The sequence below is a fragment of the Pelodiscus sinensis genome, chromosome 4, assembly GCF_052426305.1.
Source record: "Pelodiscus sinensis isolate ZL-2025 chromosome 4, ASM5242630v1, whole genome shotgun sequence".
In the NCBI taxonomy this organism is placed as follows: domain Eukaryota; kingdom Metazoa; phylum Chordata; order Testudines; family Trionychidae; genus Pelodiscus; species Pelodiscus sinensis.
The window spans coordinates 109810739-109954917 of record NC_143055.1 but is presented as its reverse complement, the minus strand read 5'-3'; the positions used below and the strand labels follow the sequence as shown (position 1 = coordinate 109954917).

Below are 144179 nucleotides of genomic sequence, written 5' to 3'. Positions count from 1 at the left end.
TAGCTGCCATAAATCAGAGTACAATTGACAAGAGCGGAGGATCTGTTATGGAGTTCTCTGGTTTCCTCTGATGGGTTAAGTGCTCACAATGCAAAGCACTCAAAATGCAAACTGAAGTCAAAACTTCCACCCTACCATCAACCTCAGCCTGGATCAACCCACACAAGAGATCCACTTCCTTGACACTACAGTACAATTAAACGATGGACAAATTTCCACCACTCTATACTGGAAGACTACTGACTGCTATCCTTACCTGCATGCCTCTAGCTTCCATCCCAGACACATTTCTCAATCTATTTTATACAGCCAAGCCCTAAGATACAACCGAATTTGCTCCAATCCCACAGACAGAGACAAACACCTACAGGATCTATACAGAGCATTCTTAAAACTGAAATACCCACCCAGAGAAGTGAAAAAACAGATTGACTGAGCCAAAAGAGTACCCAGACAAGAACTACTTCAAGACAAGACAAGAAGAGAAAACAACAGAATTCCACTTGTCATTACCTACAGCCCACAACTTAAACCCCTTCAGCGCATTATCAACATTCTACAATCTATCCTGGAAAATGACCCTTCACTCTCACAGGCCTTGGGGGAAATGCCAGTCCTTGCCTACAGACAACCTCCTAACCTCAAACAAATTCTTTCCAGTAACCAACCAACACACCTCCATCATAATCCTGCAGGAACCCACCCTGCAATCAGCACCGGTGCCAATTCTGCACACACATCTACATACGCGATTTCATCACTGGAGCCAACAACATCAGCCACTACATCAGGGGCTCATTTAACTGAATATCCACTAATGTGATTTATGCCATCAAATGCCAGCAACATCCCACTGCCATGTATATTGGCCAAACTGGACAGTCGCTACGGGAAAGAATTAATGGACACAAATCAGATATCCAAAAAGGCAACACACAGAAACTGGTTGGAGAACACTTTAATCTGCCCAGGCAGTCATTAATGGATCTTCAAGTCACTGTATTGTTTCAAGCAATTCCACAAGTCAAATATACGGGGAAGGGTTGGAACTTAACTTCCTTTCCAAGTCTGATTCTTACCAGAATGGAATGAACAGGGATTTCGGCTGGCTCGCACACTACCTTCCACATCCCAAAGACGTAACCAACCAACCAACAAATGGAGGTACTAATTGTTCTTATCAGCCTCTTGTAGCTACTTGAAGAATCTAGTCACTGTCTTTTTTTCTTCTTTTTATTTTCTCCTTTTTTTCCTCCTTCTGCCCCCACTCTCCCTTCCATTTATTCTTGGATCTGGACTTTTAATACTTCAGTCATCTGAAGAAGTAAGTTGTGCCCATGAAAGCTCATGATACCATCTACACGTTTTGTTAGTCTTTAAGGTGCTACTATTAATTGGTTTTTAAGTTTTTCTAGTTACAGACTAACTCGGCTACCCCTCTGAAGCTTTCGAAGTAAAAAAGCAAATCTTCACTGTCTACAGCCATTGTGCCTAGCTGACTGGTTCAGCACTCCTCTTTCCTCAAGTCTCCTTCCCCAGTTCTCCCCTGAATAGATGAGCTTACTCAGCATGCCCATTGTGTGTTGCGTAGGGTAATGAGAGCACAAGAGGTAAATAATGACAGATCTGCCTCCATTGTCTGTTGCTTACCAGCAGGAAAAGCATCATTTTCATCAGGGGTTCAAATATAGAAGTTAATTGTTAATTCCAATTGAGCACTTCCTTTGGGAGGAGACCAGACTGCATGTGAGAATATTTTCAAAATACATTGGCAGAAAGACAGCCCAAAAATTAAGGGGGAGGATGAAAAGCACAAAAAACAACAACAAATAGTAATAAATCTATCAAAACTGACAGCTCCTGTGTCCAAGAGTTAATTACTGAATTGTCCTTCCAAAATGCCAGTATTGTCCCTGGTGCTTTTTTTGGGCTGCCTAGGGCTGAAGCTAGCCATTGTCTCAGGCTGTAAATCTAAATTAGCATCAAGTCAGTAACAAAATCTTCAGCTACTTGCTGAACAACGACTGATTTAGAACTTAGCCTGAATTATGAATGGTGCATTATCCGAGGCTGTTGCTCTGTGTTTTACACTTCATTCATAGAAATTAGAAGCGACAGAGACTTATCTGATCCTCCGCTCTGGTGTCCTGTCACACAGGACTGGTCAGAATATTTGCAGTGATATTTCATTTTCCCAAAATATGCGGTTTCAAAGAATGTGCCAGTTTATATGAAGTTTACATTGGGACATAGTGAAAGAGGCAAGAGACACTGTCCTGTTCTGCAGCTCTAGGACAGGGTACAGATCTGGGATACAGAAAGCCCAGTTTCAAGTCCCTCCTCTAGAAGATTGAAAATGATCTAGGAAGAACAGTTTGACCCTGAATCAGGGAAAAGAGGGACTTGAAGTGGGGCCATCAATACTGTAGGCTCCAGGCTTTCCCAAATTGCAAAGTTCAGGTTTTGATTAAAAAATAGGAGTGTACACAATTCAGTTTCTTAACTTAAAATTAAAATGGTTGTTTTTATTCCAGCACAGAAACAACAAAAAACCCTCAAAAGTTGATATAAGTAGAATTGTCGTACTCCTATTAATAAAATACTTAATGCTGCTGGAGCACTTTTGGCCTGTGAAAATCAAGGCACTTAAAGCTAGGAAGTGCTGTATTTTCCCCTATTACAAGTAGGGAAATAGAGCACAGAGAGCTAGAGTGAATTGCCCAAGAGTTTACAGGATGTCAATTGAAGAATCAGAAATAGAACCCAGGGGCTCGATTCTCCATTATCAGGGCTCAACAATTACGGCAGTCTACTCGCCTGTGGTGAGCAGATTTTAGCCCAGCATGGCGCCGCAGCTCAATCAGCGCATGCGCAGCGCGGTCTGTGCATGCGAAGCATGCCAAACTGCACGGCTGGGGAGCGGGGCTCGCTGCTGCTTGTCAAGCCCTATCCATTATCCATAACCTTCTGCTGTCATAGTGCAGAGTGAGTGGAAAACACATGAACAGTATCTGCCATTCTGTCTGGATAGTATGTCACACCCACTTTGCACTTTAAATGACTGCACAAGGTGCAAAGCAAAAAAAAATTGGGCCCCTTGTTTTCTGACTCACGTTCCTAAGTCCTGCAGCAGTCTGCTTTTCCATCTGCCATATAGTTCTTGCCTAAAACATACCACTTTTGCTTCCAGACTTAATGTCTATATACCGACAGGATGACAACATTAGTTTGACACAGAGTACAAATACCTTTTGCATAATTTCATAAAGGTTAGCAGGTCTGGAGAAGGCCACTTAACACAAACACCCCATCATACAAGTGTATGGAAGGAACCTCCAGAGGCCATCAAATCCAACCCCTTGCACTGAGGCAGGACCAACTAACCCTATACCATCCTGGACAACTGTTTATCTAGCCTGTTCTTAAAAACATGGCCACTCCTCTCTGCTTTATTACTGAATCCTTCATCCTCTCTCCATAAAAGTGTGCATCTGTATGCAAAAGTGCATGTGGGTTTCATTCCACTATTTCATCCTAGACCATTCACCCCATTCCCTAAAAAATAAGATTTTTGGAGACCTAATTTGCAATTTGTATGATTCCTTAGCACCTTTCTCTTTGAAGAGCAGATTAAAACGATCACTGAAGAGCAACAGGCATTCCATGTCAGGAATTAGTCATTTTGATAGTGTATCCCTTGACATCACCAGTCCTTCCCACAATACTTCTGTTATCACCCTCCTGTAGAATTGTTCAGGTTCTCTTTAAAACATGTACTAAAATATTTTAACAAATATAATCCCCAGTATTAAAAATTCCAGTTAAATGTGAGGAAATATAGAAGGGAGGAGAAAAAAAGGAGGGGTGGGAGGAACGGTATGACTATAGGTTAAACAATGATCTTATTAAATGCTCTCTTTTAGGGGAAAATTAAAGTGTTGCATTCTGAAACACCTGCAAGTTCAGCTAGCCTAAGCATTCCCCCAAAGATGGACCAAACGTGCAGGGCTAATGGGACAACAAGCAGCCAGTGGTGACTGCTTTGCAATATACAAAATGTTCCACATGACTTAAGAAAGAGGCTAGAAGGAGATCTGTGAAACAAGATAGCACATGCTACCATTTGGAGTCTAGAGGCACCAAGACATTGGATTCACACTCTTTTGTAACCGCAGAGAAAATAGGAGGGAATGTGGTTATATATAGACCCTAGAGGATCTAAACAAAAAAAAATGAACACAAGAAGTGAAATATTGTCTGTGATGGAAAAAGCTACATTCTTCAGCAAATTAGATTCATCCGGAGAATTTTGGCAGATCCCCTTGGACACAGACAGCTCCAACATCTGCACTTTCAACACACACCAGTTGGCAGATATTTCTTACACAGTCTGCCTTTCAGAACGTGCTCTGCTCCAAAAGTACTCCATAAAATGAGCCATTGCTAGAAGGCACGGAAGGTGTGAAAGTGTATATTGGGGAGCACTGCCAATGAACATCAAGAATGACTGAGGCAAGCACTGGAAATTGAGAGAGCTATTAAACTGAATAAGGCCAAACAAGCAACTGAAACAACACAAAGGGAATTTTGTCTGGTGAATCAGAGCTTTGGGCAATACTGAACATGCCAGGACCTGATAAAGGAATTCTAAGGCTGCTGGATATATTGAATTGTGTCAGAAAGTTCCTGTGTATCTAACCAGCTTGCACAACTGATCTAAGACATCTCCACACGCTCTCCAGATAGACACAAGCCAAAGCATGGTTCAGTGACCTAAGCTACATGTTGAGATCAGCTCTGGTGCTGCAATATTTGACCCATTGAAAACATCAAATCATTCATAGATGCCTCACAAGGTGAGACAGAAGCAGTGCTATTCCAGCATGGGACTAATGGGTTGACAATAGCACATCCCTCAAAGGCTAAGACAACCATAGGGGAAATGCATGAACAAATTGAAAAAGAGAGACACTAGGTCCGACATATGGATGTGCAAGATCTTGTTCATTTCTCTGTGGTCTTCGCTTCAAAGCAAAAACTCCGCCAACCATCACTAAGGATATAGCAGCTAGTTTTGAAAATACATAAGCATGGCATGGCTGCAGAGTTCCAACCTGGATGCCATTTAGAAATGGTATCAGGCCCACGGATGTGGGGAGAATAAGGGGCAATTGCTCTGAGGCCCAGTGATTCAAAGGGGCCTGAAGCTGCACACTTTAAGCAGTGCTAAAGGCTTGAAGCGGTGGGATGCCACTCTCTGGGCTCTGCTGAGGACCGGCTGCCCCCATCCCCGGCCCTCCTGCTATCAGCCCCACCCATTCCAAGAGCACAGAGCCGGGCCTCTCCTCATGTTGGGACCCACGGAGGCTATCAGCTCCATTGAATGGCAGACACTCAAAAGCATATGCTCCATCTCTCAGTACACAGCCTGGTGATCTGAAATAAACAGTAAATATACATGATCAAAACATCATCATTTGCTTTATCTCCAGGCATATGGAGTGAACCGGAGAAACAGCTCAAGATGAAAAGAAACAACTCAAGATAAAATGCTGCAAACAGTGATTCAAGCTATAAGTAAAAGCAGAGGGGAGGGAGGAAATCAACAGTTCCCACCTACATGTTCCAAGAGTTATGCTTTCAGCAATCTCAGGAGCATTCTTGAATGGAAACAGACCATGGGTCCCATGGTGATGAGAAGGAAAATATTGGAACAAATATACAATGTACATCTGGGAAAGACATCAAAAAGGAAAGCTGGAGATCTGGCCACAGATATCTAGTGATATAGAAATGGTGAGCGAGAATGGAACATTTCAAAAGCCTAGCAATTCCCTGAGGGAAGAAAACTGATACCATACCAACAACTCACAGTTCCAGTGGACAATGTTAAAATCTACATACTCAGCCTGGGAAGATATGGGATCATTTGATTATAATGGACTGCTTTGCCAATTCCATTGTAGTCACACCTGAAACCCCCATGCTACAACAGTTGTCAGGCATATTAAATTTGTGTTTGCACACAATGGAATTCCAAGAAATGTAATAGTGGAGAAGAGACCACAGTTCAAGAAGAGAGAATTCCTGCACTCTACTAAAATATATATCATGAGACATCTAGTCCCAGATAGCCTCAAAGTAAATGGATTACTGGAATGTGAAGAACATTCTAGAAGCCAATCAAAGCAAGAACAGATCTAAACTGATCACTGCTCAATCATATAGCAGCTCCACTGCAATGTAGAAAGTTACCTGCTAAATGCTTCAGATGTATAAATAGTCAATTATCAAATAAGGATCAAACAAAGGCTGATGAAGGAATCCCTGATAGCGAGAAGGAGACTGGGGAACTGTAAGCAGACGAAGTATAACAAAGGGCCACTTCTACAGTTAAAAAAGCAAAGACTGCATGAGAATTAGGCATTATGGACACTGGCTATTATGGACCAGTCACAGCTAGAGTGATCAACAGAGTATTATCTTAATTTCAGTGGGTAATCACAGTTGGAAGGCGAATATCTTACGAAGGAGACATAAACATCTACTCAAGACTAAGGACTTGGCAGAGACAAGTGAAGTGAAAACAGACACACAAATTGAAAATAATTCACAAATTGATTTTTGTATTGACTATGAGACTGAATAGTCTGTTATAGGCAAGAGGCTTGCCTAAAGAGGGTCTGGAATATAGCATTCATTAGGATTGCTGAAATACCCCCAAAAGCAGATCAAGACATCTTACGGTTGTGTTTAAACTACCTGAAAGATTCTGAAGTATTATATTTGTATTAGTTAGAACAGGAAATTTGGAAAGGAATCGAAAAAGATGCTTACAGATAAATGATTTATAACCAAGAACTTTTATTTTGTCAGTCCAAGTTATATATGGACATTGTCCCTGTTGAATCCATAGACCATACTTTATTCTTCAGTGAGACAACAGTGTAGTAGAAGAGAACCCTGCTATTAGCCACCTAAGGATACAGCTACACTGTGGGTTAAAGTCAAAATATGATGCATAACATCAGCTATGTTAATTGTGTAGCTGAAGTTGAAGTAGCTTAACTTGGCTTTAGGCGCTATATACACTGCAGGAAGTCAAAGGGAACACTCTCCCTTTGAGTTCCCTTACTCCTCGTGAAATGAGGGTTACAGAAGTCAGAGTAAGAAGCCTGCTATTTCAAAATTATTTCAAAACAAGGGCTTGCTGTGTGGACGCACACTCTGTTATTTCAAAATAACACTTCTGTGTAGACACGCCCTGAGAGCATAGGCAGCTGCTTTCCCTCTGAGCACCTCTCACACTGATCTTGAAGAGGGAATTCCTTCCTTTTATCTTCAGATAAAATCCTGTCTGCCTGGGGTTAAGAGAAATTGTACAGTCACATTGCCCTTGCATCTGCAGGGACCAGCTTTAATTCAGCAAGGAATTTCAAACAGGGAACTTCAAGCTCTCATCTGCCTGAAATCAGAACTAACCTCCTACCCCACAGCGCTAGTCGGAAGTTTCTCATTTTATTTTGTTTCCCTCTGGCCCCCCTAAACAAATGTAGGCTCAAAAGATGAAGGGACACTCTTTTCCTTTCTTTTCTCTAGGAACTAAAGACAAATCTTGAATCAGTGTTGGTCTCTCTGTTTTCTCCAACTTCCAATCTCATAAACCTTTGTTTTCATTTGAATCTCTTCTCTAAAGACTTAGCTAGAGATCTGTCAGTACCTATAATCTCAGGTGTATTACAGAGTTGCTTTCTTCCCACTGCTAGCCTCAAATTATTTCCTTAAATTCATTTCCTTAATTTTTGTAATCCACTGACTAAGAAAACATTTCCTCAATACAGAAGGTTGTCAATTTTTAAAGCACCTTCCTCTTGTTTTCAGTGGGAAACGCCACTTCATCATCCTGAGGCAGAAAAGTAAGTTAGGCAGTTATTTTTGTACACAAAAAGCCTAATTGTGGCATTTAACCACTGGCCCGAGGAAGAGGTATGGAGCGATATGTGTTGAGGGGAAATTTAGGAACAACTGTGTCTCAGCAATGATTTCCAAATATTTTAGCCTCCCCTTATAACAAATCCTATGTACACTGGAGAGGAGACTTTTTTCAACTGTGGTCTCCTCCTAAGCCTTTCCCTAGCAGTGTGGTTTTATCCTTATATTCTCTCCATCTTAATATACATTTGTTGCTACGAGATGTATTATATTTGCTAGATCTAAAATGTCCTTTTGTTACTCACTGGTTCTGCCACCTGACTCTACTAGCTCCACCTACTTCTGGATCATGTTTCCTGTAATTCACTTTAGCTTCATCTTTCATTTTAAAGAAGTGTGAAAATTATGGCAGATTGATGCCATTATTTGATGGAGACAGTTGCAGACAGGGAAGTTGATCTCTTGCTCCTGGATGCCTCCATGTGACTCATTTCTGCCCCAACATGCTTTGCTAAAACATTCCCAAAAGACAATGCACTGGATAGTAGTGGGTTGCACACTAGGATATCTACTCATGATGCACTAATTCTCCAACAATACAAGCAATCCTGGTGAGCACACCTAGCACCAACACGAGGAACAGAATGTTCACACACAAAAGCCATATACTAATTAAAGTGGCTTTATGCTAATTTAACTTGTGCTGACCAAAGTTTGTATCGTAGACATGGCTGATGAATACTACACAGGAAAAAGTCTTCTGGTAGGAGAGGACTCTTTGGTCTAACAAAGAAAAGCAGAAAAAGATCTAGAGGGTGGAAACTGAAGCCAAACAAATTCAGATCAGAAAGGCACAGGTTTTTTAATTTTCAGTAGGACTCATTAACTAATTAAACAACTTACCTAGGGAGGCAGTAGTTTCTTGACCACTTGGAATCTTTACATTAAGGCTGTGTCCAGACTCGAGGGTTTTTTCAAAAAAAGTAGCCTTTTTTCGAAAAAACTTCACCTGCGTCTAGACTACAGCCACGTTCTTTCGCAATTAAATCGAAAGAATGCGGCTTTTCTTTCGACAGTGGAAAGCTTCATTTCACGAGGAAGAACACCTTTTTTCCCTACACAGCAGGGTTAAAACCGAAATAAGCTACACAACTTAAGCTATGCAATTGAGGTAGCTCAAGTCAAAATAGCTTATTTCAGTTTTGGTACAGTCTACACAGTAGGAAGTCCAAGTCTGAGCATTCTTCCTCTGACTTCCCTTACTCCTCATACAATGAGGTTACAGGAGTCGGAGCAACAAGTCCTCCAGCTCGACATTATTTCAACATTATGTCAATATGCTTGCTGTGTAGACACAGACTACATTATTTCAGAATAACGTTAGTTATTCTGAAAGAACACTACTGTGTAGACATAGCCTGATGCTCCTATAATACTCTTGAACCTCTTTATTCTGGCAACCCTGAGCAAGAGGCTATACCAGATTAAAGATTTTGCCAGGCCAGGAAGGGCACTGCAGGGCCTAGGCATGAGGAGATTGCGGGTGTGGCACTTATTTGACATCCTGCTCCCATGGGCATATCCTGGCTCCATGCCCCCTGCCACTTCTACGCACTGCCCCCACGCCACTATGGGAATGGCAGGGAAGAGCCACAGGAACAGCATGTCACTGCACTGCCATTCCCCCAGCTGGGAAGAGGAGGAGCAGCAACATGCAGAGCCGCTTCTTCCTCTGTGCCACGGATGTTCCTGGATGAGGACACCTGAAGTAGGGAGATTCACGTGCACTTTCTTTCTTTTTAAATTTAGTGTAATTGTTGTTTGCTAGTTCCTGCATCCCTTTGAAGGTTCCTTTGCTTGTTGAGCTCCTTTTAATTTAAAATTGACTGGAATGAATTAAAAACCATCTGAAGGAGGCCAGTGTGATTAAGAAGTTCATAAAAAGGGCAGGACTAATATCAGACTGGGTCAGAAGCGGTTAACCATATTAGCTTTTTTCACATTTATTTACCCATTTTAATCCATTCTCATTAAATTGAAGGGAACAAACACACACCATATTTCTGCTATTTGCTGAAACTGACATTTTCACTTTCAATCCAAGGTGTCTCCTAAAGATGCCATTGGTCCAGCCATAGGAGACAATTGTCTGCCAGCTATCTGAAGAGAGAATCGAGTATTTAAAACAATATACATACATCTTTTTATACTACTCAAGAGTGGGTTCTGTCTTAACAACATTAGTTAAAGAGATTCATAATATTCCTGTTATTTCAGACTACAAGGCTTAAATAAGGCAGCCAACTTTATTATTAAGTTTTGCAAATATTACTTTTAAAATGTAATGTTTTTCTGATGGACAGTACTCTTATTGACTCCCAATTGCATAGGTTCTCCTGCAGCGTTGTCCTACAGTGGAACCCTTATGAAGTTAAGCCATGTGCATTTCAGAGAGCAATTCCATGATCTTATAACTTTTACTTGAAAGGAACTTTGAAATCATTCTAGAAGTGAAAGTTCTCTAGAATCAGAATTTCAATTTCCACAATGCAGTCCATTGAAAATGACATGAAACTTTCATTCAGAAATTCACTAACAGTGGTTTTACTATACCTGAGACCAGTGTATGGGTAGGCAGGACTTACTGTAATTTTTCAAGTAACTGTCACCACTGCCCTAAAGCAAAGCAATTAGCAAAGAGTGTATACTGTAGTTGACTAAGGAAGGATGATTAGGACAAGTAGATGGATTAGGGAGACACCAAGGTCTAAGGATAGAGCGGCTTTAGGATAGCAGACTTGGGACCAATCCCTAACTGCACTATGGATTCACAAATTGACCATAATTACCCTCTGTTTCAGTTTCCCTCCCTATAAACATAATTCATATCAATCATTGTAAAGCACTTGACTCAGATGTGAGCTGCAACTACAAATATGAAATCTTACTACAGTGCACAACCCCAAGCATTCAAAACTCAAAATTCAGCATCAAAACATCAAGAGATGGGAAAACTCATGATTTAAGCCCAAGAATAATAAATGTCGGTATGACACTGACAGTAGGGAGCACTGATATTACAAAAAAGATTAATGCATACAGAAATTCCAAACTATTTCATACAGTCCAAGCACTACTCACAGTCCTCGAATTCTAAGTATCCAGATGAGACATGAGGATCTTGACATAAACTGGCACATGCCAGCTCATGTCAAGATCCCCATGTCTCAATTAGGGTATGTCTACACTACAGCACTAATTCGAACTAACTTAGTTCAAATTAGTTAATTCGAACTAAGCTAATTCGAACTAACGCATCTAGACCTAAAAACTAGTTCGAATTAGCGTTTTGCTAATTCGAACTAGCATGTCCACATTGAGTGGACCCTGAACCGAAGTTAAGGCTGGCCGGAAGCAGTGCCGGCAGGGCATCAGGTAAGGACTTAGAGTGTGGAGCTTCTGTCTCAGGCTAGCCAAGGGCTGTGCTTAAAGGGACCTGACTCCCACCCCAGACAGACAATTCTCAGGGTTCCCCGCTTGCTGGCCTACCTCGCTGAGGTACAGCAAAGCATTTGTGTCTCGGAGTGCTCTGCTTGCCCTCACTCAGGGCACCACGGCACTCTGCAACATGGAACCAGACCTGCCCCCGGGGACTCTGCTGCATCTCGTGGACACGTTGCCAGCAGCCTGGCTGCACTCTCTGCAGGCTGCCATCCGGGAGGACCATCGAGGGGATGTCAGGATTCACTGGGCCCTGTGGGAGAGCTTCCACCCTGAGGAGCGCTAACAGTCTCCCCGGTCTGCCCCACCGGGGGCTCGGGTCCATTCCTCCCTCTCCTCCTTCCACTTCCCTAACCTCCCTTCCTGATGTCAAATAAAAGACTCGTATTTTCAAAAATAACAACTCTGTTTATTGAACACAACTGGGGAGGGGGAATGAAACTGTGGGGAGACGGGGGAAAGGAGGCGGGAGAGGGCAGGAGAGAGGGTGGGAGACAGGAGGGGGAAAACTGGGAGGAGGGAGCTGGAAGGGGGAAGCAAGGGGAAGGAGGGGGAGGGGAAACTCAGGGATCAGGGGTGTGGGTCTCGCCGGGCCAACCGTCTCCCAGCACGGTGAGGGAGGGGGCCTCGGCATCCCCGGGCGGATGGGGTGGAGGTTGAGGCGGGGGGTGTGGACGTTGAGGAGGAGGGTGTGGAGGTTGAGGAGGAAGAGGTGGAAGGGGGGGCAGGAGTGGGAAGAGGGACAGTTGTTGGGGGGGGCAGCAGGTGCAGGATGGGCACGGGGCACCATGCTCTGCAGCAGGACCTGCAGGGTAGCATTCCTGGCTCGCTCGTCAGCCAAGTGCTCCTGGCGGAGCTGCAGGTCTGCCCTCATCTAGGCCTCCACAGTGCGGTTCAGGGCTTGCAGGGACCCCAGGTGCCGGTCCCAGTAATCCTGCTCCGTGGTGGTGGTCCGGAGCAGGCCGCAGGTCCAGGAGCATGTCCTGGGCGGGGTGGTGCGCCCTGCACGAGCAGCTGGTGCAGCTGTAGAGAAAGGAGAGAAGTGGTCAGTTTTCCCTGGGGACACAGTGGATGATGCCCAGCACCCCCCTGCGACGTGAGGGCGACCGTGTCCTGCACCGTCAGAGCCGTTGTGTTTGTACAGAGGCCATGGTCAGGATGCCTGGCTCTCCCTGGGACTGGGAGCTGCCCCAAGACCGCACCCATGTCCCTATGCCATGTACAGTGTGGCTGGGGCGGGGGAGAGGTGTCCCCTGCCTCTGTGTAGGGGGGGGCGTGTGAAGGGAGAGCGTCCTGCTGGGTCCTGCCCCGGGGTCAGGAGTGTGTCAGGTCTCTTCACACACGCATGTGCCTATTGGGCCACGGCCCCTGGGTGTCACGCAGCTGGAGCCACCTGCCCAAGGGTGGCATGGCATGTGCTCGCATGTGCACAGGTGTCTGTATGATCCGTGGGAGGCATGGCCCATGCGCGCAGTCCTTGGTCTTCCTCCCCACCTCCCCCCCGGGCAGGGGACACTTACCCAGTATGGCCTCCCTGGCCGACCCTGCTGACTCCGGTGCCGGAACACTTGGTGGTGGCCCCTCTGGTGTGCCCAGGTGTGACAGCCTGTCACTGGTCGGGGGGCGGGGCGGCCAGAGCCCCGATCCCCCGGAGACTGACGCCGGGGAACCGGCTCTCCGGCGTTCCCCCAGCACGGGCGGGAGGCGGCGGCGGGCGGGGGCACTCCCCCCCGTGCCTGCACCGGTTGCGCCGCTTTAGCTCCTTCCCTGCGTCCCCGGACGGCGGGGGCGAGGGGGAGCGGATCAGCCGGGCAGCGGGGCGCTGCGCGGCGGCGTGCCCGGAAGGGGCGGGGCCCCAGGGAGCGGCTGCCGCGGCGGGCCGGCTCAAAAGGGCCGGCCGCCGGCGGAGAGGGAGGCAGGCTCCTGGCAGGAGCACCGGATCCGATCGAGAGGCAGGACGGAGCCCGGGCGGCATACACCGCAGCTGCCGGCCCGGCGCTGGTCCCGAGGCCTTCGGGACAGCCACTGCCCCTGGCGGTCCCTCAGCCCCACGGCAGATGGGGGGCGCACCCCACCACGTCGCACACAGCGGGAGCGGGACGGCCGGAGGCGGAACGGCACCCCAGAGCGCTCCCCAGAGACTGCTTCCGGAGGTGAGCCACCGCAGGACCCCAAACCAGGGTAGGTGCGAAGTCGGCGGGCACGATCGGCGGGCCCCGCCCGGAGGGAGGAAGGAGTCCGGGGCGGGGCGCTTTTGGCGACCTTGGGTGGACGAGTTGAGGAGGGATTAACCCCCTCATCCACCGCGTCGGGGCGCTAGCGAGTCCTGTCGCTTAGGGCCCCGGACTGGGACCCGGAGAGAGGGTGGGGCCGGGTCCCCCTCCCTCCACGAAGGAAACATCCCCCTACCCACGACCGTAGTGGAAGAACGCCAGCAGGCGGAACTCCAGCGAGTGGAAACTCTAAACCTGGGGCCTGCCGCCCCGTCCCGCAGAGGCGGATAACTATTGCCGGGTTCGCTGACCCCCCCCTTCCTACTGGGAGGAGGTGATCGCACCCATTGTCGGGGGTCCCCCCATTGGGGCCCCAGGGACTGAACAAGCCCTAGGAGGGGGCACGAGGGTTCGCTGACCCCCCCTCTCGGACCAAGAGGGGGTGATCGCACCCCGAAACCCCCACACGAGGTCAGGGCCCTCCGGTCCTGGCTCGCTGCCTCCCGGGCTGGCGCGGACCGCCCCGGCCCCCAGGAGTTGATCAAGGGCGGGGAAGTAGGGGCAGGTGTCAGCCCCTGCTGTGTCACCAGCCCTGGTGGGCCTGGCGTACGCCTGCCGCAGCTGTTTCACTTTCAGGCGCACCTGTTCTTGCGTGCGCCTGTGTCCCTTGCGGGCCATGGCAGCCGCTATGCGGCCATAGAAGGCTGCATTCCTCCTCCTAGTGCAGAGATCATGGAGATTGGGGGCCTGCCCCCAAACCTCAATCAGGTCCATGACCTCCGCACCAGTCCAGGTGGCCGCGCGCTGTCTATGGCCCCTGGCTGGCTCCTGGGTGCTGGGGGACTGGGCGGGGGACGGCTCGCTGGCACTGGCTGCCTGGCTCATCATGCGGCCACTGGGTCAGGGGCAGAGACTTCTGGCAGGGCTGTGTCTGGAAAGTGCTGTCTGGCCAGTCTACCCCTTTAAGGGCCCCAGGGCTGGGGGAGAGGAGAGTTTTCCTGGTTTGGCTCAGAGTGGCCACCAGGGGGAACCTGGGAAGGGCTAGCCTCCCACTAGTTTGAATTAAGGGGCTACACACCCCTTAATTCGAACTACTTAATTCGAACTAGGCGTTAGTCCTCATAGAATGAGGTTTACCTAGTTCGAATTAAGCGCTCCGCTAGTTCGAATTAAGTTCGAACTAGCTGTTTGCCTATGTAGCGCCTATTAAAGTTAATTCGAACTAACGGCTGTTAGTTCAAATTAACTTTGTAGTGTAGACATACCCTTAGATACTTACAGAAACATAACTGGAATCTGTCAGGTTACTTGTTGGTTAATATTGATTTTAAAAGGTATTAGAATTCTAAGAATGTAAGTGGTGTTTGGACCATATCAAATATTAATGCATGCAGAAATTCAGAAATCTTATTTGTAATATCTGTGCTCCATACTGTAATGGAACATGGGTTATTGCTGATTATGTACTATATTTTGTATTACTTCTAAACTAACTTTTGTATGTTGGATAATTTAAGCAATATACCCAGACACTCATTCCTTAACCTGTGTATTATATAATGTTAACATTAGCTTTAATTAAAAAAATTAATAAATAACGTACTGTGAACCTCTCACCATCTGAATCATCAGAAAGGAGAGGGACATTATTAGCATGAAGAGCTGCTATAGAAATAGTTACACTCCTGAAAGAGGAGACCCATCAATACTAGACATGCTAAGACAGACTCTTGCCATCGAAAACGCCCCACATCTGGATTGTGAAACCATCAACAAGGACTATAGACACATGTTGTTGCTCTGCTCTATTCCCTGTGAAGAGGATTCCTCACATCATCTGTTTTGCAGCTCAGAGAACATGGCAGAAGGTAGATAATCTTCCCCTCCCCTCCACCCAAACATAGTGATCTCTGTGCCATCTTGAGACCGGCTATGGGGCAAAATATTTCTAGACACAACAAAAGATCCAAATGCTTAGGCTGGGTTAGCCCTAAAGGACAAATAGAACTTGCCGATTAGAGAAGCCAATAGTACCTTTTACAATGTAACACTGTAACTCACCTGTATTTCTATAGTCACTTGCTTTAACCTTGTAAATAACTAATTTCCTTTTAATTAACCTTTATATAGTTTATTACATGAATAATTACAAGCATTTTCCTTGGTGAGAGATCTCAAGTGCAACTGACCTGGGATAAGTGACTGGTCCTTTGGGAATAGGAGTAACCTAAATATTACTGTAATTCTTGGTGCAAAAAGCTAATACAGACACGTGCTCATCTGGGTAGACATCTGCAAGACAGACTAGAGTCATTTAGGGGACTGTCCATGTCTCCATGTTAGAGCTGTTAAGAGTTCCTGAGGAGTCTGCATGTGGTGCTGTCGGTAGGTTCTAAATTTCAAACTCGCAACCAATGTGGACTTTGTGCCCTCATTTTTTAACAGTCTGCCTTGAGGTTGATAGTCATGCTTTGGCATCACCATAGGGAGCATCACAATTGGGTTATTCCTGTTTGTCTTCTGATACTTTAAAATCAGATCTTCTCTCTATAATCATGAGCACTTTTTTTGTAAGTGACTCTAGGAGCTGCGGTTTTAAGACAAAAAAACACCAAACATCATGCAACGTGTGATCAAATCTGAGGACAACAATGTTGTTCTTACTATTATTATTGTCAGCAACTGTTAAGTGCATGTAGGAATATCTGATATACTTAGGCACATACTGGCCAAAACTTTCCAAGGTGGGTGGTGATTTTTGGGTTCTGTAACTTAAAAGTCTGACTATCTGTATGTTCTGAGTAACTGCCTATGTAAATCAATTCCTTTTTTAAAAAAGTGTCTCACGCTGGGTACACAAAAATTAAGGCATAGAGCATTTTTAGTCACTAGGAAATTTACACCACTCATTAATAGATGAGGCGGAAAGGACATCACCCACAGCTTTTTCCCTAGAGAGAACTAAAATATAGTTGACTGCCGAGAGCCATTGAACCACGCTGTAAATCCTGTACATGAAGGAAACCACTTGGATGCAGCAGCACCCCTAGCGCTAGCACCTGTGTCTTCTGGTCTCAAGCATCCACAGCCACTCTTCCTTTCTCTCACAGTCACCCCAATTCTCAAAATTAGTTCTTCCCCCCACACAGACATTGTTTTGGATGAAATTAGCTACACATGGATCTTCACAGCAACTACAAACATTTCATTCCTGTCAGCTTCACTTTTTTTTTTTTTTTTTTTTTGCCTTGGTCTTTCACTACTCTATTATGTGGAGGAGACAGAACAGGTTGTTCACTCCTCAATATCATCACTGCTATTTTTCAGTCTGACAGCCAGAAGCAAAGTGCTCTTGGAGCACTACCTATATGGAAGTGGCCCAGGACACAGGTTCAGGCTTTCCACCACTCTTTTTTCACTGTCAAGATATCAACCATCCTTTGACACATCTGCTGAGTTAATAACAAGAAAGTGATTCATATCAGATGTTGAATTTGAGGGCTTTTGTCCCCTGCCAATGGAGAAGAAACAAACAGTGCATTCCTATGGTATGCTGGCTAGCACTGCAGCATTTGCATCCTCCTACTGTTATGTTGTCCTATTCTTTTGCCAGGCAGTTCTGCTCCTCAGCAACAGGAGAAAAGGGGACACAAGCATGGCAGAGGCAGTAGTTTCACACAGAAGTGTGCAGGACATATTGTACATTTCAGCTACTAACTTTACCAGTGTTGCCACTAGACGTAGAAGACAAACTTTCTTCCCCACTCTTAAATAGTTTAAAAAGAAGCTTCTTGAGACAGAATTTTATCTTTAAAAATTACCTGTGACCTGCCAGTGACTTCTGACTGTGCCCAATAGCCAGGCGAAGAGGCCTACTGAGTTCCAGACTGTGAAGCTATGTAACACATCTGTGAAGTTATGTAACACTTCTGACTGATCACTAGAAACTCACACTTCTATTGCCAAAATTGCAGTTGTGTTAAAAGGATGTATTAGAGACTCAATGCAATACCCTTTGAAATCAGGTGAGAACACCACATGAGCCCTATATGGTTGAAAATGCAAAGTCTACAAAGTGCTGGAGACCTCTTCATGGAATAGGGGTGGGAATGATCAGTGTTCACATCTCACACCCAGTCAGAACCCAGCCCAGGCCGGAGAAGCTAATAACCCAATCAGCAGACCACTGGAGGGTGAACACCATACTGAATTGACAAAGATTAAAGAAAGGGGGAGTTCAGGAAGCACACCTCCCTTTCCTCCACCAATATTGTCCTGGGCTTGAGAAGTCCTCCGCCCCCCTGCTTCCTGCCTATTCACTGTCAGGAGCATTTTACCTGGGAGTGGCAGATGGACCCATTGGTGTCTGCCTGAAGAGTTAAAAGGTTCTTACAGCCCTTCCCACCAGTAGGTGGAGCATCACTGGCACTTTATAGGAGAAGAATTGTCTAAGCTTGGAGTCTTCCTGATCTCTCTACAAGAAGGTCCGTCCTGGGCTAGTTCCCCCATCCTGCCAGTGAGACAGAGAAGGAAAAGCTCCAGCTCTCTCCAGATTCCAGCTATTCATATACCATCCCTGTAGGACAGAAGTGGAAGGGCCATTTTGTTTCTCCCCTCTTGGCATTGCTTTGTGGGTAGGGTGGCTGGCAGTACAAAGACGTTCCCATACTCCGCTTTCCATGATTTACACCAGTGGGGTACGCTCTGAGCCTGCCTGGGACATGAATTCCCTGGTGAGATATTTATTTCCATTCTCTTTCTTGTGCCAAATCCCACCACAGCAGGTGAACCAATGTCACCTCTCCACATCACACTAGCACCTGTGCACCAAGAGAGTTAATGAGGCTCAGCACTTGGCAATAGCGGACCCTTAGTAAGTCCCACATCTGAACACGACATGCCAGTGTCACATGATTAATCACCCTAATGGCTGGTCCAGCTCTGATTATCTTTAGGGAACATGACAGACATGGCAGGGGATTTAATATCTTTTAACAATATTGGCAGAAGAGACAAACTTTCAAGTGCCACAGAGCTCCTCTTCAGGTTTTGGGGGAGGGGAATAAGGGAATGGCATTTACCCCTGGTATGAAAAGGCACACTTCATTGCTCAGCATTACTCATCTGCTCCCTATCACTATTTTCAGCCATGTGCTATTGTGGGAGCATGTCCAAGGCAAATAAAGTGGAACAGACTGACATGGCTTTGCCTACTACCCTACAGATAATCAATTATTAGAACAATAGTATTATTTCTAATGTCTCACCCTGTAGAAGTCAAAGCATAGCTCAGGTCCTGACGCTGTCAGCTAGTGCCATTTGTGATGTGAATACCTCTATAATTGAGGCTAGTTGCAGACCACCAGTCCCTTTCACATAGGCCATCAAACAGCTTTCACATAATTTCCAATCTCTGCTCACCTGGAGACCTGGAAGTGAAAAGGCTAGAGAGCCTATTGTCGGTTTCCTGAACCATCGTTTTTCTATTTGTGTTATGCTGCCATGGAATTTGCTTGCTGTAAGGTCCAGAGCTGAGATGAAAGAGTGAAAAGACTGGGGCTGTTAAAGAAGGAGACAAATAAGAGGGGGATACGAGGACATAGCATAATGAATGTTTAATGCTGACAGATCCAGGTAATTTGTGGGCAGAATCAAATCTGGGACCTGTGGAGCTTAGTGAAGGGGCCTTTACCACGTGAGCTAAAAGCCAGCTAGCTCTCAGCTCTGGCTGTAGAGTACACTCATTCTTTTTCTCTCTGTAAATGAGTGCCACTAGAGCCTCAGTGCCACTAGATGGGACAGTGAACCACACCCAGAAGGTGTGTGGTTAAAAGCTCTAGAGAAGATTGGGATCTTCTGCTCTGCCTCCTCGTAATGCACAAGGGAGTAGTCAAACTGAATGTTGAGAATTGAAAGCATAAATGAAAATTATTTTTCATGCAATATGCAACTGAGCCATGGAACTCATAATCACATGAAGTCGTTAAGGTGGAGAATTTAAACCGGATTTTCAAAGGGAATATGCAGAATTATAGATTATATGATATCCAGAATTATAATGAATGGCAAAAAAATTGAAAGGGATATTAAACCTCATGCTTCGGTTCCAAACCAATCCCTAACTACCAGATATTGAGATGAGATCTCGAGTGAGCAGAGGGAGACTATTCCGTACCACCCTACTACACAAACCTTATGCCCGCCTCTGAAACACATGGTTTCAGCCACTGTTGTAGACAAATAATTCCTACAGTGGCACTGAATTCAGAAGATGCTCTCGACCTGAAGTTATGAATTCCTTTCTGAAGAAAAAAGTGGGAGGGTTTCAGGTAACAATATGCTCTATACCAGCGGTTCTCAAACTTTTTGGGCTCCAGCGCCCTTTACATGCATAAAAATGTAGGCGAAGCCCCAGCAGTCCACTGATTGTATGTGTTGTACCTATTGATGTTTCCACTTTGTCAACCTTGCGGAGCCCCTGGAGATATCTCATGGAGCCCTGGGGCTCCCCGCAGCACAGTTTGAGAAACACTGCTTTATACCCCTCAAGTCCTGGCCATTGAGAACATTCTATACATATTGCTGGTTACTAAAGTTTGATCATTTGCTTTCACAGATTTCTTTTTCCACCATAATCCATAAATCTCAGTCAGTTTTGTCTTATTATTCCTATGGCACTGTTAAATTGTTTCCGTATTACGAAAGGAAGCATGACATTTCTGTGCAACTGTAGTGTGATAAGCTGCCTAACTGACTCTGGTAAGGTTGTTATGACAGTATCTGTGAGAATAGCATCTGCTTTGCTGGCTGTTACCTATTTTCTCTATAGTGATTTTCCTTTTTCCATTAAATAAAAGACCTGAATCACGCAATCAAAACAAGATAATTTTTCTTTTATGCATTCTGGAATCAGATGTGTTAAAAACTCAAGGATAACATCTCAGATCCACCCTCCTCCCACTCAAACTCTGGAGAAGTTTCAACTCAGATCCCCTTCCAGACTTCATAGCTACCTGAGCTAAGTCCAACTCTCAGATCCAGACATCCTGATCTTTGAAAAACTTCAGATCCAAATCCAGATATGAACATTTTGGTCAATTCCCATTTTTTATGTAAAGAAAGTAAAGATCTTGAAAGGAGGAAAAGTCATTTAAACACACTGTATGGTTTAGATTTCAATGATGTTCTCCATATTAAAAGCTAAAATGGCTTTTCACTCTGATGTTTTTGAGGCAAAAAATAGCTAATTACTGGTTTTCTTATATTTCCTTTTCTGCTTTCTAACTGCCCTGGAGGAATATGACAACACCCAAAAATCACCTGTTTGCCGGTTATTCAAGCCATCTCTCCTAAATGAGCTGAACACTCATAACATTCACTCTTGGTAATGGAGTCATCTCTTACTTTATTCCTCCTTACCTCTCCCACTTCCATCCTTTTACTATATTAGGGTATGTCTACACCGCCACCCTAGTTCAAACTAGGGTGGCAGTGTAGACATACCCCTAAAGTTTAACCCTCTCACCTCTCCATCATTTTCTCAGTTCAATGAGCTTCCTATTAGTTCAATGTTTTCATGCTTTGTCTTGAAAAAAAATCTTGAATTCACCAGTCTCCTTACATGCCCTCCTGGGTTTTCTATAGAAAAGCTTGAGCTGTTCCTAGGCAGCTTTTGATGTGCCTGCTGGAAATGGACACTTTCTTTAGGCAGGGCTGTTTCTTGCATAACACTATTAGAACACATTATTAAACAAAAGCTCTCACTGAAACTGAAGGAAAGCTTCCAATGACTTCAATGGAAGTAAAATAGGGTCCCAAGTTTGTTCAGTCCTGCCAGAAAAATCATAAACTAAAACAAAAATAGCCCTCCGCCCCTCCCCACACACACACACACACCAGAAATCATTCTTATCCACAGTAGCAAGGTATTGGAGGGGTTATAACAAACTAACAACCTTTAAAAAAAAAAGCAAACATGCGTATTCGCACAACTTATGCTAAATTTAATTTTCACTTTGATTTGTAAGAATGAGTGAGACTGATATCAATTTAGAAAACTTGCTGGAGTAAGTGAGCAGTTCCCTTGACTAAGTATGTTTTCATTCTCTAAGCGAGTGGTATCAAAAGCACACAGCTTAGGGCCGTGGTGTCCAACCAGTTCTATACTGTGGCTACTGCTATAGCAAACTAGCCACACTCAATCGGCTAAATAGCTACATGTGGCTAGCGGCTAGCATCTTGGACACCATAGATCTAGGGTTACTTGCACATGGACCCATAACACCTAATCGGATGCAGTGTTCCCTGTAAGCAGAGCACTTGGGCAGCCACCCAGGAGAGATTCAAATGCTGCCCAGCTGATTCACAGAAGTGTGTGTTTCTACTGGTGGTGCACATCCACGCATGCCTCAGTGCACATAACAAAATGTATTCTACACAGATGGAAAAATTAGACAGAATATTGATCTGGTGTATGCAAAAAAGAAAGTTTGAAATAGACATGCTGGCTACGTCTACACTGGCCCCTTTTCCGGAAGGGGCATGTTAATTTCAGCTATCGTAATAGGGAAATGCGCGGGGGATTTAAATATCCCCCGCGGCATTTAAATAAAAATGTCCGCCGCTTTTTTCCGGCTTTTAGAAAAGCCGGAAAAGAGCGTCTACACTGGCCCCGATTCTCCGGAAAAAAAGCCCTTTTCCGGAGGATCTTATTCCTACTTTGAAGGAATAAGATCCTCCGGAAAAGGGCTTTTTTTCCGGAGGATCGGGGCCAGTGTAGACGCTCTTTTCCGGCTTTTTTAAAAGCCGGAAAAAAGCGGCGGACATTTTTATTTAAATGCCGCGGGGGATATTTAAGTCCCCCGCGCATTTCCCTATTACGATAGCTGAAATTAACATGCCCCTTCCGGAAAAGGGGCCAGTGTAGACGTAGCCGCTCAGTTATAGAATGGAATATTGATACAGTGTCATAATGAGGTACTGTTCTTGCAAGAAGCTAAATTAATGTAAGCAGCATACAGACAGGTTTGTGTCTATATCAGGATTTTGAATCTAATGAAATTAGTGATTGTAGTTATGGCAGTGCAAGATTTCTAATGTAGACCAAGCCAAAGAGAACAAGAGGGATATGGGGAGAGCTGCTACTAACTCCTCTTTTCAGGTTTTCAATCCCTTGGAGAAAGGAAAAACCACCACCAAAATCCCCAGTAATTTGTTAAGGAAATTACATTTGGGTTTGAATCTTGAGGTGAAAGGTAAAGCCTGTTACCAATCCCTAGAGCTAGTCAGAGCTCCCTTCCACCCCCAGAGGTCCTATGTCTTTATGCTCAACTCTCAAGACACCCTAGAAAACAAGCAATAAATCCCCTAGCAGGAGGTCTTACAAAATCTCCACAGATTTATAGCAGGGACTTCCTCAAATACTAGTATTTATCTGAAGACACACACTGGAGAGGAACCCCATCACGGGTCTCTGTCTCATTCATCTCTCCTTGCTCATCCTATTCAGCTTTTCCTTTGGCTAGCTATTTTCTAACTCTGCTTCAGGAACTAGCCTTCAAAACTGCCAGGAAGTCATAGGGTGGTGTTGTAATCAGTGGCACACTCAATATGCTCTTAGTATTTCCCTGTAAATGACAAGCCTTTTTATTGCCTGCCATAGTACATGTGTGGCAAATTGTTTACTATGTCAAAAAATTCAATCCTGGGTCTTAATCTATATTTAGGCAACTAAATTAAAAAGTGGCCCAATATTCAAATTGATAGGCATGTGCAACTCTTCATTTGGATTAGTAGGAGTTTAGTACCTCTGAAAACAAAGCTAATTTTAGCTGGGTATGTAATTATAGATTTAGGAGCCTAACATCAGGCACCTAAGTTTGCATATATGAGATCAATGCTAAATACTACCTTTGTTTTCTATTCATGTTTTTAATATTAGGATAAATTAATTTTCAAAGAAAAACACCTAGAACAAGTTAAGAAAAACAAACTCTCTCAATATAGGGAGGTAGGAACACTATAAAAAAAAGTCAGTTTTAGAACTATGAACCTTAATAGCATCCCTTTCATGTAACCTGAATATCAGTTTTCAGCCAGATGTAAGAGAACAGAATGACATTTTTAAGTTCCATCACTACCCACAATTTGCTTTAAATTGGTGAGTAGGCCTAGTGGTCAAGGCCACAACCCCAGACTTTCAAGGAGATTCTGGGGAGGGGAGTCCAAGCCCTCACATTCCCACAGGTTCTGACCCAGAGTCCTTTGGGCTACCAATAATCTTGACAACAAAGGCTGCTTAATGCCATCCTCTTCCTCTCATACCTCCCCCCAGGATTAGCTCAGTCCAAGACCTTCACCTAGTGAGGAAATCCAAACCAAAAGAAGTAAGAGGGTGTTACCAAAAGTGGAAGGCCCCTTTGGGAAGCTGTATCACAGCCTTTTCATTTCCCCCTTATTCTGCTAGAACTGTGGACCACAAGTCTGCTCACCTCCAGCTCTACCATCCCTATCAACTAATTCCCTGCCTTTTAATTCCTCCAGCAGATGGCGTATTTGCTGCAGGTGTGGCAAAGCAGGGTTCTCTGCTCCCAAAATGAACCCTTAATCTTTTGTGGCTCGGTGTGGGGTTTGTACAGCCCATCACAATGGGCTAACAGTCATGAATGTCCTACCGAAGTTCATATTCAAAACCCAAATACCACAGATCTCCCGCTTCAATGCTCCCTGCTTTGCGTGTATAGCCACATCTGTTTTTTTGTTTGTTCTCTGTGGCCGTATAAACATGTAATGTATTATTTATTTTGCAAAGGCAGCAGAGTGGAGTACAAAAAGTAAAGATAGCATCCTGAATCAAACACTCAAGCCTCCTCAAGACTTCATCTGTATATCTAATAAAGGAAGAAACCACACCCACATGACCATCATTTAAAAAAAAGCAGACAATGGCTGCTAATAACGAGATCCCTGAAAAACAGTGCTGAGTTTAAAGAAAGTAGAAGCACCCATCCTTAAAAATACAGCAACCTCCTCTCCTGGCAAACACACACGTGCTACATTCAGGTAAGACCAGTATGTCAGTCTGGCTTCACAGTGCATATGAGTCTGCTAGTTGATAATGTAAAATTGGAAAAATGATGCATTTAAGCCATGATGCATTTGCCCACAAAAGATTATGCTCCAAAAAACCTGTTAGTCTATAAAGTGCCACAGGACTCCTCGTCACTTTTGCAGGAAGGGAAGAGACATGGTAAAAGTGGCACTAAAGGAAGATGATCTTGGATGTAGTGTTTTGACCTATAGGCGACACTCTTAAGAGTGTGAATAAAGTTGGTTACCTGCTCATTTTCCCCAAGCGCCTGCTTCTGCACCCACACATCCATCAGTAAAAAATCTCCAGATGTGAAAAATCATGGGCAACTTTGAAAAAAATCTAAAAATAATGCAATTCATGATGAACACAATGAACTGATCCAAGCCGTAGTCACATAGTAAGTTTCTCTCAAAGAACCCTACAGACAAAAGGCTACTTATACCCAATATACATCAAGGAGCTGGACTTATGTCAGATCTGGCCTATCCACGTGACAATTGCACTAGTTACATTGTGGGACACTAATTGCATACATCCTGTAGAAAGTTCCTTTAGAAGATCTGGAATTGTCAGTGATTGTGAAGTTACCACTAACTTTTTATCCTCTAAGAGCTCCACCTTTCTTTCATTAACTGCTTGCTCCCTGTTCTGACAGCAAACATCCTGGCAAGATTCCAGAAGGTTTTAGTTCCATAAAATGTAGATTCCAGAAAATGAAGATTCCAGAAAATGTAGTTCTCAGAAAGTATGGAAGGTTCCACGAGATTCTACAAAGGTCCAGAACATTCTAGAAGGTTAATGAAAAATGATTCCACATACCAAACATTTGAAACATTTTCCTTTAAACGTTCTATTTTACCTTTTGTCACTAACAACAAATGCAGGGCTCAGAGGAGCGGGGCTGAAGCCAGAGCTGAAGTGCTCTGCTTCCTGACAGAGCAGTAAAGAGAAGAGCAGCAGACTAGGAGATGAGCAGCAGGTGGAGAGGAGCAGAATAGGCTGCCATGTTATTTCATCTCCCACTGCCTAGGGGAGTGCAGGGAGGATGGCCCCTGCTGCCACCCTGCACCAGGCTCTCCCCAAGTAATCCCCCAGGCTTCCCTGGGCTCTGTGGCTAATATCCATAGGACAGTAGCAGTGGTCAATGCAGGGTATCCTAAAGCACAGGGTCTGGGGCAGCCACCCCAAACTATCCTATGTAAGGGAAGGCTTTTTGCCTGGGTTACTCACCCCTAAATTAGGCCTTGAGCATGGGTATATCACCTTCAGCTGCAGTGCAGAAAAAAGACAGAGATGAAGGGAGTGTGCAAATATGAAGTCCTGCTGATTTATATTTGCAAATTTTCTAGATACTTGTGAATAAAATGAGTAGGTGACACATTTCAAGGCTGGAAGTGATTTCCATCATATACAGGATTTAAAGTTTGGTTCAACAGCTCTCAGCACCTCTACTATACAAATTATTCCAGCGCTCCTGTTACGTAAGATAGTCCTTAGTATGTTCTGGTTAATTTACTTCTTCCCCACTTCTCAAATGCTTTATTATTCTAAGTAACACATTAATAGACTCATGACCACAACTATGGTCACAGTCTGTTTTAAGGATGCTAAGGAGTGGGATTTGGCTAATTGTGTGGTCGGTACAATTTGTATCGCCTGCACAATTAATTGGTAAGCAGAGGTGCTCTGCAGAGCCTCCCAGAGCAAGCGCGAGCCAGGACTTAGCCCACGGGGGTCTTACTAAATTTAAAAGGAAAAGCAGTAGCGTGGGTGGCTCCTGGAGCAATCTGGGACTGAGCAGTCCCGGCTCACGCTGGGTCCCAGACCACTGCTCCTCTGCCTTCCCTCCCTCTCCACGTCCCCCGCACCGAAGAGATGGTGCTAGGGAGGATCCAGCTTTTAGGCCAGCTCCCCCCAGCACCAGCTCCTGCTTGCCCTTACCCTTGCTGCCACTCATACAGAGGCTGATCAGGTAGTCAACTACTCGAGTAGTCACTTACATCCCTAGTCTGAGTAAAGGCGTAAATACAATGAACAAAATTCTGCTTTGACATAAATCCTGTGTAACTCCACCAGAGTCAAAGGGATTTGCACTGAAGTTTAAGAGGGGCAGAATTTGGTCTTCCATACTTCATACAGTTAAAATAAGCCATATTTTACATTAACATAGCGAACAGGGAGGCAAAGAATTCACTTCATATAACTCTTATCTCTTTCCACGTAATTGACAAACAGATCCACTAGGACCCATTGTATTTGTCATCAGGCAGCCCCACCTGAAGTATCTTCCTGAAGCAGTCCACTGCTACCTCAGTTTCCCCTTTGTGATAACCCCCACATTTTACACTGACTCTCTTGCTTGAATAATATCCCTCCTGGGAGCCACTTTATTACCAAGCTAAACATACACAAATCAGCCCATGACAAGAGTCCTAAAACATAGTCCCTGTTACCTCCAAGGCATGTAATCATTAAACCCCCACTCTTCCCAACAGGAAACACCCCAAACCTTTCTTCTCAGAGTGCATTCCCACCATCTTCCCTCCAGTGTCTTTTCTGAGCCCCTAGTCTCCTTGTCCATCCCCTTCCATCCTTTTGCCAGGAGAGCTACCCCAGGCTTTCCATCTTTACCAAGGGAGCATCCCTCACTCCCAGCAGGCCTGGCACAGTTCCTCAGGATTGAGCTCTCCACATGTAGAGATGTCTGTAGGTAAAACCCTGATTTACTCTGAGGCTTTCAGTTCTCTCCAAACCTTGAATCGAGTTTTCAAGCTCAGAGCCCCTGGTCTCTGGCAGATCATACCTGCCCCTGACTGAACCAATCCACTAGGACTCTGTTTGCCTAGATCTCTCCAAGATCCTATATAGCGTCACCCTCTTAACTGGACAAAAGGGAGCATCTATCCTGGGCACTGGATCTAACTCATTTACTGGATCTAACTCAACCTCCCTGTGGCTGCATTCCTTCAACGAAAGCCTGGTTTGCTCACTTGAAGCTTTGGAAGTGCTTGGGGAATTTTGGACTATGACTGTCAGTTTGGATCTCTGTCAAACTGTTTGGACATCCTTCACAAGCATTGCCATTCATAAAATGATAGAAGTGAGGAAGACACTGAGGGCTGGATCAGAGATTTAGAAATAATACTGCCTAGCACTTATTAAAAACCTTTCACCAGTAAATCTCAAAGCAGGGCAGTAACATTACCCCCATTTCACTGATAGGAAAAAGGAGTCACAAAAAAGGAGAGGCGGTGCTGAGAAAGGAAGACAAGTGTCTCACAACCCTGTTTAGTGTGCTTTTCATTAGAGCACACTTATTCATCTAATTTGTCCTATGATTATTTCAGTTGTATAGGCAAATGTCATAATTAGACATGCAAAAGGCCAATGAATACTTCTAACTGATCTTTTGTGCATGCAGTTTCCAGCTATAACGACGGTAATAGCATTTGTAAACTGCGCATACACACTCATAGTTGAGCATACAGTTTTGAAATGCTATCCTAATATTACTTGCCCAAGACCCCAGAATTATTCCACCCAGTGCCATAATAGGCCAAAGAACTTTGTAGCTCCTATTCTCATGCTCAGGCCATCAGACCACATTTTTGTGTTAAACCTCTTATTATCTAATTTATTGCAGCCCCAAATAAGCAAAAGACGTCCCTTACCACTACAACAGTGTATACAGAGACACCACTTTTTCTGCAAGGTTCTCAAGAAGCCACATGTTTAATCATTTGCATTTCTCACAACTGGCAAGGATCACTGTATTAGAATAAACAGATGGATCAAAAGACAGGCCTGAAGAAAGATAGAACAAACAACTTTTGAGCTAAGTAAATTTCAAGACCTACTAAAGTTGTGTGTCCTTTTTTAACAAATATATACCCTGTCTGAAAAATATTCATGACAATTTTTATAACCTCAGCCTAGAACTTCGTGCCCAAACTGTAAAAGTTTAATGAGGAGGGTGTGTTTTCTTTAAAAATAACTTTATCGAGACCTCCAGCATTCCTGCTGAGTTTAACATGCTCTTTAACTCTGCAGGCACTGCAGCCATTAGACAAAAGAAACAAGCAGTCTGGCATCCTTCACAACAACTACTGATGTACTGTACAAAGGTCACTTATCTCATAAATATGTGGCATGGGTTTTAGTCTCTTGTTTTTCAGAAATCAGCATTTGGAAGCTAGGAATGAATGCAAATACATTGTACCATGATTTTGATTTTGATTTTCAAAGTCTACCTGGATACCAATTGTGACTTTGTTTCCTTTTTCCTTCCTATCTATTTAGGTTTTCATAAAGCCAGCCATCACCATGACAGCTGAGCATTTTAATTGAAGCACTTTCCCCTTTTTATAAATGAAGATAGGTCCAGACACATGGGTCAGATTATCTGATTGTGTAAATCCATTGAAGTCCATGGAACTTCTCCAGGAGAGAATTTTGGCTCTATGTCCCTTCTATTAGGCTGCTAATAGAAGTCAGGAGATTTGCATTGTAAAGGAAGCTGCATTTGACAGCTGCATGTGTAATGGACAGCAGTATATTTGAAAGCCAAATGATAGCTGCTGCCTATCAAAAACGGGCACAGGGTCAGCCAGGAGGCCTCCAGATTAAGGTAGTTTAGAGCAACAGATTTGAGTAGAGGATACTGTTGTGAAGTGCTGATCCTGGCTTTATCAAGCTTGTGAGGAACTGGACTGTAGCAGATTTATTATCTTTTACACACACACACACAAAATAAAATTTTAAAAAAGCAATTAATCACACCTTCGGGAGAAAGCATTTGAAGAATGCGCCCATTTACTGCAACTAACTTTAGCAATAGGTCATGTGTACCTTAACTTTTGCTTCTCTTTTGCCCTATCTTGCATTGACAGAAAAATGAGTCCAAATTTGTAATACAGAACTTGCTGTTTTCTTTGTAAACTTCAAGTTATCCATATTTGCAATTACTTGCTAGTGTGGAGGAAAAAGGGGGGGCGGTGTTCTTTTTTAAAATCAACAAATGTCATAGTGGAAGCACGGGAGGGGAGAATTGGAAAGAAAGGCACCAGACTTGTTTCTAAACTGGGTGCAAGCCAGGGAAGATTTCAGGCCGACAAGAACCACCTGTTGCAATAGAGAAGGACACAGAGGGAGGTGGAGGAGAGATTTCCAAGATGAAATAAAAAAAAGAGGTGACCTTAAGGATCACTTTACCAAACACAGTGTGAATACCAAAGAACAATGCAGATAGACCTGCCTAAAGAAGAGCTCTGTGTAAGCTCAAATGCTTGTCTCTCTTAATGGACAGAAGACGGCACAACCAACGATATTACCTCACCCACCTTACTTCTCTAATTTAAACATGTAAATCTTAGACAAACTGCAGAGATACGAAAGATCTAGGCCTACAACCTCAGCTAGCATAAAATCATCTTAGCTCCATTGAATTCAATGAAGTGACACCAGTGTTCACCAGCTAGCCTGTAGTCGGATAGATAGTTCTCTTCTTTATCTCATTAGCCTCATAAAGATAACAGGAAGGAAAAGACCTCTAGTGTTTTATTAAATATGTAGAATTTAAACAGCTTGAAATACTGGTGAAAGCATGGTAGATGCTAGGCCTCCAGCAATAGGACAAAAACTGATGGCAAACAAAATGAAACACTTATCTTCAGATAAACTAGTTTGCACAGAGCCTCATTTTAATATCACTAACATCAGTTTAAACTGTGTGAAACTTGACTGAAGTTAATTATCTCATGCCACTATAAAACCAGTGTGAGGGGAGAATTTGAAAACAAAAAGATCTCACTGCTCAGAAAAATTTATTTTCATACTGCACAGAACTAAGAATTTTACCATATTTTTGGCTGGTTCTGTTTTTTTTTTAACCTTACAAAATAGAAATGACTTATTGTGCTAGCATTGTTTAAAAATACATTTCAATAGGATTATTATCTTCTTAGTGCTTAGAAGCCCATCATGCACCATGATTCCATTGTGCTAGGCGCTATAAAAATACAATACAAAAATGGTGACACATGAGACCAGGTTCCTCCTCATTATTAAGAAGAAATCTTTCTTCATTATTCTTTTCTTTTTTTTTTTTAAGAGAAACATTTCACTAAATAGATTTTCACATTGCAGAAATGTTTTTTTTTTTAAATCCATCAAAGTACCAAGCAATGAGCTTATTTCTAGGGCTGGCTTTCAATAGATTGCAGTCAGGTAGCTGCTCTGCTACCTATGAAACCCTGACCACGAATCAGGTTGTCTATGAATGATTTAGCACCAGGTTCCCTAGGAACATCCCCAGATACCCACAGAGAAAAATTAAGCTTCCACCCTCCATCTCCCTTCTTCCTGTGTCTCTCGCACCCGGGTGGTCCTGCTAACCAGCTTCTCTCCTGTCCTCCCAGCACTTCCGGAGCACCACAAATACCTACCCCTTTATGGTATATGAACACTCAGGTCATGACTACAAGCACAAATACAGGTTGAACCTCTCTAAGCCAGCACCCTTGGACCCGGAACGGAGCCAAACCAGAGAATTTCCCAAACCACAGGAAGTCAATATTGTCTGGCAGCATTACCAACACTTCCACTGCTTACTGGGCTCTGAGAAGACATTAAGGGTACATCTACACTGCCTTCTCTTGCACAAGAAAATATGCAAATGAGGCAAAACAGTGACTATAGCCGTGCCTCATTTGCATACTTAAAGAGCTGCCATTTTTGCGCAAGAGCCGTTCTTCCTGAAAAAAAGTGGCAGAACAGCTCTTGCACAAGACGGGGCTTTTGCGCAAAATTGCAGCTCATTAAGCATGAAAATGAGGCACAGCGATATTCACTGCTTTGCCTCATTTGCATATTTTCTTGTGCAAGAGACAGCAACGTAGATGTAGCCCAAGAGTTAAATTTGAACTAAATAACAGCACAGAACACTGGGAGTCAGAACTGGTGGCTGTAAACAAAATTTAGGGGATTGTGGAGAAACTTGCCCACACCCATGATAAGTGGACATCCAGCTAACTAAAATCATGCCAGACGATGCATGTTGCTGGGACCACAGACGGCTGGACTAGAGATGTTCAACCTGCATAAGTAACTATACTCACATGAAGTCCAAGTTCTGTTTTGTGGCATGAGCTCACTGGAATTACTCATCTGATAAGTAAGGATTGCATGCCTATGTGTTTGTGGGATTGAGTCCTGAAGTAATCAGTGACTTACTCCTTTATAAAAATCCTCAAGGGCCAAATTCCATTTTTAATTACTCCTATAGAAGCCCATTGATGTAAGTGGGATTGCACAAGTGCAAACAAAAGCAGAATTTGGCTCCAAGACTCAAGCAATCAACACATATGGAATCATTTCCTCTAGCAGAGAAAAATAAAGTTATCATTTCAGAATGCTACAGTCACTCTGGTTCACAAAGAAAGCAACCAAAGCCACTTGAGTTACAGATTTTAGAGATGCGTGAAAGTGACTGTTTATCTAGCCAATGTTGCCGGATGTCTCATTTTCTGTTTCTTAATCATCTCCAGATCCATTGCTTCAGCACAAGGGCTGAAATGCTGAGAACACAGGATATTTAGTTGAAGAGGCAAGGTGCCATATTAGCCATTATTATTTATTATTATTATTATGGTCACATCATGTGTAAGGAGAAAGTCAGAGGAAGAAGTTAAAGTTCTGTTTTGTGGAAGGTGACTGTCATGCTCTTTCTGCAACTCACATGGCCAGAGTAAACAGGAGGTGGGCATGGGTTAGTGGGGGAGGACGGGTGGAAATGATGACTCAATGACTTTTAAAGGTTATTAAAACCAAGCACACTGCCCACGTTTGTGACCAATTGGTTCTTGAAGAGAACTGAAGGCAGAAATTTTGGGGAGGGATGTCTTGCTGAGATGAAGATGGCAGCTACAATTCCAATAAAAGAACATTCTTCTGTGGCATGCAACATGCCTTTTCTGAGTGCCAGAAGGGAGCTGATACAAGACTTTCTCTGTGGTTGTTGCCACAGTATAGCTGAAGTGTAGCAGAGAAAGCAAAACATTAAATAACACCATCACTGAAAAAATGATGAGGTGAATTATCCAGGCCCTTCTCTTTTTGGACTCCATAACCTTAGAGCAGCCCTTGTAACTGTTTATCCACTTTTCAACCCCCAAAATATTGCCAGGCTTTGTGTGAGCCGCTTCAGTGGGAATGTACAGTGCCAGAGCAAGCCAGGAGGTGTAGCACGGTAGCAGCACCCTTGGCACAGACAAGCCAGTTCACGTATAAGTTGAGTCCACACTGGGAGCTGGAGAGTAGCAGCACTGCTGCTTCACTACCTATAGAAGACCCCTCTCCCAGCCTAAAGGAAGGAGCGACTGAACCTGGGGCAGGAGTGAGGTTATAGGGCCATAAGCAGAGAACCAGAGTGAAACATCAGAGAACTCCAGACAGCACCAGTGCTCTGGCACCCTGGGTCTAGCCTGGCTATCCAAGTCCAGCTCCATAGGTCAGCTCTGAATACTTTTGGCCACGACTGCACTGGATCTCCACCAGGATTTTGAGTCTCTCCTGGAGGAGCACCAGCACACTTTGGCTATGTCTACACTGCACCCCTTTTCCGGAAAGGGATGCAGATTAGACACATGCAGATTAGACACATCGGAATAGCAAAATCCGTGTGGGATTTAAATATCCCCCGCGGCATTTGCCTTAACATGGCTGCCGCTTTTTTCCGGCTTGGGGATAAGCCGAAGAAAAGCGCCAGTCTAGACGTGATTCTCCGGAAAATAAGCCCTTTTCCGGAGGATCTCTTATTCCTACTTTGAAGTCTAGACCACAGTTTTACTTTCGAAATAGCACTTTTTCAAAAGAGCGCCATAACGTGATTTTATGCAAATGAAGTGCGGGAAATTCTAATCCTGGCTTAATTTGCAATTTTGATAATTTACATCCCTCTGTCGAAACAGGGATATAATCTAGACACAGCCAGGGTGTCTACACACAAAGCGCACATCAAAATAGTGCTTAACTATTTCTCAATAGCGCGTCCACACTGATTGGATGCTAACTCGCACATAAGGCCATCTGGAACCAGTTCAGGCAGGGCATCAGGTCAGCAGTTACTTCCTGGAACTGCTGCCTGAGGTTATCTGAGACGAGAGCTTAAAGGGACCCTCCTGTACAGCTGTTTCTTGGGTTCTTTTCCTGCTTGCTTGCCTACCTTTCTGAGATAAAGCAAAGCATTTTCACTGCATGTTTTAGTTGCCCTGTTTTTGGACATCACAGCATTCCCAGCTAAGGAGCCAGAGCCCCCTCTGGGTATGCAGTGGCCCCTGACTGTCATGATGCAGTTTCTGCAGTAGTTTCCACAGGCTGCCCTCTAGGCCCTGCAGGAACACGGCCCTCAGCTATTTGAGGAGCCCCTCAACCTCTGTCTGGGAATGCAGCTCTTCCAGCTTCACCCCCGCTTCTGGCAGCTGGACACCAGTTCCAACTGGTGGGACCGACTCGTTATGGAGCAGTGGGACAACCAGCAGAGGCTCCAGAATTTCTGCATGAGGAAAGAGACCTTTCTAGAACTGTGTGCCTGGCTCATCCCTGCCCTCATGCAACAGGGCACCCAGATGTGACCTGTCAACCCCCTGGAGAAGCGGGTTGCCATCACTATTTGGAAGCTCGCCATGCTGAGCAGTTACCATCCATCAGGAACCAGTTTGGCATGGGGAACTCGACCATTGAGGCCCTCGTCATGCAGGTATGGCATTCTTGGGCTCCAGTCCTGTGGGATGGTGAAGTTCTCGTGAAATGAGGTGTACCGGTAGTTCGGAATAGGCACCCTAGTCCGAACTACCTAGTTCGAGCCCCGTGTAGCCGCGCTGCACGGGGTTCGAAGCAGCGGGGATTTAAAAATGGCGGCTCCCCGCTTATGCAAATGAAGCCCGGGAAATTCAAATCCCGGGCTTCATTTGCAAGTGCGGTATGCCTACATTACCCCGCTAGTTCGAACTAGCGGGGTAGTGTAGACATACCCCCAGTGACACTCTCCCCTGACCCTCCCCAGTAGAGGCCTGTGCCTTGCCCCTCTCTGCCCACCCTCCACCCCCACACCGAGACGATTTTAAAAAGCTGTTTGTTTTTTAAAAAAGAACTCTTTGGTTATTTATTTGCAGTAGAAGTAACTGGGGAGGGTCTGAGGAAAGAACCTGGAAGAGGTTAGAGGAGGGGAGAAGAGGAGGAGGGGGGATGAGAACCTTGGAGTGGGGAGGAGAGGCTCAGGGCTGGGGCTCAGAGTGGCACCTGGCTCTGGTGGTTCCTCCGCCTCGTGTGCTGGGACCTCGGTGACCATAGGAGGTGTGGGGCGGGGAGGCTAGGAAGAGAAGCAAGAGGCGGGACTAGAGTAGGGTCAGGCATGGGAGGAGGGGCAGAACCACGACCTGGGACGGGGACACGAGCAGCAGCAGGAACGGGAGCTCACTCGGGGTGGGCGAGAAGAGCCGGCATGGTCACACACAAGTTGCGTCCCTGCTGCAGCAACTCTGTCCAGGTCTCTCTGCGCCACTACGTGTTCTCCCAGACCTTCTGGATCGGTGTCTCATGCACGGCCCGGGGTATGGAGGTGTGGTCTCACATCAGTTCCTCCTGCATTCTCTGGCGCCTGCGGCTCCCCCCGGCCCCGATGGGCATCTGCCTCGGGTGGTGTTGCCTGCCCCCCTCTCACAGCTGGTCCAACTGAGGGGAATAAAAAGAGATGGTCAGCCATCCCTGGTGACACTGTCCCTGAAGCCTTGCCCTCATCTGTGAGCCGAGACCGACAGTTCTCAAGTCAGATGAAGGTGACAGGGGTTCCAAATAAGGCGTGTAGAGAGAGGTACAATCAGTAGCACGGGGCAGAGGCGTCAGTTCCTCTGGCTACATGGGTTGGAAAGGGACTATGTCAATGATCGGGAGAATCCACAACAAAAACCACCCATACACACAGGCACAAGGCTAATCATCCAGGCCCTTCTCTTTTTGGACTCCACTCCATAGCTTTAGGGCAGCCCTGTCCTCTAACTGCTCATCCATTGTACAGCCCCCAAAATATTGCCAGGCTTTGTGTGGGAAGCCTCAGTAGGGATTTATAGCACCCGAGCAAGCCAGGAGGTGTAGTGCTGCAGCAGCACCCACGGTGCGGTCGAGCCAGTTCACATGCGAGTCACGCCTGCTGCCAGGAGCCGGAGAACAGCGACACTGGGGCTTCACCAAGTGATGAGTACAGACGTCAAAGGGGCCTTATGAATATTGATGTGGAGGCTCAGGTTGCTTTCGTAAAGGAGCAGAAGGAAGCAAGATGGCTGCCCTTTAGGATTTGTTAGCAAGGGGAGCAGGCTGCATTTGCTGGATTGCTGCAAGGCTGAGGGACATAAAGAGGTCAGAGCGGTTATCTTAATGCCATGAAAACTCTCCCTTTCCTACAGTGGGGCTTTACTAGTGTGCTGCTGGGGGCTGGGGCGCCGGGATCCATAGCCTGATCTACAAGTAGAAAGAGGGGAATGAAATTTTTTCTGAAGCTTCTCCAACATGGCTGACAAATATAGTTTTTAAAAAATGTTTAAAAACTACAGGGCTGGTAGCTTTCCTCTGCTGAGTTACGCTGCTGTTCTGTTCCCAAACTTTGATTTTCGGCTCCTCTGAGAACCTCGGGCTGGCCGGGTTTTTTGTTTTAATGCAGGGAAGTGTTCATAATTTTAAAAAAGACTTCATGATTATCCTTATTATCAGTTGTTGCTGTTGGTGTTATTGTCCCACTTCTCTCCCCCCCCCCCTTTCAGTGGGTTTCCTTCTTTTCCTGCACCTTGTCTGTCACTGAATTTTATTGTGTTCTTTAAAGAGCCCCAGGAGGTGTTTCAAAGCTATAGTGGATTCCTGTTTTCTTTTTCCACTTCAGGAGGATTTTTCTGATTGAGTGTGAGAGTGGATGGGATTTTCTGCCTCTAACTTCCATTTATTGTTGTTTTATTTAATGTAAAAGGAGTGGCTGGTGTTATGCGGGAAAATGGGGGTGGGGGGGAGAGAAGAGAGAGGAATAGTTTCTTCGGACAAAAAGAAAACTCTTTCTGATAAAGACAGATCCAATGCCTTCAGTCTGGGCATTCTGGCTAGTTTGGGAGAATATCTGTAAGAGAATGTGTATGTGGAAAGTCTGTTTTCTGGCTTTGTGCTTCTCATGAATCAGCTTTCATTTGGTTTGAGGGTGAGTGACAGGCAGACACAAAGGCAGGCGCAGTCAAAGGGGGAGAAGGTGTGGGGGGAGAAGAGAATTGTGGAGTATGAGGACTACAAGGTCAGGGGCACTGAAAGAAATAAAACCCAATCCAAAGGGAAAAACAGAGAAATGGAGAAGAGATTTGTAGCAAGGCCTTTTTTCTTTGCCATCTGCAACACACTTTGTCAGCCTTGTTAAATCCCATGATCTGGGCCATTTACACAATGTGACTAAGAAAAATGCTTTATAATGCACATTAGTTAAAAAAATGCCTTTAAGCAAGGTACCTATGGTCTGATAGGGAAAAAAATCCAGAACATGATTTTTCAGACCTGACATCACTGTATCTTGATGTTGTGTTTTCATTAGCATCAAACCATTCCTCCAGCAACCAGCAGTCGTTTTCATACTCTTGGTGAAAAGGAGGCTTTTTGCTTGCTCTTTGATTCTTGGAAATTCAGCTAGCCCTTGTTCTGCTTAGCAGTTTTCCTTTTTTCAAAGGGTGAAGTGGGGGAGAAAAGTGATGAGTGTAATAGGCTTCCACTGACATGTTTCAGCCAAAGGTCTCATCATGAGATTTTTTTTTCCATGATGGAGAGTATGCAGATGAACACTGTGATAGCACTACATGATAAGCAACTGAGAAAAGGAACAGTGAATAGCAGTGTGGTTGTGTAATTTATTTTAAAACCAGAAATTTAGGAATTTCAGGGATGAAGAGTCATTTTCCTAAATAAAAGCAGGTGAGTGGGTGTTGTTTACTAGCTAATGAGGTCATTATATTTGCATTTTAATGGCAGGTTGACATACTGCAGTGGAAGGGAGAACATGTATATTCATTTGTGTATTTGCATGTATATTCTATGATGACACTTGCATTGGAGGCTGTGAATTGCAAAATAGGGCATGTTTGTAAAAGAAATTCAACAGCGGGGTGTTAATGGTCAAGAGTCATGAATACGTTTCAATTAGAAAGTGATGTGGATGATCAAAAGGTGAAGAAACCCACAGGACAAAGTATACATAGCCCCTTTAAATTACAGCCCCAAAACTGTTTGTTGAACATTTCACTTGTAAATCATTCTTCTGCTTATCTTTGAGGAGTTAGGCAAATTTGTTTTAAACAGTGAGTGTCCATCACGTGAGCTGCTTTTGCAGATTAAAAGGACACTATACTCTAGTCTCCAGAAGATAAGCACAGTCATTGACATAAAACAAGGAGGAGTCCTATGGCTCCTTAAAGACTAACAAACTAATTAGGGCACAAGTTTTCATGGGCACGAAAGTTTATCACCTAATACATGTGTTAGTCTTTAAGGTGCCACATGACTCCTCATTTCTGCCGAAACACACTAACACGGCTACTTCCTTGAAACTTGTCACAGTCATTGGCCAATCCTTATGGCTACTTGCAATTATAGTTTGATTTTTAAATGAGTATGGCCTCATCTTTCACAGCACTTAAACAACACATTCCGCCCAAGGAATGAACAAAAGAGACAATCCATTTGGTTGTGTGTACACTGCTATTTGTAAATCATGTTGCATGTACAAACATCAAATATCAAAAAGAAATACTTCCTTTCAGCTCTTCATTTCTCAGACCTGTTATATTTTAATGTGCTTGTTACTCTCTTTGAAAACTTTCTATCATTGTGGATTGTTTCTCTTCACTTCTATGTTACTAAAGTATCTAATTTTGAAAAGGATTACAAAAAGTAAACATTAATATCCATAGAGTCTTGATAAATCTGAATTGAGGCAGTTGGATTTATTCCTACTCCCTCAAGTGAATAAAGCTTTTTCCATTATATTATGTGGCCCATTATATTCTGATTACATGCGTACATTACCTATAGGTACTGTTTATGTATCTCATCATTTTTGCTACTGTTAGCTCTGTTATTTCCCTGTAGAAGAAGTAAAAGATAACAATTAGGAGCCAAATAGTTCTCCAATGGGTAATACATGGATTCTCTTCCTTCTGTGCATAGGAAATACTACGTAAAGCCAAAAAAAAAAGAAAAAAACCCTGTCAGAAAAGCCCACACAAATAAATTAAATCCAGCAACTAAGCCGGGGGAAATGTAGTGGTCCATTTGTTGAATTAGTTCTCTATTTTTCATTCTTCATTGCATGTGAAAATCTTTCAGTGGAAAACAATTTTGTTTGGAGAAGAGTTCCTCATAATTATCTCAGTGATTCCAAGGACCTCGGATATTAGTTGTGTGTACTGCCCATATCAGAACCTTTCACACACTGAACTAATTATTAATAAATATAGGGGTGGGAGGGAAGGGAGGCATTTTAGTTACTTAGATTCATAAATCTACCACATTGTTGTTAATAGTAAGACTTTTGCACTAGGACTCTGGCAAGGTATTGGTTGCTGGCCAACAGCCAGCGGAGCTGGTATTGTTTTGATATAGTGCGCATGGTCCTAGACTTTGGCATGTCAACATAGTTTAAAGAACAAGGAACGTGAGTCTGACGAGGCATTGTTATGACGGACAGATTTCCAAGGTTTCTCGTTGTCATTGGTACTATGTTAGGCAACAGAAATCGGTGGCCATAAGTATCTGGTTTCACTGTGACAACTTAAGACACTTTCAGAATTATTCTCTTACCCCCAGAACAGGAATTTTCAGCTGCCACAATTAGAAGAGGCCATTTTCACTTAATCTGTGCAGTTGTCACATGGTGTTCTGCAGCTTCTTCTTGAACTTCTTGGACTTACTTCCCTTGATGATCATATATAAATATTACTAACATCTAAAGGGCCCTTTCTGGGAGCTATGGGGAATGTTTCAGGTTTGATTTATTCTAAATTACTTTTGTTTATTAGATGATCACTCTACAGCCATTTAGAGTACCTACGTAGTCACTTTAAATACATTGTTCAGCTAAATGTGAAGTGATTTTTTATTAAAGCATCTATTTTTCAAGCTGAAACTTTGAATGAGCTCAAATTCTGGCTTATCAAACTAACCCTCTTCCGCAATCATTTGACTGCCACACAGTAGCTCCAAGTGTGGTAGTAGCAGCAGCAAAGCCAGCAGCAGCGAAACTTCCTGCAAGCCAGCTTTACAATTGGAACCGTAAAGTGATTGATTAAAATTGCCAAGTTTACTTGCAAGTTGGTGGTTATCTTGGAAACTGTTTTGGAGAACACAACCACAAGTGATTTTTGCCAAATAATATATAGTATTTACATAGTCCAACTCTCCGATTTGTTGTTAAGGCGCTTTGCCAGCAGTGAGTGTTGTGACATCATTTAGAATGGCTATGTGCTTTATCCACCGATTCTGAAATGGAGTGAGATGTACTATGATTCAAAAGGGGTGGTGAAATAAAAGACTATGGTCTGAAAAAGAGATAAAGCATAAGACTGCATCATGGCAGGAAGCCAAATAGAAATGATGTGCACCAATCATTTTCAGCATTATTCTGATCCTGTATGGTATATTACAGCAAACACCACCTATCCATTTAACTTGCTCCTGGAAGAAATGTCTTTTTATATAGTGAATGAGTTTGGTGAGAACTAAACAAACTATCAGGACTTGATTTAGAATGTTTTTCAGATGAGTAAGTGCATATTTAATTTTCCTAGTATACTGCAGACACAAAGAAGCGGAACTAGAAAGTACAATAAATAAATGGGATGGGGGAAGAGTTTGGACATGAGAAAGATGACTGAGTTAAGTCAATTACCATAGTCTCAGGGAAATGTTCAACGCATATGGACATCTGAGGTCAGGTAACAGAGCTGTGGACTTGAAATATCAACTGGGCTAATCCCAAAGGTAATCAATGATCCACAGACTTGAAATAAAAGGTTGTTCAGTTTCAAAAGACTGGACATATGTTTTGTGGTGTGAGGGTAAGCAAATGAAGGTGAGAAGAGGAAATAAAAGTTTCTTACAGTTTTGATTTGTTTCAAGGCCTTCCAAATGAACTGAACTCAGTTTTTCAAGGTGGATGAGGTGCTTAATTTGGCCAACATTTTTTAAAAACTGCATTGACTTAGAAGAAGAAGAAGAAAGCTTAATCAATCACTTATAAATAAGACTTTTTGACTTTAAACCCTTAAAATATACTTACTTCTGGTGCTTTAAAGCAGGAGTGGTGAACCTCTTTTGGGTCGGGGGGCCACTTGACCGTCAAAAAATTCAGTCAGGGGCCTCACACAAGTGAGAAGCAAGGGGCCTGGAGCACCAGCATAGGCTCCCCAATGCTGGAGGGGGGACCCTGGAATCATGCTAGGGCCTTAGTTTCCCCACCCTTTCTTTAAAACTGGGTGTTCTTAAGCAACATCTAGGTTTGTGACTTTCAAAGTCTGGCACATACTTCTTTCCATGCATCTTCCAAACACTTATCAATCCAAGCAGACTTCAGGGCCTTTTTGAAAAGTTTTCTGGGGGAGATGAGGTGGATTCTAAGCTAAAGATTCAGATGCTATGTTGTGGCAGTGGTTGGAATGGCCACCAAGGCAAGGCCCAATCCTCCCTGCCTTCCCTAATGTGATAGTCTTTACACATGGAAGAAGTCTCAGTAAAGTCCAGATACAAGTAATGATTTGTAGGACTGGGCCTACAGGTTGATCTGATATATAAACAAAATCATTTCAGTGCCATTGTCCTTTGCAATGAAACAGGCCTGTCATATGCTCAGGTTTAGCAGAAAATTAAGCACTTTAAACAGTATTTCAAAGCTTTCAGAAGTGTATTAGTTTGTGCTTTAGGAAGGTATCACCATATACTGCTACCACAGCAGTGTAATGTATAGGTGTATTTGCTTCATAAACCTTGCTGAAGAGCAAAGAGTTGAGTAAAACTTCTATGATGAGACAAGTTAATGCTTTCCCAGTGCTCCACTGCAATGTCTTACACTTCCACTTACTGAAAAATCTTTCTGGATTTTTACTCTCCAAAGCATACTTTGCACATTAGGACCATGAGAACAGCACTTGGGTGTTGGGTGAGAGCGCCTCAGAGATGCCTAGTTAAAAGTGAGAGCTAGGGAGGCAAAGTTTACAAAAAGCCTACTGTGTATGGGAAGAGTAAAAAAGGAGTGGTGCAGTGAGTGCATTAGATAACAGCAAGTGGATTTTAAGAAGCTCAATAAGACATTTTTCAACACATGCAGGTCAGCCATCTTACAGCTTTTTGAATAACAAGGTTGATGTAATCTAATTGTAAGGAGAAGTGTTTTTCTTGTACAATACCACTGCCAATCTTGCATCAGTTTCTAAAGCCAGCATGAGCCCTTGAAAACTTGTGCTTCACCAGAGAAACATCCTAGAGGAATCTTCAAGTTTAAACATGAATTTTTCATGGGCATGTAAGAGTGGATAATTACCTCAACATGGTCTATGTATTCTTTACTGTGCACATGAAACATTTCTTGAGATTAAAATAATTTGTCTGTTTATAATGCTGCATCACTCAAAGTTCCATCAGTCTTACACATTTTTGGCATGCGATACGATAAGTAGAATAATATCGGACACTGTTTTTGCTTCATTGTCATAACACTGATGCCCCAGCTTATCAGGTGAGTACACAAAGGTCAGGTTGATGACTCTCCATGCGGTTGTGTGCACATGCTTCTAGTGTTTACAAACACTATCCCAGAATGCCTAGAAACTGCCCAGGCACGGTCAGTGACTGCTGACCAGGAGCGTCCTTGTGCCTCACAGGGAAATAGTAAATAGTCTGGTAGCACTTGAAAGACTAACAAAACATGTAGATGGTATCATGAGATTTCGTGGGCACAGCCCACTTCTTCAGATGATTGTGAATTCTGGAATCTGCGGGGGGCGAAGGGTGCAATAAGTTTTTGTTTTTGTTACAGTGGAGACTGCCAAATAATGCTTCCCTCTTCCCCTTGTCCTGATTGCATTCTGGCTATGCAAGCACACTTGCTTGAGTTTTACTGATATTTAGATTCAGTGGGAGTTAAAGAAATGTTGTAAAGGTGTTAGATTTGAAGCTACTTTTTTTTCCCTTTCTTCCTCTTCCCCCACAGTATATAGTTTGTTATAGTTTGTTATAGTTTCTTCCTTAATTTGGAATGACTCATTGCTTCTGAATAGTGTAACTATCCCATCTTCACAGAACAGAAATTAAATCCTCAGTGATACAAACTTTAAATAAAATCAAATTTTTGGAAGGAGTTATTACTTAATGAGACATGTTGACATACACAGAAGCGTTTCTGTTGCGAAAGCGAATACCACTGTAAGCAAGTTTCAGTTCTCAGTAAAGCATAAGAGGTTCTGTAGACATCTCCCTGTTTGCTCAATCAACAGAACAATGCTTTCAATCTATTTAACAGGAGGTGGTAATTATTTTGTTGGTTTGCCAGGACGGTTACCAGCAGAGCAGATGAAAATAAATCTCTTGGAAGTACCCAAATTGACAATATAGTTTGTACGCTTATATACCAATATAGACAAACACCTGTCAGGAATGGTCTAGAAAATGTTTAGTCCTGCCAGGAGTACAGGGGACTTAATTAGATGGCCTCCCAACATCCCTTACAGTCCTTCAATTCTATACTTCACTATAAGTTGCCAAACAGGTTATGGAAGAGTAGAGAGAGGCTTTTGAGCTACACAATGCATATTGTTAACCATTTTTGGCTGAGGTTCCTAAAGTATTATTCATCATGAAAACATTAGTTTTGCTTCAAGCAAAATTTTAGTCTTTAGTGTCTGATAAAATTCTAAAGCCTAACAACCACTTTCCACAGGCAAGTACTCAGGGAGTGGGGAGTGGCAATGCATATCATGCTTTGGGAAATGAATCCAGGATACATGGTTCTTTTCTTGCAGACAGGAAAGCAATTGATGCTTGAACCTACAAGCAGCAGGATCCTTCTGCACACTTTGATTTCATCCAGATGGGTCTGAGTAATGCCGTCATAAAACAGACTATGTATCATAATCCATGTGCAGTGTTATGTGCATTTCTGCTATTTAGTGGCATGTCATCATTTGTTTCAGGTTGCTTCCATCTTGCATTAATTTAATTACAGTGGTTGTGTTTTACCATTACATACTGATTGGTTCTTTTTGATCTATCACTTCATTTCCTTGGCTCAGTTGTCTGTAAAGCATCCAACTTCTGGTTCTAGTTCATCCAGACTCTTCACAATGAGCAAAGAGGGGCCTGACTTGTTTTCTTTTTGGAGTCTTTCTTTAGCCAAGATTAGCTCTACAGCAGCTGAGTAGAAAAGTAAAGAAGGCAGAAGTAAAGATTATGGAGGAGGGCAGATGTTAGAAATCGGCTCTTCTGTTATTGCCTTTGTATTCCTTGTCTTGGGCCACCAGTGCAGAGGGAAGCAAGAGAGTACTCAGTAGTAATATTGGGCCTAATCTTGGTATTAAATGGCATTGCCCTGGACTTTAAGGCCTAATCCAGTTCCATTATTACTGGTGTTCTTTCTCTAGTTAGCTCTAGAGGTAACAATGGTTCCTGGATCATACCCCACTTTCTTGCTTCTGCTAATTTTTTTTTAATCTTTTGTTTAATCTGTGTGTTCTTTCAGTACCCTTTCATTTTTGTTTGAAGTCTCATACTTTGAAGTTATACAATTTTTATACTTGCCAAAGCACACAAAGCACTTTCAGCTGTTATGTAAGCAAAAAGAAAAGAATGGCTGCATATTTCTTCTTGTGCAAAAACTGCCTTACTTCCCTTTGCGTGGCAATACTACTGTGAAGAAAATGTTCTCTTGCTGCACTAAAACCAGAAGTTACTCCCCACACCCTGAAAAAAGGTTGAAGGATTGTGACAGCCTGTAAATTTAAAATACATGCAGAATTTAAAGCCTACACTTCCACTCTTAAAAGGGAACCTGCAAAAGATAAAAATAAATTGTACTTTGCCTTTTTCTTGGTCCTTTTTAGTACAGGTTGATCCTCTCTAGTCTGGCACCCTTGGGACCTGGATTGGTGTCAAGCAAGAGAATTAGTCTACCAGCACTACCACCACTTCCACTGGTTACTGGGCTCTTAAAAGACATTTAGAGGTAAATTAGAGCTAAACAGCAGCCCAGAACACAGAGCCAGGACTAGTGGCTGTAACTTTATGGAACCATTGGAAACTTGACCACACGCTGATAAGTGGACATCCAGCTAACTAAAATCTTACTGGAGCACCAAGGGCTGGCCTAGAAAGGTTCAACCTGTATATTCCTTCAATTAGCCAAGTTTGTGTTTTGTTTTCCTTGCTTTTTTAAAAGAGTCAGCAGAAATTCAGATCTTGTCTGTCCAGAAATGACACATCAACAAAACTCAAGAGAATGAAAATTGAGCAATTGAGAGGGAAAGGATTTATAAAGTAGACCGTTTTTAACACCTATTTAACTTGTATGACTTAGACATTTTGGGGAAAGGAAGTCTTTGTTAAATGTTCAGCACTCTGCTCTGCCATAAGTTAATGTGTGCAAGCACACACTGCATTTGCTCTGAGATACCCAGGAGGTTATCCACCAAAATCAGGAAAAATCTGACTTGCATTTTCTCCTCTTTAGGAATATCAATGAGAGTGAACAAAATAAAACCCTTTGTAGACCACCATAAACCCCCCAAAAAAGTTAAAAGTTGTGCCCTTTTTATTTGCATATCATCTTTGTTATACTAACGGGGCTTTTGGAGAGGGGGAGGAGACGAAAGAAGAGGAACAAATCAGCAGCAGCACCTAACAATGTCCATATATTGGAAAGGGACCTTTCAGCTTAATTACACTTCTTTCTGAATCTTGTGTGCTGACAGTTGCTTATGAATCACACCTGAGAACTGTAACCGAAAGAGATTAGGGGGGAAAGTGCATTTTTGCATTTGACAGCACGCTATGGCAGTTCTGCTGTCTCCTCTGTATAGTCAGGAGCTGATCCTGCAAATTACTCTGTGCTAGCAAACCATGTGGCTTGCACAGAAAGAACCCCATTGACTTCAGAGGGGCTCCATGGGGACAAAAGGGCCTGTGCACACAGAGCAGCTTAGAGAACTGAGGCATTATTTAGTCTTGAGCAGTGAGGGCAGGGTGGGAGAAAAAATGTTACTTTGTTTTTTGGCTAAAAAGGGGGGAAATATATCTATTGAACCATTAAAAATGGGCAGAAGGACTCAGGGGCAAGAGTAGCAACTGAAATTATTTGTAATACTTTTTTTAAATTGACTCAATTTAAAGTTAATGGTTTCTCTTTAAAAATAAACCCTGCAGCCAATGGGGATTGGAAAGAAACCTTCCCTGTGGAAAGGTTGGTCTATGACTACCTACAGCAATTGTTTTTGGTACAGAATACTAAACAGTCAGACACAAAATAGTGGACTAGATAGATCGCTGATCTAATCTGGTAGAGGCAGTCCACTTGCTGTTAAATATTAGTAGACTGGATAGTGAATGACTATTTATCATTTGTATAGCACCTTGGGCTCCAAGCAAGGATTAAGTATCAGAGGGGTAGCCGTGTTAGTCTGAATCTGCAAAAGCGGCGAGGAGTCCTGTGGCACCTTATAGACTAACTGAAGTGTAGGAGCATAAGCTTTCGTGGGCAAAGACCCACTTTGTCTTTGCCCACGAAAGCTTATGCTCCTACACTTCAGTTAGTCTATAAGAAGCAAGGATTAGAATCTCCTTGTGACCAGAGCCTTGCAATCATAAAATAAGGCTGTCCCTGTTAATACAACAAGGTAGATTGTCTAAAAGTAAGAGGTGGCAGTGAAAAACTGTAAGAGTTGCAGTGGTTTGCTCTCAGAACCCAACAGAAGCATTGCAACAGAAGAAAACTCAGACAATCTCTTCCTGGAAATGTTTCAAAACATGAAGTAAAATTACTTGAGGTTTGTAATACAGGAGGCCTAGAAATCCCAACCAAACATAACAAAAGAAACCTTCTGCCTTAAAATGCTGGTATTGTGAATAGACAAGACAGACAAAAGATGAGCGGAAGGGCTACAATTTATACGCAGCAGTTGGGAACCAAGGTACAGATATGTTAAGGAGCTGATTTAAAGCCCATGGAAGCCAATGGGTGTCTTTCCATTCACGTCAGTAGTCTTTGGATCAAATATTAAATGGCTTACCCAGGTACACACAGGAAGCTGGTAGCAGAGGTAGAACTGAATTGAGTCCCAGTGCCTTAATCTTTCCTGCCCAGGCAGACTGTAACAGATAACTGTCTGTTCTTGTAGAGATAACAGATGTAGCAATTTTAGGAAATGGAAACTAGAAGCAGAAACAAATGGCTTTTCACTTATTTCCAAGGCAAATTTTTATTAGCTCTTTCTGTCCATGAATGAGCTTTGGTGAACGTGTTTTGTGGTTTTACACTGGCACCACTCTGAAACAAAATGACGCAGCAGGTTGTACATACTGTTTTTCATTTAGAGAAGGAGCTGCCAGTGACTATTACTTGGATGGCAAAAGAACTACAATAACCCCTTTGGGTGATATGGGGATAATAGACTGGGGGTGGGATAGGAAAGGAAACTATTGTAATTTCACTGCCAGTGCCAGTGCTTCTGCACACCTCTAACAAAAAGAAAGCTCTCACAATGAGCTATTTTGAGTTAAAAATAGCATGTTGTGTCAGCTAATTGCAGTGTAGGGAGAGAGATGTATAGTGTCAGCTCAATGAGCAAGGTACTCCGATAGTTCTCATTAACCTTTAATGCCCTAAATCCTCCCATCAAGATGACAACATCTTCCACAGTCTGCAAACTGTTCCCATGAATTTGCTCAAAGGTATCATGTGAATGCCATTATGACTTGGCTTATCAATTTTAAGTCCAAGTGGAGCTCATGAGCCCTCTCACAAATGTGATACTTAGCAGTTAAGCTCATCAAAAAAGCAAGCTCCATTTGTTGTCAAAAATGTTCCCTGTTGCAAGAGGTAGCATACACAGATCTGGTTAGGAGTGAGAGGAGGGGTCTGTAATGTAATCCTAAAAGCTCTAATGGCCTTTAAATGTCATCTGTTATTTCTGAAATCTGAATCACCCAGGGTAAATTTCTCTCTTCTTCATTCCACTTGTCTTTCACATTGATACTTGGCTCTTTCTTTAGTTTTTATTTGGAAATATCCCTGCTCTCTGTAATCTTGGCTAATCTAATCTGTAAACATGATTTTGCAGTACATTTTCCAAGAGACCATACGCGGAATTATGGTGTATTATAATTAATCTTGAAATGTGTTCCAAAGCCAAGTAAAAATGTATTCGTTTAAACAATTTTCATATAGAGAATAAGTTTCATACAGCTATTGCTACAAATGCTGCCCATGGCAATGATCATGAGCATATAAAGGGTTTCCTTGCCGTATTTAAGGATCCAGCTCTGCTGTCAATACTTTTAGAAAGAGAGAATGAGAGAAATATACTTAGACTTTTCTCTCCCTTGTTTCCACTCCATTTCTTCTCAGGAAGAGTTTTCAGATCCAGCGAGACTCAAGCCACCACGTGGGTTGTGCGCACATGGCTTCACTGTTTACAAGCATGGTCCCAGAATTCCCAGGGGCTGTCAGGAGGGTGCAATATTTCAAGCGTCAGCTGTGTTAGCGGAGATTCCCAAAATCCATATTTCCAGTCCAGGTTTCCAATTACTGATAGCCACCATTGCCAATTACAGGGCTGACTGGACATGGTATTTCATCAACAAATTCCGGTTTAATCTCTCTTTTGTTACGATTAAGCGATATTCAGCACTAGGGCTTAGAATGAGGTCATCTATGGTGAACCAAAAATAGAAGCTTTACGGCTTGATAAAGAACTGGGACTGGATGATGCTAGTTGGACTTACCTACGATAGCGAGTAAAATTTCTTTGATGTTTGCCAAAAAGGCTACTTGGAATTCCAGTAACATTTACATTTGGCAAGATTTCAAAGCCATTCTCAAGCCAATGGATAGTTTTTCTCACTTCCATTTAGTTAGCAAACTGGGGAGCATTTGCTATTCAGGTTCGAGTGATGAGCCTCAGCAAAATGCAAACAGTTTGGAGCCGCTAATATTTGATGCTAACATTTGACGCCACGGTCTCTTTATTGCTCCGGAGAAGTGCCATCCTCTCAGTTTATTTTAGCAGGCCATTGGAATATAGCACACAAGAGGTTTAAATAGCTGTGTGTCACTGGATTAAATTGCCTCCTGTAGCCTAGGCAGAAAAACAAAGCACTCTTATTCCCAGTCACTCGGCTAAAAATTGTATTGACTTTTTGCAGTCCTCCTTAGGAGTTCATAGTTCAAGGACTCATTTATCTACTGTACCTTGCATTAAGATAACAAGATACAACAACTCAGGAAAACAAACAAAAAAAATGCTTTTTGGTACTTCCCCCCCTTATTTTGGTTTGGGGCATGATTTATTTATCTTTCTTCCTTCCCCTCCCCTCCACAGAAGCTTAAATGGCTTGAGAAGTGCAAACTCAGCAGGGATTGGTAACAGTTTAACTCTTTGTCCTATTCTCAGTTCTCATAGCAAAGGTCAACAGCAAATGAGATTCACAGCTGCACTTGAAACAGAGTCACTATAGATGGGGAGGGACACTGCTTATTTCTCTCCCTACCCGCCCCCCCCCCCTTTTCCTGCTGTATTCGCTGGAACGGCTAGAGCACATGGTAAGGGCCCAAGTAAATTTATTCGGGTGGCTGTAATTGCTTATCTCGTATTAAGAGGAAATGAAAGACTTGTGACTTTTATTTGTACTGGCCATATCTATAGCTTCTTGCAACTTCTGCTGATAAACAGAAATAATTTAGAGGCTACTTCCTCAAACGCCTAAATTGTGGTCATAATTTCAACAGCAGGGAGCCAGCAATATGCTACAGTCTTGGTATCTGTTATCTGTGTCCGAAGTGGAGTTGGAAACTGACTGTGTGTCCTTTCAAAACCTTGAATGTTGAAGGATTTGGAGTAATGTACAAGGGAGAGGGGCGGTGTTTTTTTTGTTTTGTTTTTCCCCCAAAGGATTGTATTCCAGGGACCCACATATTCAAAGTTTTGTTGTCTTTCTGGTAGCTGATATAAGCATTTCTTAGGTTTTAAAGGTATAATGTAATACCCAGCACTGCTCATTTGTTTACATCTGAGGAGGGGCCTGCCATGATATAATCAAATGTAATATACATTCACATATGCTATATGCATGCAAAACATTCCTTTTTCCCCTTCAACTAACCTCCTGCTTTGTATCACACAGCTGCAACGGGGGTACACTGAAGAGAGAATTAAAGAGAGTTAGTTGGCTTAGTTACACTAGTACTGGCGCCAGGGTTTACCTCTCAAGTAGGAGTTCCAGGTCATTCTGATGACTCGCCACGTGGCCGCGCGCACATGTTACAGTGTTTACAAACATGATCCCAGAATTCGTAAGGTCTGTTATGAAACAGCCAGCCAGTGCCGTATCTCGCAAGCTACGGTGACCTGCATTGTGAGTGTTGTAGAGAATATTGAGACTCTTGTAGAAAACACAAACTGGAGAACACGTTGGGCATTCAAGCAGATAATTTTACTTCTGTGTCGTTTGGAAATGTCCCTGTCATGAGAAGAGAATTTTCCACAGTCAATTTAAAATAGCAGTACCTAGTACCGAGTGACTAAGTGTTTTAGCAATGCAGGGATAAAAATGATTGTGTTCTTAAGCCTTGTAATTTTGTTTCTTAACTGAACTAAGAAATTATTTTTAAAGAGACACAAAGCAATATAAAGCTTCTGCCACAGTCTCCCAGTTTCTTTTTATTCCTTATTAAAACATTTCCTTAGGTATTTTGTGCATGTTCTGTAGAAAACATCCCGCTTTAATATTCAATTGTAGAAAGGTGAAAAGTCTCCTTTTTCTGAATAACATACCAAGATCTGCAGAATAGGACACTGCTTAAAGACTCAATTGTAAGTTCACCAAGAAATCTTTGGAAAAGGAGACTGTACAGTCACGTTGCCCCAGGAACTAAACTTGACTCATATTTAATTTACCACATGCTCCATATTCCAAGAAAGTTCACTGATATTTGGGTACATTAAATATGTCAAAGTTAACTTTTAAAAAAACCTTTAATTTCCATTAAGACAATAGTCTTTCTAGAAATTAGCAGTTCACTAGAAAACATCAGTAAATTAACTTTTGACAGATTTTCACTGATAGAGTGGAGGAGCTAGCAAAAAAAACATGTAACATTTGGGAGAGGTTATTTTGTATCTTGAAAAGAGAAACATAAATGTGACTGGTTGCCAGAGACAAACAGGCCTTTCCTGAAAATGCTGCTAAATTAATTGAAAACTATCCTTGCTCTTTAATAAACCACTTCCTGTTTTCAGTTTTGGAATCAAATAATTTTATAACAACCAATTATTTGATGAAGAACTTTCTTTCCCCAAAGAAGTAGTTTGCCACTTTCCTCTTCTATTTAGTCATAAAAATATATCAAATGTAGAATCGGATTCAACTGTCTCACACCTTTTTGTGCAGTTATTACATTACATGCTCAGGCTAATGTCATTATGGTATTTAATCAGAATTCTCCTTCTCCATTTGAATTTACATAGTCCAAAGTGGTTTGGTATTACTATCATCTAGAATAATATAAACTGCATGAATATCATAAGAGTTTGATTAACCATAAATCATTCTAAAAGTATAAATTGAGGATCTAGAAAAAAGTTATAACTAAATCCATTTACTTTAAGTCCTAAACTGTGTGGGCTCGTCTACACTGGCCCCTTTTCCGGAAGGGGCATGTAAATTTCACCAGTCGTCGTAGGGAAATCCGCGGGGGATTTAAATATCCCCCGCGGCATTTAAATAAAAATGTCCGCCGCTTTTTTCCGGCTTTTAAAAAAGCCGGAAAAGAGCGTCTACACTGGCCCCGATCCTCCGGAAAAAGTGCCCTTTTCCGGAGGGTCTTATTCCTACTTTGAAGGAATAAGACCCTCCGGAAAAGGGCACTTTTTCCGGAGGATCGGGGCCAGTGTAGACGCTCTTTTCCGGCTTTTTTAAAAGCCGGAAAAAAGCGGCGGACATTTTTATTTAAATGCCGCGGGGGATATTTAAATCCCCCGCGGATTTCCCTACGACGACTGGTGAAATTTACATGCCCCTTCCGGAAAAGGGGCCAGTGTAGACGTAGCCTGTGTGTGTGTATATATATATATATATTAACTCATTATTATCTTTAAAAGGGCATTAAGTACTTACAAAACATTCCTGACTGAAAGCCCTAGTGAATGAATTCCTCAAGATTGATTCAGTACAATCTCTCTCATACCACCCTGCCAATGTACTTCCAAATCACTTCTGGTGGAACGATTTGTAAGTATGAGGGCAGTTCATTTTCCATATCATTTTCCCATTCATTTTCAAACCCTCATTTCCATGCCTGTTCAATGTTGGCACCTCTGCTGAGTCTCCCAACATCTGTATCAGTGATGATAATGTTTTATGTGATGTGTGCCAGTTCTGAACTCAACCACTAATTCATTTCATATGGGCTACCAAATAGCTATCAGAGCATTAGAGTGGGAGGAGAAATGCTCTGGGTCCTAGGCCCTGACTTAACACTGGATGCACTCAGCCTCTTCATTTGTCTCATTTTAAATTGTATTCAACATGTGAGAGCAAAGGCATTTGCATTGGTTATTGATAGGGCCGTACCAAATTCAAATTCAATTCTCTTTGGTCAGTTTTAAAAATCATAAATGTCATGGCTTCAGATACTTAAACCTGAAATTTCATGTTGCTGTAACTGTGGTAGTCCCAACCCAAAGGGGAGACCTTGGGGGTGAGGGAGGGATAGAGAGGGGAAAGAGAAGTTGTAAGGCTAATGTATTGCCTCCCTTTGTTATGCACTGGTGATGGTAGTGGCACTGCCTTCAGAGCTGGGCCCCCACTAACATCTGCGGAGCTATGTGCAATCAGGTAGTCTGATCAAGCCCCAGAGACCTCTGCAGAGGCAGAGCAAGTCCCTTCTCTACCCAGCCCAGCTGGGATTAACATATGGAGACAGGCGTATGGTAAGAGCCCTCAGCTCTGCCCCCTCCCCTACACTAGCCAGATTTAACAGGTAAACCAGGTTTCACAGGGGAAGATCAGATTTCACAGTCTGAAGCATTTTTTCACAGCTGTGAATTTGGTAGGGCCCTAATTATTGATATCTTGTTACTGATGGGTGTGTAAGTGTTCTTTACACTACATTTACTAGATCTAGACCTTAATAGCTCTTTTAAAACACAGCACTCTTGAAAATGAATAACTCCTGTCTGCCCATTTAAAGAATTCCTCCTGGTCAAGCTGCATGTATCATGAATGTAGAACTAATCGCATAGCACTCAGACTTTATTGCGAATCTCTGCAGTTATAGGCAAATATGATGAAAGGCCTCTCCTCAACGTAACAGCAAGTTTTTACTGGGCACATCCTGCACTAGAATTCTCATCAAGAGTAATATGGAAACGTTTTTCCAGAAAAGCTGAAAGCATTTTGAAAATGTTCAGAAACCAAAAGACTCAAGGCTTGTTTATATGAAACAAAAAAGTTGCCTTTTCCTCATTATTAGTGTTAATGACACTCATAGTGTTTTGTATGGGGTGGAAGTTCATGCTTAATTCAGAAGAACTTCATAGGTGGAGGTGAGGTAAACATGCCAACTATAATTAACATATCTGTAGTGAATATTTAACTTAGTATTTTTTAAAAATAGATTCTAATTACTCTAAAAACTTACATAGTGACATTTTTCTAATAGTAATTATCACTGTAAAAGAATATTTTAAGTTGCTCCACACAGCAAGTTTAATCAAATAGCTGTTAGTTTATGAAAATTAACTTCTTTGCACAGAAGGGTGAGAGAGGGAGAGTAGTGTGAGATTAGTTTTGTGTGGTAAATAGTACGTTCTGATACTGTGTCAGTTTAGATGAATATCTCAAAATGCAGACTCTGTCATGGGTTTGTCATCTAGATATAAAGGTAAAGGAAATCCTGTCTAACAAGTTTAATGAAAGCCACACCTAAAGTCCAATTATGTCCTCAGATACATGGGCACAGTTCTTACTGAAGTGAGTGAGTTGCACCCACGTATCTGACAGAAGACTTAGAACCTTGCTCTAATTTCTGTTACATGGAGAAAACCTGCTGGTTGATAAGTCACATAGGTTGGAGAAATATTTCTTGACATAGTATTACACCTAAGAACAGTTGATTATTGGAGCATGCCAGTAGAAGGGGCACCCTAGATCAAACTAAACCAACCAGAAACACAGAGTTGTGAAGTGAGAGAGAAAGAGACATTTATCTTATGAACTTTACACTGAATTCTGTCGTTGAGGGATAGCAGTTATGGCCTTGTGGATGACGTATGAGGTACGTCCACTAAAACCAGTGGAGCTTAATGATTAACAAGGAAAGAAGTGCCTTCTTAGATCTGGTGGAGAGCATCTATTTCTCCATGTTGTTCTTTGGTCTCCTTTATTCATTGTTTCCTCAACTGCCTACCACATGTAAAATCTATTTTCAGTGGACAGAACAGAAAAAAAAATATGTAATGAGCCTAACAGAGAACCAATTTAAGTGTATAGGAAAAGATTCATATAGATTTCAGGCAGCTGTAGATCAGGCCTAGTGTTCTGGGCAACATTAAATTTTGATGGGTTTTTCTTGTAGTAGTTTGACCATTATTGAAGGAAAGGATGCCCCAATCCTACAAATCCCATAAAAACTGTCAGAAAAAGCATTCAAACCAACTCAAATTGAACATTGCCTATGTGTTTGCATGAAGACTTGACCATGAGAAAACAGGTCTGTGGCCTAGGAAACCACAAATTTAATTAGAACCAAACTTGGACAAGTCCCTAAAGAAAAGTGCAAAGAGTAAGAATTCCTCGATGTATCAGTGCTAATAACAATAATAAGGAAGATGGTGTGATTACTGAGTGAAGTGGCAAGATCTGCTGATGATACACAATATTTAGGTTAGGAGCACAAGAAACTCTGAAAGCACTTAAGAGAACATCAGACTGCACGAGAACAGACTAAGTCAATGTTTAGAAGCACAAGGAAGTGTATATTGGATGAAACTTTAAAATATATGAAACACTGTGTTCTGAATTTGTTGTAATCTGTTTTTGTGAGAATAAAACTACACTGTGAACTCCTTAGGGGAAAGAACCATGTACTTACAAACTGTGTGAAGCTGAGCACACTGTTGGCACTCAATATATAATAAAAATAACCTATCAAGGGAAAACATCTAGATATTGTTTCAAACAACTAAATGAGGCATCTTGCTCAATTTTTATCAATGATCAAAAAATTAAAAGAAACAAAAGCCCCAAAGACATGACACTGAATTAAGCAACAGTTAGCGTACAATACTGCAATTATCGCCATCCTAATGCACTGACCTTCCTAGATGTATCATTGACCTCTACTGGATGGAATTAGAACTGCTTGACTGTGCAGATAGACATACGCTATGAAAAGAATTCTTTAGCTCAAGCAGTAGAGACCTGTGCTGCAGGAGCAGGAGGATCTGAATTTTATTCCCCTTGATGCCATGGAGTTTTGAGCAACTACAGGAAAGTCCTAGATGGCCACATACCTCATCATTTTTCATACAATATACAAGTTTGGGTCACATCATTTCACAAAGGAGAGAGCAGAAAAGAAAAGATCAGGTAAAGGACCATGAATGCAACTGGGGGAGGGAAGGAACGATGTGGAAGAACAAGAGTAAATATAGTAGGATAGAGGTTTATATGGCCAGTCAAGCATTTGCATTTACTCATTCGTATTGTGTGGTATGAAAAAAGAGACGGCTCTTGGTGAAATTAAAAGGCAATCCATTTCAACTGGATATAAGGAAATGAATACAAGCTAGTGCAATCACATGAGAAACTTGCAGACATGGGATATTACTAAAACAAGTAATTTAGTAAGTAGGTGTCTTTTTAAAGTAGTGAAAGTAGTGGACATTCACACAAAATAAGAACCATCCCGGCTGTTACACTAACTACAATAACAATTATAGGGGTTTTCAGTTTCCATGCTTCAGGACATTAGATGATCTCTAGATGCAATCAGAAAGAAAACAATATTGCTCACTTGACAGGTATATTACCATGGGACTGTATACCTTTTACTTAAGCATGTGCACTGTAGCAGATCAGAACTAAATTGATAATTGTCAGCTTCTGTATGGCACTCCACAATGTACATGAGAAGTGTCCAGTCCCTAAAACATTCTCCACTTCAATATTCAGAACATGGTAGATAAAACTGATTATTATAAAGAAATATGTGCAAATGGGCCACCCATTAAACTGTATTCTTCATTCATTGAGCGAGTATCTAAAAACTATGCTTAAGTTTTGGAGATAGGACCTAGAATGGTCATCTAAATCATTCTTTCTAAGCTATTGGAACAAAGATGAAAATTATTTAACTTTTAAAGGCAACAAACAGCTTTTTAAAGACCAGATTCAAAGAACAGGAAAGCTCTCTCTGCTAGCTCTTTGTTTCTAGTTTTAATATTTAATGAACATGTGATATTGTTTTAAAGCTAGTCCTGATGGTCTTGTGAAGTGAATATTTAAAGCAGATGGCGGCAGTGCTTTAATAAGATGGTTACTATAGAAACACAGCACTATGAAAGCAATACTTTCTGCAGTGCATGGTCTCCTCACTAAACAATTTAAATGCCCTTGATCTATGTGAAGGAGTGCATTCAGGACTAACATAGAAGGGAAAAGAAAGGTAGCAAGCCTTTGCAGACTATTTATTTAACCTGGGACACACTTACACTGAACTGGATAGTTAACATTTTTGTGGCTTACAGAGGAGCTGCTTGAAAGTACACCCACTGTAAGAGGAGATAAGCAAAGACAGTTTTAAAAAAATCTCCAAGAACCTTAGTTCTGTTAGGGAGTTTTCCAGAAAACTCTATAGGAAACCTGGACAACTTTAAATAACCTTCTATTAGAGATAGGTTTGAACCTAAATAAATCAATGATCCAGACAGCATGAGCTCATAGAGTGTTCAGATCCAATGTTTAGATGTGTAGCTATGAAACTATGGTTCCTGTGTCCTTTTATCACACCTTTGCATATCTAAGAACTTTGCCTGTCATTGCAGAGTGCAACTACCTTGTACTCTGTGTTGTTGCAGCCTGCTACATAGAGGGATACACACTTCACTCTCATGGAAACTTTGGATTAATTGTATTTGTTTGTCTTCATATAACAGCAAATTCAGACTGAATGCACCTGCCTTTCTCTTTGTGGTTAGAAATACCAGCTCACTTGGTGCATTATTCAATTTTTTATATTAATGTGCTGTGCTTACTGATTTGACTTCCATTTAGGGAATTAAAGGAAAATGGGAGCTGACCTTTTACACTTTCATTGAGTGTCCCAGTAAATAAAAAAAGAAAGAGAATAATCAATTTATTAGAATAGAAACATTAGGTCTTTTTTGATGGATGGGGAATTCTTTTATGAAAAACCAACACATAAAAATTACACCTGGATGTGAGCAAACTTTTCTGGCTGTCTCATGAATTGAAAAGTTTGGTGTCAGTCAAACTACAGTTGTTGCATGGGAGAGTCCTCTTTCGTTTAAAAAAAAATAATAATGAGAAAGGCAGAAAGAAGACAGAAGTCCATTGTAAGTATTTAAAAAATAAACAAAGAGGTACTTTAATTTTTAAGATCCCAAAAGAAAGATATGAATCTGACTTGCACAGTTCCAGCAACAACAATTATAAGAAATAGTCACCCTTTCATAAAATCTAGGCCTCTTGCTTAAACTCATGAGCTGGGCTCTAATCAGCAATAAGTCCTGACCTACTTGGAGTAAAAGTTCCTAGGAGTTCACGTTGCAATATTTTTGCTCCACTTCTTGTAAGTTTTAACCAATTAGTCCCCTCCACTCTTACCTCACCCATCTCCCCTGTTACTGTTTATTTTCCCTTTTCCTCATTAAAAGCACATTCTCTTGCTTTACTTACAGACTTCGGGGCATGGGTTGTCTGTCGTCTCTCTTGTACAAGATGGGCATTGACACTAAGTATGTCTACATGGCATGCTGATTTTGCAATAAGCTATTTCTGAAGAAATATTCCAAAATAGCTTATTTCGAAATAGTATCTTTACACTACAGGGAAGCCTCAAAATTAGTGTGAGGCAGGCTTCCCTAATGTGGATGACCTACCTCAATTTAGAGCCTCAGGAGGCACTGGGGAGTAATTAGTTTAAATGGCCCTGGGGACGAGCTATTTCAAAATAGCAGCAGTACAGCATGCTCACTACAGCTCTTTCAAAATAGCTATTTTGGAATAGGCGTTATTCCTCATGGAATGAGGTTTACAGAAGTTGCAATAAGTTCTCGGTTATTTCAAAATTATTTCAGAATATTGGAATTGCTGTGTAGACGCTTACATTGTTATTTCGGAATAATGACCGTTATTCTGAAATAACGCTGCTGTGTAGACGCACCCTGAGATACCTGATTAAAAGGACTATTTCCCCACCTTGAAATTCACTCATTTAATTTGTTTCTGTATAACAATATCTGATTCCTTTATCTATCTTATGCTAGAATACAAGAGACGTTAGAATGAAGAAAACTATGTATGACACCAAATGCCTCTTCTTTTTGAGCCTGATCTGAATCTCACTTCCTGTTTTATCATCTGCATCTTCTGTCTCCGGAGACAGACCAAGGTGTTTCTTGGCCACATTTATAGTCTTGGTTAAATCATTTTGCTTGGTAACACACTATTACAAAATCCTGACTCCATTGCCCATTTATATTGCCTTTTAGATAAATATTTACGTGTACCTCTTCAGTTAAGTAAGATTATTTCTGTGGTACAGTGGGCAATGCTGCACACAGTTTTCCAGGTGAAGTTTAGCAAGTGCCATACAAAGAACTGGCATCACCTTTCTTGTTTATGATAGAAAATTAAGGTTAGAAGAGACCCAAGAAGGTCATCTGGTCAAGCTCCCTGGCCCCCCGCTCAAAACTGGACTAACTTCAACTAGTTTATACTCTATCCCTCAGCTAAAACAACCAAATAATACATAAGAAACAAATCAGAGAGTATGTACTGCAGAAAAGCATCTGATACTGAAAAAAATTGAAACTAACTCTAAATCTGTTATTCAGCAGAGCGTGCACATTTCTGGACTAGTTAACCTGCCATGAGACTGACACAGTATTCCCCCCTCCCCCCACTTCCAATATGCCAACTTTGATTTTTGTAACAGGAATATTTTTATCCATGACTGATAGTATGCAGGAACTTTTCCCAGCTGTGTTCAGGGTAGACATATTATAAGCTATTTTCGGTAATTACAGGGCAGCTCTCAAGAAAGAAGGCTTCATAGAGGGCAACGCTCAACAGAAGAAATCAGTCTGTAGTATCCTATTACAAGGAGTCCTGGGAGACCATGTATCAGAGGGGTAGCCGTGTTAGTCTGGATCTGCAAAAGCGACAAGGAGTCCTGTGGCACCTTACAAACTAACAGATGTATTGGAGCATAAGTTTTCGTGGGAGACCATGTGGTCCGGTGGATAGCTCACTGGGTTCTATTTCAGCCTGTGCCAGTGAACCTCTGTGATCTTGAGCAAGTGGTTACATCTCTGTGCCTGGGGCTCCGCACCTGACCTCTGTCTGCTTGTCAATTTAGTACTGTAGTCTCTCCTCAGAAGAACTTCTCTCTTCATATATATTTGTGCAATTCCTAGCACAATAAGGCCCTCTTTCAGCTGATGCTCAGTTACGCTAGGCGGTGTGTAAACATCTAGTAAAAATTAGTTACTGCCCCCGAAGAGTTTAAAGAGATGTTAAGGATGAATCAAACAGATGGCAGGAGCTAATGAAAAAAAAACAACCCAAAATTGGCATGGTGTGCAGCAGTCACATTTCCTGTTGTAATATAAATTGTCATTCACAATAATATAAGCCGAAATAACAACAAGTAGTCCTGTGGCACCTTAGAAACTAACAAATATATATAGGATCATGAGTAAAACTCACTTCATCAGATGAGTTGTGTGAAGTGTTCAGTGATAACTGATGGCAAATACTGACTTTGATTATCTCGCATAGGTAGCTGAGATACTAGTGTTTCTTTTACAGGGCTGTATTATGAATGCCTACCCACATATGCTCACACTGCACTCAGTGGAACCATTTAGGAGATTGACTGATCACCGATGTGAACAAGGAACTCACAACCAGGCCCATAGTTATTATAGGGAATACCTGGGATTGCCAGTACTTGCTCATGATAAGAGAAAAAAGCTGTGGCACAGGTGATAAAGGTTGAGAAATACTGATATTTAAATAGCCACCACAATATCTGAAGAACATGGGGACATGAGTGCTCTCTGATGCTAACATTTTCTGGCAACTAACAATTCTGATACATTGATTACTCTGAACAAATTTCTCCACTTTCGGCGAGTACATTCATGGCTTTAATTAGGCTAGTTAGCAATATGCTGTCTATTTAACCTTCCACTTAATCTATTATGATGTGTTCCATATGCACATCTCATTGAAAAATAGTGAAAGCATAATGCATAGCTTCATTCGTTTTCTAAAATGCCACTGAACAACAAGCATGTGGGTTGTTGTTGTGTTTGTTTGTTTGTTTTTTCATTCTGTGTGTGGAATTTGCAGAGTAAATTTTTAACGGACACAATTCTAGTGTCCACAATTCTTATCAATGGATGCGCTGGGATGATAGAAGCAGTAAGTGTTATAGGGTTGCACATCTAACCAGCATTAATTCAACACAAGTAAAATAAACACTGCAAAGTTAACAAAAAATAGCTCTCAATCACCCCAGTCTATGAAAGCCTTATATGAGTAAGGACAACATGTTTGGTTCCAAAGGGGCCATAGTATTGTTACTGGCATTCTGTATGCCCCCTTTACAATAAGCAATATAAATACAATATAGTTTTCCAAGTAGGCTGATGCTGACTGAGTGATGTTCAGTCCAGTGCAGAGGACTGTCCACAAGGCCTACCCACTACTTCAGTCCCATTAAGCTGTGACAGTGATACTTAAGTGTACAGGCCTGCTGACAGAAGGAAGCAAAGGGGGAAATTTCCCTGAGGCCTGATGGTTCTAAAGCATCTGGGGCTCACAGCCACTAATACTGTGCAGTGGTGGTGGCTGGAGCCGTGGGCCCTTCAGAACGGCGTGCTGCATGGCATACTCCAGAACCCCGTGCCATGAGCTCCAGCCAGCTCTGAGGGAGGCACCCAGGCATGGCTGCCCCAGCTCTGCCTCTTCTGGTCAAGGCTGCACCCCTTCGAGAAGCGCAAACTCAGGCCCCACACATTGTCCAGGGGCTTAGTGAGCCTACCAGCTCCCCTGTAAAAGCATAATCTTGTGCTAACTGTCTGCACTGGGATATATTTAATTTTTTGTGCACATTTCGGGTGTAAAATTAGATTTATTTTTTTTTAAATCTAATAGTGAGATCTGTGAGTAGCCTAACTGAAATCACATAGTAAAGCAGGCAAGATTTAGTATTGTACTTATTGCTTCAGAAAAGTGTGAGTATCAAGTCCTTAAATATGAACTGAGTTTGAACACACAATCCTAGATATGTCCACTAGAGCTGGTAGCCATTAGAGGCCAAGACACAAATCACCTTGCAAATTTAAAAGAATGTCTTTTGTGAGGGTTCACAAAGATACATATTCCAGAAAATGATTCCTCTTAGTGTTGGAAACAAAGACCTGAAGTGACAGCTGGGAATTTAAGACATCATGGCTGTGTCTACATTGGCATCCCTTTCCGGAAAAGGGATGCTAATGAGACACTTTGGAATTGCAAATCCGCGGGGGATTTAAATATCCCCCGCAGCATTTGCATTTACATGGCTGCCGCTTTTTTCCAGCTCGGGGTTTTTGCCGGAGAAAAGCGCCAATGTAGACGCAATTTTCCGGAAAATAAGCCCTTTTCCGGGAGATCCCTTATTCCTACTTTATTCCTTGAAAGTAGGAATAAGGGATCTCCTGGAAAAGGGCTTATTTTCCAGAAAATTGCATCTACATTGGCGCTTTTCTCCGGCAAAAACCCCAAGCCGGAAAAAAGCGGCAGCCATGTAAATGCAAATGCCGCGGGGGATATTTAAATCCCCCATGGATTTGCAATTCCAAAGTGTCTCATTAGCATCCCTTTTCCGGAAAGGGATGCCAATGTAGACACAGCCCATGAGAACTGTAACCCATCACATTTCTTGATGTCTTTGGAGAGTGAGAGTATGTCCTGTGAGCAATGTTCTAAATTACAAGTGTTGTATTTCAATAGTATGTGTTAACATGTGTGTGTATACACACACACACACACACACACACACACACACACACACACACATCTCACAAAGGATGAAACTGCATGAAAGAACTCTCCGGTATTGGTTGTGAATATTAAAAAAGCAATCCTCTTAAAACACTAAGAACAAATGTGATGCTTTCATGGGCCCAACCCAAAGCCCATTGAAATTAAAGGGGAAAATCATTGACTTCTGCAGGCTTCAGAGTAAACCCAGATTCTGATTCAGCAAGCATGCGAATAGCCCTATCGATTTTTTAGTAGGATGCTCATATGCTCATAATTAAGCATGTGTTTTAGGCATCTTGCTGACTTGAAGCCTTAATGAGTGAAGTGTACACAGCGCACAAAGCATATTGCTCTGTGAATCAAGGCTTCTGGTAATGCTTACTTAAGGAGATAAAAATCCCTCAATACCCAAATCAGTTTGTGTTCTCCCAACTCCCTCCAATTTTGCATCTGCTCTTATTCTGGCAATGTGAGCTGCCATGCAGTGTGTCATGTGGTAATATTACCATTTATCCAATAGACCCAAACTGTATGACTCTTGCAAGCCAAAGTTTAAAAGTGTTTTCTCTTCCCCGACTCCCCCCATCAACGTCCCTTCAGGGAACAAGTGATATAAACAAGAATACTCAACAGTCTTCCAAGAATACAGTTTTTGAAAGTTGGCTTATCACATGGCTAATTACATGTTCCAAGAATAATGTTCACCGATGTTTAACTTTTGAAAGGAATAGAAAAATTAAACTGCCATTTGCAGTGTACTATTTCCCCAAGTGGCAACTTTCAGGATAATATTTTTTATGCAAAATTAGGATGAGTGAAGAGTAGTTTAAAGTGGGAGAGGGATAGGAAGTCTTACTACTGAAGATAAAATGGACTTGCTGCCATTATTTGCAGCATGTGGGGAGAGGGCTTTGTTCAGTAGTAGCACTTATTTTTCCTATACTGCTTGGAATGGACCAAATCCAGCCCGGACGTCAGTGAGCAACTTGGCTGCATACACTAGGCCTAAACTCAGCCCACTTGTGACTGTGTTACCAACTCACTGAATTTTTTAGTCTTCGGAATATGTGCTATTTTTTTATCTATTTCAGTAAACTTGAATCATATGTTTGTGCTATTGCCTTTGACATTGAAGCAATCATCTTGTGTCATTTGATGTCAGATACTGTATTGATAACCAAGGCAACTGGCTGAAATAGCACTTGATTTAAAGTCAATCAATCAGATGGGGTTTTTTTTTAGCATCTTGTCCATTCAGCATTTTCCTAATAGTGAAATCTTTAGGATTATACTGGTTTTTGGCTGTGGTGCTCTAGAATCATAACTCTTCCACTCATCCTAATGAGATATGGTTAGCATGGCCAGTAAATTATTAGCATAAACCTTTGAAAGAGAACAGCGGGGAAAGAAGAAGTAGAAACAGGGTGAGGAACTGAAAGATACGGGACTTTTATTATTCTCAGTATGCAGAAAGTAAAACTTGTCTCCCACAGACATTTTTAATTAAGCACCCAAATAACAGCAGACTTTAATATGAATTTGGGTACACCTAGCATTAGGCACTGAGGTTTTGCCTTAATTTAGAGAAACTGTGGAATTACACCAGTATAAATCTGAGAACAGAAACTTCCTTGGAGTTACTCCTAACCAACACGAGTTGGTGACTTAACACAGTACAATACAGCTTTTTCAAACACGGTGAAACCAAAAACACCAGCTACACTGTTCCCAAAATGTATACCTCAGAGTATACTATAGGCTGAAAGAGAAGACCTTCCTGAGGGTTGGTTTTTTTGTTTTGTTTTGTTTTTTGCACACTAGGTAATAATACTGTTTGTTCAAGATCTTTTTATTTATATATGTAAAATAAAAGTAAATAGTCAATCTTATGAAAGTAAATACTAGAAGTCCTTTACCTACCTACAATTCAGGCAGCTGCCATGTAAATTTGCTTATGCTTTTGCTAGTCTTGACCTGGAGATATCTGTCTCTCTAGACTTGAGAGGTGGGTAGTTCTCATACCAGCTCAGTCATGATAATTGTCTGTTCAGAGACAGATGATGGAATACAACCACAAAATTACACGTGGTGATTGTTTGGTGATGAGAACTGAGCTAGGATTACCAAATACATGTTATTTAGGACTTCAAATTACTTTTGATTTCTGGTCCTCAGGTGAAAGGAGAATGCTTCATCCCCTAATCTAGCCAGATGTATCTTGGAGAATATTGGAATTATGATAAGCCCTTCCTGATTGTGTATGGGGGAAGGTATTAAAATAAAGGTATTTCCTTCTTCAGGAAAAGGGTGCTTGTAACTGACAGTTATTTTTAGTCTCTGTACACTATGAGTTGATATATGCAGCCTCTGACCTGCCTACTGATAACGCATTACCTCATTTGCAGCGCCAGCGTTGATGTGCATGCCTCTGTCCTTGTTTGAACCTGACAGGCAGGGCAGAGCACTGTACACTTGTCATGGTATTGTTTAGAGGATTGAACTACGGCCAAGGTCATTTTTATTTATGGTAACCACTAACAAAATCTGAGCACCAAGCATCAGCATTAACAACCGTGGGACAGATTCTGGTCTCAGTGACACCACTGAATTTGTCACATAACATTTTTGAAAATCCACGAGTTACTCTAGATTTCAGGCAGGTGTAAAAGAGATTCCAGTGAAATCGTACAGGAACATTGGGCCAGGTGTGAGCTGAGGTCAGTCTATTAACTGATGGAGCTATCCTGCTATACACCAGTTTACTATCTTCATTTCTCACAAAACTACCAAGAGCTCCTGGCCAAGGCAAACAGGATATTCACTGTGAGCAATCTTAAGACATCCTAGGAAGCTAGATAAGAAAGCCACCTGACTATTGACTAGTCTTATTTTTCTCTTTGAAACAGAAATTTAACCACAGCCATGACTGCTGTGCATCCATCAGTATGGACAATTAATCATCCACAGAGATGGCACAACTGCTGCTCTATGAATTAGCTAATTATACAGGCAGTGTATAAAACTGATTGGCTCTTTTGATGGCAAAGATCCAGCCAATGCGTCATTTCTGTGACATGCTCCACATCCACTGGCTGAAAGCCCTAGTTTCTCTTCAACTATGTTTGTCAGCCAACGGGCAGTGCAGTGTCCTTACGTTGACACAGATTCAGTTCCAATGGCGGTGGAAGAGAACTGAATTTACTTGTTGATCATTTTGAATAGTAAAAGTCACATGGTCGCTACACAACTAACCTATGTTATAAATTCTCCTAAACTATTTTGATTTGATTTGGAAACTAATGACAAGCATTTGTATCAGTTATTACAAGCAGTTGTTTCATGACCGCAAAGTATCTGGTCACTCGGTTTACAACGAGGCAAGGAGGACCGCCAAGTACCAGGAGTGAAAAACTCACAACTCCCTTTGTGCCACAACTTGAAAAGGATAGAGACAAGGAGTTTTTTAATATCTTTATAGTCTTTTTTTTAACTGTAAACTTTGTTTCACCTTTTCCTTGCTCTGCTTGCTTCCTACAGAGTGAAAAGGATCACTGCTTTATTTCGAAACCTGACTTCGTAGGCTTTTGTCTCTACTGTATCTGTAACCTCTTTTCTTTTAAATCTAACCTTCCTTGTTTCACATTCTCAGTCATCTATTTGACTCCCTTTCAGGTCCCTTTTTTTTAATCTTTCTTTCCTTTTTCCATGCCCAAAGAAGGCCTCTGATTTCTCTAATCTAATTAAGACCTGCATTTATATTTGGAAATGTACAACTTCACCCTACTTAATTCATTGTAGTCTGTTTTCTGCGATAGCACTAGGTTTTATTGTGGATTTTTTTTTTATCCTCTAGTCTTCCTCTCTGCATTGTGTGCTCCAGTATCTATGCTGTTTCCTATCACCGCTTTCAATGGTTTTAATCTTCAATTCTTATCATTAAAGTATGCAACCAACTCTTTTTCCTCCAAGGTAGTCAAATTAGAATAAGTCACTTTGTAGATTGGTAACATACTCCCAACTTCCTCTCCCTTTTTTGGTTTTGAGAACTTCAGGTCTTTTGCTGTACTGCTTTTTAAACGTTTCTCTCCAATAACCCATGATCACGATAATACAATTCATACAAAACCAAATGTGTATGAATGAAACCACATGAGCCCAGGAGACATTTTTAAAATGCACTACTCCATACCTGCACTGCTCCTGCGGGCAATGCTAACATTGTCAAACCAAATAATTCTGTCCTGTGGTTTCCACAAAACACTACAGTTGCTAAGTTTCTCCCCTTACAACAGGAAAACAATCAACACAAATGACCACCTCTGTCACAAAACAACCTTATATCTGTCAATCACAAAAGATAACACGTCCCTAGCTCAGAAAGGCTTGTTTGTTTGTGTTGCATGTGTTTTCTTCCCATTCCCCATCTCACTGTACCCAAAAATGAGGGTCCTCAACTGCATTGTTCCCATTGTGACATTTGAAACTACACTGCCTTTAACAAACCTGCTTACAACCTTAATCCCTCTCTGTTTCACAAAGTTAGGGCATCTCTGGAAGTATTAGCTACCTTTGTACTTCATTATTACTTTCTTTGTGCTACTCGCCCCTTCCTCCAAATCCTCCCTTCAAATATTGTCCCCGAATTTCATCTTGTTTGGTCTTTTCTCCTTCCCTAGAGCTTGAAGAAAAAAAAACCACAGTTGTGGCATTGCCCCTCTTGTATAGTTTTCTACTTTTTGTATGTCTCTTAATTGCTGTAAAACTAGTGTTCTTTGTTTGACTTTATCATTCATACTACTACCAAGGGACATTGCTATCATTTTTCTGTGACTCACCCTTGTTTTAACTAAACCAATTTTCAAAGAATGTTAAGTGCTGATTATTGAAGTTATCAATTGCATTCTGAAAAAATAAAGCAATGAAAGCAATCATTAATGAAATTATTAGAGTTATTATAAGTAGCTCCTTTGCATACTTATAATAACCACATAGTATGATTTTTAACATTTTTAACATTCAGATCACTTGCCCACATTCAGTACCCATATGAATTTAGTGAGTTGCATTGGCTTTGTGACAGGTGGTAATTGGGCTAGTGATACAAGAACGAAAAACTTCTCTAAGTGATCTTTGATGCAGCAATCTTGTGGTGGCTCTGAAGGAAACCATCAAAGTCTACTGGTTATTGACCCACTAAGTGGAAAGTGATAAAAATACAATACACAATAATGGCTTCATTCTTTGGAAGAGCTGTTTTTTACAATAACATCTCCCCTGATGGCAGAATTACCTGATTCAGAGTATAGAGCTGCAAACTTTAAAAAAAAAATCTTAATTAGGTATTTATGCAGTAGAAACTGCAAAGGAATTGGGCAATTGAAAACACCTCAGCACATGCAGTTTTCATAATATTGTACCCCCCATAACAAGCAATAGCATTTCATTCTAAATCATGATAGCATGATTTCAGACTACTATAGCAAGAAACAAAATCCATCATGGTTGAAAAATCCAGGGCAGTATTCTGACCTTAACTTACTAATGAAACTTTGTTAACTCTATATGATTTATTCTGATGCATGTCAGGATGTTTTACACATTTTGTATAAATATAGAAAACTCACACACAATCTGGAGATTCCTTTCTCCCAGGTCAGAAATGCAGTCATGTCTGAGTAGGAACATAACTGTGGTTTTGTGCAGTGTGGAAATGAACAGTAATTCATTATGCAGACCTCAATTTACAGTAGTTTTGGCCCAGTACCGGCACTAAGGGAAGATAAACCACACATTGAACAAAATACTAGACCTACTGCCTGCAGTTTCTGGCTTTTTTCCTCCTGAATTAGTCTGACTCTGCTGGGCCTATGCAAAGTAATCAAAGTGGTATGGCTGCTGCCTTTTTCTCTTTAGCAGTTTGATCTAAGCTTAGAGCTGGTTCAAATTTGTCATCCTAACTATTTTTTCACAGGAAAATGCAGACTTGGGTTGACTGAATCACTTGGTGAGTGTCTATTTAGGCTAAGATTTGGTCAAAGACAAAAAATGGATATTGTTGAAATAATTTCATGGCAGATGACCTAAGTGAGTGTTTGAAGGAAGTAGGAGAATCTCTACCTGTGGTCCTGGGGCAAATCATGGGAGTGCAGCTCAGTCGTATTACAGTAACTAGTCCAGCTCGTACACCAGAATAAAAGCTGCTGCCTTTCCATACCCCACAAGCAGAGGGTCCTGACTACAGGGTTGGCATAAAAGTGAGTCCAATGGGCCCTTTCGCAGCATATTCCTCTTTGGTGGCTCGTTCATACTACCCCTCTAGCATGTGGAAGAGCAGAGTCCTTCCTCTGAAAAGTGCATCTGCCAGCTCTCTGACCCTGCTGATTGAGGCTCTTATAAGCAGCCAGTTCTCTTCTCTGCACGGAATGCTAGTTAGAGTGTACCTGCTAAATTATTTCAATTTAACAGGATACAGAGCAGGCACAGGACCTGATCTCATTTAACAGTTTTACATCTCATACAACTTTGAAGTTACTCCTGATTTACATCGGAGTGACATCATAATCAATTCTGTAGCTTTTTATTGTACAGGAGAAATATTTCCACTACTGCATACCTGTAAATAAATCTAAAGAGCTTCTCTATTGCCCCATGATCTCAGATTAATTGGTGACCATTTCAGGGGACTCAGAATATGCAGTATATTTTCCACTCCCCTTCAGCAATGCATTCTAATTTCTAACCAGCAGTCTGATGTCACAAACCCTTATGGTGAATAAGAGAGTTCTAATCTGTTAGAATCTGTTCTTACTCCACCTAGACTTTTCTTGATAACTGTCCTGTGACTTACAGAAAAGAGTCGTTTTCTTCTAACATTAAAAAAGGAAGTTTTTATGTTCTAATTAACAGTTATTAACCTGGATTTGCTTTCTTTCTCATCTTCTGGGGAAAGCTTCTGTTTAGTACCCACCCAAATTCTCTTGTTGCTGGGCTTCCTGTCCCAGTTTTAAAGGACTGGGACAAATCTTCCAGCAATGCTGGCTAAAAAGACATTTGGGAAGTGACGTTTAGTTTCTTTTCTTCAGAGGAAAAGACTGCTCCTTAAGGGATCCTCTCTTCTCCCTGGTTCTTTCCTTGAGTTCACAAAGTAAAGAAAGGAAAAATCTCTATGTTCCCAGAGTTATCTTTCCTGAAGAGAGAAAGAGGGTTGCTTTTTACCCTGCTGAATTTTGTTTGGTCATTTTGTGAACATTTGTGCAAGGACACGGTCTCTGCTGCCAAGCAGCATTCTCAATTAATGTTTCCCTGTGGGCAGACCTAGGTCAGCCAGGATCTCTGGCTTGCAGAGGGCTCCCTCCCCGCTTTTAGGGAAGGGAGGGGTTGTACACTGTGGGCGTATCTAAGCGAGGCCAGGCACCAGCTGTTCAATAAACTCTGGCTCGGCCTCTCTAGGACTGGAATGGGATTTCACCAGAGCTGTACGGAGCAGCCTGGGAACATTGTGGCTGAAAGGAGCTTCCTGCTCAGAGCTCATACGTTGCTGAAGCAGGAGGAGTTACAGATACATAGGAAGGGAAGGAAGGAAGGATTCAAGCCAAAACAGTGTTAAATATATCCCAGCCCAATGAACTGAAATAGGTGGGTAGTTTTTGTCAGTGACTGATGCTTTTTTTGCAAAAGCAAATGCATCCTCCAAGCCTCAGAGGGCCTGCCTCTCTCTTTCCCTCTCTTATTTTAGAGGGTTTTTGGGAGTTTGGGGGGAGGGATGATGTTACTACTTCTCACAACAGAGCTGATGCTTCCAGGTCTCAGGACACAGGTTCCTTTACTGTTAACAGCTGAAGCAAAACATCATTTCATTGTAACTCCCATAAGACCCCGTGGCATTTTTTCCCTGCCTGTTAATTGTGAACTAATGCCAAAGATGTGATGATAATTTAGTCAAAGGCTTTGGAAAATCTGCCTGGTGACCAGATTTCCAAAAAAAAATGAGACATTTAGGGATGATTATGTTGAAAGGCTTTAACATTGACAGAGCAAAGGAAGCACCTATATGTACAGTTTTTGTTGTTCTTTGAAACACATGCCCTTCTCAAGTATGGATCAGATTTGCATCAGCAGCACTCCCTGCCTCAACTCCGTCACTTAAAAAAAAATCCCCCAAATCATCTGCATGATAGTGAGGCATAATAATCATTTGCATTTCTAGAAATGATTTCAAAGTAGACTCTCAAAATAACTAACAAACATCAAGGCTACATCTACACTGCAGCGTGACTTTGGGATACCTCCCAAAATAACTATTCCACATATTTTGAGCGCACCCATTATTTCAAAATATAACAAGTTCGCTATTCTGACATCCCTGTAAACCTCATTCCATGAGGAGTAAGGGATGTTTTGGAATAGTGATTTATTTTGAAATAAGTGCTGTGTAGACAGAGCCAAATTACAAAATAAGGTATTTCAAAATTGACTTGAAATAAGCTATGCAATTTGCATAGCTCAAATTGCGTGGCTTATTTCAAGTTATGGGTGCAGTGTAGATACACCCAAAGAGTCCTGTGGCAACTTAGAGACTACGGGCATGTCTACAAAGTAGGGCTAAACTCAAAATAAGCTACGCAACTTGAGCTATGCTAATTGCATACCTTCAGTCAAAACAGCTTATTTCGACTTCTGGCACTGTCTACACAGCATTTATTTCAAGACAGAGCACTCTTCTCCTGACTTCCCTTACTCCTCATACAATGAGGGTTACAGGAGTGAGCAGTGCTTAGTTTAGCTCAAGATTATTTTGACATTATGTCAAAATAACTGCTTGTGTGTAGATGCAGACTGTGTTATTTTGGAATAATGTCAGTTGTTCCAATATATAAGATGACCAGAATTTGAAAATGTGCAAGGAGGACACCGAGTTGACAAAAAAAACATACTTGTATATTAGGGTTGCCAGATGGTCAAGAAAAAAAAACGCGGGGGAACGCAGGATTTTTTTTGGCAAAGTAGGACAAGAAGGACAATTTTTCAAAGGAGGACAAAAGGAGGACATAATTATTGGGGGGGACAAGCCCCTCAACGGAGGACGTCTGGTTACCTTACAAAATAACGGTGCTGTGTAGACATAGCCTAACAGATTTACAAGTTTATGCATAAACTCTAATAAATCTGTTGGTCTCTAAGGTGCCACAGGACTCATCGTTGTTTTGGCAGATTCAAATGGGTAGCCATGTTAGTTTGTGACTTTCAACAAAGATGATTGATGCTTCCCTCCACCCTCATGAGCTACTTTGTCTTTGTGTAACAATTTTACAGATGGTAAAACTGAGCCACAGAAATTAATTTGTAGTCTAATCTGCGAGGTGCTACATAAGGTTTAACTCAAGTTTTGCAAATATGAACAGACAAATTTCATTCAGCACTATTTCCAACTTCCCCCATTCCTTCAGTTGTTGTCAACAATGAGTAATTTTTTTAGGCCGTGTCTACACTAAATTGGATGATCAAATCAAGATGTGCAACTCCAGCTACATTAATTACATAACAGGAGTCAAGGTACCTTGATTGAAGTTTCAGCTGTTCCCACAGCAGGAGGCCCATGGGAGAAAATGCTTCCCTTACTCCTCACTTCTCCTTTACTAGACCCGCTAAATCAAACTCCAGAAGACTGATCATAGCAGTGAAGACATGGCCTTAGTATGTGCAGGTTGATGATATGGCCTACACAAGTCTCTTAATTTAATGGAAAAAACAAAATAGAATCCAGGAGGGTCTTGCTGGACTTTCAGACCCTTGTTCTAGCCAAAAGACTCCTAGTTTTCACTTCAGGAACCAGCAGAGCTCCTATGATTTCAAAAGTCCAAGTTCTCTACAAACTCTATCTGCCCAGGATAGGCTGCATGACTCCATTTGGTGCTACAGATAGTCTAAAGGTGGTGGGTCTGGAGCAGGGGGGACCAGATGGTCTTCAAACATTTGAGCTTTTGGAGCTAATCCACTGAGAGTCATGCAGGGGTGGAATCGGAAGCAGACTTTCGCCTTCTTCCGTGGAACAATCTGGAAAAATTCTCCAAGGGGAATACGGGATTATCAAAGGGCCCCTCTCCTCTCACTTAGCACAGGGGGAAAATGTTTCCATATGCAGCTTTTCACATTGCAACTAGGCCACCACCCTGATCACCTGTTCCCCACTGCCTTCTTTATTAGTCCCTTCAATTTAGCAGATCCTGAGGCAAGAGATAGGCTTGGCACAATTCCATATGTAAGAGGGAGTTTGAGAGATTGGTGAAGAATTGTGAAATCGCAAGTCAAGGCTGAGCAGCCTGAGGAAACGCACTGTATTCATGAAAAAAAGAACAGTAACTTGGGGACTGCTTCATGCCAAAGACTGAAACTGCCATTACTGTGAAGATCACAAAGCAAATACAGGCAGTCCCCGGGTTACGTACAAGAAAGGGACTATAGGTTTGTTCTTAAGTTGAATCTGTATGTAAGTCGGAACTGGCATCCAGATTCAGCCGCTGCTGAAACTGACCAGCGGCTGACTACAGGAAGCCCGAGGCAGAGTTGCTCTGCCCCAGGCTTCCTGGAATCAGCCGCTGATCAGTTTCAACAGGCTGAATCTGGACGCCAGTTCTTACATACAGATTCAACTTAAGAACCCCAGGCGTCCCCAAGTCAGCTGCTGCTGAAACTGATCAGCGGCTGATTCCAGGAAGCCCGGGGCAGAGCAACTCTGCCTCGGGCTTCCTGTAGTCAGCGCTGGTTAGTTTCAGCAGCGGTTGACTTGGGGACGCCTGGGGCAGAGCAGCTTGGGTGCTGCTGGGTTGTTCCAGTAGCACCGCTCCTCAGCGCTACTAGACCAACCCAGCAGCACCCAAGCTGCTCTGCTCCAGGCGTCCTGATTCAGCCACTGCTGAAACTGACCAGCAGTGACTGAATCAGGACGCCTGGGGCAGAGCAGCTGGGGTGCTGCCGGGTTGGTCCAGTAGCGCCCAGAGCGGCGCTACGGGATCAACCGGTAGTGCCCCAGCTGCTGTACCACAGGCGTCCGGAGCAAAGCCGCGGAGCACGGGGGCAGTGGGACAGCCCAGACGCGCCGCGGCTGTCCTGGTGCCCACGCCGGCAGCGGGACAGCCGCGGCGCGTCTGGGCTGTCCGCTGCCCGCGTGCTCCGCGGCTCTGCTCTGCTTTGCTCCCCGTCTCCCTGGTCTGTTGGTCTCCAGCAGACCAGGGAAACGGGGAGCAAAGCTGCAGAACACGCTGGCAGTGGGACAGCCGCAGCACGTCTGGGCTGTCCGCTGCCCGCGTGCTCCGCGGCTTTGCTCCCCGTCTCCCTGGTCTGCTGGAGACCAGCAGACCAGGGAGACGGGGAGCAAAGCCTCTGAGGGCGCCGGCAGCGGGACAGCCGCGGCGCGTCTGGGCTGTCCGCTGCCCACGTGCTCCCCGGCTTTGCTCCCCGTTTCCCTGGTCTGGGGAGACGTGGAGCAAAGCCACGGAGCACGTGGGCAGCGGACAGCCCAGACGCGCCACGGCTGTTCCACTGCCGGCATCCTCAGAGGCTTTGCTTCCCATCTCCCTGGTCTGCTTGTCTTCAGCAGACCAGGGGGACGGGCAGCAAACCCCATTCGTAACTGCGGATCCGACGTAAGTCGGACCCGCGTAACTCGGGGACTGCCTGTATAAATAAAACTTGCACTGTCCTGTTAATATTGATGCAACTTCCTGATATTAATGAGTTATATACTATTACATGTACACAAGCTGGGAAAGATTAATTTATTTTTGGTAAATGTCAATTTCACTGTTTATACACCAACTGACAAAAGAATATTTCCATCGATAATCAATATTTACAGATAGTCAAATGCTGCTTGAGAACTTATTAGGGTTTGACTTAAGGATATTTATTCTGTATATTTTGACATCTGATGTTGACAATCAGTATTTTAGCAGCTATAAAATGTTAGCTTTTTTAATCTGTCATTAAATAATTAGTGTCACATTCCAATCCATTATTTATTGCAAATATGAAATTGAATGGATAAAACTAAAAAAATCATATCATAAGTAAAAATTAAATTCGGCCAACCCTATGCATAATGTACAGGTAATGGGTCAAATTAATACCTAATGTAACTATTGATCTCAAAGCAGTAAGTCAAGAGTTCAATTTGTGCCCTTCTTTCTATGGGGCCCTGAAGAGCAGAGGACCTAAACAATCCTCTTAAGAAGAAGAACCTTTAATTGGAAGAATTAGGTGCATTCTTGACTAAATTAATTACTTAAAGCCATAACTGACCTAAGCAGGAAGAAAAGTATGAGACTGATGGTGAAGATGATAAAGTTTAAAACATGTTAAGCAAAAAAAATACTTGTATCATGTTATTATCCTGATACACCAATAGGGTTACACAGAGCACACAAGGTAGAATTTGTATGGTCATTACATTCTTTGATTTCAAAGCTAATCTGACACCAGGAATTTGCTGTACTCGTATTTGGCAAAAAAAAAAAATCATCTCAGAAGGGCAGCCATGTTATATTGTAACTTTAAAAACAATGAGAGGTCCTGTGACACCTTACAGACTAACCAAAATATAAAGAATCATGAGCTATTGTGGGCAAACCCACTTCATCAGATCAGTTGGGTTTTGCCCACAAAAGCAAAAGCACAAAAGCAATGATTCTATACATTTTGGTTAGTCTCCAAAGTGTCTTTGGACCACTCATTGTTTTCAGATTTGGCAAGGTATTCCTTGCCATTTTTGCTTCATTTCTTGTTAATAATTTGGAGCTAAAATGCAGATTCAACACAAATGAGCTGTTTCTATAGTAAACGGGAAATACACAGCAATGACAAGGCCGCATCAAAAATGGAAATAACATATGCTTAAAGGCTGTTCTCTTAAACAGAGCACAAAAATTATCCATTTGGTGAAAGCCTGAATGAAAATATTATTATCAGCACTCTTGGGAAATGAAAAAGCCCTCAGGGTAACAGCGGGGTTGAGTGTGGTGCTGCCATTATAAAAGAAGCAAGATGACCTCAATTCAGAAATCCCCTGGATTTTATTTTACATATGAATAGGGGAGAAAACAAAAGCCAGTGAAACAGAAAACATGTTAAATGGTTGATATCCCTACAGCAGTGCAGCCCTAACCTATGTCTTAGGGATGCAGTGCAATGAATTGGTCTTCTAGATGAGAGGTCTGAGCGTGCAGACAGCTGCTCTATCTCTGAACATCTCTCCTAAACTCATCTTGTTCAATGAATTCCTGCCCTTTTAGCCTCAGATAAATTCTCATCATCTCTAGCTGTGGAGAAATTCTACCATTTCACAGTCACATTGTAGGATCTGTCATGCATCGGTGTAAATAAACTATTTATTTCATTTATTTAAAATATTTTTACCCTGTCTCTCTATTTAAAATATTCAAGGCGGCTTTCAAATTTTTTTAAAAAAAATCTTTTAGCAGGGAATTTTATGCCATGCCTGCCTTTAACAGGCAGATGCTTAATAGGAATTACTAAGGTTTTTTAGTCAACAAATAGGCAACTTTTCCTTCCATTTTACCTTCCCCTGCCTATAACAAAAACAAAAAAACAAACCACACATTGCATCAGATGATTTCTCTGTGAAAGCTCATGTGGATTTTCTAGCTGCCTTCAAATCTTTGGTTTCCAATTGATTTTGCATGGATAAAATTATCTTCTCACAAATTTGGATTTTTTTTTAATTTAGTTTGATTTTTGTTTTAATTTTCATCTGCTTTTCCTAGAATCCTACCAGTATTTTTGATAATTTGCTAGGGAAAGAGGAAATCATCCAGTATCTTCCGGAACCAGTTTGTTCTTTCCCTTCTCCTTTACTTATTCAGAAGACATTCCCCCTAACACAGAGCTTTTTATCTTGCCCCTGCATAGCATGAGCAAGCAGATTCTGCACTACTTGGGAAAACACCCAAAAAAACTCCAGAAACAGGATTCAGCTCTACAACATGAATAATTTTATAAAATATTTCCCTAACCTATTACTGATAAAAGCTTTTAATTGTACCTGACACACCCAGTCCAGGGAGTTTCTTAACAATGTTTAAAGTGTAAATGAGAAGGCCCCCTTCCATAGACTCCCCTACTACAGCTAACATTGCCTCTTAAAATATAAGTATACATCTTCCTTTTCAAGCTGCTCAACCCCCCCCCCCCGAAACTCACTTTACTATGATCTTCAGCCCCCAGCTCCCCACATGACAGTCCGTATGCAAAGAATACTACAAGCAGTCCCCAGGTTACATGGATCAGACTTACATCGGATCCCTACTTACAAACGGGCTGAGGCAACCCTGCACTAGCTGCTTCCCCCCAGCAGACCAGGGAGACGCGAAGCTAGCGGACCCCCCCAGCAGACCAGGGAGACGCGGAGCGGCTTTTCTCAGCAGACACCTCAGCTTGAGAATAAAGGACTGAGGGAAGTGAGGTGTGGGAGAATAAAACTGAGCTCTGGAGAAATGTTTGGCTAGAGTTTCCCCTACAATATGTACCAGTTCCAACTTACATACAAATTCAACTTAAGAACAAACCTACAGTCCCTATCTTGTACGTAACCCGGGGACTGCCTGTACTACCTGCTGTCTCAAACCACCCAGAGAGCTCTCACCAATCTCTCTAATTGTTCCTCTTTCATTTCAAGGGATGTTAAAAGCTGCCTGCCTTATTTTTAAAGTCTTACCTTACTCTAGCTTTCCTTCTCATTATCTCTATGTGGTCTCCTGTCCTTCCTCATAATCTAGCAGTGTGTGGGGGGGAGAAGGAGTGGAGGTACCATTTTCCTTTTCTTCCTGTATCTCTTTGCCTCATCAAAGGCTCTATCATGCAAGAGTCAGACCTACCAGCAAAGCACTTAAACATATGCTAAACTTTAAGCAGGTAAGTGGTCTCATTTAAATCAATAAGACCACTCATGTTAGTAAACATGCATAGAATGTTTTGATGGGGTAGTACCAGGTTTGCAGTACATTGCAGGTTACAGTCCCAACTCATCCTCTTATGTAAAATTCCAACTGAAAGTATATCTTTTTGCCCTTCCCTTTTTCCTTGTATTATTAACACTAACTATGCTTAACAATAAAGTGTTTTGGGATCCTGTTTGGAACAAAATAAAGATGGTATCTGAAATAAAGTTGTATGCACACTAGAAATGTCTTGCTCAGGGGTATTGCTCTCAAGTGGCATTACTACTGTTTGCTTTCTTATCTTTTCTTTGTTAGGATGTGGGGCCTTTCTTTGATTTCATTGGGCTTTGGATTAGGCCCTTGATCTTAAATTGAAGTGATGCAATAAGACGGTAATGAAGACTAACGGGATGTTGAGATTTACGATCCAAACTACCAGGTCAGGGAGTCATTAAGGTTCTTCAAATAGAGGAAAATTACGAAGTCTAATATTGGGATTTATTTTTTTCTAAATTGTATCAAAACTGAAAGTTAATCATGAATGAGACAGAATGCTCGCAAATGTACTGACTTTTTAAATATGTGATCTATTTGATAGCTTAAATCTATCAAACTTATGTACTAAATATCATAAAACGGTGCTCAGAGGAAGCAGATTCATCTTCATTCTTAATAAACTTCTGTCCTTTTTCAATTTGCCAGTCATTTTGTTTTGTTTATGCCTGGTGGATCCAATCTACATTTTACTTTCTATTCATTGTAGATATTGTATACCCTAAAATGAAGAAATCCTCACATATATGTATTCTCTATAGGAGCGCAAGTATTTGTGCAAAGAATGCAAATTGAAGTGGCCAAAAATTGAAGACTCACTAGATACAGCTACACTGAGGCACTACTTTAGGATACTAGCAGTATCCCGAAATAGCTATTCTGCGTCTTTTAAGCAAGCCCATTATTTCAAAATGTAATGGGCTCACTATTCCAACATCCTTGTAAACCTCATTCCACAAGGATTAAGGGATGTTTCGGAATAGCGGTTTATTTCAAAATTTGGCCCTGTGTAAACAGCTCCAAATTACAAAATAAGCTATTTTGAAATTAACTTGAAATAAATTACATGAATTGCATAGCTCAAATTGCATAGCTTTTTTTGAGCTAAGGATGCAGTGTAGACATACCTACTGTTGCAAAATTATAACTGCATGATCATTAGAGACATCACAAATATAAAACGATTATAGTTTTGCCTGATTTTTGTATTGTTACAACTTCCTCATGTGCCATGCAAACTTTTGTGAAAAGAATTGGCTAACTGTGGCATTATGCTTTTCTGATGATCAACAATATTCATTGTATATATAAATTCTAATCCTGAAGGGACAAGAGGTAGTAATGTACACTTCCAAAATTCATATTACCTGAGCTTTGTACTATATTAGCCTGTAAATGAATAATAATGTCAATTTGTATTAACTTTTGTAGCCTATAAGAAAAATAATTTTCCAAAGTTTACTATTTAATGTCCCCTTTTAGTTGGAAGGTGGCATGTGCCCAGGGCATGCTATTAATTCAAAGAACCATTCAGTATCCCCAATTCACTGCAGGATTGAGCAGGGTTTTCCAGATACAGTTAGACCTAGTGTTCTGGCCTTGTACATCCTGCAGTTAGTGATTCAGGAAAGGAGTAATTCAAGTGAGGCTACCTTCAGAAGTAAAGAAGATAAGATGGAAGAAAAGTATTCTGGTGCAAATATGAAGGATAAGGTTTTATCAGTGCTGAGAAGTGTCGCGCTACTCTGATATAGGCCTTGTCTGCATTGGCAGTCATGTGTAAAGTATGTGTAACTACACACTAAGGGGAAAAGCAGGCTGTGTCCACACTGTGATATGTAGCTACATGTTGCAGTGAAAAGCTCTGGTGGGGGGGAGGTAGTGAGGAAAGGTTCCAACGAGGCCCCTACCTTGGGAGACTTTCCCCCCTCCAAGGTGCTGCAGGAGCCATGTCCTGGCTACAAAAAGAGATTGGGACCTTACACTGCTAAAAAAAAAAGCAGTGTTGATGGGAGGCACTGCTTGGATGTTCAGAGCGCTACAGAGGGTACATACCCTAAGGTTCAGGCATGTACCTGCATGAGTGTAGGCACATAGCCATGGAAGGTATAGCTGGTAACTCTTTATATTAAAGTTTATATAAAGACAACAAACATTTTTAATTCATCGCTGAGATGTCTATTGTAATTACAAAGCAACACCTGCATTTTAAAGAAATGCAAGGCTAGAGGATGAGTGTGGCAAGCTGTTGAAATACAGGGGCACAAAGGCACCGTCAAATGTACAAGCCTATTTCTTCTCAAATTTCCTCTATCATTTATGTGGCACCTCCATGCGTCGCGAAGATTCTGGGTCAAATTGACTTCAGCATCTCTGCCTCATGACACCATTTCGTGTGGACACAACTGGGGCAACCTACATGGGTGACACAGGTTGCAGTGGCACAATAACAGCGGCAGTCTCAGTTACTGTGCTAATTATGGAGCCTTATTATGGAGGCAGGAGATGACCCCCTGTACTACTTGTCTTTTAGGGTCTGTCTCTGGCTTTTGCCCCCCCCCCCCCTCCCTTATATCTCAGTTCTGTTTAAATTAAAACACTGGTGTTCACACAACTCCCTACATGTTTTCCCTATAGTTTAAACTTTAAGCATTGGTTATGAGAGTTGGCTCAGCACCTAGCCAGAAAGGGGGCGCGAGCAAGACAGTGGGCAAGTCTATTGATCCAGCTGAGTCTCTGGCTGCAAAACTCCCACAGAGCCCTACTGGGTGTCTGCCATGTTCACACAGGCGCGCTGGCAGAGCATACAGCATGGAACCTAGTGGCTCTCCCATGAGATGCTTTACTGGCACAATGAGGTGCCAGTTTGCAGAGTATTTAAGGTTTTTCTCTTCTTTAAAAGATGTCTGGGTACAGGACATTATATTCCCCCAATAGATAAGGTCCCTTCGTAGCAAGCTAGTCATCTGAAGCTGGCTGGAGTAGAGAAGGAATAATGTTCATTTTTTTAGTGCAATGCTTTATTCCTGACAATGGCATACAGTATAGTATTTCCTCAGGAAGTGCAAATGTTTCCTGTGCATGCAGTACTGCCCTCCTCTCCCGCCTTCTGTATTTCCCAGCGTTACGTAAGCAGCCATTCTGGCAGACTCTGAATGATTAGAAGCAATGCTTGCCACGCTAAGGCAGGAGCATTGTTGAATCAGTAGAGAAGAACACGGAGATGGAGCTCCTGGGTTCTCATCTCAGCACTCTGTTTGTAACCTGAAGGACACGACAATCTTTTCCCCATCTCAGTTTGCCACATTTTTAAAATGATGCTCATCACGGAAGAGGGTTGAAGTTATGTGCATGTTTGTAAAAGGCTATGAGGTCTTTGGCTAAGACCATGGTGTCCAACCAGTTCTGAAGCAGTAGCCACTATAGCAGTGGCTACTGGTATAGCGAACTAGCCACGCTCAACCAGCCAAACAGCCATAGTGTCCAAGTCAACTAGCCATACTCAACCAAATAGACACGTGGCTAGTGGGTAGCGTGTTGGACAGCATGGGGCCAAGAGGTGCTGTATACATGTAAAGTATTCTTTTCATAAACTGCTAAAAACACTCAAAATACAAACTAAGCCATTACGGCAACTTCAGACTTCATGAACTGTCTGTTTACAGCAACCGTAAAACCCTTTGAGTTCTCCATTTCATTATGGGAATGTCAAAAATAACTAGCAACATGCAAGCATTAACTGTGCCAAAGGGGGGAGATTAGAACACTGAAAGGAGGAAAATGGAGGACAGATGCAGCCCCTGTGTAGCATAGCCACAGCTTCAATCCCTCGGCAACTGTCTCTGTATCCAATAACTGGTCAATGGCCCCTCATTACCACCCTCTAGCATAAAATTCTTATCTGCCCATCCTCCCAAAAGCAATATATAGACATATAAATCATAATGGTGGGGAGAGAAATGGGGGCATGTCCTGGAAAGCAGGAAGTGGGTACACACAGCCCCCCTGGATTCGAGCAGGGGAGAATGGGGATATTGGTAAGAAAGGAGAGGAGCGGGCACACATAGCCCTGGCCACTAGAGGAGGGATGGGGGAACCCTGGAATAGTGTACCTCATGTGGGGGGAAAACTGGGATGTTGGGGGAGGGATACACAGAGTCGCTGCCATGGTGGAGAGGTGGGAATGGGGAGGCACAGAGTCCCTAGTGTGGAGAGAAAGAGATTCACTCAAAGCTGCAGGCCTTGAGGGTGGGAGAGAGAATGTGGACCCTGGCATGACAGGAGGGAAGTAAGACACACACAGAACCTCTGGAAGGGCAATACTGAGGGGGAGTTGCAAGGAGGCCACGAAACGGAGGGGGATGTGAGGTGGCACACAGGGAGCATGTGGGGTGGATTTGAGAGACGCAGGGAGCCCCTGGGGGGATTCAATGAGCTCAGCTGACAGAATCTACAGTATGTGCGACCTCATCATGCTTAGCTACCCACAGTTCGTTAAACACTAGGGCTATGTCTACACTCGCGGCTTCTTGCACGAGTAATATGCAAATGAGGCTAAGCGTGGAATATCGCTGAGCCTCATTTGCATACCTAATGAGCCACCATTTTTTTCAGAAGAGGCTCTTGTGCAAGAAGGAGTGTCTACACTGCCCCTTCTTGCGCAAGAAAAACCCCCTTCCACAATGCTGTTACACCTATTACTTGAGAGGAAGAACAGCATTGTGCAAGAGGGTTTTTCTTGCGCAAGAAGGGGCAGTGTAGACACTCCTTCTTGCGCAAGAGCCTCTTCTGAAAAAAATGGTGGCTCATTAGGTATGCAAATGAGGCTCAGCGATATTCCACGCTTAGCCTCATTTGTATATTACTCGCACAAGAAGCCGTGAGTGTAGACATAGCCCAACTGTTGCTCAAACACACCTTTTTTAAAATAAAATAAAATAAAGCCGAGAAATCAGAGGCCTAGGATAAGGTTCCCTTTTGCCTGGTTAAACTGGTGCACTACAAGACAGAAAAGGAGATCATTCTGAAAAGTGGATGTTGCTCAGTTTGCTTTGGCCGGTAAGTATGTGTTCATTACAAAATAAAAGGCTAGAAACAAAATGTATCCTATTGGATCGAACAGAAACCAAGGCCCTAAACCTGTATTCTGATCCACAGGGCAGACCCTTCCACCTGTGCCAGTTCCCATGGATATTAGTCAGCTTTTGTATGAGCACATGGGCCTAGTCTATTGTTTTCCACAGTTGTAAGAAGCATTTCCAATGGAAGGCCTGGAAGGACACACTTATTGGTGGTTTTACTCCTCTTTCTCCATTGCTTCCTTGGTTTGGCTTATTATGATGTCACCTGGAGGCCTCCACTAAGAGCAAAGCCTCACTGTGCTAAGCACTGTGTATACACGTTGAAAGCTGTCCATACAAACAACTGAGGATGATCTCAGAGCTCTAGCTCCAGTTTAAGCCCAAATGTCTGCACTCCAATTTCATAGCCCTGCATCCCGAGCCTGAGTCAGATGACACGAGCCAGCCACAAGTGTTTAATTGCAGCATAGACAGACCCTGTGTGACTTTCTTGGGTTCACACAGGAAGTCTGTGGCAAAGCTAGAAATTGAACTAATATATCCCAGTCCAGTGCTTTCAACCACTAGGCCAATCAGAAATGAGAGGAAAGGGCCATTCTTTCTCCCTCCCTATTCCAGGTGTGTGTCTAACTTGGCTACCATCGAACCAAGAGATGGCTGTAGACAAAATTAAATTTTCAAGAATGTTTTAGATAGACCCATTCAAGGCAAATCAGTCCCCATCAAGTTTACAAAAAGAATATCAATTGGACTTACGTTGCTCCCTTTGTGTGTGGCTTTTCAAAAGTAAGGACATTGAACAAAAAAACAAACCCTGTTTGAATCAGAAGCTTATTCCACACAGTAAACGTTTAAGTTTTCCAACCCACGAAGTCATGGAACATTTCAGTGTTTATGGGGGTGTGGGTTTCAAGCAGTTAGCTATTCCTGTTGCTCTGTTTTTGCAATGTGGTATTCTGCCATGACAAACAGCAAATAGGGAACAAGGAACTACTGCACCAATTAAAAGAGAAAATATCTTCTTCCTCAGAAGGAACCATTGTCTGCAAATGAGGTTTCATGGGTCAGAGTAAGATAAGTAGTTTTGGGGAAAGGGCTGTGGCAAGAGCTAAAGATAAGAGCATTTAAAAATGAAGACCCTGATTAGAAAAACATGTAAGCATGTTTAACTTGAAGCAAATGGGATTTAAGAACATGTTTCATTGCTTTCCTGAAAGGGGGCCCAATTTTGGGAATCCTTAACGACCATTTCACCCATGTGAAGTCAGTTGGTGTTCTACATGAGTAATGCAGGATTTGGCCTTAAACGTGAATCCTGCAAGCACACGACACAGGAACCAGTCTAGGGAAGTTTGGTATTTTAATAAGTTACCCTATGTTCAGCAGAGAAATGGGTATTCAGTACACATGCAATATGCAGCCCACATAGTACTTGCCAGCAGGGGCAGATGACCGTTTTGCGGGGCCCCGGGCAGCATAATTTCGCGGGGCCCCCCCTTTGCCATGGTGCATGCGCGGGGCTTTTTGAAGCGAGGGGCCCGGGGTGGCCACCCTGTTCGCCCTGCCCTATATCCGCCCCTGCTTGCCAGTGAATTTCATATATTTTGATTATTGTGTTCTTGATAAGGGTGAGGAGAAAAATTAGACCATTACTGTAAAGAACCTGAATCATCTCTGTACTTTTTTATGTTACTTGGTATAGAAAACAAGTGCTAAAGGATACAAGACTGATACCTCTACCTGTTTTATAGTCAACTTCTTTGGACTCTAACGAATAGCCATGAAAGAAAGTTGGACTACCATATTTGTTTAAAATCAGTGCAAGATTTTTTTCCCTACTCTCCTCAAGCGTGCACAATGAGGATATCTTATTTTTTAAAAATACAAATGGACTTCCCTATATGAAATCACTCTTATGAGAAGTTTGTAACAAATTCAATTAACCATACCAATAAAGGCAGGGCCATTGTGATCCATACACTACAGACCAAACCAGGAACATGCTCTATTTGCAGCGCAGATTTACGCTTGTTTGGGCAGGGTGTGGGACTATCATTGATCTGTCTGGAGAGTGCCATGCACACTAGTAGGGATGTATTAAATGTACATTCCTTATAAATATACTACTCTGCTCAACATTCATGTTTCCAAATCCAAGCAGTGTAACTTACAGCTGTACTGCTTCAGTGTTTCTTACAGTTTCGTGTGTTTTTGTATGGGTCCAGGGTCAGGAAAACCTGAATACTACTTATCTTTTAATGCATATCAATGCTTCTGTTGTACAGCTGGTCTACAGAACTGTGCTGCATGCACCGCTTGTCACAGAAATAGAGTTCTCTCTGACTTTGATCCTAGTAGATAACTATTGGGCTACTACTATGTAAGGTAAGGGTGGTGTGTTCATTAAGACCCCAAATTATTTGAGCACATCCTTAAAAGTTAAAAAAGAATCTCTGGATAATGACCCCAGAAGTTCTGAAGAGAAAAAATTGGCAATGGCACAAAAGCCTTTGCTTTTCATTGAAACGTGTCCCTCCATTTTCATTATTTTCCTGAATGACATTATCCTTTAGATAAGTCCATGGCGGATATATCCATCCATCAATATTATCCAAAATGGTCAGAGATGAAATGCCCTAGAGTGGGTGTCCCTAAAGCTCTGGTTGTCAGATTCTGGGATTGGATAAGATGGATGGATCAATCACTCAATAAGGGCTCATCTAGACTATGCTAAAGTGTCGAAAGAGGATCTGCAAAGTCCATGGGAATTTGCATATCTTTTTCTGATCTCACTTTTGAAAACACGTAGGTTTTTTTTCAGCAAAGCCCCCCCTTTTTCGAAAAGCCGTGAAAACCTCATTTTTTGAGCATAGTCTAGATGAACCCTTAATTGTCCTGTTCTGTTCATCTCCTCTAAAGCACCTGGCTGTGGCCACTGTCGGAAGACAGGATACTGGGCTAGATGAATCAGTACAACCACTCATGTTTTTTAAGCATCCTCCATTTAAGGTCAGAAATTAGAGATCTCAGATCTAATCTTAAAACTCTAAATTCAGGGGTATAGTCTGCAGGTTGCTACGCCCATTGGGAAGCAGCTCAGCAGGATCACCACCCTCGGACTTAGTGGGAAGTCGAGGAGATTCAGCATTCTATAGGGCCTTTCTCTAACGCTTGTATAGTGCCTGGCTCAACAGGTCCCGGGCTGCTCTGCGCCTCCTCGCAAACAAATAATAACTTCTGCAAAACATTTAGCACTTTGCAGAGTTGTGCCTTTTAAAGTGCACAGTGAAACAGATTATTTTCCCCATTAAAATGTTGATGCTGATCTGATTTGCTTTGGTTCCCCATGTACTACTTTACTGCAAGTTAATTGCATGTTTCTAAGGCAAATCTCTCTCATTTTTAGTCTTCCATGTTTAGGCAAAGCAAGCTTTCCAGAACATTTTCTTAGTCATCAGTACCTATCATGAATGTTTTAAGATACTGGTTGAAAAATGTTTCTGATTTACTACATGTCAATTATAAACCTTTGTTTTGAGCTAGATGGGGGTTTTATGATGGGTTGTCTGCTGGGTGGTATAATGAGCAGATTAGCTCTTGTTGTCAATTTCCCCTTCCCCCACAGTGAAATTATTAGCTCATTTTGTCATAATCAACCTGGCTGGCCATCATATTTTTAGGAAACCCAAAATATAATGTTCCTTTATGCATTTGACAGCAGAATACATTTCAGTTTAAATGGCTTCCCTGCACATTTTGTATCCTGATATGTCTCTCCCCTCCCCCTTTGTTCCATTATTTTTTTCTTAAAGAAAAAGCAGCTGTTCCTTTTCCCAAAGGCTCTATAAAGGTTATATCACCAACTGCAGGAGGTTGTGAGGGTTGGGGGGGTTTTTTGTTTGTTTTTTTAAGTAAATCCAGTTGTACGTGTTGGAGTTTAAAGCCTGACTACCCTCCTCCCTGTCCCCACCTGCCTTTAAAAACACAAAAACCTGAAGATTGCTGCTGGCAGGGTAAGGAGCAGCTGTGATATGAAACTTCAATTACAGTTCTTTCAGGACTGAAACACAACAGCTTTAAGCCCGCGCACGCATGCACACACACTTCTCCTTGGAATTTGACTAATACACGTGAGCCATTCCTTTAACATCTTACTGTAGCTGGAGACCATATTTCTCAGACTTCAAGCAGAAAGCCCAGTCCTGCAAACACTTATCACAGTGCTTACAACCACGAGAAGGTCCTTGCAGGGAGGGATTTGTATATTTAAATAAGAAAAAACACAGTTCATCTACTGCTCTTTCATGAAAAAGCACACAGGGATGCATATATCAAGTAGTTCTAATTATTGTTTTGTTGCTTCCCCCCACTGTTCCAACTAAAAAATTACTTGATAAATTCAAGGTATTTCTCCAAATTCAGACTTTTCAGCAAGAAGAATTATAATCAAACTCAGCACAACACCCAAGTCTCTGCCAAATAAATATATATAAATTGACCTCTGTGTCCTAAAGCAGTGGTTCTCAACCAGGGTTACATGTTCCCCAGAGGTACCCAGTGATCTTGCAGGAGGTACATTAACTCATATAGATCATTGCCCATGCTACATGAAAAGCTCCAGCAAAGTCAGTACAAACTAAAATTTCATACAATGACCTGTTAATACTGCTCTTTGCACTATACACTGAAATGTGAGCACAATATTTATATTCTAATTTATTTATTTTAACATTACGTGGTAAAAATGCGACAGTATGCAATTTTCCTGTAATAATGCACTGTGATGCTTTTGTATATCTATATTTGATTGTGTAAGCAAGTAATTTTTAAGTGAGGTAAAACTTGGGGTGCTCAAAACAAATCAGACTTCTGAAAGATGTACACTAGTCTGGAAAGACAACCACTGTACTAAAACAAATAGCATTACTGCCTAAAAATTATGAGCTTTGTATTTACACTGCTTATTTGTGCACCGAAAGACTCTCCATATCGAGACAGAAAATAATCGATTAGGGCATATCTACACAATAGGGCTAAAGCCGATATAAGCAACGCAACTTCAGCTACATCAATTGCGTAACTTACGTCAAAATAGCCCATATCGGTTTTTGGCATTGTCTGCGTAGCAGGAAGTCTGGGGAAGAGTTCTCTTCCTCTGACTTCCCTTGCTCCTCGTAAAACAAGTGTTCCAGGAGTCAGAGTAAGAAGTCCTCCAGCTCGACTTTATTTCGACATTATGCTTGTTGTGTAGACACAAAGACTATATTATTTTGGAATAATATTAGGTATTCCAAAATAACACTCCTGTTTAGACGTACCTTAATGAATTAGCATGTTGTGATTCCTTAGCAGAAAATGAAGCAAACTGACAAAAGTTTGTGGTATTGTGTTTTGTTTTAATTTGTCATTTGGCGTATGCTTTCTCTAATATCCTCAAATATCTTATTGTCTTTCACTTGTACCTCAGCAGTTTAAAACTCTCTTAAATCCATGTGGGCTATTGAAAGTCCTGGAAGGTTATGAGCTGAATTGAGTTGCCAATGAGTGGTAGCCTGCCAGAATGAAGAAAGGCTGACTGTTTCCAAAGCTTTAAAAAATTTTTAAAGGAGTGCCAAAGAGGAGTATAGAAGTTCCCTATAGCACTGTATAAATATCACCATTATGAAGATCTGCTATTGGAGCCTCAAAGCCTTAACTAGAGTTAAAACACAGTCTGCCATTTTTCTTCTCTTTTAGTTAGTTCTTCATCTCCTCATGCTGCATCTTGCCATAAAGGAAACATTTTAACATGGGGAAAAGATGTTCTTTGACACAGGAAATTGAAGGAAAGCTAAAATGTCAGCTCATTCTGGGATTCTAACCGATAACCTTTGTCAACACAGTAATGCTGAATTTCTGTGCTGCTCTGTAATTCGGTGGCTTGAGCAAAGCTTAACTTTAAGATTTTTAAATAGACTTCCTGTCCATAAAGACTACTGTTTTCCTGGTTCACCACCAAGGCAGAGTTTCTATAAAAAGGCCAGCCACCTGTCTCCTTCCAACTTTTTTCCTAAAAACATTTTAGCAAAATGTTTCATGCCATGAAATATATCAATTTGCCTTCTCACTGACAGTTTCCTACTAACTATTGCAGAGTTTTAAAGGGCAATAAAACAAGTTGTGTGTACTGGAATAAGCTGTATGTAAGAGAGAACTCAAATTTTTCAGCGAGCCATAGGAGCATTGCGGTGTCTATGACTTTAACTCTAGATTAGGATCAGTACAATGTCTTAGTTTATGATCTTCCAGAAAAATAAAAATAAAACAGAGCTTCAGCACAGGGAAAAATAAAATACTATTACCAAACGTTAACCTCAGAAACAAGGTTTCCATGTTGCTTCAGCCCTGAGGGACTTACACTGTGGCTTCTTGTTAAATATTGATGTAACTTGAAAATTGCTTCTTTTGACTTATAATTAGTGTACAATTTGGGATGTATGCTGTTTAGAATAGGGATGTCTCAGATCATCTTAAACTAGTGTGTTGGGTAGATCAAGATTTAGGACCAAAATCTCCTTTCCAATCTATATTATAATCTCCGGAAAATGAAAACATCATGTATTCAAACGATAACATCCATACCAAATATTTGCTCATAAAGTGTTTTTTTGTACTAAAAAAAAAAAAGAGAGAGAGTCATTCCTCAAGTTTCACATATTCTCTGCATTTCTGAGGGTACAGCTCCAAGAGACTGTGTTTTGCTAAACTGTTCCACTTTTCTTTAAACTATGAAATAGGGTCTAGACACAATTTAGCATTTTCTTGGGAAGGAATGAATTATTTCTTAGTGCTTCCTCAGAATGTATAGTTCCTAACAAGTTGTCTGCTACATAAGTGGTACAAATACAAAATCCAGAACAAGGCAATAAGATCAATTTTAATAGTCCATAAGGGATTTGGGGCCTAGAAATCCATTGACTGAATACTCTGAATCGCGAGTTTGTGTATGTATATTCATTCTGTTGCATCTATGAGAGACATAAATGTTGGTATTTTTAATTATTTTGGCTTCCAAAGCCCATTGGAGTCAATGAAAATCTCAGGGGTTCTGCAGATTTTTTTTCCTACTGCACAGTTAACATGTGGAACTCCTTGCCAGAGGATGTGGTGAAGACTAGGACTTTAAAAGAGTTCAGAAAAGAGATAATTTCATGGAGAATAGATCCATCAATTGCTATTAGACAAGATGGGCAGAGATGGTATCCCTAGTCTCTGTTTGCTAGAAGCTGGAGATAGGCAACTGGGGATGGATTGCTTAATGATTACCTGTTCTGTTTATTCCCTCTGGGGCGCCTGGCATTGGCCACTATCAGAGGACAGGATATTGAGCTAGATGGACCTTTGGTCTGACCCATTACGGCCATTCTTATGTTCTAGTTTGTTTGTTGTGCACGTGAGACTGCTGAGGAGATAGCCAGATGATTTTTCACTGCAATATCATCAATATATGGATGGCATGAGGCTTATAGATGATGTGATGTATCTGTTTTTCCATGTGCTGGACTGAGACAGGAACTTGGTTGAAAATGTTCAATCCAGAGAAGTCAAGGATTATGGTCGTAGGTTGGGGTATGTTGATGTCATCTTGAGGGTGAGGAGGGACTGGTGCCTGCCTACATTTCATTCAGGGAAATTTTCAAAGAGTTTTATTGCTTGATAAGTTTGGATCAGATTGCTTCTGGATTTTCAGCAAGTGCTTTTGGTCTAAAGCACCTCCTTTTCATCTGTTGTATATCTGGTAAGGCAACAGTGGTCAATTCCTCAGATATAGAATTTAGCATAATTCATGCCCTTGCTTATAGATTACAATCATCCATTGTGATGTACAAGAACTATTCTTGAGGATCACACAGAAGTTCAAACTGTGGCTGCTTGACTGCTTGGCAGCATTACCTTCAGGGATAAGCTTATCAGACCTCTGAAAATGGCATTAGCTTTTGCCCCAGTGCAGTTCAGCAAACAACTCCCATTGGCTTCAAGAGGTTTTTGCCCAAGTAAAGACTTCAGGATTTAGCCCACAGTTTGTAATGGTTTATGATGTTTACAGAGAAGGGCTATTTTGAGCTTATTTATTTCTTAGTTGAAATTCATAAATTGTTACTTCTGTAGCTTCTTTCAACCAAAAGACTCTCAAAGTGCTTTATAAACAAGAGGCATGAGGTTACCTACCATGGAAGTTCAGCCATTTCTAGGGTGGGACAGACCACTGTTTAATTGTGCAGAGTAATATTAAACAAGTTAAATCAGGAAGTGAGCCTACTGTTGTATTCAGTAGGGGAATTTAAGTAGGCAAAATTTAATTACTCAACTGGAATTTGGCCAAGGAACCTAGATAAATACTCCTCTCTTGAAGAAACTGCCATGGGAATTTGCAATCATTAGGACCTCCGTTTCATCCAAAAGTTTCTAGCACTACAGTGACCCTAAGCATCATGCTGAAGCATGCTGAGGCATTTAGTAATGACGTAGAGGGGACTGTCACATCATTGTTGTCATCTGTAGTTCCTTGACTTTTTATTTGGTGTTCTCCTATCTGACGAAGTCCAACCTCATTTAAATTTGAGATCAAAGCCCAAAGAGGTATAGCTGCAAAAATACACTATGAATGTCTAGGCTAGTCACCTTGGGAGAAGATACAGTATGTTCTCTGCTGTGTTTCTGGTTGATACGGAGGCACTAAAGAACCACCCGTCTTCAGACAGCAAGTATTCATGGACATCCTAACTGAGGATAGCCACAATTCTTCCTAATGGAATTCTGGCCAGCCCTTGCAAAAGCACCCAAAGTGAGTGGAACTCACTCCAGTTTCTTCCTCCTCCTCCTGTGCTAGATGCATGTACAGGGGCTGATTAAACTTTGATCCTGGATGTTTACTCAGCCAAACACCTTTGCATTCACAAAACCCCTAGCTAGCACACCAGCACAATACAAATAGTTAATAAAATATGAACCTCGGGAATTGGCTCAAAATAGAGAAGTTATTGAAAGGGAGCAAACTGACACAACTAAAATTACTTTTGACCCCCCCCCCCCCCAAAATGTTTCTTTGTTAGCAAATTGTACATGAGTGATTCTTGTGTTTTCTGTGCTTGTGAAAATTGCAGGTGCATTCTAAAGACGCACTTATGCATCTTTTAAAAACCAAAAACTAAATAATAGGCTTCTCATTCCTTGTGCCCTGTATGTGGCAAGAAATATGTGTACATCCCTGAGTACTTCAAGAAGGGTAATAGTGGTGGGCAGAATTACAGCTTGGTGGAATGTGAGATGCTGATCCATTTCCACAGTAATGTGCTATTTTTAAGTCATGCATCATGGCATCTTCAAAGAGACCAGTCATAATTATGATAGATTAGACTGCAGAGTCAGTCCTAGATGCAGTAATTGTTTCACAGATGCTGCTGATGTGACTTGAATTTCTAATAAGTTAAGGCCGGGGAGGGGGAGAATATAGAGAGAGCTGCTAAGTGTATTGGCTAACAGTTACAACTGGAGGAGGAAAAAAATAAACTACTATCCTTTAATAAAAGGTGAGCTTTCTTCCTCCACCACAAATGTAAAAAAGACCAGACTCCAGACTTTGCAGTCCTGAACAATTTGAGTCAATGGTAGCATTTAAAGCACATGCATGATGTACTACTAGCTGGAATAAATACGGGTATGTCTACACGACAAAGTTAGTTTGAACTAACGGACGTTAGTTCGAACTAACTTTAATAGGCGCTACACTAGCGCTCCGCTAGTTCGAATTTAAATCGAACTAGCGGAGCGCTTAGTTCGAACTAGGAAAACCTCATTTTACGAGGATTAAGCCTTGTTCGAACTAGCTAGTTCGAATTAAGGGGTGTGTAGCCCCTTAATTCGAACTAGTGGGAGGCTAGCCCTCCCCAGCTTTCCCTGGTGGCCACTCTGGCCAACACCAGGGAAACTCGTCTGCCCCTCTCCCGGCCCCGGACCCCTTAAAGGGGCACGGGCTGGCTACGGTGCCCCTGCCAGGTGCAAGCCTACCAGCACCCAGCCAGCAGACCCTGCACCTGGCACGGATTGAGCCACCCACCCGATGCCCCCCAGCCCTCCCCCTCTTCCCAGAACCAGGCTGGCGGCTCCCGGGAGCTTGCCCGGGACCGCAAGAGGCGGGCACCCGCCTGGGCTAGTGCGGACATCGTGGACCTCGTCCACGACCTCCGCACTAGGCACAGGAAAGTGGCCGGCTAGGGCAGGAGAGCTGCCAGCCTGGCCACCCAGGAGCAGGTGTGCATGAAAATCAAGGTGGTCCACTGAGACCCCCCAACCCTGAGCCCTGAGCTTACAATGGCCGTCCTGGGTCAGACCAAAGGTCCATCTAGCCCAGTAGCCTGTCTGCCGACAGCGGCCAACCCTAGGGACCCTGGAGGGGATGGACTGAAGACAGTGACCAAGCCATTTGTCTCGTGCCATCCCTCTCCAGCCTTCCACAAACCTTGGGCAGGGACACCACTCCTACCCCCTGGCTAATACCACTCCATGGACCCAACCTCCATGACTTGATCTCACTTCCCTTTAAACTCTGTTCCAGTTGTAGCCTTCACAGCCCCCTGCAGCAAGGAGTTCCACAGGTTGACTCTTTGCTTTGTGAAGAAGAACTTTCTGTTACTAGTTTGAAGCCTGCTACCCATTCCTTTCCTTTGGTGTCCTCTAGTCCCTCTATTATGGGAACTAATGAAGAACTTTTCTTTATGCACCCTCTCCACCCCACTCCTGCTTTTAGAGACCTCTATCCTGTCCCCCCTCTGTCTCCTCTTTTCTAAGCTGAAAAGTCCCAGTCTCTTTAGCCTCTCTTCATATGGGACCTGTTCCCAACCCCTGATCATTTTAGTTGCCCTCCCCTCTCCCACCCTCTCTCTTCCCCTCTCCCACCTCCTTTTCCCAGTCTCCCCCAGTTTTGTTCAATAAAGACAGATTCCATTTTTGAACACAATTGTCCTTTATTTTGTACATCAAGAAGAGGGGCTAGGGAAGGGTAAGTGGAAGGAGGTGAGGGAGGAATGGGGTACGAGCCCCCGATGGGAAGGACTGGGCTGGCTCTGCGGGCTTCTGGGGGTGGAAGCTCTCCTGCAGCCCCCCAATTGCCCCCTCTCCCAGATGGCAGCCTGCGGCAAGTGCAGCCAGGCTGATGGCCGAGTACTCTGATGTGCCCAGTGTGGGTACTCCGGGCAATCCAAGCCAGGACTGCATTGCAAGCGGGGCACCCCTGAGAACTGTCTGTCCGGGGTGGGGGTCGGGACCCTTTAAGCACAGCCCTCGGCTAGCCTGAGACAGCATCTCCACGCTCTAAGTCCTCCTCTGATGCCCTGCCGGCACTGCTTCCGGCCATCCTTAAGCCTGGTTCAAGGTCCACTTAATGTGGACATGCTAGTTCGAATTGGAAAACGCTAATTTGAACTAGTTTTTTAGTCTGGATCCGTTAGTTCGAATTAGCTTAGTTCGAATTAACTAATTCGAACTAAGTTAGTTCGAATTAACGTTGTAGTGTAGACGTACCCTACTAGAGCTATTATCATTGCTTGATTATCACATGCATCTGACGAAGTGGGTCTTTGCCCACGAAAGCTTATGCTCCTACACTTCAGTTAGTCTATAAGGTGCCACAGGGCTCCTCGTCGCTTTTGCAGATTCAGACTAACACGGCTACCCCTCTGATACTTGATATCATTGCTTGGTTTTTCCTAACTTTAAATTGCATTACAAAAAATGACTGGGATTTGTCTGAGTACCTTTTATGGTTTGTAATAAGATGAGACTCTGGAGGATTTTGAGTTTAGACACGGGGCATCAAGAATAATGCAAAATAACCCCAATCTACAGTTATTCTGAAGAAAGGAGGTGAGGCTTTTTAAACCAATCAGTTCATACTAGGCTTTCAAGAGTCAAATGTTTTAATCTTGCTTTGGAATGCCTTCTACCACCTCCTTTTATGCTGGAGCCAATCAGAATCCAAGGGATTAGTTGGTTTGTAGCGTGAGGCTTTTGCGAAGCCTGTGAAGAGTGCGTATATTTTTGACATATAGTAAGGAAGGAAACACGTGGCTTTCAAGGATCATGAGTTTCCCTCCTGAGGAGTAGGCACACTTTGAACAGAGGTTTGCATGCTGAGCTTATATACAGGACACACACTCCTAAAGTAGTAAGGCTCTTTTATCCAACAATAAAACCCAAAGCAAAAAGAGCTGTTGAAAACTTTTAGGAAGAGTTAAATTTTACCCTCTTTGATAAAGCAGAATCCAACCACCCGCGTAAAAATACTGATTTGTTTTGAGGACCATGGAGAGGATTCCCACAGCTCAGTCACATAGACTAATGCCTTGCTTTGATAAAAATAAAAAATAATCTGATTGTGCAGTGTTAATTACTGATTTTTTGTCTTTTGCTCAGAATACTATGTGTTTTAGCAGCTTACACACTCGCCTTTCACCGAGTTGTTGTTCTGCTGCAAGCTAATGTATCAGAAGAGACCAGATAGGGAAATGGAAGTAATTTCAATTTTAGTTAGGGTGAAAATCTGTTTCTCAAAACCCACTGAGAGGGATTGTATTTCTGCAGCATTCTTGACTTTGCATTTCTACTTTAAAGAACTATATGGAACGAGAGGAACTTATAAATTTCCCCTGATTTGCCCGTGTAATAACTACAGGCGGTCCCTGAGTTATGCGGATCCGACTTATGTCGGATCCGCAGTTACAAACGGGGCCCGTCTCCCTGGTCTCCAGCAGACCAGGGAGACGGGGAGCAAAGCAGAGCAAAGCCGCGGAGCCCGAGGGCAGCAGGACAGCCACGGCACATTTGGCCTGTCCTGCTGCCCCTGTGCTTCGCGGCTTTGCTCCAGATGCCTGTGGTACAGCAGCTGGGGCGCTGCCGGTTGGTCCCGTAGCGCCGCTCTGGGCACTACTGGACCAACCCGGCAGCACCCCAGCTGCTCTGCCCCAGGCGTCCCCAAGTCAGCCACTGCTGAAACTGACCAGTGGCTGACTACAGAAAGCCCCTGCCCCGGGCTTCCTGGAATCAGCCGCTGATCAGTTTCAGCAGCAGCTGACTTGGGGATGCCAGGGGTTCTTAAGTTGAATCTGCATGTAAGTCAGAACTGGCGTCCAGATTTAGCCGCTGTTAAGAACAAACCTACAGTCCCTATCTTGTACGTAACCCGGGGACTGCCTGTATTTCTATTATGCTATGGAATAGGCTCCAATGCCTTATCACCTGGTCAGCTTAAAGGATAAGATTCTGGAATATAGATTGTACACCAAACAATCCTGCTTTGTTACAAGGACAGACTAGATGCCATAACTAATCTTCTCCATCTCTAGTTTGTTTTTCAAATTGCTTTATAAAAAGTCACTTCGCTAGAGGCAGGGTTTGGGAAGCAATGTGACCATAGCATATTTTTGTGGTGTAAAGAATAATCCAAGAACATGGAAAAAAAGTGTTTTAAAGATTAAAAGCACATTTAAGAATACATGAGGGGGTGTGGGTAGTATATATCTAGCTGTCTAGTTCTGACTGCACCTCTGATGCTTCGATTGTCCCTGTTTTGAAGTCAACACCCTGAACAGAAAGAGATTCCCAGTAATCTTATATAGTGCTATCAATTCTTCTTATAGTAATTTTACATGGCCCCAAGAGCAATTCTTACTTAAAGAGCGTTTCTGAATTCTATTACTCACTTGAGATTAGTAAGGCAATAATACCCTGGAATTCAGTGCACATCGTATAAATTAGGGTGTAATTTGATATTGTAAAAAAAATTAAAGAAGGATAAATAATCCTGTCTTGTGCTCTTGGAGGCAAATCTACTGTGATACGAGAAATTTTCAAATGTAATAGTTCTCTCTGTGGAGCGGTAATATCAGCCACTTGTGATGCTCAGGCTTGCGTAGCAGTCCAAGTAACTATGAATTAATAATAAAGAGCCTCTCTTATTCCCTTTCTATGCAAACTAGAGGTAAGTCTTCATTGCAAAGATTTACCCGAGTCAAAATTTTTATCTCAGTCTCATTTGTACCTTTAGCACATTATGTTTCAGTTGACTTATTTTCCTAACTTTTCCGATAAGAAATCCTTCTAACATCTGACTGGTGCTCTGTCCATTTGTCTTCTGTCATTTAGGATGGTGGTGTTGGTGAAGGATAAAACCACAAAGAACAAATTATGGAGGGTGCGACAATAGCTTTCTCTACATTTTACTGGCTTATGAACCTTCAGTTGATCTGCCTACACAGAGTTAGACAATTGTTAGGTGGAATTTGTTCACAACACTCTGGCAGCAAATTTATCCAATGAATAAATATAATCTTTACCGTTTTTATTTAAGAGAAGAATTTCCAATGGCCCAACTTAAATCCAAGACAAACAGATTTTAGGCTTTTGCTGCTCAAACAACAAAGAAAAACAATTCTAAAGGCATGTTCATAGGTGGCATTCAGAATGTCAAGAAAATACAGCCAGCTCCATATGAGTATGTAACGTGATTTTAATTTTTTCCCCTTAAATAAATGCATCATAGGGATGTTAGTACTGTAGTAATAATGAATGAGTGTAGGAATGCCAGTCGAGAGTAGTCAGCTTTCGTTTTGTTTTCTCATACATGTCTTTTGTGAAGGGTAAGATCTTTGGCAAACCAAAATTAAACGACCTTATCCAACAGCTGACGAGTAAAGGGGCAGGGAAGCCTCTCTAACTGGCAAGCTTGGTGGCAATAATCCTTCAAGTCAGACAAGAGAGGCTTGGCATACTATAATCAAATAACAGGATTAGCTCTAAGTCTGGGAACTACAGTTTCTGCATGATTTTCCACCTTCCTTGGAAGAAAAATCATTACAGAAAAGCACAGGCAAAAAGTATGCAAGCAGTAAATACTTATATTTTCATTAAAAATGATCATTAATCATGCAAGAGATTTAGTGTTAAGATAAATATCTTTCTGTTTGAACAGCATTTTCTCATCCCTAGTTTAATTTTGCATGCCCTTTTATATACCAATCTGAGTTTCTCCCCTGCACATCCGTTGTTAGGAACTTAACTCTGTACCGAAAATGTTCTTATCAAGTTTGAAAACACACTTTAACTGATCATGTGCTGAAGTTTAGAATGCACGTCAAATTAAAACATGAACAAAGTGGTCTCAGGTTAACAAAATCAAGCATTGTTGAACCATTTTAAAAGGAAGTCCTTTTACAAAAACATTGCCTGGTTCAGTTTCACTCTGCTTGCTACCACCATCAGCTTCACATGTTCCAGCCCAAACTGATATCGTTCCAATTGAAGTTTCACCCTTAATTTTTAACAATACATCATATTTTATAATACCAAATTCCAATGCTTTTGGAAACAACCTCAGAAAACACTGATTTTTAGTAAACAGGCAGAAACAACTGTAAACTGGCAGATTGTGCCTAGATAAGTCAGTAGGACAGATGCTCAAATATTGTACCTGGTCAGTGATTGATGTGTAGCAAATAAAAACAAACTTAGACTTTTTTTCCCTCCCTTTTTCTCTTTCAGATACGTTAAAAGGGCAGCCTTGTGGATGGCCCCGGAGCAGGCCAGATGGAACAGGATAGAACCACCCATGTTGATGGCAATAGATTGAGTCCATTTTTAATACCACATCCTTCTCATGTTTGCCATGTGGAGCCCTTGACGGTGAAGCTGCAGAATGGAAGTCCATTGACAGAGAGAACCCATGCTGAAGTAAATGGTGACCATAAGTGGCTACTTTTAAAGAACAACTATGGAATACCTCATGTGAAGGGAAACCCAAATAACCGTACCAGCCCTGATCTCCTACAGGAAAAGAGAGTGTATTCCAAGTATATGCAAAATGGTGGGATAAAACGCACTTTTAGTGAGCCTTCTCTATACGGTCTTCATCAGAACAAGAAAATTAAACAAGATGAAGAGGTCAATGGTGAACAAGATGAACCAGAAGAAAAAAATGGAAAAACAACCGTCTCCAATTCATGCAGTGAGAAGAAATCTGTGAGTTTTACTGGACAAGAAAATGCAGCTTCTGATGTTACACAGTCTTCAAGAGGAAACTGTGATGGTTCAGAAAATCCTGAAGATCTCCAGATTCAGAATGAGCAAGAGAGAGAAAATATGACTTGCCACAACAAGGACATTGTCTTACTACTTAAGAACAAGGCGGTGCCAATGCCTAATGGTGCTACAGTTTCTGCCTCTTCCATGGAAAACATGAGTGGTGAACTCCTGGAAAAAACACTGTCTCAATATTATCCAGACCATGTTTCCATTGCAATGCAGAAAAACACATCTCACATAAATGCCATTAACAGTCAGGCTACTAATGAGTTGTCCTATATGACAACACATTCATCCCATACCTCAGGGCAGATCATTTCCCCACAGACCTCAAACTCTGAGCTGCCTCAAGTGCCAGCTGTAGTGGCTACTGAGGTCTACAATATGGGAGACTCCAGTAAACCACCTGTATTACCAGGTAGCTATTCACTTCAAAAATCGGAACTACAGCAGCAAAACACTGGCTATGATACACACCAGTTAGCCATCGGAAATAGGAGCGTTCAGAGACACATGGGACAGCTACCCAACCAAGATCTCGCTCTAAGTTCCAGCAGTAATCTGCAAGCTCAAAACAATAGCCTGGAAACAGAGCAAGCAGAAAAAAATGGTGCTTTTTTTAAACACAACTCAATGTTCAGTAAGGATTCCTTCACCCCTCCCCCTGCTTCTGCTCCTCCTCCTCCAGATCCAGAAATGAACAGCACTCTGTCCATTGGGGTTACAGAAGGGCATCACCCCTGTGACCACAGAAATGTTGAAAATCTCCCCAGAGAAGTGAAGAATGAAAGGCAGCAGGAGGGACGGGTGACCAAGAGTCCTGGCCTTGCCCAGCAACAACCTAAGCCTCAACCGAAGCTTCCACAGAAGCCTGAGGTGTCACAACAGGATGGCGGTGAAAGTGATCTGCCAACTGCCACAATGACCTCCATTCAGCAATGCACAGAAGAAACAAAGCCAACGTCAGAGCCTCACATCCAAGATCTGCAGGTAGCTGGGAGACATGGAGAGTTGCTGCGAAACTCTCAGCTGCTCCTGGGACAAAAAAACCAGGCGACTCTTCCTGACAAAGGAAAAGACCAAGTGAAGCAGCCGACCCAACATTATCCAACGCCAGGTTGGATAGAATTAATTTCCACTCATTTTCGCCACAGAGACCCCCCTCAGAAGCCCAATGAGGCTTTACTGAGGTCAATTCTTCAGTTCCAAGCAAATCCAATGGAACAGGTGCATTCAGACCAGTATCCTGGGAATCCTGATGCATTAAAAGGGCCTTCAGGACAGCCCCATAGTGAGAAAACAATACAACAGGAACCAATGCCTCAGCTGTACAAAAGTGAGGCACCCCAACGGCCGCTCCATCCTATAGCTGAGCAGCAGCTGCAAATCCAGAAGCACTCTCCCCAGCCACAGCTCACAGAGATGAAGTCTCTAGTGAAGGCCCATGTGCAGCAACACCATGTGCAGCAGCTTCATTTCCAAGCCAGACAAGAACAGCAAACTGAGCAGTCTTTGGGGACCCTGTTAAAACAGCAGCACTTGAATCTCCAGGCAACAGAGAAGGAACAATTCGTACATTCAAACATTTTACAACAAATGTTGCAGAAACCGGCACAGCAGACACAAGTGTCACGCAGTCCACAGCAGTTAACCCCAAACCACCATCCCCAGCCAGCCCTGCAAATGAAAAGCAAAGAACTGTCTCAGCCCTTTTCCCAACTCCAAAGCAACAATGAACAGCGACTAGATGGGGTATCCTACGCTCAGTTTAAACCAGAAGAACGTTTTCAAACAGAGACTACATGTATAAAAACAACTGAGTTCCCTCCTACCCCTCAGCTCGGACTAGAGCAGGAACAAAGTATCAACAATAAAACTTCCCTTTACAATCAGATCCTGAAAACAAATACTCATCTACAGCGTCCTGGCCATGTGCACTTGGTTTCTGAGAAGAAGGAAAACACCATAAGTGCTGAACTCTTGGGACTAAAGAAAAGGCAAGACTTACAATATATGCAATATTACCCAAATAGCATGGCCCCTAAGCAAGATGTGCAGCATCGCTTTCAAGAACAAGAGCACCAAACTCAGCAGGCTTCCGCTATGCAGCTACCCCTCCAACAACCTGAACGATGTGGTGGGAATTTGAAACAAGATCTTCCTGGTCAGCAAGCTACACCAATTCAGCAAAGGTACTTACCCCACAGCCAACATGCTCTCCCACAAGACCAGAGAGGATGTCACCCTCTGTCTCAGACCCACAAAGATTTTCAAAACCATGCTGCTCTCAGGTGGCATCTCTTACAAAAGCAAGAGCAGCATATGCACCAACAACCCAAACCTGAAATTTGTGCCAGTGTAATGCGCAAGCCTATAAAAGTTGAGGCTGGCTCAAAGTCTAATGTCTGCATGCATCTATCAACTGGACAGCTGGAAAACAAAACGTGGAAAAAAATAATTAAACAAGAGAATCAGCACTTCGGTTGTGAGAACCTGCAACAAAAGAGTATCATTGAGACAATGGAACAGCAACTGAAACAAATTCAGGTCAAATCACTGTTTGATCACAAAGCTCTTACTATCAAATCACCTAAGCATGTGAAGGTTGAAACAGCAGGCCCCATCACAATCCTATCAAGAAATTCGACTGCTGCAGAATTTGAGAGCCACGCTTCAGCCTTAGATCACCATGCAATTCCTTCAGCTGAGAAAACCCCAACGAAAAGAACAGCTGGATCTGTTCTCAATAATTTTTTAGAGTCACCTTCCAAGTTATTGGATACTCCTGTAAAAAATTTATTGGACACACCTGTCAAAACCCAGTATGATTTCCCATCATGCAGTTGTGTTGGTAAGTGACAAGAAATATACTAAAAACACATTGTTAATTCACAATTAGGAAGACAGCTTTCAAAGTTTTTGGGGGGTTGGTTGGCTGGTTTTATTTTGGGTTGATTTGTGAGAATGCCAGCCATTAGCAAGGGAGCATTTCAGTTTCTTTCCAGCAGCACTAGTTTTTTACACTAAAAATAGACCACTGCCCTAGGTTTGTTACAAAGCAGTTATCTGTCTGGTTTTGTGTGCTAGCACGTCAACGTATAGCATACAAATCTAATAAAAAGTAGATTCTTCAGTCTGTTTATCTCTTTGTATCCAGTTTTATTGAGAAGCAGGCCTGTATTATTCAAACACATTGGATAAAAAGATCAGATGCATAATTTAATTTGATGCAGTATGATTTAAGTCAAGGGGGGGAGATACTGCTTGTAGGAAAGCTGTCTCAAAACCTGAGATACTCGCTTGATTTTAACTCGGACACACAGTCTATTACTGAGAGTTTCACTAAGTAAGGCTTGCCTAAAAACAGAGGGTTGGATTTTGCATTGACCCTTCCATAGGTGCCTTCTTCCTTTCACTCCCTGGGTAATAAACAGTGTCAGGACCAAGCAGAATTTCAACTGCGGTGCCTACGGAAGCACAGGGACTGCTCCATCTCTGCTCTCCTCATTGCAAAGAGGCAAGACCACGGTTGCCCAGAGCAGGACTGGCGCTGCAGGGAGAACAGAAGTGTAGTAGCTGGCATGCTGCTCCTTTCCACTTTGCCATGCACTATTTTGTTGGGAGAAATGAGTCTCCATGCTGCCTCTTACTAGGGGTACATTCTGAAGTCTTTTTTTCTGGATTCTCTGCTGTGTTGGATTGAGACAAAATGTACAGTTCTTCGTTGTGACGGTAAATAGTTTTATTGTGTCCTCCCTGATTTATACATATACATTTTCTCTCTCTCTCTCACTCCCTCCACCACCCCCACCCGCCCCAGGGTATAAAGTTCAAAATAATATTCTCTACAAATACAAAGATAACCTTTCTCCCTTTCTCAAATGTTTTGAGTTGAATCTCAAGGAAACTGACATGAGGTTGTGGAGGAGGGGAAAGTACTACATCACCATATTGCAAGGAGGAATACAAAACTGGTTTCTTGTTTCTCCCTGCCACACTTCGCAAAATCACTTTGTAGAAGTGAAATAAGGAAATCAAAGGACTCGGCTTACATAGTCTTAATATACATATGTAAATGCATGTTTTACAGAAACATTTTGACATAATTTGTGGGCCTACCGTAGGCATATATGTGTGAAATTTGGCCCCCAAAATTGATAACAGGGTCCTGCCTGGCTAGCAGTGGGTAAGCTTTGCAATGCAATTTCTTCCATTGAATAATGACGCTTTAAGGCAATAACCTCTCTTTTATTTTAAACAGAACAAATTATTGAAAAAGACGAAGGTCCTTTCTATACCCATCTAGGAGCCGGTCCTAATGTGGCAGCTATTAGAGAAATCATGGAAGAAAGGTAATTGGCACAAAGGCACAGAACAGATTAACATTTATCCTTTTGTGCATGTCAGAATTTTTTCAGCCTTTGCACGTAGAGAAGTAAACAATTGCAAATGGAGTAATTATTTGTAGGCTTAGCTACTCCAGTGTTGCCAGCTTTACGTATTGTGCTATTCACCAGAGAGTCACAATATTTGACAGGGCTAATAGACTGCTGGCTGGCACAGGCTACCCTCTTTGAGACAGATGCCAGCAAACCCAAGCGGGGACAAGTATTCATGAGCCTGCCAGGCAAGAGTGTTGGCTATGGCTGCAAAAGCAGGCATAGACCTGGTGTTCCCAGTGAGAGTACACATGCCAAGATAGGGAAAAGATGGAGGGACAAGAGCACAGAAAATCAAACTTCAAGCAATATGTTATATATACAAAGACTTCTCAAGAAGCTAAATCCTGCTCACTTTACTCCTGCAAGGTGTTTAGTCATAATAACGGAAGCAAAGTAAGATTTGGTCCTGATACTCAGTGTGCATCTATACTGCACTCTTCCCTCAAAATAAGCTACTTAATTTGGGCTACGCAGGTTGCATAGCTTATTTCAAGGTAATTTCGAAATGCCCCTTAGCCCTCGTGGAATGAGATTTACAGAGACGTCAAAATAACACACCAGTTATATTTCAAAATAATGGACACACTCAAAAGACATGGAATTGCTAGTTCGGGATACTTCTGGTATCCCAAAATAGCTCCGCAGTGTAGACATAGCCTTAATAAGCAATTCTTTAGTAAAACATCCCTCTCCCATTGTATGAAGAGAGAATTATTTTGATTGATAGAATAAATTATATATCACAGGATGAGATGCTACTCTTATTTTCCACATTACCAGAAAAACAGATGCTTTGGATATGCATGTAATACTTATACAGAGATATGGGCCATTTATATATTACATAAATGTAAAATGCTGCTAACATTACTAAGGTATTGAAGTGGTGAACTCCAGAGTACAAGAGCAAACTTATCCTGCCTCTTGAACTCTGCCATACTACACAGCACATACATTAAATGGGATACGTAGGCACTACATGCCAAATCTGAGGTCCACATTCTACTGTCTCTCTGGTTTTACTTATTCCGTACCCAGGCTATTGGGAGTTTGCCTGGGTAAGGGCTGAAGGAGTTGGACCTGGTCTCTCAGGGCCAGATCGAAGCTGGCAGGTACACAGAAAAGTGGGATAGTATAAGGAGCTTCTTTCCCTTGCGGCTCCTGTGCCGGTCTGGCCCAGTTGTAGACCTTGCACTCACCCATGTACTTCTAGCTAGCATGATAAACAGCATTAGCAACTCTAACCAGGGTGTGAGATACTGGCTGCCCATGTGCCAGCTCAGGACATGGTCCAATGCCTCACTCAAATACTGATAAATACATAGTTGAAGTCAGTCTGGTTCACCAGTGTGTTAGTATTGTTACAATCAGCATTAGCATTGTAAAAATGTTCTTGCTGTTTAGGCTGAATGAATGCTTGTAAGTTGCTGCCTGCATTAATCTCACTTAACAACATCTGAGTCCCATGTGGTAAGGTGATATTTGAGCCTCATATTATAAGCCTCTGTGTCCGTGTACCTCATCAGACAGGAGACAGACGTTAACTAGTATTAAAGAGCTGATCTCCAACAAAAGGTATTACATCCTGGCCAACATGGGAGACCTCTCAACAGACAAACTATTGTGGAATATGATAGAGGACTGCTCACCCCTCTTGCTCCCCACCCCATCGAAGATGAGCTATCCAAGGGAATTCCTCCCATCGGCTGAGTTTGCAGCTCAAAGAGCAAGAGGGAAAGGGAATAAAAACTCCACACGAGAAGCATATCTTTATGCTGCTTGGATGCAGGGAGGGGGGAAGAATGACTGGGCATAAGAAAAAAAATCCCAGTGTTTAGTCTGGCTTAGAAAATCCAGGGTTAGCTCTAAAGGACACCTAGAGCTTGCTTATTATAGAAGCTTCTGTTACTTTTTCTAAATCTAAGTTTAGAGTCAATAGGGCTGGGGGTAACCTGAAGGTTACTGTGGTCTTTGATGTACAGGTTAATCTATCACAAAGGTAGGTTAACATGGGTGATAAGACAGACTGGAGTACCCAAGCGGTCTGTCTGTGATTCCATGTTAAGGCTGTAATAGTGCTTGAGGAGTTTACTCTTAATAATTGGTGCAATCTACATTTAGACCTCAATTTGGCGTTTGTGCCCTGCTTCCTAAGAGTTGGCCCTGTGGTTAGTACCCATGCTCTTGAGCCATTGCAGGGCAGTCTGGTAGGGTAGGAGGACCATATCCCACATTCCTCATTGTGTAGGGGAGCACACACCTTTAGAAGGTGGGATGCAGTATGTTTGTAATTCCCCAGCACTTTCAGCTCAGGGCTTTAGTTCCACAAATTAGGCCTTTACATTTCACTAGTAAAACAGAAAATCCTACATATGAGGCTTTGGCAGCATTAAAGAAGGAACCTTCATTTTTTGAACTTTTAAAAAATTTGAGTGCTTGATTTCACAGTTTTGTACATTTACTTTTTTACATTTAATTTCCACTGTTTTGGTTGACAACCTTCATACCCTCGGCTGGCTTCACCAGAAAAGCTCAAAAATGACTTGAACAGCAGCAAGCTGGGAGTCTTTTATATTGTAGAAGCAGTATAGTTCAAAATGGCTGAGGAACTACAAAGGTATTTGGCTCTTAGAGTTAATCCTACATCCCTAAATCCACATTCCTTTAAAAAACACACTGAAACAACTATACGCATATTCTAACACACAGGTATGCCTTTGTTGGGTTTAAATATGTATACCTTTGACATTACTGGCTTTCAACACATTTGCCTTTATTTTTAAATCCTTAGATCTACAAAACAAGCTAAATCTGGAATTTCTAGTTATGCGAGAATAAATGTCTCACATGAATCCATGGGAATGTGTATTTATCTTTTCCCTCATTCACCCTCTACACACAGTTCACATAATTCAAAACTATTAGCTCCTATTTTGTAACTCTAAGAAAAAGGTCAGAAAAGATAAAAAGTATATCTTATCTTCACAACCTACTGTTGTGAGAATATTATTACAGAAAAAAATTGCAATGCAATCTGATTAGCAAAGCACAGGAAACATTTTTTATAAAGAATTAAATTTGTTTTGCATATGGTAGATTAAAAAAAACCAGCTGTAAATTAACATCTCAGCCTTTAAATAGGAAAAAAAAGTGATATACTAATTGCCTTTAGCGCTTATACTCCTACATGATTGGGATTTTAGGTAAATAATTACCTGGGCTAGTACAGAATTACAACTCCAAGCACAACATCTAGGAATTACTTTCTCCCTCCCCCTCCCCCCCACACACACTTCCTTTACTGATGAAGAAAATTAAATACAAATGTGTGTTTAATTTAAACACATAAATAAGAACGGCAAAATTTAAAATGTTCAAATAACAGCGTTCGCTTGGCCACACAGCCACTGCCAGCAGACCTTTGACCAGGGTGACCAGGGCTGTACCCCAGGGCAATGTGCTGCTGGGGGCACATTGGAATAGACCCACATGACTTTACATGCAGCCAGCCAGCTGGGCTTATGGAAGGGAAGCACTGAAGTCCGCCCAGCTAGGGTCAGGGAGGGAGGGGAGAGAACAAAAACATACAGCCCAGCTGTAGTTTGAGGCACTCACTCTCTCAGGTAACTCCTCTGGTGGGAGCAGCAGCAGGGGTGGCTGGGTGCATGGGGGCTCCCCACTTTCCCAGGATAAAGGGCCCTGTAGAAGCCATGTGGGGGGCTCAGGTTGTGCTGGAAGAGGCTTGGGATGGGAGGATCAGGTTGATGAGGAAGGGGGGTTGAAGGAGGAGTGTGTGTGTGTGTGTGCAGCTTGTCTCTATGGGTTTCCTGGGGGCTTGGAGCCTCCCTGCTCCCTGGGCGTGTGTTGGTGTAACAGGTCCAGGTCTACCTCCCTTCACTTCCCCTTCCCTCCTAAGAGCCCCACTTGTCCAGGAGAGGGCTTGCTCTTTGGAACACACCTTTAGCACTGCACAGTGAGCACTGCCAACTGGGACGCTGCTTGCAGAATGCCTGCCAATATGGCTTCCATCCCATCCTGTCCCTTCCCTGCAGAGAGGCCACACATGGGGGCCATGCATTAGGTCACACCACCAACAACTTTTTCTGCCAGGGCTTGTCTGCCAAGCTCTCTCCTCCACTTCCTCCCCTGTTTGCTGGAGGCAGCCTAGGACCAAGATAGGAGAGGTAAACAAACAGCACCTGAACTAATAAGCTTCATTGGCTCCTGAGCCTCCATATGAATAGAAGGAGGAATGGGAGGTGTCTGCCTGCCTGCTGTGACCTTCTGGAAACACTTTTACCTTTCATTCAGTCCCTGATTTCTAATCCACAGCCTCAGTCTCTCTCTCTCTCTCTCTCTCTCTCTCATATTTTTTTTAACTGTTTCTGTTTCCACTACAAGTTGTGCTTAACAGGATTCTGAAATTCCTTGGGACAGAAGGCCTTGTCTAAGTTGTTCAGCACAGTGTTGCATGTATTTCTATACCGCATCAAGATTTAAGAATAAGGAAACTCCTTTCTTTACTCCCATACCTTGCAAACGTCATTCATCCTCTGGAAGTCATTGGGACTCCTGCTTTTAGTGTGAGGAACTGAGAGTGTGGGCAGGGGTGGTTGGTGAAACTAAGGCTAGAGGAGGCAAGCCCACAGCCGTACCCCCAGCTCCACCCCTTCTGCTGAGTCCCCACCCTTAAGGGAGCCCAGCTGCCTCCCCACCCCCATCACCACTATGGGGAGAGGGGACAGCACACCACACGCCCCAGCCTTCCTGATCTCTGGAGCACAGAGAGGGCGGAGGGCACACGTCCCCATCCCCGGAGCACAGGGAGGGAGGAGGGTGCATGGTCTCAGTCAGGAGCGCCACTGGCAGCAACACTCTGCCCCCAGAACACCTACAGTAGATGTTCTGGAGGGGGAGTGTGGGTGGAGCGAAGGCAGTGCCTCCCCTTGCCTATTATACCGGATGTCCACATCTGTGGGATTGTTGTGACTTACAGTGTTAATGAGGACCTTAAAACTGAGAAGAAAACTCCAGTGGGGATGCAGACTCTCTATTCCCCTTCCCTCTCCCCCTCCCCCCATACTGCAACCCTGCTGCTCTTCCTTATAAATAGGCTTGGTAGAATTAACTTTTTATTTTTCATAACCTTAAAATGTACTATAAATTGTTTGGTTTAAAGCTTTTTTGTATTTTTTATTATTTTTAATATTCACTGTTATGGGATATTGAAGGTCAGGTAGTTTTTTAATGTACAAGCTGAAACTCAAAGAGTTCTTGCTTTCAGACTGCCAAAATAAAAACAGAGAGACAAGGCATGTGTGTGAAGTAATATCTTTTTGGGTTTTAGATCAACTGGCTGGTGAAAGAGGTAAGCCCTTTTGAGCTTCAGAGGTATGGAGAAGAGCTTTGTGGGGTTCCAAGCTTGTCTCTTTCACCAACCATATTTGGTCCAATGAAAGCTCTTGCCTCACCCACCTTGTGGCTCCCATCCTGATATCAACATGACTACAACAAAAGAGAAAAACCCACTGTCAATATCATGTCAAGTTATAAATATCCTAAAACCAGACATGGTTTATTTAACTCTTCATTTGCTAGTCCATTTGTAACCAAGCCCAATTCAGAAGTTTATACCACTGAATTTGGATTATAACAAGTTCTTAGGCAGGATTTTTCTTGCTTTCCTTATCTGTAAATGTCAAGTATTATTGATGGAAATACGTTTGAGTTTGTTTGTGTGTATGTTGAAATCAACAATTAATTTCTAAGTTATCTGCAAAATACCACAACCCTAGAGTGTACAGGTCCCCTGGAATCAGAGTAAAAAGTTGCTTTCCTCTCCACCCACTCCCCCCCCCCCACACACACACACTTCCCCCCATTTGAATTGGCACCTCTGGCAAGCTAAGTAGCCAGAAGGCTGTGGGAGCACCATCGTTTCTGGCAAGATGCAGCTCCCATGTGGCAGCACAAAGCCTGCCTGAAACCACATACCAAGCCCTACAAGCCGCAGCAGCAGCACAGAAGTAAAAGTGGCAAATACGCCGTCTATCATGCTATCCTGTCTGTTTCAGCGTTGGTACACTATTGTGTCATGCAGAAGGGCTCTACAATAGCAGCCGTGGCCTTCGGCAAAGCCTCTGGGGGACACTGAAGGGGGAGTGTGTGTTTAAAAATGACAAGGAAGAGCTCACTGTTCTTTTATAGATACAGTGATTGTTCTGCACAACACAGCCTCTAACTGCCAGCTGGTGCCTTGGAAGGAGGGGAGGAGTTTGCAGGGCCATGGTTCTTACACATTCACAGCTTTGAGCCAGATTTTATTCCAAAAGGTTGTTATTACTGATTTACACCAAAATAAGCAAGAACCAAACCGGATCTCCAAATCTGCAAAGGTTTACAGACACATTAACAAAGGCATTATCTTTGTGCTTTCTGTAGATCTCTTTGAGTCTAGAAGGCAGGCATAATCCCTATTCGTGTTTAATAACTGAATGCAACAGGTGACTAGGACTGGATGATAATCGACTATGAGTATGTCTTTAAATAAATGATTAATGCCTTTTTGCTGACTTAAGCTTTGTCTAAAGCAGAAATCAGTATAGAAAGTGAGCTGAATGTAACTACTGCATCCCAACTTTTCCCTGACAATGATACACTTTAAAAAGGAATAGCTACAGTTTTTAAAAAGGATTTAAAATACTTATGAAATATATGTTTCTAAATCAACAAATACAGCAAATTCACTATAGAAAGGAGCTTTCAGGTTTGATAAATTTAGCACAGATGGACAATTTCTACCCCTTTATGGCCCATTAAATACATTTTACAAAATGGCCTCTTTCACCATAGCAACACATTATTGTACTGATCTGAATAAGACTGAACCATTATGATTCATCCCTTCTTGCTTAGAGCTAAGAGTTTCTTTCTCAAGATAAAACTCACCAATATGCTCAATCTAATTACATGTCCTTGTGGACCACATTCAAATGCAGCTGCTTATTGTGTTTTTGTTTGTTTGCTTATTTCCTTGTTTGTTTAAGATTTGGACAGAAGGGTAAAGCTATAAGGATTGAGAGGGTCATCTATACTGGAAAAGAAGGCAAAAGTTCTCAAGGCTGTCCTATTGCTAAATGGGTAAGAATGATAGCTACATATCTGTAAGCATAATTTAGTTTTGTTTGAACATTCATATAAGCAAAGGGAAAACACACACGTATTTATTTTAGTTGAAGTTCAATTAAAACAGTTAAGTGCCAACAATTGCCCACTCTGAGGGTAGAAACTGACTCAGACCTGTGCAGTTCCTTCAGCTGCATGCATGTAACACAAAATTTGGCCTAACGTAATGAAAAAGAAGATCTGTTTCTTTTAGATTTAAGATCCAGAATGTTTGACACTCTTCTTACCGTTGCATTTAGCCTAGAAATAATTAGGAGGTGCAACAGCGCTACCTTGATGTTTAGAAAATGCCCTCTGTGATCCACAGAGGCCATAGCGCACTCTTTTAGTCAACGTCATCTCCTCTGGCATGATCATTACTGAGTACTTAGGGTTGGTTGGTAGGAGACAAGATGAAGACAAATTGATGCTTTTTTAAATGATAGTCTTTTTGTATGCCAGACTGTGCCCTCCTGTAGAACTATCCACAGTAATATGGGCACTGGGAGGCAGGAACTATCTTTCTACTTTGAATTTCACCTACCGCAGTGTGCCTGCATCCATAATGTTTATATGTGATAATTAGTAACAGGGGCACATAAGGTCACAAAATGCAGAGGCTGACCTTAAGTTTGCAATTCATCATCTGGGCACAGCAGGAATCATAGGCAAGAAATGAGGACAGACTCCTCTGTGAAGCTTTTCTAGTCTCTTCCCCCCAATCTGGGTGGGCTCTCACAGAAGAGAGGCCTAAATTGTTCACAGTTGCTTTAGGGAGGATTTATCTGGGTACAGATATCGACTGTCATCTTGACAGAGGGAAATACCATGGGAAGAATCTAGCTTCTCTTGCCCCCTAGTTCAGTAGTTGCACTTCTAGGCACCATCTCTTCTATGCTCTTTGGCCAGGATCTCTCTCATCTAGGCTCTATTTCAGGAATCAGAAGGGAATGACCCTGGCCCTTATAAGTATACTGGTCAACGGAGGCAAGAATCTGTGTATCAGAAGCATTGGGGGGAGGAGGGAAAATGTATATTGGCACATGTAACTTTTTACCATTATTGCTAATATCTCATGTTTTCTTGCTTCTCACTAAGAAATGCCTTTTGGGGGGGGATGGTGTTGCCATGCATGCAGGTAGTTCGTAGAAGTAGCGATGAAGAAAAGCTGCTTTGCTTGGTGCGGGAACGAGCTGGCCATACTTGTGAAACCGCAGTGATAGTGATCCTTATCCTGGTATGGGAGGGGATTTCCCTGAGTCTGGCAGACAAGCTGTATTCTGAACTCACCGACACTCTAAGGAAGTACGGCACACTCACAAACCGACGGTGCGCCCTGAATGAAGAGTAAGTGAAACAAATCATATTCGCTTTTCCCTTGTATATGCAATCAAGCAACAGAAAGCTGATCTACACAAGTCGTGTATCTGATTTTCCTTTCACTGGGTTTACACTGGTTCACTATTAACTTCACTGGTGTTACTCTTGATTTAGACTGGTATACGTGACAGCCTGACAGGGATCATTACTTCATTGGGAATTGTAGTTGCCCTTGTCCAATAGAGAGCAAAATTTGACTCACAAAAGTTTAGGTTCATGGAAGTTCACAAAAAGAATTAGCTGTGTGATTTCTAAGTTGTGTGGCTATGGTTTTTCATTCTCCCCTTACCTACAAAAAAGTTAGAGACCTGAGCACAAATTCAAAGCTTCATCTAAACAGAGAAGCACTTTAAAAAAGCATAGTGGATAGCAAAATCTTGATAGTCTGTAAAAAATATTTAATGATTTTAAAATCTTTGAATCAACTATTTTACAGACAGGAAATTGTACATCTTGCTCTTTCTCCCTTTGATGGCTATACACAGGAAGAAATTCTATTCACAACAAGACTGACTTTATTACCAATATTCTGTTTTCTCTTTTTGGTAGTCTGGGCATGGATGGCTTTGTTTCAGAAGCTTAATCCTATTTTAGCTGGCAAACAGCAGTGAGTTAACTAGTTTATCCTAGAAAGTCAAAAGACCACTTATTCGACAAAGCTTTATCGTACAGAGCCAAAAGCTGAGCCAGAATAGTCAAGCACAGAATGCCAAAAAAAGAAGCAGAAATCCTGAACTGATGATGGGGAAATAAGGAGAAATGCCACACAAAAGAACTCTAGCCCCAAGTACATGAACACGTGCATTTCTGACATATATTGCCTGACTTTTCAAGCATGCAGACTTTTATCTACGCATAATTCTACATGCTGTTGATAGCACATAAATGGTTCTTTTCTTCCTTAGACGGACTTGTGCATGTCAAGGGCTAGACCCTGAGACTTGTGGTGCTTCTTTTTCCTTTGGTTGCTCCTGGAGTATGTACTACAACGGGTGCAAGTTTGCCAGAAGCAAGGTCCCAAGGAAGTTTAAGCTGCTGGGAGATGATCCAAAAGAGGTTGGTGTTACTTTTAAAGTGAGGTTCGCCTTGTTGTACAAAACGTTTCTGTGGTTCTTGAGGAGTTGAGATACAGTAGAAATGGGCAGAATCTCATGAATTCCACCCACATTGGGAAATTAAGGAGGTATCAGTCAAAATTGACTTACCCCAGTCCTTGAGTCAGCTTAATTGACTGCCTAAATGCTGGCAGCAGGTCAAAACCATGAGACATAAAACCACATGTGCAGGTTTTATGAAAGAGCAAGAAAGGGCACAGCCTGAACACTTGTGGCTACACCGGGCCTACAGACAAACTTCGCCCAGGCAGCTTCCACAAAGGCAGAATAGAGGATGTTCTAGGTTAAGGAATATAACTTTTGTAGCGTCAAGGTGGAGTAAATTGCAAGGAGCTAGTATGAGGGAGCTGCAAGATATAGTAGGAGTGAAGGAATGAAAGAACTGGGAGGACTCATTCAGTTGAATGATGCTACCTTGCCAAGAGTGTAGGAAAGTTTTCCAGAGTGGCCTGTAAAATACAGTAAGTGCGGGACCCAGAACTGTGTGCTGATCATATTAAAGTATATCATGGAGCACAGCAGCTGTGCAGGAAGCTAGGGAACAAGTTAACTTTGAAGTTCTGACTCCAGTGGATTCTAGATACCACCTAATTGTTAATGAGCTGCCTTTCTGAGGAGGGTTCTACTCTTTCATTGCCTGGCTTCTTTTCTGGCACATTTAAGAGGAAATGTGTCCCCTACAATGGGACTTATCTTATGGTCCATCCATCAGCAGACACTAAACATAGGGGACAATTTATACAAATCCCATAATACTTAGCATTTCATACACGTAGTCAGTGACTCATGTAATTAGAGAGCTGATCAAACTTTTTGGATTCTCAAAATTGTAATGAAAAAAGCAAGAATTATTATAACATTTTTCATTGATTTTTTTGGCCTTCTTTCAACCCGCTGCTCATGTGACATGTTTGTACTTTGCACTATATCTAGCAGGCATTATGTGGATTGTGGATTATGTTAGCACACTTTGTACTCTATTAATAATGTTAGCATGACTTAGATAGTTGTAACTTTTAACTCTCTTTTCCCCTCTGTAATAAAAAAGGTATGGTAGATGATACCACAACAAAGAAAGCATGATACATACTACACATGGGATCTACACAAAGACTCAAAGAAGTGACATCTTATGGGTTGTAACTTGTAGGTTGGAAAGGAAAGCAACATAATGGTTTAATAGCAACTGAAGAAAGGGACACAGCGAAAGGTTTTGATAATGTTATACTGTGATTTTGGTTTCTTGTAACCAGACCTCAAGTTGAAACTAGCAGGTGAAAAATTTTAACCAAATTAGCGCTTACCAAAACTGATGGATTTTTCACAGCTCTGCACCTGCTTTCAACATACGAACTCCTAAAAATGATTACATTTCTTTGTATAAAAACTTCTGCTCTTTCTAAACATTTGGAATGAGACCTGTATTTTTAATTTAAAAAACAGATCTGAAATTAGGATTCTGGGCATGAGAAAATAATGAAGCAACTTAAATTTATTACAGCACTTCATCTTTTTAAGAGCCTTTCATTTTGAAAGATTGCACCACTCTTAAAAATAAAAAATAAGTAGTCGTATCCCAAATTGCTCTGCATTAACCACACCCACAATTCTTGATTGCTAAAAAAACTGTCCTTTTTTTTTTTTTTCAAAGTCTGAAGTATTCCAATAATTTTAAATTGCTACATGGAGAGATAATTTCAGTGCATAAAGTGCTATGATTTCAGTATGTAAAACTCTCAAATTAGATGGATTAAATACGATATTGATTGAGCATTCAGGGGTGATTTTTACTCATGTTTTTCTCCTCAAGGTTTTTAAAACAAAGAATATATTTATTTAAAAAAATGTAGTAACTTGCCATATCATGTCTAGATTTAACCTCTGTATAGTACAGCACACCTCCCCTCCAGCCCTCTGCCCCCCCCCCCGCACTCCTGCCCCCCTACCCCACATAAGCTAAACCCTCTGCCCCCTCCTGAACCCATCACCTCTCCTGGATCCTGCACCCCAATTCTCTGCCCCAGATCACAGCCCACTCCTGCTTTAGGTCACAACCCAAACCCCTGCACCTCCTCCTGCACCCCAATCCCCTGCCCTATGTCACATCCCCTTCCTGTCCTAGGTCACAACCCAAACCCCTGTAATCCCTCCTGCATCTCAATCCCTCACCCCAGATCACAACCCCTTCCTGTCCTAGGTCACAACCCAAACCCTGCACATCCTCCTGCACCCCAGTCTCATGCCCCAGGTCATAACTGCCTCCTTTATCCATACTCCCTCCCAAACCCCACACACCCTGCTGTACCTCAGTCCCTTATCCCAATCTTCCTTCTGCACTCAGCCTCCATCCCAGACCCCACACCTCCTCCATTAATATCATGGAAGAGTGCAGCCCTTGACCACTTTCCAAAATCTTGGAGTGGCCCCCCATAAAAAAAAATATTGCCCACTCCTGTAGTTGCTTCCTCATAAGGACCATAAAAGTTCAGGTTTCTGGACATAGGTTGGGCTTATAAAAACTGCAAAGGGGATGACAGATTTATGGGATCTGTTTTCTCATCAATTGCAAGGAATTTATAATGTAAATTAGGATTTTTATGCCAGTCATGTCTATGGTATCATAGTGTCCAGCAGCTTCTACAAATGGTAGATTCCATGTAAAGTAATAGGGCGATTAGATGCTAATATAATAAAATTCTTTCCTCTGATGACAGGAAGAAAAGCTAGAGTCCAATTTGCAAAGCCTATCAACTCTAATGGCACCTACCTACAAGAAACTTGCACCAGATGCATATAACAACCAGGTAGGTCTGAAAGAGTTGGCAAAGTCACTAAAATGTTCTTTGCTATAAGTAATTGTTTACTGTTTGTGCCAATATTCCTCTTACATTAGACTAAACCCTCTCAAAGTAGAAATACTAATTTCAGTGAAACGTCTTTCAAGAGTGTCTGGCCCTGTATGACAGCTAATGGCTGCTGCTGCCTAAATATATCAATAGCATCTAGGACTCTAGAAAATGCTTTGCTCCTATGATTCATAAGGACCTTAAGGTTTCCAGATTCAGCATTATTCATTGTCAAGGCTGACACATGTCTGATTTCCTTGATTTGCTACAATCCAAATCTATCTCTGTATGTTTGGTTCCAGATAGGGCTGCCAACCCTCTTGGTTTAAGTGCAGGCTGGGTGACGGGGCAGCTCCATCCTTTCCACCTGAGGCCCCACCCCTTCCAGTAGCCTGAATCTGAGCCCCTCCCAGCCTTGTCCAGAGCAGCACGTCTACCCTCCTGCACCCAAACTCCCTCCAAGAGCCTCCTCATCCTCTGCCCCAGGCTCAGTTCAGAGCCATTCTCAGAGACTCCAAGCCCCTCAGCCCCAGCCCAATGAAAGTGAGCGAAGGTGAGGGAGAGTGAGCAACAGAGGGAGAGGGGATGGAGTGAGGCCTTGGAGAAGAGGCGGGACAGGAACGTGGCCTTGGGAAGGGGGCAAGGCAACTCTAGTTTCAGGGCAAATCTATTAGCTTTGTGCTAGCCTTGAACCAGAATCCTCACCTCACTCTAATCCAGATTTGAATTCAAACACTGTGTTTTGTTTCAGATTGCACAGGTTCACATCTTTCAAACCTGGCTTTGATTTTCAGATTCGAATGAAATAAATCTCTCAAATTAAAAATTAAAATAATCACCAAACTAGCCAGGTTCTTCCTGGTGTGGAATCCACACCTCAAATTTCACATTTTAACATCACCCCCTAAATTAACTCAAAATTGAGCCCATGTTCACCTGAAAATTTCACGAATCCTTGCGAAGCTTTTGACAAATGTGGTCCAAATTCTAACTTTCTAATAAAACATGACACCAAGAATTGTGTGTGACTTGTGGTTTCATTGTGAACATTTCACAAAATTAGTAATAAAAACATCATAGAATATATTGTGCTGATGATCAGATATTTATTTTTGAGCACTATCATGCTTGCTTTTATATCAAAGATAGTGAAAGACTGTAATTTCTTGGCACAATGACAATCTAATGGTCAAATTCTGCAATGACTTCTTCTCCATACAGCTTATCGGAAGTCAGGTTTCCAAGGAACTGCAGTCTTCCTAAGTAGTTCAATATGTCTGAGCCTGTGTTTATAACTTAACAACATGCCAGATATTCAAACTATACACTGTATTTTATCATCTGAAGAAACTGGCTAATGGCAGGAAATTGAAAACTAATATTGAAGGAGAAATATTGTCAGCTAAATGCACAAATATGATAATGGCAGAAGCATGGAGCATGAACTACGGAAGGCAAAATGGAACTGAGTAGCAAGAAAAGAAAGAGGAGCTTGTATTCCCATTTTTATTACCGTAAAGGTAATTTTCTTGGAATTGTTCATCTCTAAGAACTATACTCTGCTATTGCCAAGAAATTAGGAAGCTAACATGCTCCAAAGTGATGGGATATTCCGTAATAATTCCATGTAATGGGCTGTCCAGATAAGTTTCAGTGATACTTGACTTTTGTTTCCAGATTGAGTATGAACACAGAGCGCCAGAATGCCGTCTTGGTTTAAAAGAAGGTCGTCCATTCTCAGGGGTCACTGCCTGCCTGGATTTTTGTGCTCATGCTCACAGAGACTTGCACAATATGCAGAATGGGAGTACATTGGTAAGTCACTGCTGAATAAAGCTGCCTTCTTTCAGCACTGATTTCTCATATTTAATTCATTATCTATATTTCTATTAAGTTTGCACATAATGTGAACTGCTAAAATAAGAGACATTCAGCAGTAGCTGAAGCTAAAATGTGAAATCCCTACAGGATTTTTCATTTTAAAGGAGACTTTAGAGAAAGAGCTAAAATAGATTTGGCTGGAAAGCATCAGAGGAACTGCTTTCCACTTGAAAACGTAGTTCCACTGAAATTGCAATAGTTCATAAAATCATGTTCATTTTGCCAAAACTCCATTTAGGAGAAAAATGGAGGGAATTTACAACTTCCCATGTTGATATTTTTAGAGTGAAATATTTTGATTTTTCCTTTCAAATGACTTTTCATTTTGAAATTTTAAAATGTGTTAAATTACAAACTTTAACTTTATTTCATATCTGCTATATATTTGAGAGCGTTTGTGTGTCTCTGTCTGTCTGTCCGCTCATCTGTCTGTGAGTCTGTGTGTTCAAGAACGCCTCCTAAACGGTAAAAGCTAGGACCAACACATTTGGTATGCAGTTTCCTCTTATCATATCTTAAAGCAAGGTAAGGGTTTTATTGTACCAAGACAATGGGATGTGCCTGGAATCAATTGTTTCTCTTAAAACAGAAAGGGAGGGGGGGGTCTTCTAGAAGGGACAGTCGTGTTGTATAATGACCATGAGGGGCAGCAAGGGTCCAAAGATGGGAACTGGGGCAGCTATAACCCGCTTGAAGCAACAGAGGATGGGGTGGAAAAAGGGACAGTTCTCTACTATGTATTTGAAAGAGTTTGTCATTTTGTGTGTCAGTCTGTCCCACCATTCACCCCTCCCCCTGGTGTGCCCACTGCAGCTGCAGCAGCCATGGACAGGCGCTTCTCACCTGGCCCCAAGCTGCTGCAGTGAGAGAGGGCTGGGGTTGTCCTCTATCCCCACAGCAGCCTTAATACTGAACCCCTCATCCCCAACCCCACTCCAGAACAATGATTTAAAGAACAACAACAATTATTTCAGTTGAGTCTCGAACAATGCTGGGTAACCCTCTAATTATATTATAACTGAAATATTTTGAGCTAGAAAGATTTTTTTCCCTCAAATTTTTTTTGCAGAAAATTCAAAATTTTCATTGCAAACGAGAACACCACCACATGTCAAAACACTCTCAAACATCTTTTCTATTCTTTCGTCAGAATTCAATAAATCCGTTGCTCTTGTCCACCAAACTCCGCTGCTCTCCAGAATTTGACCCTGTAAAAAAATATATGGGCAAGACTAGCTGATTAAGAAAGTTTATGGGTTATTTCTATCTACTGCACGCTGTCAAGGACAATGTGCAACAACAAAAAATCATGACTAGCCTACAATAATTGGAAGTAACTGCATTAGTACCTGTAAGCAGGTGACCTTCTCACCGTGGTCTGAGCAGAACATCCAACTGTTTTACAAAATCTAAACTCACTCCCTTCCTGGGGCTTGACTTTCTTCAAAAGAACATTAACAAAATACACACCTCCATCTGAGTTTCCTCCCCAAGACTGGCTGATCTTATGATTTTCCTGCAGATCTTTCTATTTTGTTGCTTCTCGTTTTCTTAGACAGATTCCTCCAACACCTCTTGTATCCAGGATGGAGTTCACAAGAGGTGCCTACTGCTACATCTCTGCAGCAGTTCCTTTAATCTGTATATGGCGATGAATCATCTAATCTGGGGTTGATTTAGCAAAGGAGTCCTTCATTCCCATGCAAGGCCCTAGAGTCTGCCGTCTTGCTGGCTGTAGCAGTCCAGGGATCTTTGCATTTCAGTTCCCATCATTAGCCAAGGAATTCACTTAACTTTTGAGAACACATGGCTACCCTGCTTAGTTCCAGGTGCTATATGGAATGTGAACAAAATACACATTACATAAAGGGTTGCTTAATATTGCCAAACATGGAAAAGGTGGAGGGAAGGAGTGAGGGAAGGGGCAGGCTTGAGTGCTGAATCAAGAAGCAAAAAAGAAGTTAAGTCTTAGCAAACAACTTTACAAAATAAAAAGGGTCAGCATTCAGTGGGTATCTACATTGGATGCTCTATTTGGCATTACATCTGTTACATCAAGAGCCTTGCAACCTGATGTTATTGGCCAACTGTCTGCCCTTAAAGAGTTATCTGAACTGACAGCTTAATGTAAAATAAGCCGAAACTCCAGAGTGTGCTATTATTCTCACACTGACTTGAGATTGTTTTTCTACCATCCCTTTCGGACAGGTGTGCACACTCACCAGAGAAGACAATCGTGAAATTGGCCAGATGCCAGAAGATGAACAGCTGCATGTACTCCCATTGTACAAAGTCTCTAATGTGGATGAGTTTGGAAGTAGTGAAGGCCAGGAAGAGAAAAAGAAGAATGGCAGCATCCAAGTCCTCAGCTCCTTTAGGCGCAAAGTAAGGATGCTGGCAGAACCTGTTAAGACATGCAGGCAAAAGAAGTTAGAAGCCAAGAAAGCGGCAGCAGAAAAGCTTTCCTCCTCGGAGAATAGCTCTAGCAAAGCTGAAAAAGACAAATCTGCAGGGGCACGCCACAAACAAGCCAGCTCGGAGGCTGCAAGTCATGCAAAACAGTTAGCAGGTAAATGCAACTCTCTTCTATTAGTCAGTATACTCCAAATTTTCCCATTATCACATTGCTAGAAACTTTGAAAACAAGAAGGATTTAGTCCACTGAATTGCTGCAGGAAGAAGGCAACCTAGTGGCAGATGATGTGGGAAAAGCTAACGTACTCATTGCTTTTTTACCTCTGTTTTTACAGACAAGTTCAGCTCCCAGACTGCTACAATGGGCAGCATAGTATGGGGAAGAGATGAGCAGGTTAGGGACTATTTAAAAAAGCTGGGCATGCACAAGTCCATGGGGCCACATGCAATGCATTCAAGAGTGCTGAGAGAGTTGGCTGATGTGATTGCAGAGCCATTGTCCTATCTTTGAAATTCTGTGGCAGTTGGGGGTGGTTCTGGATGGGTAGAAGAAGGCAAATACTAAAAAAAGGGAAGAAGGAGAATCCAAGGAACTACAAACAAGTCAGCCTCACCTCAGTCCCAGAGCAGGTCCTCAAGGATTCCATTTTGAAACACTCTGAGGGGAGGAAGGTGATCAGGCACAGACAACATGGGCAAGTCATGCCTGACAAATCTAAATGCCTTCTATGATGAGATAACTGGCTCTGTGGATATGGGGAAAGCAATGGATGTGATACACCTTGACTTTAGCAAAGCTTTTGATACAATCTCCCAAAGTATTCTTGCCAGCAAGTTAAAGGATTGATTGGATAAATAAGGTGAATAGAAAGCTGGCTAAATCATCAAACTCAACAGGTCATGATCAATGGCTTGATGTCCAGTTGGCGCCTGGTATAAAGAAGAGTGCCCCAGAGGTTGGTCCTGGGGTCAGTTTTGTTCAATTTCTTCATTAATGATGTGGATGAGGGAGTGGATTGTTCCCTCAGCAAGCTTACAGATGACACTAAGCTGGGGGGAGAGGTAAATAAACTGGAGGGTAGGGATAGGGCCCAAAGTGACCTAGACAAATTGGAGGATTGGGCCAAAAGAAATCAGATGAGGTTCAACAAGATCAAGCCGAGATTCCTGCACTTAGGGCAGAAGAATCCCATGCACTGCTACAGGCTGGGGACTGATTGGCTAAGCAGCAACTTTGCAGAAAAGAACCTGGGGATCACAGTGGAGATGAAGTTGGATATGAGTCAACAGTGTGCCTTTGTTGCCAAAAAGGCTAATGGCATATTGGGCTGCACTGGAGCCAACAGCTGGAAGGAAGTATTATTCCCCTCTGTTTGGCACTGGTGAGATCACATCTGGAGTATCGCATCCAATTTTGAAGAAGTCCAGTGGAGGGCAATGAAAATGACCATTGGGCTGGGGCACACAACTTATTAGGAGAGCCTGTGGAAACTGCAGAAGAGAAGAGTAAGAGGGGCCTTCAACTACTTCTTCCAAAGAAGATAGAGCTAGACTGTTCTCAGTGGTGGCAAGTGACAGAACAAGGAAGAATGGTCACAAGTAGCAGAGGTCTAGGGTGGATAATAGGAAAAACTATTTCACTAAGAGGGTGGTGAAGCACTCAAATGGGTTACCTAAGAAGAGGTTTTTAAGGCTTAGCTTATCAAAGCCTGGGCTGGAATGATACATTTAGGGTTGGTCCTGCTTCGAGCAAGGGATTGATCTAGATGACCTCCTGAGGTCTCCCTAATTTTCTATTATTCTCTTATTCTAACTGTAAAAGGAAAATTATCTGTGGTTCTCGAAAGAGATTCTTCTCTTTATATAGGTAGAAAATGTAATGGAAATTGCTTTGGTGTTTTATCTAAAGTCAATGTAAAATTATTTTTTTTCTTTTCACATCTACAGATCTTTTACGTCTTTCAGGACCAGCCCCGCTACAACAGCAGCAACATCAACAACGTACTCGCACTAACAGCCCTCAGTCAAATCCTATAAACTCTTACACTGGTTCAAGTCCTGCAAATCTTTATATGAGGCTGCCTAATACAGCTAATGCTTATCCAAGCTCTTCATATACTTCAGATCTCTATGGAGGGTCCAACACCATGAACCTTTATACAACCTCATCACAGCCTGCAGGGTCTTATTTGAATTCTTCCAATCCTATGAACCCTTATTCAGGATCATTAAGTCAAAATAACCAATATCCACCTTACCAATGCAATGGAAACATGCCAATGGACAACTGCCCCTCCTACTTGGGTTCTTACCCTTCACAACCTCAACACTTGGACTTGTATAGGTATCAGAGCCAAGACCCTTTATCTAAATTAAGTCTGCCACCCATTCATACACTATACCAACATAGATTTGGGAATAACCAGAGTTTTGGTCCCAAGTACTTGAATTATGGAAACCAAAATATGCAGGTAGACTCTTTCAATAATTGCACCAGTAGACCAAATGTACATCATACAGGGTCTTTTTCCCCTTACTCCACCCACGAGGCTGACAGCCACTTTATGGATGTTGCCTCCAGATTAAAATCTAATTTTACTAATCCAAGTGTGAACTATACTTCCATAAATAAAAATGGTGAACCTCACCTACACCCACCTTCACATTTAGCACATGATTACCACTCAGCTTCAAATATATTCAGTGGTCCTCCTCATTCACTACATCTCCAAAATAAGGATAGTGAAATGACTTCACACATAGCTAATGGGTTGTCTAATATGCTTCCAGGTCTTAACCATGATAGGACTATTCCTCAACATGGTTTAAATAAAAGTGATAGTCTGAATCCAGAAAAAGCAGAGGATCCCGAAGATGTCTGGTCAGATAGCGAGCACAGCTTTCTGGATCCAGATATTGGAGGAGTGGCAGTTGCTCCATCTCATGGGTCAATTCTCATTGAATGCGCAAAACGTGAGCTCCATGCAACAACCCCCTTGAAAAATCCCAACAGGAACCATCCTACCAGGATATCACTTGTCTTCTATCAACACAAGAGTATGAATGAGCCAAAACATGGTCTGGCTCTGTGGGAGGCAAAGATGGCTGAGAAGGCAAGAGAAAAAGAAGAGGAGTGTGAAAAATACGGTCCTGACTACGTGCCTCAAAAATCATATGGCAAAAAATCAAAGCGGGAGCCTATTGAATCACACGAACCCTCAGAACCAACATATATGCGCTTTGTCAAGTCTCTTGCACAAAGGACTATGTCAGTCACCACAAATTCCACAGTAACTACATCTCCATATGCCTTTACACGGGTTACAGGGCCTTACAACAGATATATATAACTTCATACCTTTGTTGGTTACCTCATTTTAAAAAACAACTTGTCGATAGAATAGTCATTTAGGTTGCGGGGGGGGGGGGGCGGGGCAGGAGGGAAAGAAACAGTATTTTCATTAGACTTGTCAGTGGAAAAACCTCAGCACACCAGCAGAAAGAGGTAATTTTACCACCATGCTTATTTTCCACTGACTTGTAAGTGGTCACAGATGGCATGTAGAAACAAGACCAAAGCATCCTATGCAAAAAAAAAAAAAAAAACAAAAACCTAAAAAAAGTGTTTTACAATTTACATTCAAAAACACTGGCTCCATTATTGGAAGGGAGAATCTGCAAATGTAATTTTTCCTTACAGTTTTGCACATCTGTGACCATTTCTAATAATATCAAGTTTGCATAGTCTTGGAACAGGAGCAAAAAATTAAAATACTGTAGTATTACAACAGCAGGAATCTTAAAATACCATCTGGTGCTGAATCTATGATGTACTGAAATACTGGAATTGTGGCTTTTTAACATGCAATTTTTACCGTAATCTTAATAGTGTCTTGATTTTATTTAACAAAATAGATACATATAGAACATAATGAATAGACAGCAAAAACACTGAATTTGTTTGGATATTCTAAAACATGGTGCTATCTAAGAAAATGGTGTCTTTATTATAACCGTTGACAGGTAAAGCCTTTATAATACTTTAAAATGTTAATGGTGTATTCAAATATCCTTGAACAACTGGGGGGACCTTTTCATTCATGTTTGTATTAAATTTGCCTCTTACTAAAACATGCTTACTTTTTAACACATGGGAATTGAAGGCCTCTGGATTTTGCTCATCCAGTCAAGTCCTGGTTGAGGAACAATAATATTTAGAGATTTTTTTTTAAATAGTGTTTCAGAAGCACTTTGTCTAACTAAGCTTGGCAACTTGAACAGTGCTAAGGTACTAAGAAAGAAAGATTACTTTAATTTTAAAAAGCAAAGATTAATTTTTTTTAAATAAAAGCTTTTAAATACTTTTGGCTTTAGCCATACATCTGCTGGTGGACTACATATCCATTTTTAATAAGTAAGTTACAATAAAAATGGGGTTTACTGGATACAAGGGAATGCTTTAGTACACAAAACACATTTTATTGGTGCTCATCTCTCACAGCTATACTGTAACAGTTTTTTACAATTATTATGACAAATTCATTGCTCAAATGACTACAATTTTAAAGAGCAAATTTTATATTTACCACAGGTAATAATTAGCAGCATGTGACAGACTCTACAACTAGTTAGCTTAGGCTTCTGCTATTTCAAAAATATCTGTATGCTCTTCAGATAATTGAATGGCAGATTGCTTTTGTGTTGATAATTATGTACATTGTGGCGTATGTCATTTCTCAGTGTATGTGTCCTCTTTTCCAGGAAGATTAAGCAGACTGATGCCTACATAAAATGAATAAAGCAGGGTTAGTTCTGTGTGATTCCATTGATTAAATGGAGGGTAAAAGGCAGCTGGCTTGCTGTGGTGGTTTTAAATCATTGATTTCTATTAAAAAAAAAGATCAAATGTTGTATAGTAAATTAAATTGTAAACAAAATCTTCTTTTTGTAACACAATGCTTTAGTATTTTAGTACTGTAAAATTATATATACACACACACACACTTATATTATATATATACACACCTATATATATTTGGGTTTGAAGCTGAATTCACATGATGGTGCTACTCAGCCTGCTACAAATATATCATAATGTGAGCTAAAAAAATACATTAAAAGAATTGAGTGATGTTCCTACCTGTCATATACCTCAACACTAGTTTGGCAGTAGGATATTGAACTATTGAACTGAGAGTGAAAGTTTATAATATTGTATACCACCCTACCCCCTTAGCCTTCAAAAAAATACCTTTTTTCTCAGTACTTGATATTTTAGCAAGTATAACTTGAACTTCAACCTTTTTATTTCCTACAAATTCAGGGATATTTCAGCTCATGTTCTCCTTATGCCAACATGTTGTCACCTGTGTGTATGTAAAGCTGTTGTAGGTTAATAAATATATTATTCTTGTGGGTTTTATTTTTATTTTTTCAGGGATTTAACTCTTCTCTTTTGAATCCCTCTTCTACTTTAATTTGTATGTGTATTGACGTAACAAACTAATTTTGTAAATTTGTTAGCTCTTTTTATTGTAATGAAAGTGTTTTAAAGTTTTAGACTGTTTTGCCTATTTCAAACAAAGAAAGAAAGTAGAATGCACTGAGCTAATTAAAGGGAAAATTGTAAGGCAGAGGTTTGGCAAGTGACCGTTTGCTAGAGTGTTTCAAATCACTCTCTAAACAAGGCTTCTGGGATACTGTAATGATTAAAATAATTTTTTAAAAGGTACAGTCTGTATGAGGGCTTCCCTAAACAAGCAGACCTCCATCACTTAGATATTTGTTGTGCAATATACTGTAAGATTGATCTAAAGACATGTTGTCTAGTAGAATTACAAACTAATTCTATTCAATGAAAGGAGGCCTTTTTGGTTTTATTGGTCAAATATTTATATTATGACAATTTAAATTCTTAGTATGTGGCTTTACCCACTGTAAATACAAACTTTTTTTAAAAAAAAAGTTTGTTTTTCATTGAAACAGGAGTTTCAAGGTTTTAAAACCTTAACTGTACTTTCCTTGCATATTAGGTTAATTAAATCATTTTAACATTTAATCTCTTGATTTTTTTATTTGAATCATTTTCATCATGCCATCCATAATAGATGTTTGGTTATATACCATTCACTGTCATTTGCCAAACTGCTGGCAAACAATAGCAGGAAGCTTAGTTGGAGATTCAATTATGTATTGTAAATACCTGAACTGTAATTTTTGGTGTACAGAACCCTGCCTCAGAATGAATGAAAAAGCAGACATAAAATTGTGTGTATAGGATTATCAGGTTGACTATAGCCATACTTGAAGATGCTTCTGAGTGGTGTCAACTTTACTTGAATGAATTTTTCATCTTGATTGACGCACAGTGGTGTAAAGTTCACATATAAAGCTAGTGGTTAACTTGTGTAGGAAACTTTAGCAGTTTGACACTAAGATAATGAACTTCTCTGTGTGTTTTCCATGCTTATGTTGTACCCTTTTTTTTTTTAACTTTAGTTTCACTCATTTTCATGAAATGTTTGATAAGTCTATAAAAATCTGAGGATGGTTATAAATACTGTAAGTATTGTAATGTAATGAATGCAGGTTATTTGAAAGCTGTTTATTATTATATCATTCCTGATAACTCTGAGATGTGGGTGTTTTTAATAAAATTTATATTTATTTAATGCACTCAAAGTCTGTCTTGCAGAAACTTATATTTCATGATGAATAATTTTTACAAGCATATACAGTCAACAATAGAGTGTATACAGTTCTGGTTTCCTCAGGTTAAGGAAAAGGCCAGTAAACTGAAAAGGATTTGAAGAAGCCAATTAAAAATGATTAAACAGTAGCAGAAATTTGGAGAAACTAGAGTTAAATAGGTATTGCTTTGCTAAATGCAACATTAACTGTCAATAAATAGTTAACATTTGTAGCCACCAAAGAAAAAGGAAGATTATTTCAAGTGTGCTAACAAGAATGGTCTAATTACTCCAGATACAGTTGAGTACAAGTAAATGTAGCCTGAACCTGAGAGAAAAAAAAATCTAACGGTCTGTTTACAATCTAAAACTGATTGTTCTGGAAGGTGCAAGGGTTCATTCATTTAGAGACTTGACAAAACACAGGGGACTTCACTGACACCTGTTTAGGAGCTCGCTAAGAAAATTTTGTTAAGGGAATAATCCCTGACTGTATTGGTGTAAGAACAAAACTATAGCCATACTAAGTCAAACCAATGGTCCATCTGGCCCAGTGGTCACCAACCAGTAGATCAGGATCTACCGGTAGGCCTTGGAGCCTCTGACAGGTGATCCTGACTGGTTTGGCTGGGAGGCTATCAAGCACTGCAACTTCAGTTGCCCCTTCACCCACTGTCATGCTGCCCCCCTGGGAGCCCTCTGCTTGCTGTGCAGGGTGTGGGAAGGAGAAGAGGGGGGTGCTGATGTCAGGATGTTCCTCCTACCCCCATTTCTACACCCTGTCTCCACACTGAGAAAAAGGGGATGGAGGGAGGGTTGGCAATGAAAAAATCTGTCACTCTCACACACTGGGCGTGTCTCTGTCATTCTCACAAACACACACTGTCCTTCGCTCTCATCTCCCGACCCAACACATACGTAGGGGGTTGTTGTTACTCCTTTTACTGCTTGCAAAGTGTGTTAGTTTTGATTTTTGACTGGTCTGTGCATTTCATCATTTTCATTTCTGTCTTACACTTAAATTTAATTCTTTGAGTAGTGAGTTCTAAAATGCCTGACCTGTCGTGGCAGTGTACTTATCCCTGTGGTAATTGCTGCTCAGGGAAGTGGCTGGCATGTCCCTGAAGCTCCTGAGAAGTGCAGAGCAGGGGGTCTTCACATGCCATCCTTGCCTGCAGACACTCCTGGAACTCCCATTGATCAGTAATGGGGAACTGTGGTCAGTAGAAGCTGTGAGCATAGTGCCTGTAGATGAGGGGCAATACATGGTGCAATGGAGCCATTGCTGTACATGCTAGCTGCTTTCAGGAGTGGTGCAGGGCCAGGGCAGGAGTAAGCCTTCCTTAACCACACTGCTCCACCACCTGGAAGCCATCTCTGTTAAATGGTGCCCATCCAGAGCCTGCTTCCTGAACCCCTGTCCCAGCCCTGAACCCCTCCTGCACCAAACCTTCTGCCCCAGACATGAGTCCCTCTGCACTCAAACCCCTTCCAAGAACTTGCACCCTGAAACTCCTCCTGCACCCCAATCCCCCACCCTGGGCTAAGCTTTGAGCCCCTCTCATACTCTGAACCCCTTTGGCCAAAGACCAGAGCCTGCAACCCAACCCTCCACCCCAGCCTGGTGAAAGTGAGTGAGGTTTGGGGAGGAAGAGGGATGGAATGAGCAGGGCCTCAGAGAAGAGCTGGAGCAGGGGCAGGGCCTCAAAGGGGCAGGAAGGAAGTGGGGCAAGAGTATTTGGTTTTGAGGTAGATCTTACATCACTTACATTGAAAATGTAATCTTGTGGTTAAAAAGGTTGGAGACCACTGGTCTAGCCCTTTAGTGAGGGGCTTTGTCAAAGATGTTCTGAAAGTCTAAATTAGGGTGGGGAACCTCTGGCCCAAGAACCAGACGTGGCCCTCAGCTTGCCTAGATCTGGCCCCTGAGGCTCAGGGCCCTTCCCAGCATTGGGGAGCCTGCACTCATGCTCCAGCCCCGCTCCCCCTCCCCCTCCCATCCGCCAGCCTACCATGGGGCTGGAGCACACAAGATCTACTAGGCTGGGCCCCCCTAGGCTCTCATGTGAGAAGAGAATGTGGGCAGTGTCTTTCTCCTTGTGATTCGGGGGCCACATCAATGAGGGTTTGGGGGGGTTTTTTGCTTCCCACTTTTGTATAGGCCCTGACTAATTTTTCTGTCAGTCATCGGCCCCCGACTCAAAAAAAGGTTCCGCACCCATGGTCTAAATACACTGTATCCACTGGCTCACCCTTATCCGCCTGTTTGTTTCCTCCCTCAAATAACTCTTGGAAAGCCACAAATAGATTGGAAACCACAAGTAGTCCTATGGCACCTTGGAGACTAACAAAAATGTATATAGTATCATGAGCTTTCATGGGCAAAACCCCTTCTTCAGACGGGCTGGGAAATTACAGATTGGTAAGGCATGGTTTTCCCTTAAAAATGGTGTGTTGACTCCTCCCCAACATATCATATGTACGAGTCCTGGTGACTTAGACATATCGGTTTATTCCAAACTCTCCTACTCTGTTGACACCTCAATCTGGGACAACTCCTTAGATTGGTCATCTAAAAAGAATAGCTCAAGTGAAGAATCTCCCTCACATGCTCTATCTACAGTGAAGACTGATGCAAAAAAATTCATATGGCTTCTCTGCAACAGCCTTGTCTTCCTTGCATGCTCCTTTAGCAACTCAGTCACCCATAGGCCCCTCTGATTGGTAGGATTTCTACTTCTGAGGTACTTAACAATGTAGCCAAATGCAAGGTATGTAGGCCATATTTACAATGGAGAATTGTATTGAGGGAAGCAGACTTTTGAGGGTTGTTCACAAGGGATAATTAGCAGACCAGGCACTCCCAGCGAAAATGAGTAATGCAGTCTTTGAATTCATGAACAGGGAATCTCAAGCAGGAGTAGGAAAGTTATATTACCTCTTTATTTGGCATTGGTGAGACTGATTTTGGGATTTTGAGGCCAGTCCTGCATTAATGATAACTGTATCATTTCCATCTAGTAATGGACCAATTTGATTGTTAGGATTCTGTTTGTTCCTAACTATGTTGGCCATAGAGTTTCTTTTTATTCCTTATTAATTTTCTACAATTCCTAGCTTATAGTTTATATTAATTACTATCAATTTCCTCTTTCTTCTATTTGTTATAGATTCTCCATTGCATTCACTTCCCCTCTAAGTTAGGTTGATTTTTATTAACCAGTGCAGCCTTCTTTTACAATGTTACTTTTGGGTACCCAATAAAGGTTACTTACACAATTCTCAATGATCATTCACATTTTTCTGTTTGAGTTCTTCTTCTCCAACTTATTTGGCTCATAATTGTTTTCAGCTTTGTGAAAATGGCCCTTTTAAAGGTGTTTTTTTTTAAATTGGGTTGGACTTTATTCTGTTCACAACAATAAATGTGATCAAGTCAATCACTTTTTCAAATCTACACTAATTTTTAGTTCTGTAATCAATTTCTCTGTATCTGTCTAGATAAGGTCCAATATAGAATTCCCCCATATTGGATGCAACATTTGTTTAGGAAATCTATAATATTTAGAAATTCCAAGGATATTTTAGTCCTGCCAGGATATAGAATTCAAAAGCAATTACAGTGATTTTGCTGAAACTTCTGAGATAATATCCAGCTTGCAAATATCAGTCACAAAGAAAGTTGTGACCTATTACAAGTGGAAGACTTTATCCCAGCATTAATTTAAGAAATACAGTAGGAAATATTTTAAAAACAAAATCTTTTTGCTTCATGCACCACAGAATGGAGAAATTAGATTCTGGATTCAAATGTGTAGCTTGTAACTCAGGCCTATCTCTATATATTAAAGATATACATGCTACCTTTTATTCAGGTCTTGAACTCAAAGAGGTCATTCCAATGAGCAGAAGTGTTTAGGTGTTCACAGAACTGGGTGCCCCAGGTTTTTTCTGTGGTTATGTTATGCATATTTTTATTGCTGTGCTGAAGTTTACTTCAATTCAATGAGTACAGAGGTTAAAAGTGATAAATTTCAATTTGCCAGTGAATTAATACTCTTATTTAACTAATACAAGAACTTGGCCTAAAAATATGCATCTGACATTTCATTCCCACCCAATTACTTCTGCCTTATGCAGAACTAATCATTTTGTTCTTTGAGACATACAATAGTTGACAACTTTATCTCAGAGAGAGCGGCCTGACCATTTTATTTTTTCACAAGAGCCAACTGACAGTTTCTCCCATCACTTACCACCGGACATTTTGTTTTCCAGCTGAGCTCATGTATTTAAGCAAGTTCCTTCATTTTTGGTCTGTGATTTTTTCTCTCTCTCTTTGTTTTGTTAAAATAAATATTGTGAAAGGAATTAACTGCTTATGATAGTTCAACAAAATTAACTAAACTTTATGTTCTGCCTAATAGTGACCTACAAAGGGAAAGTGAGTTAGGATTATATAAAAAAGGCCAGAGAATGGAGAAGGTTTGCTGTTCAGTGAGTTTTTCAATATTTTTCACTGCTTTCAAATACAAAACAAACAAAATCCCCAACTGTTATGAAACATAAGCTAAGCCGTGTCTTTATTAACGACCCACCACCATCACTTTCTGCTATTCTTCAGTTAAGGAGACAGAATTTCAATTCACATGTATTGAGTTCTCCGAAGAGTGTTACAGAAAAATCAGATGTGACATTTCTGATAGTAAAAGTAATAAGCAATAACTATAAATCAAACTATATTTATAAATAAAATAAACATTTCAGACCTTATTTATGCATCATGAGAAGAACATTATGATGCAAAAGAAGTCATAAAACCCTTCATGAAGCTCTCTTCTTAAAAACATGACACCTTTCAATTTAACTAGCATTGGAATCGAACAGAATATAGACTCATAGACTTTAAGACCAGAAAGGACATCATAAACACCTAGTCTGGCCTCCTGCATATTGCTGACCACAGGACCTTTGAGTTCAACTTTTGCAACTGTGTTTTAATTTAAAATATCCTGCGTTTCTCTCTTTGAATTTCTAACAAACTCATAGTCAAAATCAATCATTGGTCTCCACTAGGATCTTGCAGTGAATTCACTATTTCAATGTGAAACACACATTTTTTTTAGTTAAAACACAGCCTCAGTTTATGTTAAAACATAAGCTCCTAAATCACTTATCCAGTATCTGACAGCTGTGGTTGGTTGGTTGGTTTTCGAGGAGGGATTCCTTTAGTTCCTACTGTTTTTAATTATTTGAATTGCATTTAAATATGGAATGGTCTGCCTCCTTAATTTTTGTACTCCAGTTGCAATTATTTGTAAAAAAAAATAACAGCACCATTATCTTTCTATATGTAAACTTTAATGCAGAACATCTCAAAGAGATTTAGCTGGTGGGGAGAGGGTGGTTTAAAGCATGAACCTGCTCTGGGAAAGGACTGTAAATGTGGTATCATAGGGTTCTCAGTTTGTCTCTCACTGATTTCTGTATTTAACTTCCTTAGTTTACAAGTGGAAATATTTTTCCTCCTAATCTTTCTTTTAATTCACCTACACTGGACTCCATAGGGCAAATGTACTCCTCAAGATACTGGTGCAACCCAAGGTGCCCCTTCAATGGCTTTATAACTGAATAACACTTTAAAGCTCTGTTTCTATACAAAAGGGAAGAGAATCCAAAGCTCTCTACTGTGTTGTCTCTTCAGTTTCGCTAGCAGGAATTAAAATATATTTTTGTTGTTGAAATCCAACAGATGTGACTGCATCCACATAAAGGGAGCAGATCCTTTGGTGAAAAGATCTCCTTCTTTTCACATTTATTTTCCAAGGTAGAAGGAACCTCAGCCTCATGTTTCAAACACCCAGATTCCCTGCAAACAGAAGTTCAAATCACAGTAGGGTTCACTCAGTCCTTTCTCCTTCCAAGTCAAAAGGATTTCATGTGGATTTTGCAGAAAAGGCCTTTAAACTATGCCCTGTCTTCTTTACATGTAATCTAAAGAAGGCACTGTTCTTTTAATCCCACTAGGTCTTGGCCAAATCACTCTCCCCACTCACGCCATTGCTATGTTGTATATTGATTGGATACTACCCTCCATATGGGAGAATGCATTTTAGTGGATATTTAGGCCACACCTATACATACTGCATTGGAAATTGATCTTCTAGCATTCATTTTAGTGGGTCTAGTAAAGGAGCTATCACTCCCTGGTCTGCAGTGATATGTGTCAATTAGCCAAGAGTAAGGGAAGTCAACAGGAACCCATCAACCTCCCACTGCAGAGACGGCACCAAGCTCTGCTTAAGGTACGTCAACTCCAGCTACATTATTTATGTAGCTAAAATTTCATACCTTAAGCTGACCTTCCAGGACTAGTATAGATATCTTACAATCTATAGCAACTGGAATATGCTAGGCTGTCATTCACCAATGACAGGTCTACTTCAGGTAAAAAAGAAATTATATTGCGATATAGGGAGCAGTTAGATGATTTAGGCACAGACTGGCAATCAGAACATTCTGGATTCTAATCCTCACTTTCACATTAATGCCACCAGTGACTTGGGGCAAGATACTTCACTTCTGTCTCAAATTCCCCGGCTCTTGTGAAAAATAAGTGGATAGGAACCATAAAGCACTCGGGCCTTGAAAAGAATGGTAAGTGTCCGGTCCTTCTGAAGCCTTAGGCCCTACATACCAACTGATAGAACCAAGGATGTAATGTTAGGACAGGCGATTGTTGCAACAATAAACCTCCACTGCTATGGTGCCTGCTTAATGGTGACAATAGAGAGGACAGAAAAATTACAATGAGATTTTAAAAGGCTTTTTATGGTGTACTATAATATAGAAATTCTCTACAGTATGAATTCTAGAAATCAAAGAAAATGAGACAAAGTTGTGTTTCTGTCAGCTGTCTACTTAAAGGACACTGAACTGCTTGCAGATTTGTCATCTTTATTTTCAGCTGATGGCGCTCATGTTGAGTTAGCAGTATCACGTACTTTTCAGTGTTCACCAACAGTGTCATGGTTGCTATGAGATCATGTTACATTCAGAACAAAGCTGAATATTTAAATGTGGTTTTGATAACAAAGAATTCACTTTAAAAATAGCCATCTTATTTAGCTCTCCTTCTGTATTGTCTGCAACTTCTTACGGTGAATGAAAAAAACATTTCCCCCACTGCTGTGCTTATTATTGCTATTTACCAAATATGGCTTTGTCACCACAACCACCTATTCCCAATTGAACTTGAAATTAAGTAAATAAATTAATCAATAAAATCAAAGGTTTAGCTAATTTCTTTATCTAGGCATCACTCACATTGATTCCTCCCCTATAGACCTCTCAGAAAATAACTGGCTAATAAACCTGTCCTCTCGCCGATGGTTAACTTCGCAGTCTCAATGCAGAAAATGTTATAGGGCTTGTGTAAGTAGAGTCTTTACCTCACCAACTGCACAGAAGCATTTTACAATAGAACATGTAGGAATCAGGCCATTTGCTATTTATGTAAATTTTAACTGATTTTTTTAACTATTAACTTTTCCTTTGTTAATATTAATGAATGTTTGGGAGAGGTCCTTAGAGTCCATCTTATGAGACAAAGATGAGACAGTCCAGCAGTTCTGTTAGGAGAATGGGTTTGGTAACAAATTAGGATGTTATAGCTTGATTGCAAAAAGAAATAGAAGGAAACAGAGTAGATGGGAGGAAACATTTTGCACTTAAACAAAGAGCTTCTAAGTACTAGCTATGGGGGGGAAGCCTTAAATTATCTTCCAGAAATAACTAAGATAAGAAAATCATGTGGTTTCCTCAGAGGAGGGCTTTTTCTAAGTATGGCTGCGATGCCGGAAGCATTTACACATGTGCTTAAGAGACTGTCCATAAATTACATGATACATTAGAGTGTGGGTCCTTCATTTTGCATGGATTTTTTTCCCAGTGTTACCAACTAGTGTTGGAAAGGGTAGGTGGAAAGCCCCAAACTTCATACACACAAGTAGTACAATTGATTTTACTGGGTCTATCCAAATACATAACGTTAAGCACATGTGTAAGTTCTTGCAGAAGAGGACTAATATATGCCTTTTGAGATAAGAGTATCAGCTGCTAATTTCCTCCCTGAAAAAGACCCCATTCTTTCAGTTACAGCTGGGATATATGATAAATGTGCTTTCTGAGTGGGACTAATTGCTTCTTTATATAAATCTCACCACACAATTTATTGGTTTTGTTTCAAAAAAAGAACATTACACTCATCTAATTTTTTACTATTAACTATTGTCTATTTGGTCACATCTGATTGCACAGCTTCAGTATGTCTGACTCGCCCCAAGTCAGAGACACTATGTCTGATATAAGGACTGTACTAATATTAGCTTCTAGTGGACAGCAAATTGACAGAGTTCCTACTCAATCAGCTAACATGGATACATTTGTTCACAATAAAAGGAACCTATGATATGTTCTCCCTTCTTCTCGTAACACTAAGAAGTGAAACTTGGCCTAAGCAGAAATTCTTGGGTGTAAAACCGGATCTTCTCAAAGTCTCCTCCTTCTGTCTTCATGCTGACTATTTCTATTGTTCTTACCCTGAGCACCTTTTCAATGGATGGGGGAAACCGACTTGAGATAAACCCCCCTGTTCACTGGGACATTGCCCCTATATGTTATAGGAAGGCTGGGCACCCAGTCTCGTAGGATTGGATTGAATACTCCGGAGAGGGAGGACAATCCATGAATACTAGTCTGAACCTGGAGATCTAGGTTCAATTCCCTGTGGTTAAAGATTTCCTGTGTGACTTGGAGCAAGCTGCCGAGGCTTGGATCCACCAAACAATGTAAACATCGTGATCCCTGATTTTAGGTATCTAGAAAAATCCCAGGAACAACAGTGCAACCCACGAAACCTGAGTTAGGGGTCTATGATCCCTGTTCAGTGAATGGGGAGAGCGAGGCACCTCGGAATGTGATTCACCTCATGTGGAGAGCTATCTATGCTGGCCAAATGGAGATGCTGACAAGAAGTCTGTTCTCAGCTCTACCTCACTCACAAAGGCAGGTGCTTAAATCTGGCTCACAGAACACTGCCACCCTCTGCTAGTGACCCACCACTAGGAACCCCTCTCCTAGAGTCAGGTGGCTTAGACACTGATGTCATAGCTTGTGAAAATGTGTTAAAAGCCTGTGTCACTCCCCACAAAATGGGAGGAGGTAGAGGGAGGGGATGATGGTATCCACATTATAACTTTTAGCATGATGGTTAGAACATATTCATATATTCATAAATGGTCTGGAAAAGGATGAACAGAGAAGTGGCAAAATTTGTGGATCATGCAAAATTACTTCCAATAGTTAAGTCCAAAGCAGAGTGCTAAGAGTTACAAAGGGATCTCACATAACTGGTTGACTGGACAACAAAATGTCAGATGAATTTCAATGTTGATAAGTACTAAATAATGGAAAACATAATCTAAACTATACATATAAAATGATAAGGTCTAGATTAGCAGTTATAACTCAAGAAAGATCTTGGAGTTATTGTGGATACTTCTTTGAAAACAAAAAAACTTACCAAATTTTAAAGACAGAAAATGTCATAATGCCACCATATAAACCCATATTATGCCCATACCTTGAAATTGTCATGGCTCTGTTCATCCCATCTAAAAGAGAATATTAGAATTTGAAAAGATACAGATAAAGGCAACAAAAATGATTAGGAGTATGGAACAACTTTCCTGAGAATAGTAAAAAAGACGGATTATTCATTTCAGAAAAAAGATGACTAATAGGGATATGACAAAGTTGTATAAAATCATGAATGATATGGAGAAAGTGTACAGAGAAGTGTTATTTATCCCTTCGCATAACACAAGAATCAGGGGTCAACAAATAAAATGAATAAACATCAGGTTTAAAATAATCATTAGGAAGTACTTCTTCACACATAGTACAGTCAGTCTGCAGAACTCATTGCCAAGGGATGTTGTGAAGTCCAAAAATATAACTGGATTTTAAAAAAGCATTAGGTCAATTAGTGATTAATAGTCAAAATGGCCATGGATGTAAAATCATGCTCTGGGTATCCCTAAACTTCTATTTGCCGATAGAAGGGTCTGGACAAATAGGGAATGATCACTCAGTAATTGCCCTGTTCTGTTCATACAGGATACAGGGCTAGATAGGCCATTGGTCTGACCCAGTATGGGTGTTCTTATGGTCTTATATTCACTTCCCTATGTCACCGAGATGACATGTTACAGATCGTTAAGTGCTCAGATAATTTGGTAATGTGGATCAATGTACTGTATGTACTTTAGCTGGAAATGGAGGAGTTTGGTTTCTGTTTCTGCTCATGCTAACTCTGGAGTAGCTCTAATCAATTTGCCAGCCCATGTGGAAAAGTATTTTTAGCATATCCCTCCTCAGCGGCCAAGCAAAACAAAAACAAAAAGAACCTCACAACACATCTCTCTTCCATCAGCAGAATAAAAAAAAAAGGCTGGTGCACAGGGTGACCACTCCTAGAACCAGACCTGTGAAAATTATATCATTTTCACATTTGCAACTTTACCCCTACGGAAAAAATCTTGCTATCTGGACATGTCTTTTTCCCAACGCCTTCAGCCCTGAGGAAGGGGTTTGCTTTTGGAGTTGCTTCCTTATTGGCATACTCTCCCCACACCCTACAAAAATTATGGTTTGCTGTCAATCAATATCTGACGGGGCAGGGGAGAAGAAAGTTCTCCAAAAAATCTTCCATTTCATCTAGCCCACCTCAAAACACGTACAGACAAAAATAGCTGCTCAGCGTGTGTGGAAAATTGTTTTACTAAATGTGGAGGGAAAAGCATCGATTCAAACTCATGGACCTGAGAAGCTGAAATTGCAGAGAGTTGCCATTAGTACTCTTGCTGCTGTGAAATCTGAAAAGTGAAATGGTTGCTCATTCGGAGGCACATAAAGGCAATGAAGGAAGCCCAAATTACTTTTCTGAATTTCTTCTCACTTCAGTTATAATTGGGCACCCCAAGGTATTCTGTTCTCAGACACAGTGATGAGCAGTCAGAACTGTCACCGCATATATAGAAGATATCACAGAAATGACGGCCTGGGCAACTTTTAAATTGATTTCTCATAATGTGATCAATAAAATATTTTAGTATGGCCAATGAAATCCTGTGCACATCACCAGGAGATAGGAAAGATGCTGTCATCTGTCTGCAAAAGAACAAATATAGATCTGCTGACCTGTTGCTAATAAAGATCTATAGCAAATTATTTCTTTCCTGATGCCTAATGATACCTCAACTAGTACTTTATTGGCCAGCTTAGAGGAAGTATTGGCTGGAAATAACTTCCAACTGGAAAAGTGCCACACAGTTCTACAAAAGCATAGATTGTTGTCCGCAACAATAAATTTTAATGCAAGAATAGTCTCCAGCTCTATGTACACACTGTCTGTCTTCATTTTTTGAAGCTAGTTGTAAAAAGTTGCTAAACAAAATATTCCGTCATGCAAAACTTTTCTGAGCCTCCTTCATGAGCTAACTGAAATGTCTCACAGAAACTGAAACACCACAAAGAAGTTCACGTAAAATTTCTTTGCCAACTCCATGGGCATTAAAGGCATCATCATTACCACATGGTGACAGAAAATACCAAAGAATACTTGAATATTTTCCCTAGATAATGAGGATGTAGTCAAGGCAAAAAGATTGTCCACTTTAATTCTTAAAGGACTTAAATGCGCATTTGTTTAATCTCAGAGTCAAAACAAGTTAATGAAAAATAAAGCTTTTTTTTCTGAAGTCTTAACACCAAATATTCAAAAGGCAGCCACCAATGTGGTTCTCTTGGAAAGAGAAACCTATGAAACTTTGTAAAAGGTCTAGAATTCCAGAGCGAGCAGGGATTATGTGCCAAAAATTATTAGTGAATTTGGAGCACCTCCACTTCTGAATGTGTAATTTTGTGATAGATTCAAAATTCTAAGGGCACTATATGTGAAAGAAAGCACAGAATCAAATGAAGTAAAAAATCATAAATCAACCAAACCGTACCATACAATCTCTATGGATAGAAACTCCATGTTTGAATAATACAGAGTGTAGCAGTAGGAATATACTGTTGAATACTTGATTATTATGAAATGCTCAGGAAGATTAGAGAGGCTACAAAAACAGAAAGTTCAATAATTATGGGTGATTTCAACTATCCCTATATTGACCTGTCACCTCAGGACATAAAAATTGTAGGCACTATTTAATTTCTTTCTTCAATCAGCTAATTCTGGAACCCATAAGAGCAGAGGCATTTCTTCAGGAACTGGTCCAATTGGTTGTAAATAGCACCCATAATGTAACTGAATTTAAACAGGCCAGAAAAGGGGGCAAGAGGTATCAAAGAAGCCCATTCACTGTGGCACCTAACTTCAAGAGCATAAGAAGGGCCATACTGGATCAGACCAAAGATCCATCGAGTCCAGTATCCTGTCTTCCAATAGATGCCCCAAAGGGAATGAACAAAACAGGGAATCATCAAGCAAACCTTCTCCCATCACCCATTCCCTGCCTCTGACAGAGGCTAGGGACACCATTCCTACCCATCCCAGCTAATAGCTATTGATGGATCTAAACTCCATGAATGTATCTAGTTCTTTCTTGAACCCCATTATATTCCTGGTCATCACAACCTCCTCTGGCAAGGAGTTCCACAGGCTGACCATGCACTTTGTGAAGAAAAACTTCTTTTTGTTTATTTTAAATCTGCTACCTATTAATTTCATTTGGTGAAAGAGGAAAACTACACAAAAATGATGAAGCTAGCTAAATGGAAATTAGAACTAAGTTACAAGAGCGAAATGCCTGCAAGCTTCATGGAAAAATCTAAAACCACCACACCACAATAGAGGCTCTAATTTTTTTTAAAGTAAAAGGACTAAAATAATGTGCTATTTATGGCTAACCAAGAGAGTAGAAGAGACTGAGGCAAAAAGGTATTCTTTAGAAATTGGAAATCAAATTCTACTGAGGAAAATAGAAGCAGCATAAACTCTGGCAAGACTAGTGTACAAATATAATTAGGCCAACTTCACTGCAGAGGATGTAGCAGATTCCCCCACACCTTAGCCAGTCTTTCCAGGTGACCAATTTAAAGAATTGTCCCAGACTGAGAAATCAGTAGGAAAGGTTTGGGGAAGAAATGATACATTAAACAGTATTAAATCACCATGTCCAGATGGTACTCACCCAAGGATTCTGAAGATAAACCACAGAGGGGCTGACAGAACTGCTGGGCCCCTAAGCAAGATGGGGAAGTGGGAGTGGGGCAAGGTAGCCTCTCCTGCCAACTCTTTATCGCTGCCTGAAGCACATCGCCAGGTTCCAGCAGTGATTTAAAAGGCCCATGGCTCTGATCACCTTTGCTGCCATAGTACCAGCAGCGGCGGCCAGGTGCCCTGGCATCTTTTGAATTGCTGAGCCCTGGGGCAGCTGCCTCCTTTGCCCTCAACCCCCGTCAGTGGGCATGGAAATCCAACGTGAAAGTACAGAACTATGATACGTAACCTATCACTTAAACCAGCCTCTGAACCAGATGACTGGAAGATAGCTAATGCAACATCAATTTTTATTTTAAAGGCTCAGGAGGTGAGCCTGACATTTTCAGGCCAAAACAACGAGCAGTCCAATTGCACCTTAGGGGCTGAGAGATTTATATGGGCATAAGTTTGCATCCCCTAATAAATCTGTTAGCCTGTATCTGCAAAAACAATGAGGAGCTCTGTGGCACCTTAGAGACTAACACAGCTCCTCCTCTAAGAATTTTCAGGCCAGTAAGTTTACATTCAGTCCCAGGCAAACTGGTCGAAACTATAATAAAGTACAGAGTTATCAAACATAAACATAAGTTATTGGAGAAGGGGTAACATGTCTTTTGTAAAGGGAAATCATGCCACATCAATTCAACCAAATTATTTGAGGGGGTCAATAAATATGTGAACAAGAGTGTTCCAATTGATATAGTGTGCTTGTATTTATAGGGTACATAGATTTTTAGAAAGCCTTTGACAAGGTCCCACACAAAGACTCTTAAGAAAAGTTAGCATGGATCAATAATTGATTAAAAGACAGGAAATTCCAGGCAGGAATAAATGGGTAGTTTTCAGAAGAGGTAAAGAGTAGGGTCTCCAAGGATTTGGGACCAGTGCTGATTAATATATTCTTAAATGATCTGGAAAAACAATTAAGTGGCAAAGTTTACAGATCATACAAAATCACTGGAGATGGTAAAGTCCAAAGCAGAGTGTGAAGAGTTAAAAGGCATCTCACAAAACTGGGAGACAGGGCAGTAAAATGACTGATGATTTTCAATGCTGATTAATGCAAAGTAAAGTACATTGGAAAACATATTGCCAATTACACATCAATTGTTGAGGTCTTAATTAGCTGTTACAACTCTCTTGGAGTCATTTGCTGAAAACATCAGCTTCATGTGAGGCAGCAGTCAAAAAAGCTAACCAAATGTTAGGAGCTATTTGGAAAGGGATAGATAAGAGAACAGAAAACATCATATTGTCACTATTGAAATCATGGCACATCCACACTTTGAATACCACATTCAGTTCTGGTTGCCCCTCCTAAAAAAACTCGTATTAGGATTTGAAAAGGTACCGAGTAAAGCATCAAAATTTATTAGGAATATGGAACAGCTTCCCTTGGAGGAAAGATTTTAAAAAGACTGGAACTCTTCCTCTTTGGCAAGAGATAAACAATGGAGGATATGACATAGAATTATAAATTCACGAATTATTTGGAAAAAGTGAAAAGTATTACTTCCCCCTTCATGTACTACAAGGAACAGGGTCATCTGATGAAATTAATAGGCAGCAGGTTTAAAACAAACAAAAGGAAGTACTTCTTCACACAACATGCAATAAACCGGTGGAACTCATTGCCATGGGATGTGGTGAAGGGAACTTATTTGCCCTGTTCAGTTCATTCCCTCTGAAGCATATGCATTGGCCACTGTCAGAGGACACAAAACCGAGCTAGATGGAAAATTAGTCTGATGCAGTATAACTATTCTTTTGTTTTTATGTTAAAGAAAGGGTAAAAGGTATAGTTTGAGATGTGAACTCAGAGTCACCTATAGCAATACTATAGGAAGCTGGGTCAAAGGGAAAGGCGACTTGTTTATAAGACAGTAATATTTATGCACTATAATAAAGGATCATGTATTTTACTGAACAGCAAGTTATCTGTTTAAATAATAATTTGACAAAGCACCTTCTATTTCTCCGGGCATTTACAAAGACACAAACACAAGCTATTAACTGATTACTACATACCCAAGAAATTCAGCCACCTCTAGGGTGAAACACATTGGTTTAGCATGGAAAGGGATTTTACAAACTGCAAGGGAAATTTAGGAAGCTAAAATGTAATTTTCAGAACTGGCCTCTAGCTGAATACGGGTATCATCACCCCCAGCAACTTAAGACCACTTGGCAAAACAACTGAAGGACCACAAGTAAACAGGCCTTTGGGGCTACATCTCAGCTGATGAAATTAATGAGGAATGGTATATGCAGTAAAAGGTCAAATTTTCTCATGGTTTATGATAACTTCTGCAGTAGCAGGCTTCCTGGTGGTAGAAAGATCATGGTAGAGACATCTCACAATGCAGCCACTGCCACCCAACCAGGAGGCAGTAAATCCTAATTAGAGGGTGAAATTGGCAAGGAAGGAGGTACGACTTAGGCACCCAGGGAAAAATGCTAATTCAACACACTTAAAACGTGAACTGCAGGGGTAAATAGTCCATCTAGTCACCACCGCAATATAAATAATAATTGTCCCTATTTGGGATTCTTAGGCATTTCTGCTACATGCATATATAACACCAACAACAGTGAAAACACTGCCTGACCTCCCTAGGGAGAAATCACTCTTCCCCTAGAAACTTTACATTTGAAATTAGCCAATCTTGATTGCAGTGTCCTGTGGATAAGCGAGAGAGACCAAGGAACAGACCACCACTAAGCTCACAGGATATTTGCACTGTTCCCTGCTATTAAGCACTTTTTCCTGATTAATGTAAATAAGGCTGCTGAAAAACTTCAGATTGAAACAAGGCTTCAAGACACCATTTATTTTTAACCTTTTTTTCTCTACCATTATATGATTTTCCTTAAAAGCTGATGATTTCAGTACTTTGTTTTACATTCCCTCTTCCCCACGTGCTCTTGTACTACTACTGACTATCAGTCAGAAGCAACACCCATTAGCTCCTGAGCAAGAAGCCATCAAGAAGATGAGTTACCACGATCACCTGCATTTATTCAGGAAGTCTGAGAAAATGCATTTCTCTACAATCTGTATTTCCAAATGAGGCCAGGCATGCATATTAGCTAATGTTTGCTAGATGGGGGGTTTAATTTCACAGTAGAAACAACAACTGAAGCACACCCCTTTGTGCCAAAGTGTCAGAAGCTAGCAGCATTTTTTTATTTTTTATTTTATTTTTTTTGTTAGGTACCCCTCCCTCTCTAGGTAGCAACACAATAACTAGTTTAATAAATACATTTAATAAATACAAAACTCAAACTGCAACTGAAGATAAGGAGAAAATTCTTAGAAATTACACTTTAAAAAAACAAACTCTAAACTATACATTCAGAGGTCAAAATTCATAGTTACTTCAACATACCCAACAATGTGTTTTATCCAGAGAAGCATAACAACAGAAACTTTACGGATATTCAGAGAATAATTTCATTCAATGTAAGTTGTAAACCAACAAATCAGACGACTCACCTTCAAATCCTTTCTTAAACCATGCCACCACATCCAGTCCTCAGTTTCTTTGTGTTTCATTTTCAGATGACCTGAAAATTTAAACAGAAGGTTAATGCATCCAGGCTAGAAGGCATAAAATAACTGGGTATCTAGTAAAAAGGTGATTTTCAAAGAGCAACATATTGAAAGTTAGGTTACAAAGAGAAAAAATGAACTTTGACTATAAAACAAAACTTTTTTTATGAACACCCATTTAAATACCATTTTATCCAGTTTGGATAAAGGAAGCCTTTTTAAAAATCAACAATATTTTAAAAAATTCCTGAAACCGTCCAGAGATCTTTACACAAAAATTCTAGGAGAGCTTATTTCCTGGCATTTCTAAGATATCAAACAATTAAGGAAAAGGAGGAAATAAAGAAAAGAAAACACCACATAACCTAAAGAGCATCAGACCTTGTACAACATAAAAAGAGAGAAAAGGGGAAACCCAAAGTTTCTTAAAAAATCTTTTGCAGACAAAAATGGCTCTTTAACAGAGATAAACTTCTAATAATGGTAAAATAGACCAGTACTGAGCACTTTAAAGATTTCATTGTAAGTGGCCTTAACACAGAAGATTGCCTAATAGGGTTGATATAAATTTCACTATATATTTATATATTCACCTTGGGTCACATTCTGCCAGCCTTACTCACACTGGCCTCGTCTATACTAAGATTTTTTAACACTTTTTGGTTAATATTCCTATTGCAGACAAGCACACTTAAGTAGCGCTTTACTGTGGGCCATCACACTGGTATCAGAATCTTATAAAAGCAAACACAACACTGGCCAAAAAGGAAGAAGTTTTCCATTCCATCAAGTCTTTAAAAAAATACCTCATCA

The 144179-nt window shown here is 41.6% G+C and overlaps 1 protein-coding gene across 1 annotated transcript; it reads left to right on the top strand.

Moving 5' to 3' along the window:
* Positions 1–35784: 35784 nt before the first annotated feature.
* TET2 (tet methylcytosine dioxygenase 2) lies at positions 35785–123403 on the top strand. The gene is made up of 10 exons (XM_006119316.5): positions 35785–36147; positions 98009–101399; positions 102810–102900; positions 110037–110130; positions 111293–111501; positions 112440–112590; positions 115364–115453; positions 117173–117310; positions 119585–119945; positions 121739–123403. The coding sequence occupies exons 2-10, from the start codon at positions 98054–98056 to the stop codon at positions 123139–123141; spliced, it is 5883 nt and encodes a 1960-aa protein (XP_006119378.3). The 5' UTR covers positions 35785–36147; positions 98009–98053; the 3' UTR covers positions 123142–123403.
* The last annotated feature ends 20776 nt before the right edge of the window (positions 123404–144179 follow it).

What these genes read in the sequence shown, in the direction of transcription:
- TET2 (XM_006119316.5), top strand. Translation starts at nt 98,054, where the DNA reads ATGGAACAGGATAGAACCACCCATGTTGATGGCAATAGATTGAGTCCA. An exon ending in GCTGTCCTATTGCTAAATGG is followed by an intron (nt 110,131 to 111,292) that starts GTAAGAATGATA and finishes CCATGCATGCAG; the next exon opens with GTAGTTCGTAGAAGTAGCGA. An exon ending in CGGTGCGCCCTGAATGAAGA is followed by an intron (nt 111,502 to 112,439) that starts GTAAGTGAAACA and finishes TTTCTTCCTTAG; the next exon opens with ACGGACTTGTGCATGTCAAG.